The 144,179-nt window shown below is 47.0% G+C and overlaps 2 protein-coding genes across 2 annotated transcripts; one reads left to right on the top strand and one right to left on the bottom strand.

The window, feature by feature from the left end:
• Positions 1-68,179: 68,179 nt before the first annotated feature.
• LOC144738795 (carbonic anhydrase-related protein 10-like) lies at positions 68,180-125,722 on the top strand. Its single transcript, XM_078622121.1, has 8 exons — positions 68,180-68,366; positions 88,243-88,385; positions 101,750-101,935; positions 102,888-102,983; positions 107,805-107,877; positions 118,784-118,938; positions 121,209-121,383; positions 124,334-125,722. Exons 1-8 carry the CDS (start codon positions 68,180-68,182, stop codon positions 124,354-124,356), a joined length of 1,038 nt encoding a protein of 345 aa, XP_078478247.1. The 3' UTR covers positions 124,357-125,722.
• LOC144723062 (uncharacterized) lies at positions 108,671-115,580 on the bottom strand. Its single transcript, XM_078601610.1, has 2 exons — positions 112,584-115,580; positions 108,671-108,674 (listed from the first exon to the last, which is right to left on the bottom strand). The coding sequence occupies exons 1-2, from the start codon at positions 115,499-115,501 to the stop codon at positions 108,671-108,673; spliced, it is 2,922 nt and encodes a 973-aa protein (XP_078457736.1). The 5' UTR covers positions 115,502-115,580.
• Positions 125,723-144,179: the final 18,457 nt, after the last annotated feature.

Genomic DNA, 144,179 nt, shown 5'->3' with positions numbered 1-144,179 from the left:
GTGAGTGTATGGGTCTGTGCGTGAGTGTATGGGTCTGTGTGTGAGTGTATGGGTCTGTGTGTGGGTGTATGGGTCTGTGTGTGAGTTTATGGGTCTGTGTGTGAGTGTATGGGTCTGTGTGTGAGTGTATGGGTCTGTGTGTGAGTCTATGGGTCTGTGTGTGAGTCTATGGGTCTGTGTGTGAGACTATAGATCTGTGTGTGAGTGTATGGGTATGTGTGTGAGTGTATTGGTCTGTGTGTGAGTCTATGGGTCTGTGTGTGAGTCTATGGGTTTGAGTGTGAGTGTATGGATCTGTGTGTGAGTCTATGTGTCCATGTGTGAGTCTTTGGGTCTGTGTGTGAGTCTATGGGTCTGTGTGCGAGTCTATGGGAATGTGTGTGAGTCTATGGGTCTGTGTGTGAGTCTATGGGTCTGTGTGTGAGTCTATGGGTATGTGTGTGAGCCTATGGGTCTGTGTGTGAGTGTATGGGTCTGTGTGTGAGTGTATTGGTCTGTGTTTGAGTGTATGGGTCTGTGTGTGAGTGTATGGGTCTGTGTGTGAGTGTATGGGTCTGTGTGTGAGTGTATGGGTCTGTGTGTGAGTCTATGGGTATGTGTGTGAGTCTATGGGTCTGTGTGGGAGTTTATGGGTCTGTATGTGAGTCTATGGGTCTGTGTGTGAGTGTATGGGTCTGTGTGTGAGTCTGTGGGTCTGTGTGTGAGTCTATGGGTCTGTGTGTGAGTGTATGGGTCTGTGTGTGAGTCTATGGGTCTGTGTGCGAGTGTATGGGTCTGTGTGCGAGTCTATGGGTCTGTGTGTTAGTGTATGGGTCTGTGTGTGAGTGTATGGGTCTGTGTGTGAGTGTATTGGTCTGTGTTTGAGTGTATGGGTCTGTGTGTGAGTCTATGGGTCTGTGTGTGAGTCTATGGGTATGTGTGTGAGCCTATGGGTCTGTGTGTGAGTCTATGGGTCTGTGTGTGAGTCTATGGATCTGTGTGTGAGTCTATGGGTCTGTGTGTAAGTCTATTGGTCTGTGTGTAACTGTATGGGTCTGTGTGTGAGTCTATGGGTCTGTGTGTGAGTATATGGGTCTGTGTGTGAGTGTATGGGTCTGTGTGTGAGTTTATGGGTCTGTGCTTTAGTGTATGGGTCTATGTGTGAGTCTATGGGTCTGTGTGTAAGTATTTTGGTCTGTGTGTAACTGTATGGGTCTGTGTGTGAGTCTATGGGTCTGTGTGTGAGTGTATGGGTCTGTGTGTGAGTGTATGGGTCTGTGTGTGAGTCTATGGATCTGTGTGTGAGTGTATGGGTCTGTGTGTGTCTATGGGTCTGTGTGTGAGTGTATGGGTCTGTGTGTGAGTCTATGGGTCTGTGTGTGAGTCTATGGGTCTGTGTGTGAGTGTATGGGTCTGTGTGTGAGTCTATGGGTCTGTGTGCGAGTGTATGGGCCTGTGTGCGAGTCTATGGGTCTGTGTGTTAGTGTATGGGTCTGTGTGTGAGTGTATGGGTCTGTGTGTGAGTGTATGGGTCTGTGTATGAGTGTATGGGTCTGTGTGTGAGTGTATGGGTCTGTGTGAGTCTATGGGTATGTGTGTGAGTCTATGGGTCTGTGTGTGAGTGTATGGGTCTGTGTGTGAGTCTATGGATCTGTGTGTGAGTCTATGGGTCTGTGCTTTAGTGTATGGGTCTATGTGTGAGTCTATGGGTCTGTGTGTAAGTCTATTGGTCTGTGTGTAACTGTATGGGTCTGTGTGTGAGTCTATGGGTCTGTGTGTGAGTGTATGGGTCTGTGTGTGAGTGTATGGGTCTGTGTGTGAGTCTATGGGTCTGTGCTTTAGTGTATGGGTCTATGTGTGAGTCTATGGGTCTGTGTGTAAGTCTATTGGTCTGTGTGTAACTGTATGGGTCTGTGTGTGAGTGTATGGGTCTGTGTGTGAGTGTATGGGTCTGTGCGTGAGTGTATGGGCCTGTGTGTGAGTGTATGGGTCTGTGTGTGGGTGTATGGGTCTGTGTGTGAGTTTATGGGTCTGTGTGTGAGTGTATGGGTCTGTGTGTGAGTGTATGGGTCTGTGTGTGAGTCTATGGGTCTGTGTGTGAGTCTATGGGTCTGTGTGTGAGACTATAGATCTGTGTGTGAGTGTATGGGTCTGTGTGTGAGTGTATTGGTCTGTGTGTGAGTCTCTGGGTCTGTGTGTGAGTCTATGGGTTTGAGTGTGAGTGTATGGATCTGTGTGTGAGTCTATGTGTCCATGTGTGAGTCTTTGGGTCTGTGTGTGAGTCTATGGGTCTGTGTGCGAGTCTATGGGAATGTGTGTGAGTCTATGGGTCTGTGTGTGAGTCTATGGGTCTGTGTGTGAGTCTATGGGTATGTGTGTGAGCCTATGGGTCTGTGTGTGAGTGTATGGGTCTGTGTGTGAGTGTATTGGTCTGTGTTTGAGTGTATGGGTCTGTGTGTGAGTGTATGGGTCTGTGTGTGAGTGTATGGGTCTGTGTGTGAGTGTATGGGTCTGTGTGTGAGTCTATGGGTATGTGTGTGAGTCTATGGGTCTGTGTGGGAGTTTATGGGTCTGTGTGTGAGTCTATGGGTCTGTGTGTGAGTGTATGGGTCTGTGTGTGAGTCTGTGGGTCTGTGTGTGAGTCTATGGGTCTGTGTGTGAGTGTATGGGTCTGTGTGTGAGTCTATGGGTCTGTGTGCGAGTGTATGGGTCTGTGTGCGAGTCTATGGGTCTGTGTGTTAGTGTATGGGTCTGTGTGTGAGTGTATGGGTCTGTGTGTGAGTGTATTGGTCTGTGTTTGAGTGTATGGGTCTGTGTGTGAGTCTATGGGTCTGTGTGTGAGTCTATGGGTATGTGTGTGAGCCTATGGGTCTGTGTGTGAGTCTATGGGTCTGGGTGTGAGTCTATGGATCTGTGTGTGAGTCTATGGGTCTGTGCTTTAGTGTATGGGTCTGTGTGTGAGTCTATGGGTCTGTGTGTAAGTCTATTGGTCTGTGTGTAACTGTATGGGTCTGTGTGTGAGTCTATGGGTCTGTGTGTGAGTATATGGGTCTGTGTGTGAGTGTATGGGTCTGTGTGTGAGTTTATGGGTCTGTGCTTTAGTGTATGGGTCTATGTGTGAGTCTATGGGTCTGTGTGTAAGTCTTTTGGTCTGTGTGTAACTGTATGGGTCTGTGTGTGAGTCTATGGGTCTGTGTGTGAGTGTATGGGTCTGTGTGTGAGTGTATGGGTCTGTGTGTGAGTCTATGGATCTGTGTGTGAGTGTATGGGTCTGTGTGTGAGTCTATGGGTCTGTGTGTGAGTGTATGGGTCTGTGTGTGAGTCTATGGGTCTGTGTGTGAGTCTATGGGTCTGTGTGTGAGTGTATGGGTCTGTGTGTGAGTCTATGGGTCTGTGTGCGAGTGTATGGGCCTGTGTGCGAGTCTATGGGTCTGTGTGTTAGTGTATGGGTCTGTGTGTGAGTGTATGGGTCTGTGTGTGAGTGTATGGGTCTGTGTTTGAGTGTATGGGTCTGTGTGTGAGTGTATGGGTCTGTGTGTGAGTGTATGGGTCTGTGTGTGAGTGTATGGGTCTGTGTGTGAGTCTATGGGTATGTGTGTGAGTCTATGGGTCTGTGTGGGAGTTTATGGGTCTGTGTGTGAGTCTATGGGTCTGTGTGTGAGTGTATGGGTCTGTGTGTGAGTCTGTGGGTCTGTGTGTGAGTCTATGGGTCTGTGTGTGAGTGTATGGGTCTGTGTGTGAGTCTATGGGTCTGTGTGCGAGTGTATGGGTCTGTGTGCGAGTCTATGGGTCTGTGTGTTAGTGTATGGGTCTGTGTGTGAGTGTATGGGTCTGTGTGTGAGTGTATTGGTCTGTGTTTGAGTGTATGGGTCTGTGTGTGAGTCTATGGGTCTGTGTGTGAGTCTATGGGTATGTGTGTGAGCCTATGGGTCTGTGTGTGAGTCTATGGGTCTGGGTGTGAGTCTATGGATCTGTGTGTGAGTCTATGGGTCTGTGCTTTAGTGTATGGGTCTGTGTGTGAGTCTATGGGTCTGTGTGTAAGTCTATTGGTCTGTGTGTAACTGTATGGGTCTGTGTGTGAGTCTATGGGTCTGTGTGTGAGTATATGGGTCTGTGTGTGAGTGTATGGGTCTGTGTGTGAGTTTATGGGTCTGTGCTTTAGTGTATGGGTCTATGTGTGAGTCTATGGGTCTGTGTGTAAGTCTTTTGGTCTGTGTGTAACTGTATGGGTCTGTGTGTGAGTCTATGGGTCTGTGTGTGAGTGTTTGGGTCTGTGTGTGAGTGTATGGGTCTGTGTGTGAGTCTATGGATCTGTGTGTGAGTGTATGGGTCTGTGTGTGAGTCTATGGGTCTGTGTGTGAGTGTATGGGTCTGTGTGTGAGTCTATGGGTCTGTGTGTGAGTCTATGGGTCTGTGTGTGAGTGTATGGGTCTGTGTGTGAGTCTATGGGTCTGTGTGCGAGTGTATGGGCCTGTGTGCGAGTCTATGGGTCTGTGTGTTAGTGTATGGGTCTGTGTGTGAGTGTATGGGTCTGTGTGTGAGTGTATGGGTCTGTGTATGAGTGTATGGGTCTGTGTGTGAGTGTATGGGTCTGTGTGAGTCTATGGGTATGTGTGTGAGTCTATGGGTCTGTGTGTGAGTGTATGGGTCTGTGTGTGAGTCTATGGATCTGTGTGTGAGTCTATGGGTCTGTGCTTTAGTGTATATGTCTATGTGTGAGTCTATGGGTCTGTGCTTTAGTGTATGGGTCTATGTGTGAGTCTATGGGTCTGTGTGTAAGTCTATTGGTCTGTGTGTAACTGTATGGGTCTGTGTGTGAGTCTATGGGTCTGTGTGTGAGTGTTTGGGTCTGTGTGTGAGTGTATGGGTCTGTGTGTGAGTCTATGGATCTGTGTGTGAGTGTATGGGTCTGTGTGTGAGTCTATGGGTCTGTGTGTGAGTGTATGGGTCTGTGTGTGAGTCTATGGGTCTGTGTGTGAGTCTATGGGTCTGTGTGTGAGTGTATGGGTCTGTGTGTGAGTCTATGGGTCTGTGTGCGAGTGTATGGGTCTGTGTGCGAGTCTATGGGTCTGTGTGTTAGTGTATGGGTCTGTGTGTGAGTGTATGGGTCTGTGTGTGAGTGTATGGGTCTGTGTATGAGTGTATGGGTCTGTGTGTGAGTGTATGGGTCTGTGTGTGAGTCTATGGGTATGTGTGTGAGTCTATGGGTCTGTGTGTGAGTGTATGGGTCTGTGTGTGAGTCAATGGATCTGTGTGTGAGTCTATGGGTCTGTGCTTTAGTGTATATGTCTATGTGTGAGTCTATGGGTCTGTGTGTAAGTCTATTGGTCTGTGTGTAACTGTATGGGTCTGTGTGAGGGTCTATGGGTCTGTGTGTGAGTGTATGGGTTTGTGTGTGAGTGTATGGGTCTGTGTGTGAGTGTATGGGTCTGTATGTGAGTCTATGGGTCTGTGTGTGAGTGTATGGGTCTGTGTGTGAGTCTATGGGTCTGTGTGTGAGTCTATGGGTCTGTGTGTGAGTGTATGGGTCTGTGTGTGAGTCTATGGGTCTGTGTGCGAGTGTATGGGTCTGTGTGCGAGTCTATGGGTCTCTGTGTTAGTGTATGGGTCTGTGTGTGAGTGTATGGGTCTGTGTGTGAGTGTATGGGTCTGTGTATGAGTGTATGGGTCTGTGTGTGAGTGTATGGGTCTGTGTGTGAGTCTATGGGTATGTGTGTGAGTCTATGGGTCTGTGTGTGAGTGTATGGTTCTGTGTGTGAGTCTATGGATCTGTGTGTGAGTCTATGGGTCTGTGCTTTAGTGTATATGTCTATGTGTGAGTCTATGGGTCTGTGTGTGAGTGTATGGGTCTGTGTGTGAGTCTATGGGTCTGTGTGCGAGTGTATGGGTCTGTGTGCGAGTCTATGGGTCTGTGTGTTAGTGTATGGGTCTGTGTGTGAGTGTATGGGTCTGTGTGTGAGTGTATGGGTCTGTGTATGAGTGTATGGGTCTGTGTGTGAGTGTATGGGTCTGTGTGTGAGTCTATGGGTATGTGTGTGAGTCTATGGGTCTGTGTGTGAGTGTATGGGTCTGTGTGTGAGTGTATGGGTCTGTGTGTGAGTCTATGGATCTGTGTTTGAGTGTATGGGTCTGTGTGTGAGTGTATGGGTCTGTGTGTGAGTGTATGGGTCTGTGTGTGAGTGTATGGGTCTGTGTGTGAGTTTATGGGTTTGTGTTTGAGTGTATGGGTCTGTGTATGAGTGTATGGGTCTGTGTGTGAGTCTATGGGTCTGTGTGTGAGTGTATGGGTCTGTGTGTGCGTGAATGCATCTGTGTGAGTCTATGGGTCTGTGTGTGAGTCTATGGCTCTGTTTGTGGGTCTATGGATCTGTATGTGAGTCATGGATATGTGTGTGAGTCTATTGGTCTGTGTGTGAGTAATTTCATCCTTGTTGCACGCATTCTCACCTGAGACCTGACAATCCGAGGAATGGAACCGCCACTGTTTATATTTTGTAGCGTGTCTCTCATCTGCCAGATAATGGCATCCACCTGGAATTGCCTACCAGACAGGGGAACCATCAATGTAATTGATGATGCTCCGCAAGCAACATCGCTCAACAACACAAACTTCGAAATAAAATTGAGAAAAACATTTACTGACAGCTTTAAGTTTGGAATTGCTTTTCACGTAAAGAGTTAATCCCACGTACTGCCCTCTAATTAATTCAGTATTAATCAGCTGACCCCCGTAGCTTTACAATGTGCACTTTACGATACAATGTTGCATTTAGTGGATCACGAATGCAAATGGCGTTGCGCTGCATGACCCGATGTCTGCGCATATTTTTAAAAGTCAATTTAATTGCGATTCACCTCGTTTACGCACTGGGGTCACGGGACGCAAATGTAATTCGGAGACTTTGTATGCAGCAGCACCGACCCTGGGCAATGCAATATCGATGAGTTTTACGGGGAAGACCGGATTTCCCCCCTGCTTTGTTTCAGCCTGCACCACATGGGAATTTGAAATTTCACTAAACACGTCGACGCTTCGGGAGCCCCGGTGTAACGTGGATGGAGGGGATTGGAAGAGGCGTCTGCGGCAGGCACGTCGCTCGCGCTTCCATGGCAGGATTCCGAGTGCCCCTCAAGAGGCCCTTTCGCAGACCCATTTGTGTGCAGCTCAGAGAGATCCCCACGCCTTTGATGAAAATAATTATCTCTAAAAGCGGCAGCCGGGTCACTCAAGAGGTCGGAGCCCTAAGCCGGCAAACCGCCCTGATATCCCTTGGGTTTAAATCGAAGCGGCCTCCTGAGATTAAACCAGCTGTATAAAGATTGTCGCGTGGGCTAGGCAATTTTTTTAATAGCTTGCGGTGCGGACTAACAAGAGCAGGAATCCTAAGCGCTCCCTGCCAACTCGTCAATATCGCATGACTGACGGTTAACCTGGCCGCTCAGAGATTGTCAGCTCATGGTCTCAATCCATTCACCAATGATCGCACATACTAAAAAAAAGATCACATTTTGTTAAAATTCGTTTTGTACTTTGGATAAATTCTAGCTCTGACAACTAAAAGGACTGCGTTTTACATTTCTCGACAGCAGGGTCATGTGTGAAAGTTCTCTCCCGAAACTTGTGCACAATATAGGGAACATTACCCAATGCTAGGCAGTGTCCATAGCTTGCCAAAAAATTAAGTTAAGCAATTGGATTTTTTATATTTCACGTTATTGCAATTGTCTGCATTGACGTAGGGAGACACATTTGGTATATCTTGTGTGCTCAGGCATTACGCAAAGAGGCGATAAAACGGAGACAATTTATGGCGTGCACCATACAGTGGCCATGATAGTCGCAGTAGAATTCATGCGTGCTGCATTAAAGTCAATTGGTAAAGGTTAATTCACTGACGAACACCACGCTATCTTTTGACAAGCAGGCCTTAAGGAAGGCATTAAGCGTTGCGCAGCATCACAAAAGTGTCCATGCCACACCTCCTGTATGGCTGCTCATCAGGTGCCAGGCCCAGATACAGGCTGCTTTGAATAATGCCGAGCGTGACGTAGGCTGTGAAGACCACAACGAAGCTAGGGGGGGACCTCTAAAGGTGTCAGCAGTGGAACGATGATGCATTGTTGATGCTGTGTTGGCATTTACTTCTAAATATTTAAAGTTTGACTCTACGGGCCGCAGGGGGGGGGGGTTCAGTTTTACATGTAGACTAAGATGCATGCATTAACCCCCTTCCCGGCCTTCGCACCTGATTGGCTCACAAGTGACGACATCATATTTACCCCCACCTCGATTCAAGACCGAAACAGGAGGAGGATTTCTCCACAAATCTGTGGCTGTCGCCTGATGATGCTGGTGGTTGTAATTAACGGCGAAACGTCACAGTACTCGATTTGTAAATGTTGTTGTGGTCTTACTCTCCAACACACAACCGGTGTGCTGTACTAATAAACAAATTGCCACGTTTTTGATTAAAAGCTTTCGTGACTGCAGGGATTCATCTTCTTGGTTCTTTCGGTAAAGTCACGTAGAAGGGAAGTAATAAAATAATAAAAATAAAACATAATACAATTATTCTCACGACGTTTCGGCCACAACGCAAGCAGCCGTCCTCAGGTGAAAACCAGGTCCGTCGAGGCGACAGAGTCTGAATGAAACAGCACACGAGCTTGGAGCATATATATAAGCTGGGCGCCTTGACAAAGAAATTTGCATATCAAGAGGAATTTTAGCATATTTATGGGAAATGCAGGAATGTGATTAGTACTACATATGCATGTGCATTATGTAGGATTAACAGCATCAAAGGGAGCTGCAGTTGCTGCTGCTGCAGTTGCTGCTGCTGCAGTTGCTGCTGCTGCAGTTGCTGCTGCTGCAGTTGCTGCTGCTGCAGTTGCTGCTGCTGCAGTTGCTGCTGCTGCAGTTGCTGCTGCTGCAGTTGCTGCTGCTGCAGTTGCTGCTGCTGCAGTTGCTGCTGCTGCAGTTGCTGCTGCTGCAGTTGCTGCTGCTGCAGTTGCTGCTGCTGCAGTTGCTGCTGCTGCAGTTGCTGCTGCTGCAGTTGCTGCTGCTGCAGTTGCTGCTGCTGCAGTTGCTGCTGCTGCAGTTGCTGCTGCTGCAGTTGCTGCTGCTGCAGTTGCTGCTGCTGCAGTTGCTGCTGCTGCAGTTGCTGCTGCTGCAGTTGCTGCTGCTGCAGTTGCTGCTGCTGCAGCATCCAAGTGTAATAAACGACTGGACCACGATGTCTGGCTCAGTGTCCTTTATTCGGTTCGTACTGTATTCCCACACGGCTGTCTCTACTCTGTAGCTTCTCCACGGTGCTGACTCCGATGTCGGCCCAGTCCACAACAGCAGCCCCGCTGCTGTTACTCTCACACAGCCCCCCTTGGCTGTACTCACTGCAACTCCTCTCTCCTTCGTCCTCTCTGCAGCTCTGACAGCCTCGTGCTGTCTCTCCCTCTTCTCTCCCGCCCCACCTGGCAGCCACACCGCTGCCTCTAACACGCAGCCCTTCTGGCTGTCTTCTCCGCAGCTGCACACCACTCCGTAGCTTCCTCCTGTCTTCGGGGTTGGCTCCCGATGGCCGTCGGTGCCCCCCCTCTTCTCACTCGCCCGCGTGGCCTCACTCTTTTCCGTTCACACCCCGACTGACTTCCCCTTCCGGTTTACCCGCTTAAGGACCCGAACCTTCCACCCACGTCACATGGCTCCACCCCCCCGTGACGTCACATCCGGAAGGTCGCTTACGCCCGCATTACACCACCCTCCCCCGTAGAAAAATCCCAGCCGACCTCGGCTGACCAATAGCAAATGGTAATGCGGCGAATCGACCTTCCCCCCTAAAGGACACTAAGCATACAATGTAACAGCAAGAACAACAACAACAACGCAATTAACATCAACGAACGTACAAAAAGCATGCAATAAATACAACTGTAAGAAAAAGATAACAACACAGCAACAATCAACGAAACGTAAGCAATTTGGAACGTGTGCGGGTCGCCGGCCCGTCCCGGACGGTCGGCGGCCCACTCGCAGAACGGGAACGCGATGAAAGTCGAGGAATGACAGGGGGTAATCCCCCTGTCGCAGCTGGAAGTCCACCAACGTCCCGTGTCCCTAAAGAATTAGTCTTGGGCTTGTCCCGTGACCGTGCCTGCAGCTGGGTCGGAAGGGCTGCAGGGCTCGAAGGTCCCGCAGACCTGGCAGGCGTCCTCCGAGCAGGGCCCCTCGTCCCCCGCAATGTCACGGCTGGCCTGTCTGGAACAGGTACGACAGGCGCTCTAGCAAGATCAATGGACGCAGGCAGGGGAGAGTCAGCAGCAACAGACCCCGGCAAGGCAACATTGGGGGATGACGCATCATGTAAGGGAGCAACATATGGTTTCAAGCGCGACGTATGCACAACCCAGCGACGAGATCCAATTTGGACGCGTGCTGACTGTGGGTTGGGAACCGCAATGAGGCGTACGGGACCATGCCAGGGTTTGTGCAATTTCGGAGAGGTTCCCGGACGTACCTGTGGACAATGAAGCCAGGCTAGGTCCCCAACCTTCCAGGGGCACTCCCCCTCGGACCGTCGCGCATACCGCTCGTTCCGGGCCTGGGCTTTAGCCGTAGCCACGCGGGCATTCTCCCGCGCCTCCGTGACTTGGCGAACCGTGTCCTGAATGTATTCAGGAAGTGGTTTACGAGGTCCCTTCACCCCAGTTCCCAATTGCACATCCACCGGCGGCACGTTTTCCCGACCATACATAAGGTAAAACGGCGAATACCCCGTAGCCGCATGAGGCGTCATCCTGTACGCCGAAAGCACTCCGGGGATGTGCAGATCCCAATCTGATTGTTGTTCGCTCACGGTATGGCAAAGCATGGCAGACAATGTCCTGTTCAGCCGTTCAACCATACCATCCGTCTGCGGATGGTATGGGGATGTCCGTACTTTCTTAGTCCCAAGGCCCGCGCACACTTCCGCCAATAATTTAGAAGAGAAATTCTTGCCCTGGTCCGTGAGGAGTCTCTCAGGCGCCCCCTTGTCCATAATATACCCAAACAAAAAGGCGTCGGTAATGGCCGCGGCCGACTGATCGGGCAACGGCCAGGCCATCGGCCAACGAGAGAGGTACTCAACCCCTACCAGCAAATATTTATTACCCCTCTCCGATGGTGGAAAAGGTCCCAATATGTCCAGTGCCACCAATTCATTGACTCGAGACACCTGAATCGACTGGAGAGGCGGCACGTAAGGATGTTTCGGCGGCTTACGTCGTGCACACGCAGGGCACGCGCGCACGTGCCCTACGACATCTGTCGCCATGCCGTGCCAAAAATAATGACGTTGCAACGTCAACAAGGTCTTCTGCACCCCTAAATGTAAGAGAGTGTCACAATGGAGGGTTTAATCAACTCGAATCGCAAGGACGTTGGTACCACCAGGCGCCAACGTTCCTGGAACCCCTCCCGCCATATATGCAGACCATCTCGGAGAGCGGTTTGCGGCCCCACAGCCGTACTCGGACTCCCATTGTCCCTAGCAGACCGCTTCCGCAAGGACACCAACGACTCATCCATCATCTGTTCCCGGATCCAGACAGACCGCGGCAGATTCAAAACCCCGTCAGCCGGTCCCGGTTCCATCGGAGTGTCCGACTTCTCGACGGCCAACGTAAGCGGCTGAGGGGGGTTTGGAATCGGCGAACACCTATGCGTCCCCGACGCACATTTACAAGGGGCGCGCCGCGGTAATCTGGAAAGTGCGTCAGCGTTCGCATGGCGCACTCCCTTCCGATGTTGAATTTGGAAGGAAAATTCCTGTAGCGTGTCCAACCAACGTGCCAACTGTCCGGATGGCTGGTCAATTTTAAGGGCATATTGCAAGGCCGCATGATCCGTACGCACAATAAAAGAACGACCGTAGAGGTATGGTCGAAATTGCCGTAGGAAAAAAACAACCGCCAATAGTTCTCTGCGAGTGACACAGTAGCGGGTTTCCGCAGGAGACAAGACTCGGCTACCATACGCCACGACACGCTCTACACCCCCTTTAGACTGTGATAATACCGCCCCAATACCCGTGTCACTCGCGTCCGTATCAAGAATGAATGGGTGATCGAAATCGGGATAATCCAATGTTGGGGCCGTGGCCAATAGATCACGCAGACTCCGAAAGGCCGCCTCCTCCGGCTGTCCCCAAACAAACTTCCGTCCTTTACCCGTAAGGAGATGCAAGGGCCTCGCAATTGTCGCAAAACCCGGCACAAATCTTCGGTAATACGAGGCAAATCCCAAAAACCGCCGAACATCCCCCACGGTGGCCGGAGTCGGCCAATCCCGGACGCACGCCGTCTTTTCCGGATCCGTGGACACCCCCTCAGCACTCACAATGTGCCCCAAATAGCGGACGGACCGTTGCAGTAGGTGACATTTCTTTGGTTTGAATTTCAATTTGGCAGAACGCATCCTCGTGAACACTGTCTCCAGCCGCGTCAAATGTTCATCAAATGTGCGGCTGAAGACAATAATATCATCCAAATATATAAGACACGTCTCCCACTGCAACCCCGACAAAACGAGCTCCATCAATCTTTGAAATGTAGCAGGGGCCGCATTCAATCCCATCGGGAGACAGTTGAATTGAAATAACCCCTGTGGCGTACGGAATGCAGTTTTCTCCCGTGAGGACTCGTCAAGGGGAAGCTGCCAAAATCCTGAAGAGAGGTCCAGTGTGGAAAAAAACTTAGCCCCCGACAATGCGTCGAGGGAGTCATCCATACGCGGCAGGGGGTACGCATCTGCCACCGATATCTTATTCAATTTCCGGAAATCAACACAAAATCGCAATTTTCCATCCTTTTTCTTAACCAAGACGACCGGAGCGCCCCATGGGCTGTTAGATGGCGATATAATGTCCGCAGCCAACATGTCTTCCACTGCCCCCCGCACGTGTTCTCGCTCCGCAGGACTCATCCGATGCGAATTTAATCAAATAGGGGCAGCATCGCCCGTCTCAATGTGATGGTAAAGCAACGAAGTGCGGCCCAAATCCAAATCATCGGAGCTGAACACATCGGAATATGTCAACAACAATTTACGCAGCGCACCACGTTGCTCCATGGACAGGGAAGAATTTCCGTCACATAAGTCAGCAACCCAACGATTATCCGAACCCCTTGGCTCGGAAACCCCAGCAACCACTCCCCGGCTATGCGGACAATCATGCGTCGCAAACGCCGTAGTGGCATGTGCCACAACCGTACCGGCCGGAACATGGACGTTTTCCCCCCCCGCATTAAGCACCTGTAAAAACGGTAATTGATCCGGCCGGACGATGGTCTGTGCCCCCACTAACGCCAACCCGGTTGTTATCGTGGCGGACGGTGACAACAAGACCCCTACTGCTCCTAGCCGATCAGGCAGGGGCTTCCGATACCGCAAGGGTATAAGCATCTGTGTACCAGGTGGGATGTCCACAGATGCGACGGACAGCGCCTGCACTTGTACGGCCGAAGCAGGTCGCCCCCAGGGCGACGGCAGAAACGAGATTTGACGGCCCCCCGGCAGTTCAATACAATTCTCATTGATTTTGATCAAAATGGGCATCTTAGCCAAAAAATCGGTGCCTAACAAACAAGGAACCGCCAAAGATCTCGATATTAACACAACGCCCGAGGCCGACACATCCCCAATAGATATCTTAGCATCCACCTGGCCCACGATACCCATGCTACCCCCGTTCGCAGCGACGCACGACCCATAAACCGGACGCACAGCCCCCGGCGGGATGCCCAACAGATGGAAAATGACATCCGAAATAATAGTCGCAGACGCGCCGAAGTCGACCAAAATGCGTACGTTCACCCCTTGTATAGACCCCGGTACAGTGGACGAACCCGTAGCGGCCGCGACGACTCTCCGTGCCAACTTGCGCCACTGCGTGACCGAGCGACAAGGCCCCGTCGAAGGGCTTTCTTTAACAACAACATTAGGATCGCGCAACGAAGGTGATGGGTGAGGTGTAAAGCCTTGCCGGGTGTCTGGTGCGTGCCGACATGCCTGTTTCGGAGGATCTTTAGTCGGCTTGTCCGGTACCGAGGCCTCCTGCTGCGGCGGAGCCGGGAAGCGGGCCCAGCAGTCTCTGGCGTAGTGGCCCCTACGCCCGCAGCGGAAACATTCGGCCTCGTTGCGCCGAAGCGCAGGCCTTGCCTCCCGATGGCCCCGTTCCGGTAGCGCAGCGCGCGGCCTCGGCCCGCCGCGTCCCGTCCATGGAGCGGAGGCGGCCGTCAGCTGTTGAGGGCCCCGGTCATCCGGAACGTAGACAGCCTGCGCAGGGTTCCACCCCAGCGCATCCCCTTCTTTGACGGGCCCCCCCGTCCACGCCGTCACTTGTTTCCAGCGACGGAGATTGAATTGCGCATCGAGACACTTATCAGCCGTCCGGGAAGTTAGTTTCTCATGCCCACACTCAGGCATGGGGATCCCTAGATCCCGAGACAGCTCCAACATTTTCCCTAATATGAGAGGCTCGAGCAGGTCCTGTGGCGTCTCAGGATAAGCTGCCATGGCCAGCTCCAGCACCGCACCCCTGAACGCCACGGGCGACTCCTCTGGTGCTCGTTGTCGTTGAGCGAATCGCCGATGTGCATCATCTGGTGGCTCATAAGCGTCGGCCATTTCTTGAAAAACACCACATAAAGTTGCCTTCTTATCGGTCGTTATGGAACGGAAAAATCGGACAGATTCGTCGTCCAGGAGAGTCGGCAACACCTCCAAAGCCTCAGCATCGGTCCATCTTGCTGTGCGTACCGCCGCCAAGAAGCGGCAGGCGAAAGCGCTCCAGTCCCCACCGATGGAAAATTCTTTAACTGTGGTAAGGTGGCGACTCCGACTCCTCTTCCCGCCGTCTTCCAATGGTGGTGGTTGTGGTGGCAAATTCAAAATGGCGTCGGCCCGCGGCGTGGCCAAGATGGCGGTTTGGCGCCGCGGAGCGCGCAAGATGGCGGCTTCTTGCCGCGTGGCCAATGGCGGCGGCAGGGCAGGCAACGTGGCGGCCCGCGGAGCACCAACTGCGTCCTCCATCGTCCCTGGCGCGACGAGATGGCATAAATGCGTCAGGACGTCCTTTAGTGCCTCCAGTTGTACCGCCATCTCTTGCCATCTTTGATCAGCGTCCGATGATGTCGACGGACCCGCCACCGCGCCGACATCCTCCACTCCCGTCCCCGTGCTCGCCTCAGCAGGGCTCTCCTCCACCACCCCAGCAGAATCCGTGGTTGGAGGGAGTTCGTCGTCGTCGGACGAAGAAGCCGATGCAGGCGCCGGATTAACTTTCTTCCTCACTTGTTTCGACATGCCGTTGCACTTCTGACACCAGTGTAATAAACGACTGGACCACGATGTCTGGCTCAGTGTCCTTTATTCGGTTCGTACTGTATTCCCACACGGCTGTCTCTACTCTGTAGCTTCTCCACGGTGCTGACTCCGATGTCGGCCCGGTCCACAACAGCAGCCCCGCTGCTGTTACTCTCACACAGCCCCCCTTGGCTGTACTCGCTGCAACTCCTCTCTCCTTCGTCCTCTCTGCAGCTCTGACAGCCTCGTGCTGTCTCTCCCTCTTCTCTCCCGCCCCACCTGGCAGCCACACCGCTGCCTCTAACACGCAGCCCTTCTGGCTGTCTTCTCCGCAGCTGCACACCACTCCGTAGCTTCCTCCTGTCTTCGGGGTTGGCTCCCGATGGCCGTCGGTGCCCCCCCTCTTCTCACTCGCCCGCGTGGCCTCACTCTTTTCCGTTCACACCCCGACTGACTTCCCCTTCCGGTTTACCCGCTTAAGGACCCGAACCTTTCACCCACGTCACATGGCTCCACCCCCCCGTGACGTCACATCCAGAAGGTCGCTTACGCCCGCATTACACAAGGGTGGTGGCGGGTTTAACGACACATTTATAGTGCACTGTTTTTGAGTTGTACGCCTTTTGGTGTCATCTTGTCCAACACCAATAGAGACTAGGCTCTAAGGAAAGCTGTCTCGGGGGTGGACCAATCAACTTCAAGGACAGTGCATATTATTATCATTATCAGAGTTGTTTCTTTTTGTTTGCATTTTGACTACTTGTGTTGTGGTTATTGCAAACATGATGCCTTGTATAAAGGTGTCAGTTTTGTACCAGTTTAAAGGGTAAAACCCTACTACTACTACGACACATTTATACTTACGCGATCTAACCCAAAAAAAACTTTATTATGGACTAGCTTTACTACCCGGCTTCGCCTGGGACTTGGATTCATCACGCCTGGCCGCCTTTGTCTCCCCAGTGGCGATGTTCATACACCACACCAATTATTCGTTTGAGGCTGAGTCGACCTAGTGGAGGCCCAGGAACTGTTCAAATAATCGTCACCGGTGGTGGCCATGAGCAGGAATCGAACTCGGGACGCCGGGTTCGTAGCGCAGCGCGCGAATCGCTATGTAGAGGCTGCCCCCCCCCACACACACAGAGGATAAAGACAAAGATCCCCCGTGTAGCCTGTGAGACTGTACGGGGCAAGTGCTGTTAGCGAGCACCTATGAAGGCTGGCACGACACACGAGGGGGTGGGTGGCCAGCACCACGCCCGGCCGCCTTTGTCCCCCCAGTGGTGATGTTTACTGCATACCATTGCACCAAGTACTCATTTGAGGCTGAATCGACCAAGGGGAGGCCCAGGAGCAGTTGAAATAATCGTCACTGGTGGTGGCCATGAGCGGAAATCAAACTCGGGTCGCCGGGTTCGTAGTGCAGCGCACTAACCACTACACTACAATGCGTTACGCTTCCACATGCGCGGGTCACATGACAGATTTGACGTCACAGCTCACTTGCCGTGCAAAAAATATATGCATTATTGAGTACCCACAATGCAAATTTCAAGTTTGTTGCATGTCGGGAAGTATGCTAAACATTTTGAACAGACACACATAATCACAACTTTGCCTTTTATATATATGGAGATAATATTGGTCGCAAAAGCCTACGTGTCAAATGAATTAATAGCATAAACTACATTTGGTTTTCACTTAATCTTCCTAAATTCCAGCTCCGAATAATAATATATTTAGGTTTGGTTTGCTACGCAAGTGAACATGTCTCTTTGTAGCAGTGTCTCTTGCAAAATGTGCTCCCCCTCGTCTGTGCATACAGGAGGTCAAATTGAAGAAATCTCAGAATCAGTTCTATATCTGTTAAACATGTATGAAGTTTTCGCGACCAATATTATGTATAATAGTTTTTTTGTTAGCTCGTGTAAATATAAATGTGTCATAAAACCCGTCACCACTGGCACGTTCTGTCGACGTGACAAACCTTGTTGATTGGCTTTGTCAGGTGGTGGCGGGTTTAACAACACATTTATATTTCGATTTAAAGCTTTCGTGACTGCAGGGATTCATCTTCTTGGTTCTTTCGGTAAAGTCACGTAGAAGGGAAGTAATACAATAATAAAAATATAACATAATAAAATCAAATAATTCTCACGACGTTTCGGCTACAACGCAAGCAGCCGTCTTCAGGTGAAGAATGAGACACTGCCAAGCTAGGAGCTTATATATAAGCTCAGTTGGAGGTGGAAGAAGAAGAGAGCCTTAACAAAGAATGTGCATATCAAGAGGAATTTAGCATATTCATGGGAAATGCGTAGGAGGTGGGCGGGGGGGTTTCAAAGTCATATTATGCCCATGCATTATGCAGGATCAGCAGCACCAAAGGGAGGGGGGTAGCATTAACAAAGGGAGGGCATGTTAATAGTATGTAGAAGCAATGAAACATGTGAATGGGAAAACGGTGGCAGGAGATCCGCAGCGGAGCAAATAATGCATTCCCTGTGGAGAACACAAGATACACAGTTAATGCCAGTGAGTGGACTGCGGTCTGAAAGTCACCATAAACGTGAACAACAATCAGTTAAGATCCGAAGTGGTTTATTACGTCCTTCCAATGATTGCTGAGCCAGAATCCATCTTCTCGGTTGAAATTGTCTCTGTGTTTGTATATGTGGATCGCCTCATGAACGAATCTCTCATGGTAGCCAGATGGCTTGCAGAGAACCTCTGTCTTGGAGAAGTCAATGTCATGTGAACCCACTGAATTGTAACAGTGATCTGCCACGGCTGAGGTGTTTGTCCTACCGTGTTTCAGGTCAGCTTTATGTTCACGGATGCGGTCCGAGACATGTCGTTTGGTTTCTCCAATGTAACTGCTACCACAGAGGCAAACTTAGTTTGTAGACGCCAGGGTACTGTATGTCTGGAACCACGTCTTTTACAGACGGAACCAGATCACGGATTTTATGTACTGTGTTGAATCGTACCTGAATCTTGTGTTTAATCAGTATTTTGGAGATATTTTTTGTGACCCCAGCAATGTAGGGTAAGGTGATGGTTTTGAAAGGCTCCTCAGCAAGATCCTTCTTGACGGTTGGAGTGATGGCCTTGCGGATTGTGTAGTCGGAGTAACCATTAGCCTTAAGAGCTTGGCGTACGTGTTTTAGTTCACTGGCAACGTGTTCCTGGTCGGAGATGCATTGGGCTCTATGGTATAGAGTCTTGATGAGGGAGTTCTTCTGGGATGGATGGTGGTGGGAATCCGGTTTTAGGTAGGCATCCGTATGGGTGGCTTTCCTGTAGACAGAATGGCTCATTGAACCATCAGGTCTCCTTTTAATTAGGACATCCAAAAAGGGTAGCTTGCCATCTTTTTCGACTTCCATGGTGAATCTGATGGCTGGGTGTATGGAATTGATGTGGTCGAGAAATTGGTCTAGAGCAGGCCGGCCATGTGGCCAGATGACAAAAGTGTCATGAAAAGCTAGATGTTAACAAAGTCGTAATTAATCGCAGTAACAGTGAGTCATCAATGAGTTAATTGGTATGATTATGCAATTTAACGAAAACAAATGACTAAAATACTTGTAAACGATCATATTCATGCAACTCAAGAGACAGAACAATGCTTTTCGCTAATAGTTAAAGCACCACCTTGGAATGGCAACTCTTTTCAAAACACAAAGAGCTATCTGCTCAAAGTAGCGCGACCATGCACGACGCTAGGAAAATGTCCTTAACATTTTCATGACGATATTTATACTAACGTGCTAAAGAAACATGTGCCCAATGGCAAAAGTAGACATCAATGAATTCATTGGTAAGATTATGCAATTAACGAAGTGTCCAGGAACAATAGTGTATGGGCAGTGTGCCTGTTTGCCTAACAGATGCTTATCAATTGGCTAATGGGACATCAATTCTGTGATCAAGATTCTGTGATCAATAGAAAAATCTCAACACAATAGTATTCCTGTGTGTGTGTAGATTCGTAACATAGATGCTTATAAATGTTTAGTGTGTCGTCAATTAATTCATTGATAAGGTTATACAATTAATCGAATGACTAAAATACTTCTAAACGATTGTATTCATTCTTGATTTGAAGCTTTCGTGACTGCAGGAATCCATACTCTTTGGTTCTTTCGGTAAAGTCACGTAGGTAGATTGTTTTCATGCCACTCAAGGGACAGAACAGTGCTTTTTACGATCAGCTAATAGTTAACGCGCGTTATGGGTGTATGTGTGTTGTCTCCTTGCCAACGGTTGAGTTAGCGGAATCCGAGGTGAGGCGTTCCTTGTACAGAAAATACCTCGGTTCCCAGCTGGAGGCGATGGGTCGGTGTGTGTGTGTCGAACATACGGCGCTCTCGCCTGCACCGACACACTCTCTCTTGGCTGCGCTGACAGGTTCTCTCCACTGCTGGGGTGGTTGTTGAGTCGGCACGATGCTCGTCGTCGGCGGTGCTCGTGCTGGCAGGATTATGATGGGTCCGGCTCCATCTGCGTCGGATGTGCGCGATGATCCCGTCGTCAGACACCGCTCGCAGCTCGTCCGCTGATGCCACTCGTCACCCCCTTTTGACACCAGGCATGGTTGATCCTTGTAGACTGTGAGATGACTTTGGAGAGTCAGCGCCAGTCGTCGTCGTCGTCCCCCCCCCCTCTTCAAGATAGTCCTCTCCCAGTTGTCGGTACGACTTGTGCTGCTTAGAGGACATGCTAAGGATCAAGGTATATCGTTCCGTGTCAGTCTCTTGATCCGCCCCTCAACTATCCTTCGCCTGTGGGTTGCGATTTAAAGGAGCACTCCCACGAAATAGTGGTTGCATCAGTTTTCCCTCGAAGGCTTGACTTTTATTGCACAATCGGAACGATTATCACTCTATGATTGTAAGTGTTTGCTGTACACAGCGACCTTGCCACCGGGAATAGTAATGCTACAGCACTCTTCCCTTACATTGTATTGTAATACTGCGAGTACCATAATTGGCTGGCAGACTCTCTCAATGACGAAAATATAACTTTAAAAAACTCCCCGTGACGTGTGGCTTCTGCCGATGCAGAGCTCCCTATCAATTTGCCAGTCACGGGAGCAATTCCCGGAGCCTTCCACTTGCAGTACTGATTTTTGTTCTTGCATTCTTCATTATATCCGAATTTTTCCGCCTCGGCTCGCCTTCTCACAAAGGACTGGAATTCCTTTGATTTGGCTCCTCAGCCTGTGGGAACAGCTGCTCAGTTACCCCTAAGTTAATACTTTTACCACTTTCTGCAATTATTAATCTGGAAGCGAGTGTGGGGTTCCTTTTGGCCTTTTGTTGTCCGGATGTCTTTATTACTGCCATGTTTCCATTCACGTTTTGAACTGCGTACCCCCCTCTTCCATCACGGGTTGGAGGTGTTAAAAAAATCGCCTCAGACTTGCAGTCTCTCAAAGAGGGGTGCTGTGGCCTTTGAAGTTGTGACCTCTTGTGCACGACTGTGCTTGCTGTCGCCATGTTTTCCGTTCACTCTTCACGGGTTGTAAGTTAAGAGAAGAAAATTATTCTTTTACACCTCTTATAGCTTGGTACCATACCACTTTCAGCAGTTTTGACTCTGCAATCGACTCAGGGTACGTTTTGAGCAGTGTTTACAGCACTTCTGTCGCGGTTTGGAATGTATTCATGGTATTTGATATTTCAAGGGGAGGCGCCCCCCTGCATATATCATTTACTGCTACCATGTGCTGTGTTAGCTGCTGAAAGACAAAGGCGGTTGGTGAGGCTCTGATCCTATGGAATACATATTATCTTGGTCGTGTGTGATTGACCTATTTCGCATTGTACCTCTTCTGAATGACCGTAGGTCTAATACTTCATAATAATTATTTGGTGTATGCTTAACCAAGACTTTGTATACCATAGTTATTACCAAAGGTATTCCGGGGGCTTTATTAACCTTTATTCCCCGTCTGTATCGCCAGGGATCCATGCTTCTTATTTTCATATTATATTTTGATATCCTGAGGTTGAGATATAGCTAAGCTTCGAACTTTACTGTTCTATTTTAAAACCCCAGCCAGTCCGCAATGACCAACCGCCTCTTGCTGGCTCTCGCATTGGTGAAGGGGAGACCCCAAACCCGGTTCACATCTCTCTCTCACCACCGGCTTTAGCCGTGGCCAGCAAACTCAGATCACCATGATTCATAGTGCATCGCTGCTATCCACTGCACCGCCACTCCGCACAAATTCCATGTAGTATGTTCACGCCAATATATACCTTGTTGATACACATTCTTTTTATTGCATTTTTAATTCACATAAAAGTATTTGATATTGTGACATGCAGTGTTACGTGTGTATCTTGAATCTATATATGATCCCTTGTGCAATGCAGTGTACAGTTCAGTCTGCATGTTTTCTCTCCCCGTGGTCACGAAGTTAGTTAACACAAGTGACGGTATCGACAGAGATAGGAGTGCCTACAACTGGTACAAGAATAGAGTAATGAAGTGTAAGCAGGTGACCTGTTACAACGTGTCCGACTGAGTGATTTTTCAAGACACTACAGTAGTACTAGTCGAGACGGTAAAAGATAGTACGAGTGGAGACAGTGAAGGATAGTAGTACTAGCGGAGACGGTGGAAATATAGATACGAGTGGAGATGAGGCACATCACAAAGGTGGTGGAATAGCTCGATGGATCGTGCGGATAGGGGGGTCTCATTATTGAGAGTATCAGAAACAACACTGGGATGTTCCTATGTATATAGTGGCCATTTATATAAGTGAGTGTATTGAATTCAACTTTTATTTGGTGGCATTTCGTTAGTGTGAAATAATATTTTTTATAAAAGGGAAATTTGTAGATATGTGTGTATGTTCGAAATTTTTAGCATACTTCCCAACATGCTACAAACTTTACATTTGGCATGTGGGTAGCTTCCATCCCGTACACAATGTAAAAAGTATAAAAATAGACGTTTGTATTTTGGGGGGGGGGGGAATAATGTATTGCACGGCAGGTAAGCGGTGACGTCACATCTGTGATGTCACCCGCATGCGGCAGACGTCACGCATCTCCCCCTCCACCCTCCGCGGAGGCCTGTATTCCGCACAGATGCGCGGCTGGGATGGGGGGGAAATAATAATCATCTATATTCGTTCATTGAATTAACTTAAAACTAGGACTAAACTATAAATTTCTGTACGAAGAACGGGTACACCTGCTAGTTGTGTATAAAAAGGCGGGAAGGGGGTCCTCTTCATACTGAACACCGCATTGTGTTCATTCCTTCTGCTGCTGCAGCTACCACTTTGCAGAAAGGGCCTTATCAGACTCTCACCACCTTGTGTGAAGTGTGGTTGGTGCTTAATAGTGATCTAGAAGATATTGGCCCCTTTTTTCCACTTCCTATAAATTGCCACAGTGAACCTCTCCTGGCCGAGGAAATTGTAAGAGCCTTGAGAGGCATTTGTTTCGATGGTTAAATCTCTCCACACAATGGCACAATCTGGCCAATTATAATCAGCCATTCGAGCTGGGTGTATTTATTCACACTTAACTCGTCATATCAAACATCCCTGAGCGTGCAATCTACATCATCATAATTAAGATTGCAATTTAGATGTGCGCTGTACCTTCTGCCCTGGAGTAACAAGTAAAAATATCAACTATTGGTTTTTACCTCTCTGGGAACTACAAATCACGTCACCATAGGATGAGCTGAATCGTAGCATGAACACTGTATTGCACCTGGATACTGTATTTCACCTGAACATTGCACGGCACGTGAAGACTGTACTGCACCTGAATACTTTACTGCACCTGAATCCTGTGTTGCTCCTGAACATTGTATTGTGCCTGAATACTGCATTCAACCTAACTACTGTATTGCACCTGAACTTGGCCGCACATTTTGGTCCAAGTGCTTATTGCAGCAGTTGTACAGAGTATAATGTTCATATCCATATCAAGTGGCACAAGCTTTTCTCAAATTGACACAGTTTCAAACTGGCATCAGCTGAAGCGCATTAGGATCACACTTGGAAGGCAGTGACTGGGTTTACTGCAAGTGTGCGTGCCTTGTAAAATACGAGAGGCTCTCTTATGTAAACTCAACTATTTTCATATTACTAGATAAGGCCCACTGAGCTATGTTGCTTTTTTCAGAAGCGACTTGGCCACAAATGATAGCTCAACGAAGTGGATTTCATATGGACATTTTTAGCAGTCAAATACTCTAAACGCATGTTAATTATAAATATGGAGGGAAAAGCCAGAGGACCCAGAGAAAAATCCACGCAACCACGAGGAGAGAGACACGCAAACTCCAAATATACAGCAGCAGGCATCTGGGTCGGGATCCTGTATACCAGACGAGGTAGTTAACATCTCCTGGCCACCTTGGCGCCCACTTGCCACCGATTGTATCATGGGCATCACGTGATGAGATGAACGACCCACGCAGAACTGTCACAGAGCAGAACATCACCTCGTGTTGGAGAAATGGTCCATGGAAGTAGATATCACGGAACTGCTTCTGAAACCGCTCATCCAAACTAAGGGGCAGCTCGTTGCATGCCAGGCGAACCAATAACTTATTTTATTACTTCCCTTCTACGTGACTTTACCGAAAGAACCAAGAAGATGAATCCCTGCAGTCACGAAAGCTTTAAATCGAAAAATAACTTTTAGTTCCCAGAGTTGGAATGCAGCTGAAATGAGAACAAACATAAAAGTCATAATTTTTTGGGCAGTCATTCACCATCAGGACGAGGCTCCCTCACCTCTTTCCGCTCGAAAGCCGAATTGAACGAGGGGCAGCTGCCCACAATCGAACTCGGCATATCAGCAGTGGCAGCTCGAGTGACCTGACCTCTGAACCACACGCAGTCACCTATTCCTCATACGCTTGTGTTTTAAATTCATGGAATATCCAACGATTTATTTGTATTTAATTTTGGCTGATATTTTTTGTATGACATCACACTTGTGTGTTTAATGGCATACCAATCCACCAATCATATTTTTTTATTTATCAAGCCGTTGACACTTTCAAACGGGCGGACCGTGTCGCTGTGAAGCATTGCGTTTCCGTAAAATGTCAAAAGACATTGCCAATGTAATAAAAATGAAGAGTAACTGTCCTAGCCTCAAAAGCCAAAGAGTGTGTTTATGGTGGCAGGCTATACATATATATATTTTTGCGGCAGTAATATCTTTTTTTTGTTTAACTATATTATTATTTTTGTAAACCATTACATGAAGCAGGTGTCAATCGGGGGGTAAAACACATCACTCATCACGAATGGTACAAAATGTTAAATGGCATGAGAAAAAATGGCATTGCTGGAATTACTGTACGTGTACATGAAAGCCTGCATATTTATAGTTCTGTTTAAATGGCATTATTTGTAGTGTAAATGGGTGCATCAACTGTGCTTGATTCACAATTTATTCATGATGTCTAGGACTGCATCGGCAGCTGCGACATAAATGTTGAGATTTTCCACGAGTTAGAGAAATGTAATCAGAACTATGCTTACATTTCCAAAAAATGTCTGTGCTTACCATACTTTGTTTACCATACTTTCAAAGTGTCGTGCTAAGCAATTTCCATTACTGTCATCAATCTGGCCAATTTAGTTCAGGGACAGATTTGCACGAACCATGATATATCAACATGTATTGGATTTAGTTTGTGCATTGGTAAGAATAATAAACGTAAGTTACAGCCGTTTGTCAATCCACTGCTGGATGAGACCTCCTTACACCGTAGTGGTCATTGGAGTTGTTTGGTCATACTTCACCATGTTGGTCAGCGCAGGTTGGTGTAGGGGGTAGACCACATGACCGGTCAGATATCACTCACCGCTGAGTTGGTTATGGCCAGAACTCTAATTCAGGTTGTTTGGTTCATGGCACAGTGTGTAACTGCCATGCCACTGATCCCGCTGTTCATGCCAGTAAGATATCTATATTTTATTGTGATAAGGGTTAACAGTGGCTTTCCAAATGTTAGGTTACTCACTAATTCATACATGCCCTGTGTCAGTCTTGTATAACTTGCGTTTAAATTGTTCACAAATTATCATAGTTAACCAAATCAAGGTAAAATGTATAGGCCAACCACTCGGGCAGAATGGAATTAGAAAAGACATCCTTCCATTAACCACATGGATAGTATCCATCAGAATTTAGAAAAGACAAATTATATTATTGGGTCTTTCGGTAAAGTCACGTAGATAGGTTCAAAGAAAATAATCCAAAATAACAGAAAACTACGACGTTTTGATTGCAACGCAAGCGGTCGTTTTCAGGAAAAGGGGGTTTGCTTCCATCCCAGAAGAATTCCCTCATCAAGACTCTATACCATAGAGCCCAATGCATTTCCGACCAGGAACACATTGCCAGTAAACTCAAACACGTACGCCAAGCTCTTAAGGCTAATGGTTACTCCGACTACACAATCCGCAAGGCCATCACTCCAACCATCAAGAAGGATCCTGTTGAGGAGCCTTTCAAGACCATCACCTTACCCTACATTGCTGGGGTCACAAAAAAGATCTCCAAAATCCTGATTAAACACAAGATCCAGGTCCGATTCAACACAGTACATAAAATCCGTGATCTGGTCCCGTCTGTAAAAGATGTGGTTCCAGACATACAGTACCCTAGCGTCTACAAACTAAGTTGCCTCTGTGGTAGCAGTTACATTGGAGAAACCAAACGACATGTCTCGGACCGCATCCGTGAACATAAAGCAGACTTGAAACACGGTAGGACAAACACCTCAGCCGTGGCAGATCACTGTTACAATTCAGTGGGCTCAGATGACATTGACTTCTCCAAGACAGAGGTTCTCTGCAAGCCATCTGGCTACCATGAGAGATTCGTTCATGAGGCAATCCACATATACAAACACAGAGACAATTTCAACCGAGAAGATGGATTCTGGCTTAGCAATCATTGGAAGGACGTAATACACCATTTCGGATCTTAACTGATTGTGTTCACGTTTACGGTTACTTTCAGACCGCGTTCCGCTCACTGACATTGTATTCTCCGCATGGAATGGATTCTTTGCTCCGCTGCAAGTTTCCTACCACTACTCACCCATTGACACGACGGTCAATGGTACAGTGTATAATAACAAATAGTATAAATTTATAGGCTTAATACAATGTTCAAAGTAATATATAGTATCGTAATTGCAGTCACGAAAGCTTTAGGTCGAGATTTAAAAGACAAATTTACATCAAATACAATTATGTCCATAATAGAGGTTCTTTGGGTTAAATCGTGAAAATATAAATGGGTCGTGAAAACCCGCCACCGCCCGACACAACCAACTAGTATGGTTTGTCACGTAAACAAAACATGCCAATTAATTACTCGTTCAGTGGTTGCAGGTTTCACGACACATTCATATTTACGCGATTGAACCCAAAAAAACCTAAATTACGGATAATATTGGTCACGAAAGCTTATGTATTAAACTGACAGTTATGTCTGACTTTTGTAGGCTATAATGACTTAATTTAGATTCAGCGGACATTGATGTGGCCATCCAAGATCCAACACACCACTGCCTTCAAAAATATATAAAACATATTTAAAAAATCAAATCACTTACATAGATAGAATAGCAGCACTTTGTTGCATATACTGTACTGTAATATCCCGGTTTATGTCAGGGATGTGTTCCTGAAATGTGCGCTGATAAATATCAAAACAAGTAAATAAAAGCATTTTTTTCCAAATTGCCAAAATTCCGTACATAAATAATATATATTCTATGGGTATTTCGGTAAAGCCACGTAGATGAGAAGACGATTGCTTGTGTTGCGATTGAAACGTCGTGATATTTCTTTTTATGTTTCTATCTACATGGCTTTACCGAAAGACCCATAAAATATTTATTCATGCAGTCACGAAAGCTTTAAGTCAAGATAAATAATATACTGTACTCTAGAATACGGTACATTTCTTCATGTACGACACACAAAGCGGTTCTATGTACAGGGTAGTAGTGGCTGGTGGCGAATGCTGAGAGGCGACGGATAACGAGACAGGACGGACGACGTTGCTGTCAGCGACGTGAGTGTGTAGGGTAGCGGTTTTCATAATAATGCGACGGCAGATGTTTGCGAAACCACATCAAAGGGGCAGAGACGTTAATTCGGAGTACTACTGGAGAATACAACCTCTCTGAACGCGAAGGCAGAAGTCAAGGGATCACCTTCCATCAGTGCCAAGAGGTCTGAGAGCTAGAATATATGCTAGCCCAGTTGGGATCGACGAGAACCACCCCGGAGCCCGTCTCCTCTGCTCCTTATGGAGCACCCTGGGTATGAGGGGAAAAGGAGGGAACGGATAGGCCAGACGCTGCCTCTATTCGCCGGGATCTAAGGTCGTGGTGCAATATTGTGATTATTGGAAGTATAACTCGTAGAATGCTTTGCATTCTTATTGGTAAAAATGTTTTCAGATTGCAATAGAGTGATTGTCAGATGAAATGAAATGATCAGACCACATGGTCTATCATTTGGGGGGCCACGGTAGTGAGATGTTAACTATCCCACCGGGTATACAGGAGGTCGTGGGTTCGATCCCGATCCTGACCCTGACCACCTGCTGTATATTTAGAGTTTGCGTGTCTCTCTTCTTGTGGTCATGTGGATTCTTTCCTGGGTTCTCCTATTTTTCCCTGCACATTTTGACTGAACGTGTTTAGAGTATTTGGCTGCTATAAATTTCCACGTGATGAAAAGCCACTTCGTTGAGCTATTATTTGTGATTGCGAGGTCACTTCTGAAAAATAAATACATTGCTCATTGGGGGCTTACCTGGTAACATGAAAAGTGTATAGTTTATCGTATGATGGGTCGTGAAAGCCAGCACTACAGTGCACATTTGGTTATTTGAAAGAACTTCGACTATAACCGCCTCAATGTTTTGGCTGCATTGGCCAGAACGGATAGTGTTTTGATGGTCAAGAATACTGACAGAAGCGGCAGTCCTGGGATGGAACACATTCGAGAGAAAATCCACTCAGGAGATGGATTGATGACAGCAGCTCATGTGCAGATGCGAGTTGGATTGTTACACCGTGGCACCATGAGAGTTGGAAACGGCTGGGGAGGAGGCCTTTGTCCAGAAGTCGATTGATCTCGGCTGGTAATGATGTCTTGAAAATGCTGTTTCTATGAGGAACTTGTGTGCAACAATCTTACAGGCAATGTAATGTCAGAAATGTATTTCTGCGTAAACTGGATGACGTATACAACGGAGTATAATATATGCACATTTACACCTCTGACAACACAATAATGAGGCTAATTGCCCAGGAATTATTTTTCACACTCCCAGGATTTAATTCATAAATCATTCTGCAGCGTGGTTACCTCTCGTGAGGATTCGCTTAAACATAGTCTACAAGTGGAACTTCTCTCTCGCTAATGCTGCAATCACAACACGAAAATAGTTTTCGTTGTGAAAATTAATTTGACCCAACGTAAGTGTTGAACCGCCAATATGAATGTGTCATGTAAGGATTCCTAGTTATTATATCTACTTCCTTCAGTGTTTCTCAACGATAAGATATTTATAGACTCTGCAGTATATTAACAAAAAATTGGCACACTACAGCGTGTCTTAAACATCGATGTTACAATTACTACCTATTTATGAGCTGAATGGACAAAGCCACAGTCGTATTAGGCGATCAAACATTGTAGCTGGTCTGAGCTGCATCACATGCTGATGCTTGTACATCAACACATCTAATATAATGTTTGTAACTTAAAAAATTTTGGATGTATTGAACTGAACACATCATTCATACCAAGTACTCGCAGTATATACTTAACAGCTATGGAAACTAATCATTTACCATGCCATATAGTGCAATACATCACGTGCTGGTGAAATATAGAAAACAAAATCGACAATTTTATCAAATAGAATTATTGTTTGTGTGTATATGGATATTCGTGTGTGAATGTGTTTGTACAGTGAGGGAAAAAAGTATTTAATCCCTGCTGATTTTGTACGTTTGCCCACTGACAAATACATGATCAGTCTATAATTTTTATGGTAGGTTTATTTGAACAGTGAGAGACAGAATAACAACAACAAAATCCAGAAAAACGCATGTCAAAAATGTTATAAATTGATTTGCATTTTAATGAGGGAAATAAGTTTTTGACCCCCTCTCAATCAGAAAGATTTCTGGCTCCCAGGTGTCTTTATACAGGTAACGAGTTGAGATTAGGAGCACACTCTTAAAGGGAGTGCTCCTAATCTCAGCTTGTTACCTGTGTAGAGAAGTTCCGACGGACGTACTCGTAGACGGAGGTAAGTTAAGGGCTTCCGCCAGGGTTTATTAAAGCTGTTACAATATTACACAGGGTACACAACTCCCAGGGGCTAGGGGTCCTACTCTGAGTCCGGGTCCCTGCCGGCTAGCTCCGGTCTCTCTCTCTCTCGTGTCGGATCGTGGACTCTGCCGACTCCACCGACCGGAGAGAGAAGCACCTCTACGGCTACCACCAGCTTCTCCCCAGACTCCCTATTCGATCCCTCTCTCTACCCCTGGTTCCCTCTTCACCCTGCTTACTCTACCCGTTCCCACAGTGACCCCGCTTACGTCACGGGGTATCCCTTAAGTACCCTAGGATACGTGACGTCATCGCACTGAATGGCACACCTGACGTCACGTCCCCATTTTACTCCTCTACACCTGTATAAAAGACACCTGTTCACAGAAGCAATCAATCAATCAGATTCCAAACTCTCCACCATTGCCAAGACCAAAGAGCTGTCCAAGGATGTCAGGGACAAGAATGTAGACCTACACAAGGCTGGAATGGGCTACAAGACCATCGCCAAGCAGCTTGGTGAGAAGGTGACAACAGTTGCTGCGATTATTCGCAAATGGAAGGAACACAAAAGAACTGTCAATTTCCCTCGGCCTGAGGCTCCATGCAAGATCTCACCTCGTGGAGTTGCAATGATCACGAGAACGGTGAGGAATCAGCCCAGAACTAAACGGGAGGATCTTGTCAATGATCTCAAGGCAGCTGGGACCATAGTCACCAAGAAAACAGTTGGTAACACACTATGCCATGAAGGACTGAAATCCTGCAGCGCCCGCAAGGTCCCCCTGCTCAAGAAAGCACATATACATGCTCGTCTGAAGTTTGCCAATGAACATCTGAATGATTCAGAGGACAACTGGGTGAAAGTGTTGTGGTCAGATGACACCAAAATGGAGCTCTTTGACATCAACTCAACACGCCGTGTTTGGAGGAGGAGGAATGCTGCCTATGACTCCGAGAACACCATCCCCACCGTCAAACATGGAGGTGGAAACATTATGCTTTGGGGGTGTTTTTCTGCTAAGGGGACAGGACAACTTCACCGCATCAAAGGGACGATGGACGGGGCCATGTACCGTCAAATCTCGGGTGAGAACCTCCTTCCCTCAGCCAGGGCATTGAAAATGGGTTGTGGATGGGTATTCCAGCATGACAATGACCCAAAGCACACGGCCAAGGCAACAAAGGAGTGGCTCAAGAAGAAGCACATTAAGGTCCTGGAGTGGCCTAGCCAGTCTCCAGACCTTAATCCCATAGAAAATATATGGAGGGAGCTGAAGGTTCGAGTTGTCAAACGTCAGCCTCGAAACCTTAATGACTTGGAGAAGATCTGCAAAGAGGAGTGGGACAAAATTCCTCCTGAGATGTGTGCAAACCTGATGGCAAACTACAAGAAACGTCTGACCTCTGTGATTGCCAACAAGGGTGTTGCAACCAAGTACTAAGTCATGTTTTGCAGAGGGGTCAAATACTTATTTCCCTCATTAAAATGCAAATCAATTTATACAAATTTTGACATGCGTTTTTCTGGATTTTGTTGTTGTTATTCTGTCTCTCACTATTCAAATAAACCTACCATTAAAATTATAGACTGATCATTTCTTTGTCAGTGGGCAAACGTACAAAATCATCAGGGGATCAAATACTTTTTTCCCTCACTGTATGTGTGCGTGCTCACACAGCAATTTCCCGTACAGTCTGTAAAGGCTATACAGTATTGGGGATCTTTGTCTTTGTATATGTTTGTGTGTATGGGAGCAGTATTGCACTGTACTTTTCAGAGGTGGGACAAAGTCATTGTTATGCAAGTCCAAGTCGAGTCGCAAGTCATCAAATTCATGACTCGAGTCTGACTCGAGTCCAAGTCACATGACTCGAGTCCACATCTCATAGGTGGGACAAAGTCATTGTTATGCAAGTCCAAGTCGAGTCGCAAGTCATCAAATTCATGACTCGAGTCTGACTCGAGTCCAAGTCACATGACTCGAGTCCACACCTCTGGTACTTTTAACCACCTTGGTGGCGAGATGTTAACTCCCTCGTCTGGTATGCAGGAGGTCGTGGGTTCGATTCCGATCCTGACGCCTGTATATTTGCAGTGGGCATGTCTCTCTCCCCGTGGTCGCGTGGATTTTAATCCGGGTCCTCCGGTTTTTCCCTCCATACTTAGAAACATGACTTTAGAGCATTTAGCTGCTATAAATTTCCACGTGATAAGCCACTTCACTTATGAAAAAGACCTATATATCTCAGTGGGTCTTGCCTGGTAAAATTAAAATATCATGGGACCTCTTTTGCCAGTACCAAAATATGAGAATAGGTTTTTTTCCCCTTTTTTCTGGCAACAAAACAGGTGTTAAGTTGTTAAAACACCAAACTGAAACCTTTCACAAGGAATCATGTGTGCATTAACCACATTCTGACCAAAAGTAGTGTCGTTAATGCAGACATGATTCCTTGGAAATGTTTCAGTTTGGTGTTTTAACAACTTAACACCTGTTTTGTTGCCAAAAAAAGGTAAAAAAAACCTATTCTCAAAATTAAAATAGTTTAGTATAGAAACCCAGTAACCCAGCAATATGAGTTCACTTACCGAACTGGTGCAGTTTCTAATATCAGCACTGGGGAGACAAAGGCAGCCGGCCATGGTGGTTGGCATACCACCCAATGCGTAGTCTTGCATTGGGATGTGCTGTTGTCAACTCCACTGCGATTATTTGCATTCACTGAATTTACAAACCTGATATTAATGTTGCATGACTCCTTAATAGATGCTCGCCAACAGCACTCATCTCAACAGCCTACGTAGGTTATACCCGAAGGGTATTTATCTTCATCTGTGTCGTTGGATGTGCGTGTTTTAAGAGTTGCCGTGCCAGACCGACACGGTGCCGAGAAATATCGGTACAACATGAGGTCAGCAATAATCGTAGCACCTGATTCGCAAAATTCTATGAACTGAATTGCGATTGCTGTTGCTCATTATATACACGGTTTAATATGTTTTATTTCCTGAGAAATGTTTATGAAATAATGATTAAAGTTCACGGTATTAGTTAAACATCTAAATAAATAAACACACATTGAATTAGTGCTTTGCAAAACAAATTCTGGGGTAATTAACAGCGTGGCAGTTACATGACATCATAGTCTCCAAAGTTAATATCATGCTTTTGTAACCTACTGAATGTACATTATGGATTGTAGTGTTGCAATAATCAGGAGACTTAAGGCTGGTTTATTTTGAGTGAACTGCAGTTGGTGGAATTTGTCTGTGTCTGTACTCGTATCAGAGCACAAATACAAATGCAGTAACAGTGCAAAAAAATAAAAGTTGTGGCGGAACCTGATATTGCAATAACAATCACCATCGTGAAAACTGCTATTGTTATCATGCATTATTTCGAACACTACACACGGAAATACGTGGCAGCGATGCCGAGAGTTCGGAGGCAGCTGGATGGCTCTCCGGCGTTCTCTCACTGCCACCGATCCTCACTCCCCTCGCCTCATCACTCCCACAGCAGTGCCACCACCAGGGCATTACGAAGGGCACAAGGTGACGTCAGGGCCACCGCGTGCCAGGATCTTACCCCGCGTCTGGCGCATAGAAGAACACCTTCAATTATTGACACGTAAATAACTGATGTCCCGGGCAGGTATCTTGAGCATTCCTCTAAATAAGCCATCGCTTCCCAATTGTTTGCAACGGTGATGTTAACTTCCTCGTCTAGTACGCAGGAGGTCGTGGGTTCGATCCCGACCCTGACACCTGCTGTATATTTGGAGTATGCATGCCTCTCTCTCCACGTGGTCATGTGGATTTTTCTCCGGGTCCTCCGATTTTCCCCTCCAAATTTAGAATAAACATCGCGCGTTTAGAGTATTTGGCTGCTATAAATTTCCACGTGATGAGCCACTTCGTTGCGCTATAATTTGTTGTAGCCAGGTCACTTCTCAAAAAGAGCTATGTAGGTAAGTGGGCCTTACGTGGTAAAATATAAATAAAAACTAGTTTATGTTATCGTTAGTTTAAATAAGAGATCATCTAGTGGTTTAAAAGGCGCGCACACTTGCAGCAAACACAGTCACTGTCTTCCAAGCGCGATCCCAATGTACTGCACCCTGTCCATTTGAGGGAACCTTGTGCCACTTCAATTCCCTGGTTATCACGCCAACGTGTGGCACATTCGCACTTGACACCGATGCGCCAGGGACACAACAAGCATTCGTTCTTGGTGCGGTTGCATGCGTTCTTGGTGCGGTTGCATGCAACCGCACCAAGAACGAACGCCGGTGGCAAATGCCTTCAATTGCGTTACTTTGAAGTCAAAAGTTTGGGAGATCACACTGAAGTTTGGAGAATCTTAAACCGCCTCTGGTCTGTGAGGTAGTACAGCAAGTGGGTTGTGTGTTGTGAACCATTCTGTGGGCCATTTCAGTGTTTTCCCTCCCAGTATCCGTGGACTGCCTCTGGGTATTCCGGTTTATTGTGAAAGTACAGCTTTCCTCGCGTAACCTCCCCCATAGCACAAATTCAGAGTTTTGTGCTTCGTCTTTTATGGGCATACTTAACACGCCATGCGCTTCAAGAAAAACAACTAAAAATATAATGCTTAAGAATTAAAAGATGTTTCAATTATAAAAAAAAATTAAGTAAAAAAGTATGTTTCTCAGGTTAAGTGACTACAACCTCAATGCGGTGGCATCACCACCGTGCCATGGCAGTGCCCAGCATCTTGGGCTGGGCACTGCCACCGTAGATCCGAGTGGAAGCAGCCCACGGAAGCGTTCAAAAAGCCCTGAAGTTATGCATTATTTAGTCGCCTTCGTAAGTAGTTATCGTTTAATAAAATAAATACTCCTTATTAAGCATTTAAATTACGTGAAATAATACTTCACGCACCCCCCCCCCCCCCCCCCCCCAATATAAGATGAACAACAAAGGTATGCTGGAGATTGTGGGTTCGATCTCCCTTCGTGGTCGCGTGGATTTTCCCCCGGGTCCTCTGGTTGTTCCTTCCACATTTAGAATCAACATGCATTTAGAGTATTTGGCTGCTATAAATTTCCACACAAGCCACTTCGTTGAGCTATCATTTGTGGCCAGGTCGCTTCTAAAAAAGAGCTGCATAGCTCAGTCGGGCCATACCTGGTAAAATAAAAAGTTTAGTTTAAGCTCTGGGACTTTAATCTTGACAAGCACGGCTGACTGTGTTTTCAGTGTTGTAAATCGATGCTTTCACCCAATTACCCATAACTGTCCATAACAGAGATATCAGTGTTAGATCGCGTAAATATAAATGTGTCGTTAAACCCGTGACCGGGTTTACCAATAACTGCACCCAAAAAAACTCCCATTTCTAAAATTATGTATTATTATTGTTGTTGTTGTCTTAATTTGGCTTTGCCCAGCCTAAGACTTACACATTTGAGTTGTACTTCCGAGCACTCATTGTAGGAAATTCAAATGCATACCCGCTGGTGTTGATAAAGGGGCCTGTTGGAAGCAGTATTGTGGTGCCACCTTCTGGAGGACACATTCTCCAACGGGATGATGCACTGCTAGAGGTGCGGAGTTCTGACTGTAATTATACGCCTCACAACATGACGTGAAGAGCACATTTGCAATGTAAATAAACCATTTTATATAAAACTATAAACTATCAAAATCTAGAAACAATTTTTTCTTTTACCAGGTTAGGCCCACTGAGCTATATAGCTCTCTTTTAAATTACCTGGCCACAAATGATCTCCCAATGAAGTGGCTTATCAAGTGGACATTTATGGCAAGTATTTACACTAAACGAATGTTCATTCTAAATGTCGAGGGAAAAATCGGAGGGTCGAGGGAAAAATCGGAGGAACCCGGAGAAAAATCCACGCAAACTCCAAATATATGGCAGGCGTCAGGGTCGGGATCAAACTCACGACCTCATTTGTACCAGGCGAGGTAGTTAACATCTCCTAGCCACAGTGGGTCCCAATTTAGCACCACGATGCTGCAGATGAAATGCATTTAAACATTTCGCCTCATTTCCCCTGCAGTAAATCACGTGGAGGACGAAGCAGGGGAGAACCTCAAGTCGAGTCAATTTTAGTTTTGGCGAACACGTGGGACCTTTGTGGCACAAATCAGACACCCAAAGCGCCATCGCAATAATTTCGCGCATGAACATAAAATAATCAAGTCTATACAGTGTAATATTAATCTCTGGTTCTTTCGGTAAAGTCACGTAGATAGAAAAAAATATAAAAGAAAAGAAAACACGACATTTCAGTCACAACACACGCGTCTGTCTGCAGGTGTGAAAAAATGATCTGTTGTTGTGGCTTTATATAGGCACAACAGGGGAGAGGGAAAGCGGGGGAGTTTAGCTGTGGGAGTTTGCAGGGGATAGGGGGGAGGGTTTGTGGCGTGCAGGGACGGGTGGTGCTAGAGAAATTAGCAAGTAAATGGACTTGTAGTACAAGTCGTAATCGGACGACGACAACCGGGTGGGTGAGTGAGGACGACGACAACCGGGTGGGTGAGTGAGGACGACGACAACCGGGTGGGTGAGTGAGGACGACGACAACCGTGTGGGTGAGTGAAGACAACGACAACCAGGTGGGTGAGTGAGGACAACGACAACCGGGTGGGTGAGTGAGGACGACAACAACCGGGTGGGTGAGTGAGGACGACAACAACTGGGTGGGTGAGAGAGGACGACGACAACCGGGTGGGTGAGTAAGGACGACAACAACTGGGTGGGTGAGTGAGGACGACAAAAACGGGGTGGGTGAGAGAGGACGATGACAACCGGGTGGGTGAGTGAAAATCATAGCAGTTAAAAGTTGACATGGTTTATCACATCCTTCCAATGATTGCTCAATCTGAATACATCTTCTTTTGTCTGTGTGTGTATATCTCAGGGGTCTGCAACCTTTAAGACATAAAGAGCCACTTGGACCCGTTTCCGAAGGAAAAAATAAACTGGGAGCCGCAAAACCATTGCAACATTTAAAACAAATATAACACTGCATATATTGTTTCTTACCTTATTGCTATATACAGGATCGTGCAGTCAGCTGTCAATCTGAATAAAAAAAGGACTTTTTCACTTAACAATGTAAAATATATTTTTGCAAATTAATAGCTAAATTACCTGGTTAATGGGATTTTTGCTCCTGAACCTCAGTGCACAGTGTCTGCACATCAGGGCTGTAAGACGTCACCTTCATTTTCACACAGGCTTGCAAGCTGTCATCTGTGAGGCGTGATCGATGTTTGTTTTTAATATAGTTCATGTTGGAGAAGACCTGCTCACATACATATGTGGAGCCGAAGATCGACAGGACTCCAAATGCATACTTTTTCATGTTTATATAAGTGTTGGGGATGGCATTCCATGTTTCGAATACAAGTTTGTCCTGTTTGGGAAGGTTTTCAATATCACTCCATTTATGATTCTGAGCCAGAATGGCCTTCTGACGGGCAACATCCTCAAGAGTAGCGGTCAAGCATTTGAACTTGGACACCCATATATCTTTGTCGGCTATATCGGCCAGTTCCATCTCAAGATCAGGTTGACTTACACCTGCAAATGCAGTCATATTCAATAGGGATGGATCGATCGCCAGGGGAGTGACAGGGAAGGATAATGTCGTTTTTTCCTCTCTGAACTCACAGAATCGTTTCCCAAACGAACTTTGCATTGTGGTGATTGCAGACTTGAAATATTCCAAATTTATCGTATCATGACTTTGTTTGAACTCCCTCAAAGAGGGAAAGTGAGACAGTGTACCTCTCTGTAAATCTTTGACAAACACTGTCAACTTGCGCTCGAATGCCAAAACCTCCTCCAGCATGTGCAGGGCTGTGCCCCTGAAGGGTTGTATTTAGCGTGTTTAGATGTGCTGTCATGTCTACCATAAAATGTAAATTTTCCAGCCACTCTGGCTGTTCCAGCTCAGCAAAGGTGAGCTCTTTGCTGCCCAGGAAGGTTTTTACTTCTTCCAAACATGTGACAAAGCAACGGCAACGTTATTGCCTGTCACCGGGCGGGCAGTGTGGAGCGGAGCGGCGACCTGTCAGCAGCGGCAACGCCAGAGCAGGTGTCACAGTGCGCCTCCTCCCCTCGCTAGCATCCGCCCCGGAGCCGCGGTCAAGGTTCAAAAGAGCCGCATGCGGCTCCGGAGCCGCAGGTTGCCGACCCCTGGTATATCTGGATGGCTTCATGAACAAATCTCTGATGATGGCCCGAGGGTTTGCAGAGCACCATAGTCTCGGAGAAAACAACGTCACGTGTGCCCACAGCGTTGAAGCAATGATCCGCCACCGCCGAGGAGTTGGTTCTGCCGTGTTTCAAATCCGCTTTGTGTTCGCGAGACACGTCGCTTCGTTTCACCAATGTAACTGCTGCCGCAGACACAACTCAGCTTAAAGACACCAGGACATTGCATGTCCGGAATCGCATCCTTCACCGATGGGATGAAATCACGGATTTTGTGTACTGTATTGAACCAAACTTGGATCTTGAGTTTGTTTAAGATTTAGGCAATCCTTTTGGTGACCCCTGCTATGTATGGTAAGGTGATGGTTTTGATTGGTTGGGGATGCAGCTTTGTGGATTGTGCGGTCAGAATATCCATTAAGAGCCTGGCATACGTGTTCAAGCTCACTGGCTAGGTGGTGCTGGTCGGAGATGCAATGGGCCTTATGGTGGGCTGGATGGTGGTGGGAGTCAGGCTTTAGATAGGCATCCGTGTGGGTGGCTTTCCTGTAGACAATGTCTCAACATTCAGCAGTTACATTGGGGATGCAACGGGCCCTATGGTGTAATGTTTTGATGAGGGAATTCTTCTCGGCTGGAATAGCGAAGCAAGTTGTGGCTGCAAGTTAGTTGCTGGATGCTAGTGTACGGAAGTGATGCATTGTTGAGTCGTGGCTCAAATGCAGATGATGGAGTCCCGAGTGTGCAGATTGCTTTGGCGAGGTTGTTCCGGATGCGTGATGCTGCCAATGAGAATTATCAATCCCCCATAGTATTGTATTTAGGTTTTTGGTGGTTGAACATTTTTAAGCGGTGTGTACAACCTTCTAGGTCAGAAACATGGACTCTGACAAAGTGCATTGAACATACGCATGTACGTATGAGTGTTGAACTTCTTTCACACCGTACGTGGCCAACCGTGCTAATCCGAGGTGCAACACAAGCTGAAAAGTGCACATAAAAAAGCGTGAAAGATGCACGCTTATAATTACATTGAGAAGCCGATAGCACAAGAAAAGCAACATTTGGGAGAAGAACCAACAGCAACAGTGTACACAGGGATCTCGTTCCACAGCCGGAGAGGGCAAGCACAGCAGAGGGCACGGGGCAGCATGGCGTGCGGAGGAGCTGCGTCTGAGGAACACACGCAAGGGCCCACCAGCCATCGAAGAGAGAAGAAGCCTTTGGGATGGCCACACATACGAGGAGCACGTGGATTAGAGGACGCACTCGATGTGACATCAGTGGGCTTTGCAGGAGACGCAGTCGAGAGAAGGAACTACGTCCTGAAAGGTCAAGACCACCGAGGGAATCACAGCCAAGGGAGGAAACGCAGCTGAGAGGACGTTACATGGTGGAGATGGGGCAATGCGATCTTTAATTGTAGGTTTTTACCCTTTTAACTGGTACAAAACTGACACCTTTATTCAAGGCATCATGTTTGCAATGACCACAACACAAGTAGTCAAAAAAGCACACACCCGAGACGGCTCGGGTGTGGGCCAATCAACTTCAAGGACAGTGCATATTATCATCTTTATCAGAGTTGCTTCTTTTTGTTTGCTTTTTTGACTACTTGTGTTGTGGTCATTGCAAACATGATGCCTTGAATAAAGGTGTCAGTTTTGTACCAGTTAAAAGGGTAAAAACCTACAATTATATTTTGCCACTGGTAAAAGAGATCTCATAGTGTCAATGCAATCTTTTCGTGTGCAAGTGCCAGGCGGATTATTGACACCGCAGAATCATGAGAGATGGTGATGACTTTGGTAGGCGCCCATCCAGCAGTGGATTGATCGTGTCTGATCATGATATAGTATTTATGCACATTCTAAATAGACGCAGTCCTCTTGGATTGTGACTTGGATAATAAAGTTATAATGTAACCAAAGTTCACTGTGGTAAATTTGAACATTTTACCACATTACCTCTTCTAATGACCTTTCAGATTTGTTTGCAGGGTGGTTACAGTAAATGAATGTCAGTGGATACTTATCCACTGACATTAACTTATCTACCAGACATCCTTTGCATTATAATGCAAGGGATGTGTGGTAGGGAGTACAGTTTGCAAACCGAGGATGTAGCATTCATGAATGTGTGTAGTATCAATAAGTACAGGTGGCAATAGCAGACTGCAGATGAAAGTGTAACCTTAAATTTCGATTTAAAGCTTTCGTGACTGCAGGGATTCATCTTCTTGGTTCTTTCGGTAAAGTCACGTAGAAGGGAAGTAATAAAATAATGAAAATAAAACATAATAAAATAATTCTCACGACGTTTCGGCCACAACGCAAGCAGCCGTCCTAAGGTGAAACCAGGTCTGTCGAGGCGACAGCGTCTGAATGAAACAGCACACGTGCTTGGAGCATATATATAAGTTGGGTTGGAAGGGGGGGGGGAAGGGCGCCTTGACAAAATAATTTGCATATCAAGAGGAATTTAGCATATTTATGGGAAATGCAGGTATGTGATTAGTACTACTTATGTCCGTGCATTATGCAGGATTAGCAGCATCCAAGGGAGGGGATATGGGAAATGCAGGTATGTGATTAGTGCTACTTATGCCCGTGCATTATGCAGGATTAGCAGCATCACAGGGAGGGGATAGGGGTAGCATTAATAAAGAGAAGAAGTGTTAATAGTATGTAGCTGCAGTAACTAAAACCACCACGTAAACAACTAAAGTATAAACTACATAGTATCATCATTATACAAATATACTCTACAATAAGCTGAGTTACTAACAGTTAGTAATACATTACAATTCTACGTCGTAAAAAATATAATATGCTTCCATCTAAACTTTATTCTCTTACATCACACGAGTCTACACCATACTATATACTGCCATAGACAAACCCAACATTAATTGCTATAAACCACCCTATTACCTTATCCATTGTAATATTACACTATGTATTATTCTACCCACCCTAATGTATATCACACTGCTGTATATTCACTATACAATTACGATATTATATATTACTTTGTACATTGTATTAAGCATGTACATTTTTATACTATTTGTTATTATACATTGTACCGTTGACCATCGTGTGAAAGATACTAAGAGGAATAAACAAGATATGTCAATGCAGCGGAGCAAAGAATCCATTCCCTGCGGAGAATACAATGCAAGTGAGTGGAACGCGGTCTGAAAGTCACCGTAAACGTGAACACAATCAGTTAAGATCCGAAATGGTTTATTACGTCCTTCCAATGATTGCTAAGCCAGAATCCATCTTCTCGGTTGAAATTGTCTCTGTGTTTGTATATGTAGATCGCCTCATGAACGAATCTCTCATGGTAGCCAGATGGCTTGCAGAGAACCTCTGTCTTGGAGAAGTCAATATTATGTGAGCCCATTGAATTGTAACAGTGATCTGCCACGGCTGAGGTGTTTATCCTACCGTGTTTCAAGTCTGCTTTATGTTCACGGATGCGGTCCGAGACATGTCGTTTGGTTTCTCCAATGTAACTGCTACCACAGAGGCAACTTAGTTTGTAGACGCCAGGGTACTGTATGTCTGGAACCACATCTTTTACAGACGGGACCAGATCACGGATTTTATGTACTGTGTTGAATCGGACCTGGATCTTGTGTTTTATCAGGATTTTGGAGATCTTTTTTGTGACCCCAGCAATGTAGGGTAAGGTGATGGTCTTGAAAGGCTCCTCAACGGGATCCTTCTTGATGGTTGGAGTGATGGCTTTGCGGATTGTGTAGTCGGAGTAACCATTAGCCTTAAGAGCTTGGCGTACGTGTTTGAGTTCACTGGCAATGTGTTCCTGGTTGGATATGCATTGGGCTCTATGGTATAGAGTCTTGATGAGGGAATTCTTCTGGGATGAATGGTGGTGGGAATCCGGTTTTAGGTAAGCATCCGTATGGGTGGCTTTCCTGTAGCAATCATTGGAAGGACGTAATAAACCATTTCGGATCTTAACTGATTGTGTTCACGTTTACGGTAACTTTCAGACCGCGTTCCACTCACTGGCATTGTATTCTCCGCAGGGAATGGATTCTTTGCTCCGCTGCATTGACATTTCTTGTTTCTTCCTCTTAGTATCTTTCACACGACGGTCAACGGTACAATGTATAATAACAAATAGTATAAAAATGTACATGCTTAATACAATGTACGAAGTAATATATAATATCGTAATTGTATAGTGAATATACAGCAGTGTGATATACATTAGGGTGGGTAGAATAATACATAGTGTAATATTACAATGGATAAGGTATAGGGTGGTTTATAGCAATACAGTATATCATTTAATGTTGGGTTTGTCTATGGCAGTATATAGTACGGTGTAGACTCGTGTGATGTAAGAGAATAAAGTTTAGATGAAAGCATATTATATTTTTTACGACGTAGAATTGTAATGTATTACTTACTGTTAGTAACTCAGCTTATTGTAGAGTATATTTAGCATAATGATGATACTATGTAGTTTATACTTTAGTTGTTTACGTGGTGGTTTTAGTTACTGCAGCTACATACTATTAACACTTCTTCTCTTTATTAATGCCACCCCTATCCCCTCCCTGTGATGCTGCTAATCCTGCATAATGCACGGGCATAAGTAGCACTAATCACATACCTGCATTTCCCATATCCCCTCCCTTGGATGCTGCTAATCCTGCATAATGCACGGACATAAGTAGTACTAATCACATACCTGCATTTCCCATAAATATGCTAAATTCCTCTTGATATGCAAATTCGTTTGTCAAGGCGCCCCCCCCTTCCAACCCAACTTATATATATGCTCCAAGCACGTGTGCTGTTTCATTCAGACGCTGTCGCCTCGACAGACCTGGTTTCACCTGAGGATGGCTGCTTGCGTTGTGGCCGAAACGTCGTGAGAATTATTTTATTATGTTTTATTTTTATTATTTTATTACTTCCCTTCTACGTGACTTTACCGAAAGAACCAAGAAGATAAAGTGTAACCTTTACATGTGTGTAACCTCTCAGTCCATTCAGGATCATCAAGGTCAGGGCAGAGTGAGTTTGCTGATCCAAACTGACACAAAAGTTGCCAAAAATCCACTACTAAACTAAAAACTAAACTATATTTATTATACCAGGTAAGGCCCACTGAGCTATATAACTCTTTTTTCCAGAAACGACTTGGCCACAAATGATAGCTGAACGAAGTGGCTTATCATCATTTAGAAATGTATAAGCAGCCAAATACTCTAAAAGCATGTTTCTATTCTTTGGGTCTTTCAGTAAAGTCACGCCCATTTCAAACCTTTATAAACAAGACCCAGAGTATATGAATTCCTGCAGTCACGAAAGCTTTAAGTCAAGAAAGCATGTTTCTAATTGTGGAGGGAAAACCGGAGGACCCGGAGAAAAATCCACACGACCACGGGGAGAGAGAGAGACACGTAAACTACAAATAGAAAACAGGCATCAGGCACCTCGGTTGAAAAGCTGATATAGCAATATTAATTTTCACATAAATATTGCTTAATCTCATGCCAACACTTGAAAGACTGTCTTCAAAATGAGCTAAACCTACTTATATATTCGATGAATTTACATGTGTGTATTACACCTCAGCTTGTTAACATGAATTGTATGCTAAAAAAAGAATTCCTACTTGTCACATAAGCAATAAACAAGCCGCAGCAGCAAGGTGATTAATAATTCACCGTGTATGTAGCATCTCCAGTTTGATGTGTCACCGTGCTAATTGTTCCGTGCCGATTAAGGATCGACGTTTTTTCTGGGTCACGGGTGCTCGATGAAGGCCAATTCCATCACCAAATTTTCATCATTTACTTTCAAGCCGTTAATCTCCATGATTACTGCACGCACGCACACGCAAGCACACACGCAAGCACCGCCTTTTCCATCGCATCATTGGAGTTTAATATGTAAATAAGCATATTCTTTGTAATAACATTACTACGTTCGTTTTGACATGCTTGTAGGTTTACAAGCAATAATTGTTTATACGACCCATTATATTTTTTATTTACCATTGCTAATATACACGTGTAAATAAACAAATGCTACAGTCTAGTTTCTCATTAACTATTTCTGTTATGTAGCAATTTTTTTGTATTTGGTTCCAGTGAACCTTCAACTTTTGATATTTAGTATCTGTTAAAGTGACGGTGATTTTTGTGATGGGAAAACAGAATCAAGGTAGTCGGAAACAAATGCAGCCTAGTCTGTGTGAGAGATCTAAATTGATAGATTTCATCTTAAGATAAGCTGCCAATCGTACAATTGAAATATAATTGGGTTAAACAACCCGTGGGTGCTGTGGGTCATGTTAATAAGGGGGTGATTAGAACAATCTGTGCTCTTTGCTTCTCAACAGACATATGTCTTAATCCTGTGTAGTCTTTGCCACGTTTAGTTTCCTGGTACAGGGACATCGTTACTGCTGTATTTGGCCGCATGCGTAACGTGCAGCATATCTCAACAAACTCCTCAACTGCAAAACACGCACCGCCGTAATGTGCTATCAATTAAATGCCATGACCGGCAGCTGTAAATGTCACGAGGCTATGCCCCCGGTGAGCGGGGGTTAGTGGGAGGCACTGCACCCTCAAATCTGGCTATCGCCTGATGGGGCTGATTGTTGTTGTAATTACCAGCGAAACGTTACGGTACTCGAATTGTAAATGTTGTAGTGGGCTTAATCTCCAACACACAACCGATGTGCCAAACGAAAAACGAATTGGCACATTTCGTTTCGGTCACAAACCATACTAATTGGGTGATGGTGGCGGGTTTAATAACACATTTGTATTTACACGATCTAACCCCAAAAAAACTATTGTGGACAATCCCCTCTATTGTCAGCGAGGCTGGGAGAGGAGGGTGCTCGTGTGTGTGTGGGGCGATGTTGAGAGACGAGGGAGCTATCCACTGTGGGCAAGAGTTGGAGAGGGAGCATGGGAAACAGAGAGGACCAGCGCTAGATAATGAGGGTCCCTGCCAGGGTATACAATGGCTCGCCTACTAAGCCCAGGGTTGTAACGTGGATCTCATCACTCAACTGACTTCATTGGAATTCCTGAAGGATCATGTACTCACATTTCCTTGAATCACAGCTCTAAACACATGGCTACTCAAGTGATATGGGCGTCGCAGTTACGAGATGTTAACTACCTTGCCTGGTATACCTGACACCTGTATATTTGGAATCTGCACGTTCTCCTGGTGTTCACGTTTATTTTTAAATCCTTTATATTGAGTTCACTTGCTTGCTTGCTTGCGTGCTTACGACCGTGCAAATCTTTCGGTCGTTTTTTAACCCACTTCCCGTGATCCAATCGAGCTGACATTTTGCACACAGACTCGTTGTGCGTGACAATTTCTTTTCGTGAAATTTTTTTCCAAAATTGTACACTTTTTAGGTAAAATTTGTTTATATTTTATTACCAATTGCTTAATGGTGGCAGGCAATCATATGACCCATAGGTGGCAGCCATCTCAAGCCAGAGGACGAGAGGACTCTAGCCGCCCGTTTCAAAGACCAATGTGGGCTGGGTTGTGGCCCATTGAACACGCATATAAAGGATTTATAGTGAAAAACTTATTTTTTACGGGTTAATTTTTTTTTTGTGTCCTCCGGTTTTTCCCTCCATAGTTAGAATCAGCATCACGCGTTTAGAGTATTTGGCTGCTGCTATACATTTCCACATGTTGATAAGATACTTCGTTGAGCTATCCTTTGTGATGACAAGGTCGCTTCTGAAAAAGAGCTACATAGCTCAGTGGGGGCCTCACCTGGTAAAATAAAATATAATAGTTACAATTTTTGAATTCCACACAGAATGGCACCCACGTCAGGAATATATCCCGGGTCCTTGCTGCTGTGCCACCCTGTGCTGCCCAACAAAGTGTTTGGAAGAACAGGCGTCCTACTCGGAATTGTGCGACAGGCGTACGTTGAACCGCATTACCGAAGAAAATTAAGTATTATTTCAATTATTTTAGCTCTGAATTTACAATATATCTAAAAACGTAATATTTATAATATTATTTACATTACAAAAAATACTTAATAAGGAGATTACTTTTAAAAAATAAGATTAAACGATAACTACTTACAAAGGCGACTAAATAATGAATAACTTCAGGGCTTCCTAAACGCTTCCGTCGGCTGCTTCCACTCAGATCCACGGTGGCAGTGCCCAGCCCGTGACGCTAGGCACTGACACGGCGCGGTGGTGATGCCACTGCGTTGCGATTTTAATAGGTTAACCTGTAAGTGTATTATATGCTTTTTCTCAACAATCTGATTTCAGACACCTGCGAATCAGGGGCTGCGCAGCACACGGCAGGATGACAGGATGACGGTTAAGAGGCCATCGCAGCCATAACTGTCGTATATCGGCCTTTCACTGACGGATATCTCCGATATAATTGAATCCCACGTACATAGATCCAGGACGCGCGCTTCTTCTCCCGCCGATGTGAACAACGTACTTAACAATCGTGCCACGAATAAAGGAATTTCTTTGCAATCCTTGCAGGCCCTGTATGTGTGAGTGCAATACATTCTCAACAACTCCAATATTTAACATATCAATACACGTCCAAGAACTCTCCGCATATTGATATGAATCACTCGTATTACCGTGAGCTCCTGCTATCCTCGGAGTGACTGCCTCTGTATGTACATTACACTTCTTTCGCACCATACGTACCCAACCGTGCTAATTGGAGTTGTGGGGGAAGGACAACAAACTTAACACAATAAGCAGTTCGGAAGAAATTAGTTTTTCAATCTAGATTATGTAAAAGTGCATTGATCCAGTGGCTTCCTAATATTGGAAGGAAGAGCATTCTAGATGGCCGCAGAAGTGTTTCTGAAAGCACGCGATGCGGTGACCATCTTTATTCGATGCGCTACCGCTTTCACTGCTCCTGGTCGCAGCCGCTCCTACCGCAGTCTTCAGGACTGTCTTGCGTCACCCTCTGCCTGATACTCCACAACTGCGTCATCCTCTGCGTGATCCGTGGAAAATTTATATTTTTGGGATATCCACAATTTAGAATTATCCGTGGCCGTCCTCCCCGTATTCGTACGTAGCCAACCGTGCTAGATGGTGATTGTGTTACAGAGGTGACATTCAACCTCCAACATCTCCGCTTTAGAGCATCCCACGATATGTTGTTCGCTCTTCATCCTTGGGTGGCACTGCAAAGTGCCAGCCCGTCGTAATAACCTGATGACAATACAGTTGTCCCTCGGTTAACAGTGACATCGGTTTCACGTTTTTTAGCTGTCAATTTTGGCCAATCCGAGTGCTCGAAAGTGGGGCTGAGCAACGCCCGCAGCCCATCAGCGACGCCAATCTACAGTGAGGGAAAAAAGTATTTGATCCCCTACTGATTTTGTACGTTTGCCCACTGACAAAGAAATGATCAGTCTATAATTTTAATGGTAGGTTTATTTGAACAGTGACAGACAGAATAACAACAAAATCCAGAAAAAACGCATGTCAAAATGTTATAAATTGATTTGCATTTTAATGAGGGAAATAAGTATTTGACCCCCTCTCAATCAGAACGATTTCTGGCTCCCTGGTGTCTTTTATACAGGTAACGAGCTGAGATTAGGAGCACACTCTTAAAGGGAGTGTTCCTAATCTCAGCTTGTTACCTGTGAAGTATTGGAAATGACGGCAGGAAACTCCTTGACGGGTAACACACTTTTATTAAATCTTCACTTATCTCGATACAACGTGTAGTCTCTATTCTTCCGCGTACGGTCACCAGACACCGGTACAACTCGTAACCTCTTCTCTTCTTATAACACACGTACTGAACTCGTGTAGACTCCAAGCCTCTAGCTACACACGCCTCACTCGTCTCGTGTAGACTCGCCTCGTGTAGACCTTATGCCTCTGGCTACACACACATCACTCGTCTCGTGTAGACTCTTCTCGTGTAGACCCTTCTCGTGTAGACCCTATGCCTCTGGCTACACACACATCACTCGTCTCGTGTAGACTCTTCTTGTGTAGACTCGTCTCGTGTAGACCCTATGCCTCTGGCTACACCCTTATCACTCGTCTCGTGTAGACTCTAGGCCCCGGCTACACACTCGGCATGCTGACACTGCATGCTCACACTACCCCCGCCTCTGGGTTACACAGAGTCCCGGTCCTCGCAGGACAGCGGGACTAGGTACCGCAGGGCCCTGGCTCTTCTTCCCGTCTTCAGTCTTCGCTGGTTACACTCTCCCCGTGCGCCTGTGCGCATCCCCTTATATAGTCGTTCCTCCCGGGAGACGGAGCGGGTGCGGACCTCGATGCGAGCATCGCTTGTTAGTGAACCAATCACAACGCGTTATCTGTACGATCCTTTTTCCCCAACGCGTGTTTCCACTCACCAACCAATCACGCCGTGCTGCCACTCGATCACTCCCACACCAGCACGTCACCGGCACCCAGCCAATCAACACCACACAACCCACGATCCCGCGCTGACCCCTGATCCCTCACCGTCAGCGCGCGTCACCACCCACACATCCAATCACAACGCGCTGGCACCTGATCGCTACCCCAGCGCGTATCACCACTACACCTGTATAAAAGACACCTGTTCACAGAAGCAATTAATCAATCAGATTCCAAACTCTCCACCATGACCAAGACCAAAGAGCTCTCCAAGGATGTTAGCGACAAGATTGTAGACCTACACAAGGCTGGAATGGGCTACAAGACCATCGCCAAGCAGCTTGGTGAGAAGGTGACAACAGTTGGTGCGATTATTCGCAAATGGAAGAAACACAAAAGAACTGTCAATCTCCCTTGGCCTGGGGCTCCATGCAAGATCTCACCTCGTGGAGTTGCAATGATCATGAGAACGGTGAGAAATCAGCCCAGAACTACACGGGATGATCTTGTCAATGATCTCAAGGCAGCTGGGACCATAGTCACCAAGAAAACAGTTGGTAACACACTACGCCATGAAGGACTGAAATCCTGCAGCGCCCGCAAGGTCCCCCTGCTCAAGAAAGAACATATACATGCTCGTCTGAAGTTTGCCAATGAACATCTGAATGATTCAGAGGACAACTGGATGAAAGTGTTGTGGTCAGATGCGACCAAAATGGAGCTCTTTGGCATGAACTCAACTCGCCGTGTTTGGAGGAGGATGAATGCCGCCTATGACCCCAAGAACACCATCCCCACCGTCAAACATGGAGGTGGAAACATTATGCTTTGAGGTGTTTTTCTGCTAAGGGGACAGGACAACTTCACCGCATCAAAGGGACGATGTACGGGGCCATGTACCGTCAAATCTTGGGTGAGAACCTCCTTCCCTCAGCCAGGGCATTGAAAATGGGTCGTGGATGGGTATTCCAACATGACAATGACCCAAAACACACGGTCAAGGCAACAAAGGAGTGGCTCAAGAAGAAGCACATTAAGGTCCTGGAGAGGCCAAGCCAGTCTCCAGACCTTATTCCCATAGAAAATCTGTGGAGGGAACTGAAGGTTCGAGTTGCCAAACGTCAGCCTCGAAACCTTAATGATTTGGAGAAGATCTGCAAAGAGGAGTGGGATAAAATCCCTCCTGAGATGTGTGCAAACCTGGTGGCCAACTACAAGAAACGTCTGACCTCTGTGATTGCCAGCAAGTACTAATTCATGTTTTGCAGAGGGGTCAAATACTTACTTCCCTCATTAAAATGCAAATCTATTTATAACATTTTTGACATGCGTTTTTCTGGATTTTTGTTGTTTTTATTCTGTCTCTCACTGTTCAAATAAACCTACCATTATAATTATAGACTGATCATTTCTTTGTCAGTGGGCAAACGTACATAATCAGCAGGGGATCAAATACTTTTTTCCCTCACTGTACATCTTCTGTTTTGGCAGTGGAAACGGCTCTCTTGCGGACTGATTTTTAAAATAGATTTTTCAACTTATAAGTGAATTCGATTAACAGTTATTACGGTTAACAGTTTTAGTCAAACGGACTAAACACGTTAACCGAGAAACTACTGCACTGAAATGCTGATGTATTACATTATAACTAGAGAGTAGGACAGAACGCATGAACTCGGGGGTGTACAGGACTGCTAAAACAGGATCAGACCATAACCTGGTTGCTTCAGAAGTAGGAGTGAAGTTGGGAGACATGAGCATCAGGAGTTGGTGGGAGACTTTCACACATCAAATGTAAAATATTCCCAAAGTACAACATCAACTTTAAACAAGAATGAATGGCAGAATTGTAGCTTTTTGCAATATGCTGCTAATGATTCCTTCAACTTGCTATGTTTTAACAACTCATGTACCTGGGTTAATTTCACTTGTAATAAACATCTCCAAGAATCAGTATTGTTACACCTGTTAACATGCACTTCTGCAGCCGTCTGGAATGCTCTTCCTTCCGATATTCGGAAGCCACTGGAGCTACGCGCTTTTACATCTATATTGAAAGGCATTTCTTTAAAACAGATTTTTTTTTTACTTCAGTTTGTTGTCTATCCCCCTGCACGTCCGATTAGCATGGCGCGAAAGAAGTTCAGCATGCATCCACAAGTTTAACACGTAGGCTTTCATAACCAATATCCATTATTCTGTACAGGTTGTTTTGGTTAGATCGCGTATATATAAATGCGTCGTTAAACACGAACCACCACCTAATTAGTATGGTTTATCACGTAAACAATACGTGTCAATTAGTTACTAGTTCAGCACACCGGTTGTGTGTTGGAGAGTAAATCCACAACATTTACAATTCGGATATTGCGACGTTTCGCTGGTAATTACCAACACACCGGTGTGCTGTACTAGTAACGAATTGGCGTATTTTGTTTACGTGACAAACCTTACTACAGTAATTGGCTGTGTCAGGTGGTACCGGGTTTAACGACACACTTATATTTTCGCGATCTAACCCAAAAAACAGTATTATGGATGTGTAATAATCCTTCTTGAGACGGCTTCGGAATCAGTCCTTTTTATTTCCACTCCACAATACACTTTACTCACTCACTCTCCGTTGCTGGCAGACAACGGAGAGAGGACAGACTTTGCACTAAGTCCCCACCGCGCACGTGGCACCCAGAGCCCCCGTCCGCGCGTGACCCTGCTCTTGTCGGTTTCCAGTCTGCTCTCGATCGTTCTCTCTCACTCTCTCTTAATCCCTTCGTCACGTGGTCCCCCCAGCCAATCGTTCATGGACAGCCTTGACCATTCTCGATGGTTCCCTGTCAATCCCGGGACCACGCCTCTCATCCGGCTCCCCATTAGCTGGGGCCCCGAATGGCTAGGCCAATCACTCCTGATGACATGCCGTGATCACGCCTGGGCCATGCTCCCTATCTCAACCCTTATTGGCTACAAGCAGGACCGGCAAGCCAATCCCCACGTGAACCCTCTATGGCTGTTATTACATCACCCGCCCCCCAGTGAAAAAAATTTAGCCGTCTCGGCTGGGAAAAGGGTGAGGAACCAATTCCGCAACATCTTATCTTATTAGGGCACCAAGGTGCGTTTAACAATTCGAGGGTGAACCGGCGTTCCCGCGCCTAACAACATTTAAAACAGTCACCCATAAAAAAAAAATCACGACATACATTAGGGCGCCCCTGCAGCGCAGTAACGACAGGGAAATTAGCGAAACGATCAAACGTTAACGAAACGGAAGAGATTTCGACCGCGTACGCGACGCGGGACCCTCTCCGCTCCCAGCGCAAGGTCGCTTTGCTTCCGGATGGACAGGAGGTGGCAGGCTCGAAGAAGAAGTAGGTTGTTGGTGCTTGGTCACGTCCAGGGCGGGCCCCATTGGAGGAGGGGCAGCGGGGGCTTCCTCAGCCCTCAGAACCTGTTCATCTGCAGGAGGCACAACACAGTCCCCCTTGGGATCAACGGGTGTGGCAATCGGCGTAATCGGCCCGGCAGACCCCGGCAGGTCAGCTAGTGGGGATGAAGGACCGACACGCGCATCAACATAGGTTTTAAGTCGCGAGGAATGAACATACCACCGACGGTTTCCGTACTGAACGCGGATACTCTTTGCGTTCCGAACATCTATCAGCGTCACGGGCCCCCGCCATGGCCTGTGCAGTTTAGGGGATGTGCCCACCGGTACCTGGGGGCAGTGGAGCCACGCCAGGTCTCCCACTGACCAAGGCATGCGAGTATGCGATCGACGCGCATACCGTTCGTTCCTTGCCTGAGCACGGGCCGTCGCACACCGGGCAGCCTCTCGCGCCTCCGTTACTCATTCAAGCGAGTCACGCACGTGGTCAGGCAAGGAGCGGGACGGTCGCTTACTCGGCGTACCCAGTTGCACATCGATGGGTGGAACATTTTCACGGCCATACATCAAAAAAAAAAGTGAGTATCCCGTGGACGTGTGCGGAACCATGCGGTATGCCGCTAAGACGCCTGGTATGTGCAGGTCCCAATCGGTTTGCTTTTCACTGACCGTGTGACAAAGCATAGCCGAGAGGGTACGGTTGAATCGTTCCACCATACCATCTGTTTGTGGATGGTATGGGGAGGTGTGAACTTTATTAGTACCTAGCGCATCACAAACTTCCCTAAGCAATTTAGAGGAGAAATTCCGCCCTTGATCTGTGAGCAACCTCTCAGGTGCCCCCTTGTCCATGACATACCCGTTCAAGAAAGCGTCAGTGATGGACGCTGCCGTTTGATCGGGCAGAGGCCAGGCCACCGGCCATCGAGAAAAATATTCCACCCCGACCAGAAGGTATTTATTGCCCCTAGCCGACGGGGGAAATGGCCCCAGAATGTCGAGAGCAACTAATTCGTTGATACGGGACACCTCAATGGAACGCAACGGTGGTACATAGTGGTTCCGAGGCGGCTTCCTTTTCGCACAATCATGGCACGAGCGGACAAAGTCATTGATGTCTGCCGTCATACCGGCCCAGAAAAAATCCTTTTGCATCGCGGCCACAGTCTTTTGGACGCCGAGGTGCATCAACTTATCAGCGTGCAGAGCACGGAGCAGGTCGTAGCGAAGCGAAGTAGGCACTACCAAACGTGGTCGATCAGACAACCCGTCGGTACACATTAACAATCCCGACTTACCCCGGAACATCTGCCACTTCCAGCCCGCCAATTGAGATTTCTGTTTCCCTACCAATTTCCGTAGCGGAGACAGCGAGGCATCGACCTCCTGCTCGCGCAACCAGACCGCGTGCGGCAGCCGTAAGGTATCATCGGTGTCCACCGACACCTGCTGGTCCTCCTCCTTCGCTTTCGCCCCTGCGTCGTCCTCATTCGCCATCGCCCCCATAACTAGGCAGGGCGACATGGGCGGTGCCGCGCAGCGGTGCGTGCCCGTCAGGCAAGTGCACGGAGGAACGGGCGGCAGCCTAGAGAGCGCATCCGCGTTCGCGTGACGGGCCCCCTTTCGGTATGTTATATCGAAGGAAAATTCCTGTAACGATTCCAACCACCGGGCCAATTGGCCTGACGGCTGATCCAATTTGAGGGAATATTGCAAAGCCGCATGATCAGTGCGGACCAGGAATTTGCGTCCATACAGGTAAGGCCGGTACAATCGAACAAAATGGACAATTGCTAAAAGTTCCCGCCTTGTCACGCAATACGCGTTTCCGCAGGGGATAGAACCCTGCTGCCGTATGCCACCACTCTCTCAACCCCGTCTTTGCGTTGCAACAAAACGGCCCCAATGCCGATATCACTAGCATCCGTATCAAGGATGAACGGCTGCGAAAAATCTGGGTAATCTAACGTAGGCGCCGTGGCGAGGTGGTCCCGAAGTGCCATAAAGGAACTTTCTTCCTCCGCACCCCATTTAAACCTTTGATTCTTGCCAGTTAGAACGTGTAATGGTTTAGCCAACGTCGCAAAGTTCTTAACGAAGCGGCGATAATAGGAAGCGAATCCAATAAACCGCTGAACATCACCCACCGAGGTGGGCGTGGGCCACTCATGTACACACTTCGTTTTCAGAGGGTCAGTGGATACACCGTCCGAACTGACAATATGACCCAGGTAACGGACGGAGTGTTGCAGAAGGTGGCATTTCCTCGGTTTAAACTTAAGGTCAGCCGCACGCATTCTTTGAAAAACTGTCTCAAGGCGTTGGAGATGTTCCTCGAACGTGCGGCTAAAGACAATTATATCGTCTAGATATATGAGGCACGTTTCCCACTGCAGTCCCGCCAACACCAATTCCATGAGCCGCTGAAACGTGGCCGGAGCCGCGTTCAGGCCCATAGGCAACCGATTAAATTCAAAGAGGCCTTGCGGCGTGCGGAATGCCGTTTTGGCTTTAGACTCGTCATCGAGGGGAAGCTGCCAGAAGCCCGAGGACAGGTCAAGGGTGGAAAAGAATTTAGCACCCGATAAAGCATCCAATGAGTCATCCATCCTCGATAAGGGGTACGCGTCCGCTACCGAAATTTTGTTCAACCGGCGGAAATCAACGCAAAACCTCGTACCACCATCTTTCTTCTTAACCAGAACGACGGGCGCGCCCCAAGGGTTGTTGGACGGCGAAATAATATCCGCCGCCAGCAATTCATCTACTGCCCCACGCACGTGTTCCCTTTCCGCCGGGCTCATGCGGTGAGGGTGCATACAGACGGGAGGCGTCGCACCGGTTTCAATATGGTGCGACAAAAGCGACGTGCGGCCGAGGTCCAAATCATTTCTGCTGAAAACATCAGCGTACCATAGCAATAGCGAACGCAAGGCGTTCCTATGTTAATTTGACAAGGAAGAATTCTCTCCGCATAAATCTGCGATCCAGCGTTCTTGTGAACGATCGTGCGGAGGCCCACCCGCGGGCATCCGAGCGCGCGGCGTTTTGTCACAAGAGGCGAAATCGGTAGTGGCGTGAGCCAGCACCGATCCCTCCGGAACAACAACGCGGTCAGGTCCCCCATTCAAGACCTGTATGAAAGGTGCCTGACCTGGGCGCACGATCGTTTGTGCCGCCGCCAAAGAAAAAGATTTCGATACCGAATTCGATGGGGATAATAGCACGCCCTTCGCATCCCTTCCCATTTGAAGTGGTTTTCGGTAACGCAGCGGGATAAGCATTTGCGCTCCCGATGGAACCTCCACCGTAGCCGCAACAACAGCAGTAACTGCGTTACCTGTAGGCGCATTGGCCAGCAGGGAAGGCAGGCACGCCATCCTACGACCCCCCGGCATTTCCAAACAGTCCTGGTCGACCCGTACTCTCAGCGGCATCCAGCGCAGGAAATCAGTACCCAACAAGCATGGAACAGCTAGCGAGCGAGAAATTAACACAGGTCCTGCGGCGGTAATATTTCCGATAGCGATGCTCACATCCACCTGTCCGCAGATACCCATGCTTCCCCCATTGGCGGCAACACACGCATCATTAACCTTGCGTATCCGCGACGCAGGAATGGACAACAAATGAAAAATAACATCAGAAATCTTAATTTTGGAGCTTTCGTGACTGCAGGAATTATTCTTTGGTTCTTTCGGTTAAGTCACGTCTAAAGATAAAATAATAAATTAAAATAATAGCGACGTTTCGATTGCAACACAAGCAATCATCATCAGGCATAAAAGAAATAGCAACAAAAATCTAACTAGAAAACTATAGACAGACATACAAGCAGACAGACATCACAAGGACACAGAGAGAGGACACATATCGGCACAGAGAGAGGGGTCGTTTCTGTGACGGTCCCTTAAATATAGAGAGGAGGGGCGGGGACGGAGAGAGGGAGGGGGCAGATAAAATTAGCATATCAATGAGTGGACGGCAACGTGTTGCTGCTGCGCAAGTAAGATGACGACGTGGCACGGAACCAAAGAATAATTCCTGCAGTCACGAAAGCTCCAAAATTAAGATTGAACCACTTCTACGGGGAAGTTTTAAGCTTATTTTTTTTCTCTCTCTGGCTATTTGTTCTCTCTGCCTGTGTCCTCTCTTTGGAATTTTCACACTTAAATTCTAACTTAGCAATCTTTGAAATACGTAATCAACCAGGCTATGCGTTAATTGTGTGTTGACCGACTCTCTGTGTTGCATTACATCACATTTCGATATTTTGCGAGGTTATTTAATTTTAGTGTGCCTTTCTCCTAATTTTCAAGCTTGCGTGCCGTGCCACGTCGTCATCTTACTTGCGCAGCAGCAACACGTTGCCGTCCACTCATTGATATGCTAATTTTATCTGCCCCCTCCCTCTCTCCGTCCCCGCCCCCCCTCTCTATATTTAAGGGACCGTCACAGAAACGACCCCTCTCTCTGTGCCGATATGTGTCCTCTCTCTGTGTCCTTGTGATGTCTGTCTGCTTGTATGTCTGTCTATAGTTTTCTAGTTAGATTTTTGTTGCTATTTCTTTTATGCCTGATGATGATTGCTTGTGTTGCAATCGAAACGTCGCTATTATTTTAATTTATTATTTTATCTTTAGACGTGACTTAACCGAAAGAACCAAAAAACATCAGAAATGATGGTAGCCGATGCGCCAGTGTCCACCAAGATACGGACGTCAACGCCGTCGATGGTACCTCGTACCGTCGACTAGCCCGACGCCGCAGCCACAATCCTGCGAGCCAATTTCTTCCACTGTGTAGCAGAGTGTGTCAATGGAGCAGGAGAAGTAAAATTATCCTTAGGAGTGTAAGAATGAGTGCGAGTGGATGAGTGATGTGACACGACCTGCCGGGTGTCCGATTTGTGCCGACTCGCCCGAGGTTGTTGCAGCTCCGCAGCAGGTAGAGGAGATGGAGGTCCCCTTGGCGGAAGAGGCTACAGCAGAGGTCGGCAGCGGCAGTCACGGGCGAAGTGGCCCCGTCTGCCGCACTTGAAACACGCGGCCGACGTCGGCCAGTGGTCGGACGACCCGGCCCTTGCACGCGGCCGGCCCGTGTAGTCGCCCCGCTGGTCGCACAGCCGCCGTCCCGGAATCCTATGCGGGACAGCAGCAGCCAGCATGTCGTCGTCGCCCGAGTCGTCGGAGCAGTGGACAACCAGTCGCGGAGACCACCCCAGAGGCGGCCCGTCGATCTCGGGTTTCCCCGTCCACGCCGCCATCTGGTCCCAACGCTTGATATTAAACTTAGCGTCCAGGCAGCGCGCCACCCACCGCGACGAAAGCGGTTCGTGGCCGCACACTGGTAGAGAGATGTTGAGCTCCTGAGACAACTCCAGCATACGGGAAAGGATGAGCGGATCCAAATGCTCGGCCGTTGCGTCGGGGTAGGCGGCCATGGCCATCGCCATCAACGCCCCCCGATAGGCCAACGGCGATTCCTCCGGTGCTCGGCGACACGACATAAATTTTCTGGTGGCCGATGTCGGCGGGTCATAAAATTCCGCCATCTCTGTGAACGCATTCCACAGTGTCTTCTTCTTGGATGCCGGGATGGAGCGGAAGACTCCCAGAGACACATCATCGAGCAGCGTAGGTAGCGCTCCCAGCGCTTCTTCCTCCGTCCAGTTCACAGATCTAAAAGCTGACTCGAAGCGCCACGTAAAAGCACTCCAATCGCCCCCAGCGATAAATTCTTTTATTTGTGGAAGGCGATGTCCGCGGTGGCAGGCGCGTGCCACGGGCGTCTCCGACTGCCGTTCCCGCTCTCCACTCGGTGCAGGCAAAATGGCGTCCGGCGGCCGCGTGGTGGTAGGCGCGCCCAAAATGGCGGCCGACGACTCCGGCGCAGCCGCCCCACCCAAGACGATGGCGTCCTCCCGCGTGGCAGGTGCAATGGCGGGCCCCGATTCCTTTGCAGGACCCCTTCCCGCGGCGTCCAGCTGATCGGCGATCTGGCGACCCAAGGCTGGTGAGGACGCCACCACGGTCACCAGGCTTAGCAGAATGGCGCGCAATGACTCAATCTGCTCCGCCATCAGCCGCCATTCGTCTTTTGGTCCTGCGGTGGTCGCATCCTCCCCCCGACCGACGCTGAGAGGCGTCGAGGCGAGTGTCATCAGCAGGCGGCATAAGGGCTGTAGCTCCCAACAGCTCATCTTCATCCGTCTCGACCTCTTCCTCCGATAGAGGCACGGGCAGGTTCTTTTTTCTGGGGTGCTTAGACATCTTGACGATCGTCCAAACAGTCGCAGAATCACTTCTGACACCAGTGTAATAATCCTTCTTGAGACGGCTTCGGAATCAGTCCTTTTTATTTCCACTCCACAATACACTTTACTCACTCACTCTCCGTTGCTGGCAGACAACGGAGAGAGGACAGACTTTGCACTAAGTCCCCACCGCGCACGTGGCACCCAGAGCCCCCGTCCGCGCGTGACCCTGCTCTTGTCGGTTTCCAGTCTGCTCTCGATCGTTCTCTCTCACTCTCTCTTAATCCCTTCGTCACGTGGTCCCCCCAGCCAATTGTTCATGGACAGCCTTGACCATTCTCGATGGTTCCCTGTCAATCCCGGGACTACGCCTCTCATCCGGCTCCCCATTAGCTGGGGCCCCGAATGGCTAGGCCAATCACTCCTGATGACATGCCGTGATCACGCCTGGGCCATGCTCCCTATCTCAACCCTTATTGGCTACAAGCAGGACCGGCAAGCCAATCCCCACGTGAACCCTCTATGGCTGTTATTACAGATGCATGCACATATTATCTCCAATCGGTTACTGGCAGTGGCTCTCATTTCTCAACAGTCCAAATCACCCAGTTGTATCGCATATGGAGAGGACAAATCTATATTTGAAACTGGGCGAAACACCACGTGAGCAGATTGCACTGTGATCATCCCGTTTCCTGCTCTGTAATTGTGTTGTGCCGACAATTCAAAGGGACACCTTTGGGCGTCTGTTTTCGCGAAAACCTGACGCGTTAAACCAAATTGCTTGTAATGTTTCGATTTTTCCAAAAAGTAAAACGTGACTTGTTATAGAGCTTTACTCATTAACTATATTATGCATTTTTATTTATTTCATATTGTAACGAGCAGGAAAAAAGGCCTATTGGTGCAGTGTGGGGCAACGTGTTAAAGGGGTTGCATCTGCAGAGCACACGCGGTGTGGATTTGAAGAGGCCTTGGCACCACATGATAAAGTTAGGGCGAAAGCCCTCACACAGACAGTCCGGATGGCCTCAGCATTATTGGAGGATGTGGTCCTTTACCTATGCCTTGGGGTTGTTCACCCACACGTGAAGCGACGATCCCCAGCATACTGGGTCTAAGTCCCGCTATTGCTGGGGACCCGTGCGTGCGTGCATGTGGCTTGGGGCACTTTCAGGGCCGGATGAAGCTTCTTGTAGGCTCTAGGCACTTCTGTTTTGTAGGCCTTCAGTGATAACTGTCTACAGCTAGTACTGCTGCTGTCCCATGTCACTACTACCGCCGCTGTTTCTCGCTTATATCACGTCGTAGTTCGTCCAGCCGCTGAAGAGATGACATGACCTCTGTCTCTTTGTATATACACTGTGCCTATCCTTGCTATATACATATATGTATTGAAGAAGATATCTTGGTTAAATTTTTTTATCATACATACATAAAAACAAACAAAAAACACGGTCAAAAATGTTTTTCCCAGGGCCTTAATTTCCGTAGGCCCTCGCCACAGTGCCTACTATTGGATAATACGGCCCTGGGCACAGTGACCCAAGAGGGGGAAAAAATGCTGCAGCTGCATGAACTGCAGCACGGCAGAAACTCCCGACAGTTTCAATTGTCCACATTATTTATATGTACTGTGCTCACTGTTTAAAATTAACAGGACACATCCAGAAAGGAGAGTTTGGTGGCTATGGCGCATGAATAATCTATCAATAGCCTTTTATTATTTAGGAGTACATTGCTTGCTAGTCTGGCCTGCGTAGAGCTGAGGCTGGTGCCAGATAACGACTTTTTGCATTAGAGAGCTCTGTTAGCGTGAGTGTGTGTATGGGGAGACAGGTGGCCGGGCGTGGTGTTGGCCACCCACCCTCTCGTGAGCCATGCCGGCCTTCGTAGGTTACTCGCTAACAACACTTTCCCCAATAGTCTGTTTAGGCTATACGGGGGATCTTTGTCGATATGCATATATGTACGTGTGTATGTATAGTATGTACGTTGAACTTATTTCTCACCGTATGTAGCCGACCATGCTAATCGGGTGCCGGCTGGGATGTCTCACGCATTCGCGTTCCTGGAACTTGGAGAGGTGCAGCCAAATGAGTTATATGATTATTCATAATTAATCATTATAAACACTTAATAATTTAATTAGGTAAGCCTTGGTGTTTGTTAAGTCATCAGTATTTTTCCAGGAAGGTCTTGAATGGGAAATTTGTCTGCTTGTTTAATTCTAGTTTTTTTTTTGGAGGAGAACCCCCATTTAGCAGGCTTAAAATAAATACTATACAGCATGTCCCATTATGACTACTATAATGTGTTTATATTAGTTGTATACTGTGTATAATGCAAAAATCATGTTACACTGTGGCGAGAGTGACGTGTGCTTGGGAAGTTGTCAATTCAAATAGCTTGTTGAGATCAAATTAGTATATTACCCACGCTCATGTGAGCACTTGTGCCCTGTGATATTTGATTATTCGTTAGGTTCACCGTTAATACCCAAAACTTGGTAGGAACAAGATATACTTAGAATTCCAGCGAATATTGTTCTTCTATGTGTCAATCAAACCTATATTTTAAAAGTTTCAGAGTTGGAATTATGCCAAATTAAGTGAAACATCTAATTCAATCTGATGGGTTTTTTGTTGTAAAATTATTTGTGAATGTACTGAGACCATAAACTGAATACAGTGGCCTGAGTACAGAAATCCGTGTAATCCAGCAGTCAGTGATTTAGAGTAAGATCTAAAATGCCGTGAGATTGCAACGCTTTGGGCGTGGCAGTGGTTGCTAGGGAGTATGCCATCACTGCCACTGCACCAGCCAATCAGCTGCCTGGAAAACAATCCCCGTGCAACACGGCTGTCGTAACATAATCGCTCTGTTTTTAAATCCTTTATATTAAATTCGCTTGCTTGCGTGCTTGCTTGCTTGCTTACGACCGTGCAAATCTTACGGTCGTTTTTTAACCCACTTCCCGTGATCCAATCGAGCTGACATTTTCCACACAGACTCGTTGTGCGTGACAATTAATTTTCCTGAAATAAAATTTCCAAAATTTTACACTGTTTAGGGAATTTAATTTAAATATTTAATTACCAATTGCTTAATGCTGGCAGACAATCATCTGACCCGTAGGTGGCAGCCATCTCAAGCCAGAGGACGAGAGGACTCTAGCCGCCACGATTTAGAGTGAAAAACTTTGTTTTTACGGGTTAATTTTTTTGCAGTCAGGTCTGTGGCTGGGATAACTATATTTATGTTTACAAATGTATGAAGGTATTTTTTATACTCTTGGTTTTTTCGGTAAAGTCACGTAGGTAAAAAATGAAATAAAAATTAATAAAAATAAAATAATAATAAATCTTGATACAGCAAAGAATCTTGAAAATCTTGATACAGCAAATCTGGCTGTGACGGTCCCACCTGATGACGGAGACTTGTGTTGCCTCCAAAACGTCGTGATTTTTATTATTATTTTATTTTTATTAATTTTAATTTCATTTTTTACCTACGTGACTTTACCGAAAAAACTAAGAGTATGAATCCTTGCAGTCACGAAAGCTTCAAATCTAGAATTAAGGTACTTTTTTTCAATAAATGTTATTTGATAACACTGGTTAACAAAAAAAAATCTGGCCTGGACTTTTGCAGCTGTTTTAGACTAATTTCAGGGTGCTGATTCCAAATCTGATCTCAGATTTGCTCTATCACATCTCATGTTATGCTATCGGCATACCCCATTTTCCTTGATTTTACCCGAAATGAACTCTGTCACTTATGATTGCAAGTTGTTGCGAGTCAGTGACTGCTTTAGTGTTAAAATATGGTGCTGTATTTTTAGGATAGTGTGTTTATAATATCATTTTATGTAGATATCCACATTTATTTAATATTTTTCTTCTGCAGGGCGTGATCTAACAATGGCTACAACACCCGAAAGAAGGAAATGCAGTAATGACCCAGATATCTTCTGCTACATCTGTGGCAGCTTCACTTTGCAGGATCAAAGGCGCAACATCAATACCTTTGTCAAGAAGGTTTATCTTGCCTAATTTAAAGTACGACTTGGAGACTAAGACAAAAATTGGGCTCCTCACAAAGTGTGTAAAACCTGTGTTGAAACTTTGCGATCATGGTCTAAAGGAAAGAATGCTAAGCTGAAGTTTGGTGTGCCAATGGTTTGGAGAAAACCTACAAACCATTTGGATAACTACTACTTCTGCCTTGTCAATGTAAAAGGTTTCAATGAGAAAAACAAACAACACTTACAGTATCCAGATATCCCATCTGCCAAACGACCAGTTGAGCACTGTAAGGAAATACCTGTGCCTGTATTTACTGAGCTACCAGAGATTGATGTTGAATCCCTCAGTTTACCTGCTTCTACAGATGATGATGATGATGTTCAGATCGAATATACGCCATCTGACGCAGATTGTGATAAAATGTATCTGTTTAGTCAGCCTGAATTGAATGATCTTGTAAAAGATTTGTATTTTCCAATGCAGTCTGCTGAATTGTTGGCTTCGAGGCTGCAAGAGAAAGGACTACTCAGACCTGGCACTAGTGTCTCCTTTTATCGTAACAGAGAAGCAGCACTGCGAAAGTACTTCCATTCAGATGGTCAACTTATTTATTGTAATGATGTTGAAGGGCTTCTTCTCAATATGGGACTGCTCGCATATGCTTTAAGTGAATGGAGACTTTTTATTGACAGTCGTATAAGGAGTTTGAAATGTGTGTTACTTCACAACAGAAATATATATGGTTCTATCCCAATAGAACACTCTGTAAAAATGAATGAAGAGTATGCCAACATCAAGATTGTTCTGGATAGATTGGAATACCATGTTCATGGATGGCTAATTTGTGTTGATTTGAAAATGGTTAATTTTCTGCTAGGTCAGCAAGGAGGTCACACCAAATACCCTTGTTTCCTGTGCTACTGGGACAGTAGGGCTACATTAGAACACTGGGTTAAAAAGAACTGGCCACCAAGAATCAATTTGACGCCTGGTGACAAGAACATCAAGAATGAGCCTCTGGTTGATAGGAATTCGATTGTATTTCCCCTACTGCACATAAAACTTGGGTTAATGAAGCAATTCGTCAAAGCTCTTGATCACACTGGAGACTGATTCAGCTATATATGTTCAACCTTTTAAAGTCTCAGTGCCGAGAAGAAAAAGGCAGGAATATTTGATGGCCCTCAAATAAGAATACTCATCAGGGATCCACACTTTGTTACAACAATAACTACGGCAGAGGCTAGAGCTTGGAATGCATTCTCTGATGTGGTGCGGAATTTCCTTGGGAACAGGAAAGCGGACAACTATCGAGAGATTGTGGAGGAGCTGCTCTTGAGTTTCCAAGCACTTGGATGTAGAATGAGCATCAAGGTTCACTACTTACATAGTCACTTGGCCCAGTTTCCAGAGAACATGGGTCACATGAGCGAAGAGCAAGGTGAACGCTTTCATCAAGACATTAAAGTTATGGAAGAACGTTACTAAGGCCGATGGGACTCAACATGATGGCAGATTACTGCTGGTCCTTGATCAGAGACATTCCACAAGCTGTACATCGGAGATCGTCAAAGAAGAGGTCGTTTATGCAGATGTAACATCACTATTGTGAATTACCTTTTTGTACATATTTTTCTTATCTTCACAATTCAATTCTTACATGGTAATATGCATTCACTCACATTGATATGCAGTCACTCTCACAACTTTGTGCTACGGCTCATTAAATGTTAGTTTCATTATTATTGTATATTGTATCTTATCTTATTCTTGTATGGATGTCTGTTTAGCTATTCGTATATGAGCATAAATTTGCTGTTTTTATTGAAAATGCAATATTTGATATCTCAAAAACCTCATGTGATAGACAAAAACTGATGCCATAGTTGGAATCAGCACCCCAAAATTACCTTAAAACCGTTGGAATACCTTATGCCAGAAAAAGTGTGTTGACCAGTGTAATCAGTGTAGGAGTGGTCCTGACCACCCCGAAAACCTCTCTCATAACTTTTTTATGCTTTATAATCTTAACTCCTTTACAGAATCGTAGTTGTGGCGAGCCTTACCTTACATCATTATCGAATGGTAAGCGTCATTCTGTTCTCAGGCCCCCGGTTCACTCATGGGTGGCTGCTCCAACTTGTACCCAGGATCTCGGTCTTGCCACCGCGTGCGCTAACCCCTGAGCCACCTGTCCGCCTCCACATTCATTTGAATATAACCAAATTTGTTTTACGTGCTTTAGCGTCGGACTGCAGACTAAAAATTTAAGTCCACTGTTTGATTCTACCACCTCCGGTCTCTTCGATTTGCATCGTGTGGAAATGTTGCACGTGTTGGTATCTGCAGCGTAGTGAGCGGTAGGTACCCTTTTGACTTGAAAACTCACGGATACAATACAGCAGGTGTTAAATTATTGCGTTATTAGCAAAGGGCTTTTAGTTCAGGTGGCAGTAAAATGAGTAATGGTTATATACACAGTATTCAATCTATGATGTGAATATCGAGTACAGGAGCTCTGTACTCTTGACTAGGAGAAATACAGCCTGTCACACAGCTCAATGAAGGCAATCCATTTAGGAAGCAGAGTAATAGTTCAGAAGGACTATTCAGCACAGAGCATTAAATATGTGCTAGGTTAACCCAGTTCTTTAATCACAGATATATGTTATGCTATCACAATTTCACGCTTATAGGTCACGGGATGCGTTTCATTTTAGCTTTGTTATATCCGTTATCAATCAGGCTCCACATTACGCCACCGAATATTAACATTTGCACTGATGCCCAATGTTTATCATTTTGCTGCCTCTGTCGGATTTTTACGAATATTTTGCCATTCATGAAAATAATACAGCACTAAATGTGGGTTATTTTTAAGAAGTATGTATGAAATACGTTTTCTTCCCTTTTCATTAATACCATATTTTAATACTGCCACATTTTATGTTTTTATCAAGCTAATTAATATTACTTACATTATAAACATATCTATACGTGGTGGAAGTTTCGTAACATAACACTGTCAGAGGTGGTTTGTAAAATCAGAATATACTAGAGCACGTATAAAATATCCGCAAATTGCTTGTAATCCATAATAGAGGGTTTTTTGGGTTAGATTACATAAATATAAATATGTCATTAAACCCGCCACCACCACCCGACACAGCTAATTGGTAAGGGTTGTCACGTAAATAAAACGTGCCAATTAGCTACTCGTTCAGCACTAACCAGTTGTGTGTTGGAGAGTAAACCCGCTACAAAATTTACAATTATAGTGTAGTGTATAGTGTAGTATACACAGTGTGGGACAACGTGTTAAAGGCGTTACGTCTGCAGAGGACACGCGGTGTGGATTTGAAGAGTACTTGGCACCACATGATGACGTTACAGCGAAAGCCCTCGCACAGACAGTCCGGAACATGAACCGGGCGATGGCCTCAAGCACGCTCAGCATCGCTTGATCGTGGATAAACTTTGGCAACCACTCTTTTAAAAGTCTCTCCCTCCAAGCGATCCTGAAAGGGGTTCTAAAAAAAGAAGAGACAAATGTGTTAGATGCTCATCATTATCGGTCATTGTCTCTCCACTGCTGGATGAAAGGCCTTCCATCAGAATCCTCACTTGCTGCACATGTCCCTCACCCTTCACTCCACGTCTTATTTTAAACGACCTCAAACATCATCAGGAGCAGCATCCAGGAAGTGAGAATAACTGCTTCGCCTGAAATCAAATATAGATCGTAACATCGACTGCAAGACCCAGAGTCTTGAGTTTATTAAAATAATACACATCACACAATTGTGAGTGTGCAAAGTGTATTTTTTTTCTCACAGCAAGGTATATACAGCAGCATCTGGCAATTGCAAAATTAGGTGGTGGGATGATGAATGTTGCACGATCCTACAACATTTGTTTGCGTTCATTAACACTCGTGGAGTCATCTTGCGACGGCAACAGACTGGAGCTATTTTCCCTAAGGATGCACTGTGGATACCTTGCAGAGCTTCTCCACAGTGGAGGGAATTAATCATTTGGAGCACGGCATTTTGCAGAATGTGGAATCTTTGTTGTGGTACACAGTGGCTCCCTCGGTTAACGGTATTAATTGGTTCCACGATAAACCGTCGTTAATTTAAATTATCGTTAAATCAAATTTCAGAAATGCACGTTAAAGGGCTTAATTTGTTCCAAAAGGATTATTAGTTGACCTTTATCACCCTAAAAACGTAGTTCATAATATTTAAACACCCAATTTTTATAATAAACGTGATAAGAACATATTAAAGCATGAATATTAGTAAAAACATGGCAAAAGAATAAACAAATAGAGCATAAAAGGTGCACAAATAGAGCTTAAAATAAATATTCCTACCTTAAGCTAAGAAGATGGTTGGCTGAATGCTCATAGAAGGGGACAACGATGATTGGCTGAGGTCTGTGGAGCGCTCCGATTGGCTGAAATGTGAAATGAGCGGGTCCGCTTGTTACCGTAAACAAAACCGTTAATCGATAATGTATCCTATGGGAACCTCATTTGCCAGTAAAAATATGATAATTGGTTCTTTACCCTTCTATCTGGCAACAAAACTGACACCTTTTTACAAGGAGTCATGTTTGCATAGACCGCAATACCTGCAGTCATAATACAAACAAAAGAACATAACTCTGATAATGTGCACTGTCCTTAAAGTTGATTGATCCACACCCGAGACAGCTTTCCTTAGAGCCTAGTCTCATATGGGTTGGACCAGATGACGGCGTCATGACGGCGTCATCTGGTCCAACCCATATGAGACTAGGCTCTAAGGAAAGCTGTCTCGGGTGTGGATCAATCAACTTTAAGGACAGTGCACATTATCAGAGTTATGTTCTTTTGTTTGTATTATGACTGCAGGTATTGCGGTCTATGCAAACATGACTCCTTGTAAAAAGGTGTCAGTTTTGTTGCCAGATAGAAGGGTAAAGAACCAATTATCGATAATGTATCGTTAATAGAAACAATGTGGAGCCTATGGGGAGGCGGATCGTTAATCGAAACATCGTTAATCAATGGCATCATAAACTAAGGGACCACTGTATTGCTTACCTTATTGATGGCACAGAATAAACATCAACACAATTATTGTATTATTATGATTATGCTTGTTTGCCCAGGAGAGCCTCTTGATTATTTTTCAAGAGGGACCTGTCAAGTGTTTTTTTGTTGCCGTCGGAGGCGATGATTTTGCTGCATAGATTCCAATCTTCAAAACCTGGAAAATTTGGACCACGATGCTGGCACACAGTGGCCTACTCCTGCGAGTGATATCATGGGATCTCTGAAGTCCGTTTTGAAGTTGACGTTGCATATATTTGTGTGGTCAAAATAATAACAATAATACTTTCATTAAATATAGCACAATTCATGCCAACAGCATCCCGCAATGTTGTACATTAATCTATATATATAAAATCGCAAATCTGTCTGTCTGTGTGTGTGTGTGTGTCTGTCTGTCTGTGTGTCGCCGGACCATACGCAGTTTCATTGGACGGAATGTGAGAGATTTGCGAGACACGATTGGTCCGTTTGGTTTTCCACGGCGGTTGCCCCTGGCAACGGGTAGCGACGCATTCGCTGCGGGGTGGACGCCATTTTTAATTCCCGTTAAAAATATGCGCACGCATTAACACGCGACTCTGAGGTAAATTCATCAAAGTTTCACGTCCTCTTCACTCCCCCCCCACCCCAATGTGTGCAATTACTATTATAGGGTCGGTAGATAATAAAATTATAGCGATTAGACAGTATTATTGTAGCGCGGGGGGGGGAGGGGTAACGGCCCCAGTACCCAGCCTCAGCCGGATGGGCAATCTAGGCGAGGCCGGAGGCTCTGCACGGTAGTAGGCCTCGACACCCCACCACACTATAGGCCGTACATATTACTGCACAGCGGCCGAAGAGATCGTGGCTGGGGGGGGCAGGGGTAGCAGCCCATCTGTGTATATATGTAAGGTTATTAAGAAATATATTTTTCACCCGGGCAACGCCGGGTACTTCTGCTAGTCTATATATAATAGTCCAGATCTGTCCTTCTGTGACTGTGATTAACGCCCCGGATTGGTTGAAGTGCGTCACATGATCGCGAGCTAGCAGCCAACCAGTGGTGCGCCCCTCCTAAACATGTACGTCCCCGGATTGGTTGAAGTGCATCACGTGACCGCGAGCTGCCCACTTCGAGAAGCAGCAACATCGCGGCCAAAGCGCCGGAGACGCAGCCACGGAAAGCTGACGGTCGATCCACTCACACACGGCTCACTCATACACACAGCTCACTCACACACAATCGCATGCAGCTCAGAGGAGACGGGTGAGTCAGAGTGAGGAAGCTGACGGTCGATCCACTCACACACTGCTCACTCATACACACAGCTCACTCACACGCACTTACACACAATCGCATGCAGCTCAGAGGAGATGGGTGTGTGAAAGTGAGGCAGAGCCGTGCTCCGTCCACTGCTGCCCTGAGGGACCCCCGTGCTCTCCACTGCTGCCCTGAGGCAGAGCCGTGCTCGCTCCGCTGCTGCCCTGAGGGAGAGCCGTGCTCTGTCCATTACATTAGTACTCGAGTTTTTTTGGTGCTTAAATCCACTGCTGGATGAAGGCCCACCGCACGCTGTGCGAGTGGATTGTAAGGATTTACTTGACCAGTATGTTGGGGGCCACCGCACGTTGTGGTTGTTGGGGGGTGCCGCACGCTGTGGTTGTTGGGGGCCGCCGCATGCTTTGGTTGTTGGGGGGTGCCGTAGGCTGTGGTTGTTCGGGGACGCTGCAGGCTGTAGTTGTTTGGGGACGCTGCAGGCTGTGGTTGTTCGAGGACGCTGCAGGCTGTGGATGTTCAGGGACGCTGCAGGCTGTGTTGTTGGGGGGCCATAGGCGCCCCCCATACAACCTAGTTATATATAAGGATACACACGGTTGGCTATGTATGGCGCAAAAGAAGCCCATCGCACACACGGAGCAAATGAAAACCCCTTACTACTACTAGCACTACCAAGCAAAATCAACAAATGAATAAACAAATTAAGAAATGGCACCGAAACAAAAAGGACAAACAACAAAACAGTTCTCACAATGAGTCCATGAGGTCCACTACACATCCCAGAGCACACAATCACAACTTCCCAACCAAGCCAGGAAAGCTTCACGGGAGAGGGGTGATGATAACTGCAAATAATAACCAGGACAGCCACTAGATTCTAACCACGAACCTCTGCAATGCACGTCGAGCGCGCTACAGTGCACGTTGAACGCGCTATTGCCTGACTACGTCACTGCCTGTGTGATATGTGCAGTGACGTAGGAGCGCCACGGTGGCTAGGAGATGTTAACTACCTCACATGGTATGCTGGAGATCGTGGGTTCGATCCCAACCCTGAAGCCTGCTGTATATTTGGAGTTTGTATGTCTCTCTCCACGTGGTCGCTTGGAATTTTCTCCGGGTTCTCTGTTTTTTTCCCTCCACATTTAGAATCACCATCACGCGTTTAGAGTATTTGACTGCTATACATTTCCACGTGATAAGCCACTTGGTTTGAGTTATAATGTGTGGCCATGTCGCTTTTGAAAAAGAGCTACATAGCTCAGTGGGCCTTGGTAAATTAAAAAAAAATTGTTTCGTTTACTCTGTGCATTTTGGTGATTTAGAAGGTAGGTATTAAGACCGCTGAACTATTGCTATTTAATCAACAAAGGATATAACTTATTGAGTCTCACATCTTTTGCAGGATGGTCCTGTATTGAATGTTCGACATAATTAAATTTTTATCAGGTGTGTGGGAGGAATTGGAGAAAACTGCGCTGCACAAACTAGGAATGAACACTTAAAGGTCCATACACACACACACGCGTGGGCTCATAAACCCACTTGGTGTATTTCCACCTCCTGGCTACCACCACAGTAAAGTGATTTTGGGAGTCTCACAAACATAGACACGAGCTCCTCCATGCCAACCTCACTCCCCGTCTCCATCACGCTAGACTAGCAACACGAGTTGGTTGTTTCTGGAGTGAGTAGGGGTTTTTTTTCGGCTAAAGTGACTTTGTTTTGTGGGTGCAGGACTAATGGGGTAATGCGAACTTTACCTTCAGTCAGCTGAGCACACGACATTTTTCAGATCACCCCCCAAATTTCGTACCTAGGCTAAATCTTCAGAATATTTTTAATCAGTCTGAAAACCAAGAACGTATTATGTTAAATCTTAATTTTAAGCTTCTGTAAAGGAGAGCCGACACAAGATTGCACGGGTTTCGTCTTTTAATCATTTTCTTCCATCCACACCTGTCCCCAGCCGTCCCAATCTCATTCCCGCCAAAGGCCCCCTCTTCCCGCCCGTTCTCCCCTCATATCTCCTCGATTACCCCTCCCACTAACCCTCCTAATTGGTGGGAATCCTTCCCCTGACACCGTACATCACCCCCCCCCCCCCCCCCCCCCCGGAGAAAAAAAACCGTCCTCGGTTCTGCCTCCCCCATGGACCATTTAAGTCTCCCCATGCCTCCCCCCACTGACAGTGACGACAGCCCTTAACCCTCCCACAACCATGCAATGCAATATAACACAACAAAATCAATTGCGCGGCCTGCCCGGGTCTCCAACCAGCATCCCGTAACAGCCCGGACATCCACAGGCAGCAGATGACTGTGGCGGCCCCCTCCTTCGAAGGCCCTCTCGTCGCGGTCCCTAGTTCGGTGGCGCCGGTGTCGCCTTGCCTGGTGCCGCTGTCTCTCCGGCCCCCGCCGCTCCGTCAGGCCTCACATGGGGCGCTGTAGGTGACAAGGGAACACAGGGCACCGAACCCCCTGCCGGTCAGCGCGTGGTGGTCAGCGACCTTGGCCTGGGTAGGGATGATGATGATGATGATGATGTTGGCGGTGATGTAAGTGAAGATGATGGTGGAGAGATGTATGGCTTAAGGCCGGTGGGGTGTACAAACCATCGTCGCTTACCCAGTTGGACCTGGACGCACTGCGGTCGGAGTGCTTTAAAGACCTCGACCGGCCCTTTCTAGGGTCGGTGCAGCTTTGGTGAGAGGACAACCGGCACCTGAGGACAGTGTAGCCATGCCTGGTCCCCGACTTTAAAGGGCTTGGCTGTCACTGTCCTCTCCCGTATCCGTACATTACTCTCTTGGCTCGTGGCCGATGCGGCCTCGGCTGCTTGGCGGGCCTCTCTCAAATAAATGAGGGAGGTCTTTAGTGCCTTCGGCCATGCGTCAGCTCTTGCAGGAATGTCCGTCAGCTGCACCTCAATAGGCGGAACGGGACCCCGTCCGTACATCAGGAAAAACGGCGAGAACCCCATTGCCGCGTGCGGGGCCACCCTGTACGCCGCTAAGACCGATGGAATGTGGAGGTCCCAGTCGGAGTGGTTTTCGTCCACCACTTGGGACAGCATGCCTGCTATGGTGTGGTTAAGCCGCTCTACCATCCCATCGGTCTGGGGATGATACGGAGATGTTTGGACCTTTTTAGTGCCCAGGATAGAGCAGACGTCCTTCAATAGCCGTGAGGAGAAATTCCTGCCCTGATCCATGAGCAACCGCTCCGGTGCCTCCCACGAAGGCATCGGCGATGGTCTGTGCCGTTTGGTCCGGGAGGGCCCACGCCATCGGCCACCTCGTGCAGTACTCGACCCCGACCAACAGGTATTTATTTCCCCGTGGCGTGACAGGCAGTGGTCCCAGGATGTCCAACGCAACCAATTTGTTGACCCTGGTCACCGTGATGGGCTGTAGGGGCGCCCGGCTTACCCGGGGTGGCGGCTTTCGCCACGCACATTCGACGCAGGTAGCGACCCATCGGTGCATGTCAGCGATCATGCCTGGCCAAAAGTACCGACCCTGTAATGTGTACAGTGTCTTCCGCCCCGCCAGGTGCAGTAGCTGGCGGCCGTGTACGTCCATAACCAAATGTTGACGCAGCGACTCCGGAACTACCAGGCATCGCCGGCGCCCTGTCGGGTCCCATAACATGAGGAGGTCCTCCCATACGATGTATTCCTCCCCCCCACTGCCTCTGCTGAGGCGCGTAGCGTTCGCATTGGGGCTTCCTCCAGCTGTAGACGTCTCCAATCATCCAAGGTCAGCCTCAGGTCGTGGTCGGTCAGCTGGACCTCACCCTGTGCGCCCTCCACTGTGCGTACGGGAGCGATGACCGTCCCCTCCGGCCTCGCCTCCTTGCAGCGTGCCCCGCCTGTAGTGCATGCACAAGGGCCCTGGGGTGCCAGTCGGGACAATGCGTCTGCGTTGGCGTGTCTGGTCCCTTTGCGATGCACCACTTGGTACCTGTACTCCTGCAGGTGCTCTATCCACCTGGCCAGCTGGCCCGACGGCTGGTCGATGCGGAGCGAATACTGCAAGGCTGCGTGGTTAGTGCGGACCGTAAATTTGCGACCATACAGGTAGGGTTGGAATTGCCGCACGAAGTGAACGACTGCCAGGAGTTCCCTACGTGTGACACAGTAGAGCTGCTCCGCTGATGAAAGCACGCGACTACCATAGGCAATAACCACCTCCCGACCCTGCTGGACTTGCGATAAGACACTGCCGATGCCCACATCGCTGGCGTCCGTATCCAGGATAAAGGGGAGGCCAAAATCTGGAAAGGCCAATGGTGGTGCATCTGTCAGATGCGAGCGCAGCTGCTGGAATGCCTCTTCCTCCAGAGGGCCCCAATAAAACCTCTGGTTCTTCGCCGTCAACACGTGCAAGGGCTTGGCAATGGTTGCGAAGTTGGGTACAAACCAGCGGTAGTAAGAAACGAAACCCACAAACCGGCGTACCTCTGGAACTGTTGTGGGAACAGCCCAGGCCCTCATGCAGGCCATCTTTTCCGGGTCTGTAGCCACTCCAGACTCACTGACGATGTGGCCCAAGTAGCGTACTGACGACTGCATAAGGTGGCACTTCGACGGCTTGAGCTTCAAGTTCGCGTTCCAGAACCGCAGGAATACCTGACGTAATCGGTCAATGTGTTCCTTGAATGATCGGCTGAAGACAATGACGTCATCCAGGTAGATGAGGCACGTTTCCCATTGGAGGCCTGCTAAGGCCAACTCCATTATGCGTTGGAACGTCGCCGGCGCAGTCTGGAGGCCCATAGGCAGGCAGTTGAACTCGATCAGGCCCTGTGGTGTCCGGAACGCTGTTTTAGGCCGGGAGTCCGCGTCTAGTGGGACCTGCCAGAACCCGGACAATAAATCCAGCGTACTGAAAAATGTTGCTCCCGCCAGTGCATCCAATGAGTCGTCGATACGTGGTAGGGGATATGCATCAGCCAGCGTGATGGCATTGAGGTGTTGGAAGTCCACACAATCTCAGTGACCCGTCTGACTTCTTGACTAGGACCACCGGTGCCCCCCAGGGACTCGAGGATGGAGAAATTGTCGGCCTGCAGCATCTCCTGCACCGCTTGTTGAATGTTCCCTTTTTCCATTGGGCTCATTCTATATGTGTTTTGGCGCAGGGGTGCGGCGTCTCCCGTGTTGATGTGGTGCTGCGACAGATTTGTGCGCCCTAGGTCGAACAGTCCCTGACTGAACACGTGTGAGGACTCATGCAATAACGAGTGCAGCTGGTGTTTCTGGTCGGGCGGCAATCCCGGCTCAGGTCCCGCCAGCTGGTCCATCCACGATGCGGCCCCTCTGTCCTCGGACTGGCTGATGCTGCCTACAAGCTCGGGCTCCATCCCGGGGGCTCCTAGTGACAAGGGACTAACGTGGGCCAGAACTGTTCCCTCCTGCACCGCCGCTGTTCTATCGGAGGTGTTCAGCACCTGGATGAACAGATGCTGGTTCCTCTAGACAATAGTTTCGGCTCCCACCAGCGCATAGTGATCCGTGGCAGCTGACGCCGGAGACACCAGGATGGGTGAGTCCGGTCGGGCTGTCACGAGGGGGGACCGATATTGCAGCGGAATCAGCATCTGGGCTGCCGGGGGAATGGAGACAGACTTACTGACCAGAGCATGCACATAGGGTACACCCCGGCCGGCCCCCTCCGCCTTTAGGAAATGGAGATGCATTCCCTGGACTTCCACCCGCCCATTGGCCAGATCGATTTTCATTGGCATTCGCCTCAGAAAGTCCGTCCCCAACAGGCAGGGTACGGGCAACGTTGTGGAGACAACGATGGTACCTGCTACCGAAAGCTGCCCAATCTGTATCGGGGCTTCAACCTGGCCCAGGAAGCCCATGCTGCCTCCATTTGCTGCAATGAACGTCGTCTTGACGGGGACTTAAGGTCGGTTTTTATCCGGCAGCATCTCGTGCATGGGGCTCGAGATGATCGTGGCTGATGCCCCTGTGTCAACCAAGATACGTGCCGACACTCCCGCGATTTCACCGACCAGGACCGAGGTTCCGGACGTGGCCGCTACCACCCGCCTTGCCAGCTTCCTCCATTGTGTGGCTGAGTCCGGCCACTGACCAGGCGGCGTCTCGTTATCCTGCAGTGCATGGTGAGATGATGGGGGATGGATGTGAATGTACCGAAGATGGGGTTCCCCCCTTTGGAGTGCGTCGCAGCAGGGTGAATGCGCCCTTATTACATAGTGTGGGCTTCCCCCTGGGGTGCGGGCTGGGCTCTCTATGTGGTGCAAATTGCCCCCCCTTGGTGAAGTAGGATGGGCCCCCCCATCGTAGTGGGCAGTGGGGATTGGGGGGTGGCCCTTCCCGTCAGCCCATCCCTTCTCCCCTCCCCTTCCTTTGTCACGGAGGCGTGGTCCCCCTGGTCCCGTCTCGCTCCGCCGCAAAGCGGTGGTGAGGCGGGGCGTGGAACTGCTCCAGGGCGCAACGGCAGTTGTGTGTGCCGCCTCAGCCAAGGGGCCGTTGCCTCTGGCAACTCGCCGGCATCGCAGGTAACTAGTGACGTCACTTCCGGTCGTGACATCACATCCACCCGCGACGCCACGTCCGGTCGCGACGTCCCTTCCGGCCCCAGCGCGGTCCCCGGCCTCGGCGCGATCCTCGGCGCGGTCCCCGGCCCCAGGGGAACGACACCGACGGCGCCCACCATGAGTAGACTCCCGGTGAGTTCGCGGCGTCGGGGGTGTAATTTCTCGGCCCGACCGATAGGCCGGGCGGGACGGCGTCACTCGCCTGGATCCTGTCGGCGTTCGGCCCAGCGGGTTCCAGGTGGCGTTGGCGGCCTCCGGCTCCGTGCGGCACCCCCTCGCCACATTCCCCTCTCGACCACAACGATGGCAGACCCACGGGGCGTTCCGTCGGGGTGGCTCGGCGCGATGTTGTAGAGGCGGCTGCCAGCGACGTGGCGGCTGGTCGCGCCCCTGGTCCCTCTGCTCCGCCAGTCCCCGGATCGCCGCGTACACCTCCCGCAGCGATGGCTCCGGCTCAGACGTCGGGGGTCCGTTCCCAGCTGCCCCACAGGCAGCCTGCGGCGACGGTGCAGGTTCGGCGGTTGGTGTTGCTGGACCCAGTAGCGCCGCGGCAACGGCTCGGCTGTTCCCCCCCGCCGCGCCAGCCACCTGGTCCACGGGTTGCGCCCAGCCCATGATCTGCTCGTGGGCTTGGATGGTCCGGGCAGCCCCAAGCGAGGTGCGTTCCCCCGGCGTCACCACGGGCATTACAACGCCAGCGCGGCAAGTGTAGGCGATGAGGTGCTCGACCACGAGGTCCTCGAGCACTTCTTCAGCCAGGCGAGGGAAAGCCCTCTTCGCCAATACGAGCAGCGCATCCCTGTACGCTAAAGGGGATTCTCTAGCTCCTCGCTGGCGGTCCTGGAACCGTTTAAAGGCTCCTTCCGCCGGGCAGTAGATCTCCCCCAAAGCCTTGTAGGCCGCCTGTAGTGTGGTCTTGCTGTGCGAGGGAAGGGAGGTGTAAGAGGAGAGTGCCTCGTCGCCCAGAACGGATGGCAAAGCTCGTAGTGCCTCTTCGTCTGTCCACTCGAGAGTGTGGAAGGCAGCCTCGAATCGGCGGATAAATCCCTCCCAATCTTCCTCGGCCACGAACTTGTCGACGGGCCCCAGCCGACGTGCCCGTCCTGCCACCTGCTCTCCATGTTGGGTATTTAGCCCTGGGGGTTTTGGCGGGGGCGGCGGCGGCTGGCGTGACGAGGTTGGTTGCGGCTCCTTCCCGGCCGGCTGGTCGGCCTCCGGGTCCCGTGGCCTCTCCTCCCATAGTACGCGTGGGTGTCCCAGTGCTGGCGGGCCCCCCATAGGGAACCTCTGCAGTAGCTCCTGGAGTGCCCTCGTCACGCGGGTCATGCAGTCCTCCATGGGGTCCTCCAGGCGATCCAGGCCCCCTGCTGCTGCTTCTGGTAGCAGGCCCCCTTGTTGCTTGGGATGGGAAGGATCCCCGGCCCCTGCTTCCTCTTCTCTTGGCTCTTTTCCACGGGGATTCTTCTTCGTAGCCATTGCAAATCCCACCGCTGCCACCACATGTAAAGGAGAGCCGACATAAGATTGCAGGGGTTTCGTCTTTTAATCCTTTTCTCCCATCCACACCTGTCCCCATCCGTCCCAATCTCGTTCCCGCCAAAGGCCCCCTCTTCCCGCCCATTCTTCCCTTATATCTCCTCGATTACCCCTCCCAGTAACCCTCCTATTGGTGGGAATCCTTCCCCTGACACCCCTACACTTCCATGACTGCAGGAATCCATACTCTTTGGGTCTTTCGGTAAAGTCACGTAGGTATAAAATAAAATAAATCACGACGTTTCGGGTGCAACACAAACGTCCGTCATCAGGTGTGAAAGCATGTAGAAAGTATGATGTAGAGTAGATTATGATGAGTGGGGTCATGTACTCCGGTGGCGTGGAGGATGACAGGATTGAATATATTGGAAGGTCGCACTATTACACACAAAGTGCTCACCACAAATAAACCACAAAACCTTGCTGATCTCGTCAAGGAACATAAACCATCACACGAACTACAGTCATCCTCGCGGCAGCGGCTTTTCGCTTAGCCATCAAAGAAAGACGGTCACCGCATTGCGCACTTTCGGATGCGCTTCTGCGGCCATCTGGAACGCTCTTCTGATATTAGGGAGCCAATGGAGCTATGTACTTTTAAATCATCGAGATTGAAAACTCATCTTTAAAACTGCCTTCAGTGTTCAGTTTGTTGTCCTTCCCCTGCAGATCCAATTAGCGTGGCATTTGGTTATGTACGGTGGAAAACAAGTTCAACATACATACACAGATAATGGAACCAAGTTAGTTGGGCTTTGTGTAATAAAGGACTCTTTCACAATGTCGATCTCTGTTGTCCTTTATTTGGGTTCGTGTAATCTCGCTCCCACGGCGTCCTCGCTCAGGCCCGCTCCTCCTCCGTCAATCACTCCACAGCCACCCTGCTGCTCCGTTCTGCAGCCACACTGCTGCTCCGCCCTGCAGCCACACTGCTGCTCCGCTCTGCAGCCCCACTACTGCTCCGCTCTGCAGCCAGCCTTCCACAGCCCGCTAGCCCCCTGCGCCCTGACACCGTTGGCCGACGGTGCCGAGGTCTCCCAACACGTGGCGATCGCGCCACCCTCCCCGTACTGCCCAGCGTGGCCTCCTCCCGTTTCACTCCGTCTCAACTCCCCGATCCCCTTCCGGTTCTCTTCCTAAATCCTCTCCCCCACGTGACCCTTACTCCTCCCTCTCCTCACGTGACCCAGACTCCGCCCCCTTCAATCCTTGCTCGCATTACACGACCCCCCCCCCTGATGAAAAACCCAGCCGTCCCCGGCTGCAACAGAATAAAATAATGCGAGCAACTTTTTAACCATCGGGCATCACCGGACAACGGAGATTATAACAAGACGATAACAAGAACAACAATAACAAGAACAACAATCAACGAAAGGAAAGGGATTTGGAACGCGTGCGGGTCGTCGGCTCGTCCCGAACGGGCGGCGGCCCCCCCCAGACCGAGAACGCGACGGGGTTTTAAGAGCGACGGGATTAGAATCGCCCGCCGCTGTTGGAGGCCCGTCAGCGCCAAGGTCCCGTTCCCCAGAGAGACCCGAGTCCGGGGTCTCCCGCAACCGTGTCTGTGGTGGGGTTGGAAGGGCAGCGGGGTCAAGTGTCCCCATCGCCGTGGTAGGCCCACCCAGAGCAGGATTCGCTGCATCCGCCTGTGTCACGGCCGGTTCGTCTGTAGAAGGCACGACAGGCGCACTTGCAGGGTCAACAGGCAAAGGCAGGGGTGCGTCGGATGCAACAGACACCGGCAAGGCAACATCAGGAGATGACGCATCCGTCAGCGGGGCCACGTAGGGCTTCAACCGGGACGTATGGACGTACCAGCGCCGCGATCCGAACCGAACACGCACGGACTGCGGGTTAGGAACCTCAATAAGCTTAACCGGCCCCTGCCATGGTTTGTGCAGCTTCGGGGAGGTCCCCGCCCGCACCTGCGGGCAGTGCAGCCAGGCCATGTCCCCCACTCGCCAGGGGCATTTACCATTCGAGCGCCGGGGCGCAACGTTCGTTCCGTGCCTGGGTCTTGGCAGTAGCCAATCGGGCCCCCTCCCGTGCCTTGGTGACGCGTCGAACAGTGTCTTGAATGTATTCGGGGAGAGGCTTAACAGGACCCTTCGCTCCCGTACCCAGCTGTACGTCCACCGGCGGCACATTCTCGTGGCCGTACATTAGAAAAAATGGAGAATACCCTGTGGACGCATGAGGCATCATCCGATACGCGGAGAGTACCCCAGGGATATGCAAATCCCAATCAGCTTGTTTCTCGTTAACCGTGTGACATAGCATGGCCGACAGCGTCCGATTAAGCCGTTCCACCATGCCATCCGTCTGCGGGTGGTAGGGAGACGTACGAACCTTCTTGGTTCCCAGAGCAGCGCACACTTCCGCCAATAATTTAGAAGAAAAATTTCGCCCCTGATCCGTGAGCAGCCTTTCCGGCGCCCCTTTGTCCATTACATATCCAAACAGGAAGGCGTCCGTGATAGACGCCGCTGACTGGTCGGGTAAGGGCCAAGCCATCGGCCAGCGGGAAAGATATTCCACCCCTACCAGCAAAAATGTATGGCCCCTAGCGGATGGCGGGAAGGGTCCCAAAATATCCAACGCCACCAACTCGTTAATCTGAGCCACCTGTATAGACTGCACCGGCGGCACATATGGGTTTTTACGCGGCTTCCGCCGGGCACACTCGGGACACGCCCGAATGTGTCCGACGACATCCGTCATCATGCCGTGCCAGAAGTAGTCTCGCTGCAACGTCAACAAAGTTTTCTGCACCCCGAGATGTAATAGAGTGTCGCAGTGCAGAGTCCGAATCAATTCGTACCGTAACGACGACGGTACTACCAGACGCCAGCGATCGTGTAACCCCTCCCTCCACATCAGCAACTCATCCCGGAGAGCGGCCCCCGGCGTCCCACCGGACAGCAGTCCCCCCGCTCCCTTCGCAGCCCGACTCCGTAAAGCCCCCAACGAGTCATCAAGCAATTCCTCGCGAATCCATACCGAGCGCGGCAGGTTCAGAACCCCATCGGCCGGTCCTGGGCACACTGGAGCCTCAGGCACCTTGACAGCTGACACAACAGGCCGAGGGGGTTGCTGAACCGGCGTACACCTATTCGTACCCGACGCGCAAGCGCAAGGGGACCCCTGCGGTAATCTGGAGAGCGCGTCCGCGTGACTCGACCCCTTCCGATATTGAATTTCGAAGGAAAATTCTTGCAGGGTTTCCAACCATCGTGCCAGTTGGCCAGATGGTTGGTCAACTCTCAGGGCATATTGCAGAGCCGCATGGTCCGTGTGCACAATAAACGAACGGCCGTATAGATACGGCCGATATTGGCGGAGAAAGTAGACAATAGCCAATAGTTCGTGGCGAGTAACGCAGTAGCGGGTTTCTGCCGGGGACAGCACGCGGCTATCGTAGCCTACCACGCATTCCATGCCGCCCTTGGACTGTGACAGAACGGCCCCGATCCCGGTGTCACTAGCGTCCGTATCCAGAACAAAAGGGCGATCAAAATCCGGATAGTCCAATGTCGGCACCGTCGCCAAACGATCGTGTAGGCCCTCAAACGCCGTTTCCTCCGGCGGTCCTCAACTGAACCTCCGACCCTTCCCCGTAAGGAGGTGCAAGGGCCGAGCGATCATAGCAAAGTTCGGAACGAACCTGCGATAATATGAGGCAAACCCAAGGAAGCGACGTACGTCCCCAACTGAGGCCGGGGTTGGCCAGTTGCGAACGCACGCCGTCTTCTCTGGGTCCGTGGCCACCCCGTCCGCACTGACTGTGTCCCAAATAACGCACGGATCGTTGCAGTAGGTGACACTTTGTGGGTTTAAATTTCAGATTGGCGGAGCGCATCCTAGCAAACACCGTTTCCAATCTCTGTAGATGTTCGTCAAATGTGCGGCTAAAGACGATGACATCGTCTAAATATATCAAACATGTCTCCCACTGCAGACCCGTTAACACCAGCTCCATCAACCGCTGAAAAGTGGCGGGGGCAGCATTCAAGCCCATCAGAAGACAATTAAACTGAAATAAGCCCTGCGGCGTACGAAAAGCCGTCTTTTCCCTCGAGGACTCATCCAGGGGAAGCTGCCAGAATCCCGAGGAGAGATCAAGCGTTGAAAAAAATTTCTCCCAGGACAAGGCATCGAGGGAATCATCCATACGCGGCAGGGGGTACGCGTCTGCCACGGACACTTTGTTTAATTTGCGAAAATCGACGCAAAATCGCAGTTTCCCATCCTTTTTCTTCACAAGGACTACCGGCGCGCCCCATGGACTGTTAGACGGGGATATTATGTCAGCAGCCAGCATGTCCTCCACTGCGCCGCGAACATGATCCCGCTCCGTCGGGCTCAACCGATGCGAGTTCAACCAAATCGGAGCGGCGTCCCCCGTATCAATGTGGTGCGAAAGAAAGGAGGTGCGTCCCAAGTCAAAATCATCCAAGCTGAACACGTCGGAATAACTTAGCAACAGCGCGCGAAGCGCGGACCGTTGTTCCCCGGTCAGGGATGAGTTCTCCCCTCACAACTCGGCAACCCATCGATCATCCTGCCCCGTGGGGCCCGAAACCCCCCCTACCATGTCCCTGCGGCCCCGGTCGTCATGGGCCGTGAACGCAGTCGTGGCGTGAGCCAAAACCGTTAACATTCTCCGCACTCCCATTCAGCACTTGTAAAAACGGAGGCTGACCCGGCCGGACAATCGTTTGTGCCCCAACTAGCACCGACCCGCCCGTTATAGCCGTGGATGGTGATAACAAAACCCCCGCCGCTCCCTCAACGCCAGGCACTGGTTTCCGATATCTCAACGGAATAAGCATCTGCGAACCAGGTGGAATGTCAACAGATACCTCGGACAGCGCCTGCACCTGGCAGACAGGGGCAGACTGGCCCCAGGGCGACGGCAAGAACGAAATTTTCCGACCCCCCGGCAATTCAATGCAATTTTGATTAACCCTTATTTGAATGGGCATTTTTGCCAGGAAATCGGTCCCCAACAAACAGGGCACCACGAGGGACCTGGAAATCAATACGGTCCCTGAAGCCGACACCCCCCCAATCGATATGTTGGCGTCCACCTGGCCCACAATGCCCATACTTCCCCCGTTCGCCGCTATGCAAGAGTCATAAACCGGTCGCACTCTCCCCAGCGGAATGCCCAAGAGATGGAAAATGACGTCTGATATAATGGTCGCGGACGCACCGGAGTCCACCAAAATACGCACCTCGACCCCCTGAATAGAACCAGGCACAGTGGACGACCCAGTAGTGGCCGCAACCACCCTCCGTGCCAATCTCCGCCACTGCGTCAGCGAGCGACACGGGTCAATCGGCGGCCCCCCGTTGTTAATGACACACGGACCGTGTGGCGATGGTGATGCATGAGGTGACAGGCCTTGCCGGGTGTCTGATGCGCACCGACTTGCCTGTCCTGGATGGTCCTTTCGCGTCACGTCCGTGGCCGAGGCTTCCTGCTGGGGCGGCCCCGGGATGCGAGCCCAACAATCCCTGGCGAAGTGGCCCTTACGGCCGCAGCGGAAACACTCCACGTCGTTTCGGCGCGCGGCACCCCCTCTGTCCCGACGCTCCCGCGTCGGCGGCCCGGACCCCAGCCCCGCTCCCCCTCGAGCAGGCCACTGGGCGGAGGCGGCCATCAACTCCTGCGGACCCTTGTCGTCAGGAACGTAGACCGCCTTAGGATCCCACCCTGTAGCACCGCCTTCGACGATGGGGCCCCCCGTCCAAGCTGACACCTGTTTCCACCGTCGAAGGTTAAATTGGGCATCTAAGCACTTAGCTGCAGCACGGGATGTCAACTTATCATGGCCGCACACCGGCATGAGGATCCCCAAGTCTCTAGATAATTCCAGCATCTTGCCCAATACGAGGGGTTCCAACAAATCAGGCTCCGTCTCAGGATATGCGGCCATAGCCAGTTCCAGAACGGCACCTCGGAATGCCAGCGGCGATTCTTCAGGTGCCCGTTGCCGCTGTACGAATCTACGATGAGCATCATCCGGAGGCTCATACGCGTCCGCCATTTCCTCAAAGACCCCCTGTAGCGTCCTCTTCTTTTCGGCCTTGATGGAGCGGAAGAACCTGACAGACTCGTCGTCGAGAAGTGTTGGTAGGACTTCCAGGGCCTCCGCGTCCGTCCATTTGGCGGATCGTACAGCCGCTTGAAAACGGCAGGTGAATGCGCTCCAATCGCTGCCGATGGAGAATTCTTTAACAGTTGTCAAATGATGGCTGCGGGTCCTTGCTCCGCCGTCCTCCGTCGATGGTGACTCGTGCGGCAGCAACAAGATGGCGTCACTCCGCAACGTGTTCAAGATGGCGGCTCCCCGCGGTGGAGGGCGTAAGATGGCGGCTTCCCGCCGTTTCTCCTCGGCCACGCCCAAGATGGCGGCTTCGTGCCGCGTGGTGGAGAGGGCTGATGGCGTCGGCAAGGCCCCGGCCCGCTGTTCCCCGCTGGGCCTCCCTGAAGTCGTCGCCGGCGTCACGAGGTCGCACAACTGCGTCAACACCGCCTTAAGTGCCTCCAGTTGGGCCGCCACCTGTCGCCATCCTTCATCAGCGTCCACTTGCGCGGATGGACCCACCGAAGCGGCAACGTCCTGCACCCCCGGACCGTCACTCGTCCCAGCGTCGCTTCCCCCGTCCATCGTCGGTAGCGCCACCGCTGGAGGGAAGTCGTCTTCAGAAGATGCTGCAGAAGATGGTGCAGGGACGTTCTTTCTTCTGAGCTGTTTTGACATGCCGTTTCACTTCTGACACCAGTGTAATAAAGGACTCTTTCACAGTGTCGATCTCCGTTGTCCTTTATTTGGGTTCGTGTAATCTCGCTCCCACAGCGTCCTCGCTCAGGCCCGCTCCTCCTCCGTCGATCACTCCACAGCCACCCTGCTGCTCCGTTCTGCAGCCACACTGCTGCTCCGCCCTAAAGCCACACTGCTGCTCCGCTCTGCAGCCCCACTACTGCTCCGCTCTGCAGCCAGCCTTCCACAGCCCGCTAGCCCCCTGCGCCCTGACACCGTTGGCCGACGGTGCCGAGGTCTCCCAACACGTGGCGATCGCGCCACCCTCCCCGTACTGCCCAGCGTGGCCTCCTCCCGTTTCACTCCGTCTCAACTCCCCGATCCCCTTCCGGTTCTCTCCCTAAATCCTCTCCCCCACGTGACCCTAACTCCTCCCTCTCCTCAGGTGACCAAGACTACGCCCCCCTCAATCCTTGCTCGCATTACATTTGTATCAGCAATAGATCAATTATCGGCAATGCACAATCGATGCAAGTGAACATGGAGATAGCCTAGTGGTAAGACTGAGACTATGATTGATTGCATTATGACCGGGGTGCAACAATCTATTCTTAGGATCAGAGCTAACGGGGCTGCAGATGTCAGTTCAGCCTGCAGCCGAGTTGTTGCAGAAATCAGAGTGAAGCTACGGAGCGAGCGAACCACAGATGCACCTTTGACACGGCAAAGCTAAAGGTCTTCGAGGTGCAAACTTGACAGAAAAGGGGGAGTCAGAGGCAGGAGCGGATACACGCTGGGCAGGCTTATTAGCTGTATTGCATTTCCAATGTGAATTTTGATTAACTATATAAACCCCTTTTAAAAGAACGGAAAGATAACATTTGATAGTATGGTGCCGCGGTGGTGAGATTTTAACTACATAGCCTGGTACACAGAAAGTCGTGGTTAAGATCCCGACCCTCATGGCTATATATTTTTTTCTCCCTGTGGTTGCGTGGATTTTTCTTCGGGTCCTCTGGTTTTTCCTTCCACTTTTAGAATCAACGTCACGGATTTAGAGCAATGGTCTTGAAACGTTTCCGGCTGCGTACCCTTTTAAAAATAATATTGCCTACCACGTCATACCCCCTTCTGAGATCAAACTTTTTATTTATCCTAGATAAATCTGATGAGCTACACAGCTCTTTTTTTCTCAGATATCCAGTAGGGGTGGGTCAGAAAGTAACAACAACAAACAATACAACATAAACGATCAGAGTGCAAAGTATAGAGAAGGTAAACAAATAACTAAAAATAAATAACTAAAACTAAACTTTGTTTTACCAGGTAAAGCCTACTGGACTATGTAGCTCTTTTTCAGAAGCGACCGGGCCACAAATGATAGCTCAACGAAGTGGCTCATGTGGAAATTTATAGCCGCCAAATAATCACAATGCATGTTTCCAACCATGGAGGAAAAAACTGGAGGACCCGGAGAAAAAAATCCACATAACCACGGGGAAAGACACACGTAAGACGAGGAAGATAACATAATGCTACCATGATGCGCCTTAAATTAAAAAAAACATAAGGAAATAAGTTCAAATTGTATAAAGTACACCTTAAGAGCTAGCCATGGTATTGGAACAAACTCGCGGAGTAGAATCTATTATTGTAGTAAGTTTATTTTATTTTAAAAGGCACAAAGCACAATAACATATTGTTTCGCCATAAAATATGTTTTTTCTCGCATACCCCCTGATGAGAGCTCACATAACCCCTAGGGGTACGCGCAGTACCACAGTTTGAAATCCATTGGTTTGGATTTATTTGGCTGCTATACAGTGGCGTCGCTAGGGTTGGTGTCACCCAGTGCGGTAACTTATGGTGTCACCCCTCATGGACTTTTGCCGGTCCCAGACCATACAGAATCCTTAGTAATGTTTTTGTACTAATTTTACTCGTAAATCGTAATTCCCGTATATTACTGAATGTAATGGCAATAATAGTGACGTAAACAACTAGCAAAATTTAAATTAAACCTTTAAATTACAACATTTCCTTTAATTACGATTTCATTCTCAAAAAAGTTATTGATAAAGGTGCACAAATAATAATTACCACAATATTGTAGCTAAAACACCAGAAAATTTGATAGAATCAGTGACGATAAAAACACAAGCAGCAACGAAAACAACAGCGCGTGCTTGTAGCGCATGCAGACGAAACCATGTGACTCGAAGCGTCACTGTAGTTGGGTAACAATGACAGCTTTGACCGGAGCGCATTAGGTTCAAAAAGTAAATTAGCATAGGCGGAAAGGCTTTCCCACCTGATGACGGACGCTTGTGTTGCGCCCGGAACGTCGTGATTTATTTTATTTTATACCTACGTGACTTTACCGAAAGAACCAAAGGTGTAATAATACACATTCTTGCAGATGTGTATTAGAAATTACATGCACCCAGGGAAATGCGTGGTTAAAACATAGCAAGTGGAAGGAATAATTCATTCGCATATTGCTGAAATCTACAAACCTGCCATTAATTCCTCTTTAAAGTTGATGTCGTAATAAATCTAGATTTGAAGTTTTCGTGACTGCAGGGTAAAGTCACGTAGGTATAAAATAAAATTAATTAAATCACGACGTTTTGGGCGCAACACAAGCGTCTGTCATCAGGTGGGACAACCACAGCAAGAAACAATTGCTGAAGTGGGCAAAAGGGCTGCTATAACAAGAGGCTATATAGATAAGAGAAGGGGGAGGAACCAGGGAGGATAGATAGAGAGGGGGTGTGGGGTAGGGGGAGTGGAGCACTGCCAAGTGAAGCGCTGCTAGAAGGGAGGGGGGTGTGAGGTAGGGGGAGTGGAGCGCTGCCAAGTGAAGCACTGCCAGGAGGGATTAAAGGGCGAGTACGGAAAAATGCCGGCAGGCGGGGGAAGTAAGCGGGGCTGGGAGTGGGAGGCTGACGAAGACTGGAGATGTGGATATGAAGGCAACACCATAAAGCAGTTAAGGTTTTACCTGGTTAATAACATCTTTCCAATGATTGCTCAATTTGTATCCATCTTCTCGGTTGAAGTTACGTTTATGTTTATACTGGTAGGAACGAAGTGGACCAGCCTACAATAGATTATATCGTCCGTCCGTCCGTCCGACCGTCGGGTCCGACCGTGTAGCAACATCGCCCCCTACTGCAAACACTTGGCATGACCCTACAAAAACCTTTAGACTCAGTGACGCTTTCCTGGCTAAACAAGTGTAACATTCCCTTATAATTCTCTCAGATAGCTTTTAATTAAAACATTTAAATTAATGAGGCTTTCCTGGCTAAACAAGTGTAACATTCCCTTATAATTCCCTGAGATAGCTTTTAATTAAAACTTTTAAATTCAAATTTTATAATTAAAACTTTTAAATTCAAATTTTACTCACAGCGCCCTAAAGCCTACAGCTAGGCCTAAAGCCTCGAACTACGCCTATCACTCTCCCTTCGTATCGTACCCCCGCGTGTGTGCAAGGGAGTTAATGTTTAACAACGTTACATTCCCTGATGCTTTTAAATAGAAACATTTAAATTTCAAGCTTTTACATAAATAATAAAAACATTTAATTATAAAATTAACTCACGGCGGCCTAAAGCCTACAGCTAGGCCTAAAGCCTAGAACTAGGCCTCAACCTCTCCCTTCGTATCGTACCCCCGCGTGTGTGAAAGGGAGTTAATGTTTTACAATGTAACATTCCCTGATGTTTTTAAATAGAAACATTTACATTTAAAGCTTTTACATAAATAATTAAAACATTTAAATTACAAATTAACTCACAGCGGCCTAACGCCTACACCTAGGCTTAAAGCCTAGAACTAGGCCTCACACTCTCCCTTCGTATCGTCCGATTCGGTGTAGCAACATCGCCCCCTACTGCAAACACTTGGCAGGACCCTACAAAAACCTTTAGACTCAGTGGGGCTTTCCTGGCTAAACAAGTGCAATAATACATTATGTTTATATTCTTTGGTTATTCGTTCCTACCAGCCCACCCCGCAGGGTCCTGTTATATCTGAATGGCTTCATGATTTAACGTCGTGATTTAATTTATTTTATTTTATATCTACGTGACTTTTCCGAAAGAACCAAAGTGTGTTGATGTCGTACTCTGGTAATATTTTACATTTGATGTGTGGATTTAAAAGTGCAAAGCCTCCCTCCACCTGCTGTATGTCACCATGGACTGAGAAGTCTCTTGTGCATTCGCGTTCCTACGATATGGTGGCCCTGTGGGCCACACACGCCACTGGCATGGGCTACACAATGCACTCATCAGCTGTAGTACTTTAGATGGAGGTCACGATATTACACTCAATCATGTTCATTGCAAAACCACATTTTTCCCCCTCATAAGCGACATTGTCATGTCCAACTAATTTCGAATTTAGTAGTTTTCTGATATATATTTTAAATGCATACATGTTCTTAAAACTGCAAATATTAGACATACACTAAATTTGAAAAAAAACATTCTAGCCAGGGAATATTGTCTGAAAAAATAAATGTGAGTGGACTAATTCTCCTTTACGAACAGAACCGGGGTCAAGTTAATTATAAGCAGGTCCACATGTCCACAAACGTTCCTGACAAATTCTTCACAGTAAAACGTAAAGTATTTACGGTCACATTTCGATTTAAAGCTTTCGTGACTGCAGGGATTCATCTTCTTGGTTCTTTCGGTAAAGTCACGTAGAAGGGAAGTAATAAAATAATAAAAATAAAACATAATAAAATAATTCTCACGACGTTTCGGCCACAACGCAAGCAAGTGTTTCATTCTTCACCTGAGGACGGCTGCTTGCGTTGTGGCCGAAACGTCGTGAGAATTATTTTATTATGTTTTATTTTTATTGTATTACTTCTCTACTACGTGACTTTACCGAAAGAACCAAGAAGATATTTACGGTCACGTTTTTCCAATGTTTGGCCACCGGTGTGTGTGTGTAATGTAGGCCCGGCATTCTGGGGCCTGGTAAACTCTGCATGGAGCCTGTGCTCCGTAGGTAAGAAGCAGTCACCCGTCAACATCGAGACCAGTCGGATGATCTTCGACCCCTTTCTGCTGCCCCTGCGCATCAACACTGGCGGAAGAATGGTGAGCATTGTCTTGTCCGCATTGTCTTGTCTACATTGTTTGAGCAACACGATGCAATGTACAGTGTGTTACACATTACAGGTCTTTGAAAAACATTCATCAATAACACTGTGGCCTTAAAATGGAAAAAGGTGACGTTTCAGTCTATGCCCCTTCTTCATAGTGTAGTGAGTCACTTCGGAGACACTATTTAGAAGGCAACAACATCTATTCTACACTACATAACACCGTTACACACGGGACTATAATGCACCTAACTCTTGCACTCGTTACATACGGGACTATAATACGCCTATCTCTTGCGCACACAGGGTAACTATAACCGGATCAGAACAGCCAACATGCTGTGTGACCCACGACGTCGGAGATGGAAGATGTAGCACTTGGGTTCCACTTCACCTGCATACGGCCCCAATATTCGATTGGGGCCTCCCTTTTATGACTCTCGGCGCGGCATGGTTCCACCCTCGGCCGCGCCTCCCTCTGGAACATTCCCGAAGGTTCCAGACTACCTTGCATCTCCCACCTGCCTGGCTCCGCCCTTAACCACGCCCCCTTCAGGAACTTTATAGACGATTACTGGCTACACTTCCCGTGTTCCCTTGGTCCCCAGTGACCAATTATGTGGCAATTACTCTCTGCGCTGGCGGAGTGGCTGCTCTCTGCTAGCACCCGGTACTACGCCCCTAGCGACCCGCTGTATGGTACTGCATGGCGTGCTAGCCTCTGCACCCATATTTCCTTGTTCTACAGCACTTAGCACTACGCGCCGTAGTGATCCATTTAACATCACTACAATAGCATACAGAGAGGCCAGAAAAATATAGTGGATAAGAGTTGTTGCAGATAAAACATAACATTCTAAAAAGTGTTTTATTAGCATATGTAAAGTTACATATTATATGACATACTAGTTCAAAACGCCTATCTTTGCCAGGACATAGTTTTCAATAAATATAATAATGAACTTGATATTATTTTTTACAATTTGTATATGATCAAACACTAACAACTACTCCAAAAAATTATGTTTTTCCTCGAAACAAAAATTGTTGACAACTTAATTCAACTTCTTATCTTTAAAGACATACCCACCGGAAACCGCTCAATTTAAAGATTCTGTTTTTTTTTTATTAAAAAGAAAAAAAAAGGGAGCTGGTAGGAACGTTGGGTTGCTCGATCAATGGCCAGGGTCAACGGCGGCGTGATGTATTCCGCAATTATTCCCGACTGTGAGGGCGGGCACAAGCCGGCGTGAGTAGGTTAAACGTTGAGTTTTATAAGGGCACCACGGGATGGCCAGCCCCTCCCCACCCAGCCCCACCCCTCCCACCCCCCACCCAGCCCCTCCCCACCCTCCCCACCCAGCCCCTTCCCACCCTCCCCACCCAGCCCCACCCTCCCCACCCTCCCCTCCCCACCCCTCCCACCCCCCACCCAGCCCCACCCTCCCCACCCTCTCCACCCAGCCCCTCCCCACCCAGGCCCTCCCCACCCTCCCCTCAACACCCAGCCCCTCCCCACCCTTCCCTCCCCACCCAGCCCCTCCCTCCCCACCCAGCCCCTCCCTGCACGATGGACGGACGGACACAATAATACCCTGTGTGCTAGTGTAACCAGGAGGTTTCTACCAATAATACTTTATGAGAGTAAGGTTCTATCTTTTACCGTTTTCGAATTATTCCGATTTTAATGTCATAAAATGCGCATTATTTTGTTGAAATCTGCTTGAATCGGAAATATCTCAAAAACAATAAAATAGAGAACAATGGATCTTTCTTTAATTTTATTTGCTGTTTAATGCTCTATCAAACGAAGAAAAACACGATCTTATATTTGGAATAGTTTCTGTATGACACTCATAAACATAAAACTTGATTTTAGAGACCGACCGAAACTGAATTTCTGGTTTCGGCCGAAACTAAAAGTAAACCGAAAGTAAAATATTTACTTTTGGCCAAAACCGAAAGTAAACCGAAAGTTTTTGGCTTCGGCCGAAACAGAAACTATGCCAAAAGAGGCCATTTGCCAACTTTCGGCGCCGAAACCGAATTTCGGTCGGCCTATAATTGTCAGACTTCGAATCTCGGTATCAACACGCGTGTAGACTGAAGCGAACGCAACACATAAGCCAAGGCGGGCAGGCGGCTGGGAACAGACAACAGAGGTACTTTGTTGTCATCCCGCCAAAGAGACCCCACGCACGGATGGAGATGCAGGCTGCTGTCTGTTGACTGGTCGTATTTACATTAGCAGACCATGGTTGCGGCTGTAACCTCGCTCCCAAGCTGCTGCTGCTGACGTGTGTGTGTTTTCAGCCTATTGTATAGGATTGCCTAGCACCGACTGACCGGCCGATAGGCAGAGTGATAGACGTAGCACTAGCATTATATTCTAAAAATAGATATTCGGTTGACGAATGATGACCGAAAGTCAATGTCAGTTTCGGCCGAAACCGAAACCAGACCGAAAGTTAAAAATTGACTTTCAGCCGAAACTGATTTAAGGCCTCGACGCAGAGGCGTTGTTTCTCTGTGTGCCTATGTGTGTGTCTCTCTCTTTGTATCTCTGTGTTATCTCTCTCTGCTTATGTGTCTGTCTATATGTCTCCGTGTCTGTGTTTTCTCTCTCTCTCAAATTTAGCAATCTTTAGAAGAACGTAATCAACCAGGTAGGGTGTTGACTGTTATGTTAGCCGACTCTCTGTGTTGTATTGCATTATATTTCTAAGTTTGCTAGGTTTGTTTTCTCTTTCATTTGTACTTGATGATGATCGAAACGTCGTATGCTATTATTTCATTTCTTATTTTCTCTTTCTACGTGACTTTACCGAAAGAACCAAAGAGTAACTCATAAACATGTTAATGGGGCACTTAAAATCGAGATTTGGGGGCCTTAAAATGATTTTCAGATTGTTCCTGTTGTTTATGTCCTAAAAGCTACCTATGTACCACATTTCAGCTTTCTTCCTTGTCGGAAGTACCCTTAAGGTTTTTGGGACGTACAGATTAAGGTATTTATATAGATTAGTAGCTATTGAATTACAATACACAAAATATTTACAATGGAATAAACTCATTAATATTCAAATAAAAAATTCATTATAACAAAAAATGATTCATGGGACCTCCTTTGCCAGTGCCAAAATATAAGTATAGGTTTTTCCCATTTTTTCTGGCAACAAAACTGAAACCTTTCTACGAGGAATCATGTCTGCATTAACCACAATACTTGTGGTGAGAATGCAAACGAAAAACATACTCTGATAATATATGCATTGTCCTTAAGACTGATTGGTCCACACCAGAGGCAGTTTTCTTTTGTGCCTCGTCTCAAACGATGTTAGACCAGAGGATGCCAAAAGGCCTTTTGGCGTCCTATGGTCTCACAATTCTTAAAAAATCATAATTTACATATTTTCTTACTGGCATTAGTGGCACATGAATTTAACTTTCAAGTGGTTAAGCTTTACTAATCCGTGGAGGTTAGGATTATGATTATTGCAGTGAGATTAGCTTAGGCAATGTCTTAATGGCCCACTTATACAGACGGCATCTGAGGACGAGGAGGCTCATGGGACAACCTGCATATGTTTATTAACTGCAACGCCATTCGTAGGACAACCAATTAGGAGTACTGTACAGTTATTTGCATACTTTTTTTCTTCATATTTAAGACCTCGTGTAGAGAAGGATATTTTATATGGCTGTATTCAGAATGAGGACCGTGGAAATTATCAATCTCTGGGCACTCGAGCGCGAGAGTGAGAGCTGTATGGTAATCCTAGAGCCTCGGGGCAATATTTGCAATTTTGATGTCCTAATGGAAAGCCACTGTGTGCACTTTAGCATTAAATAACATGATCACTCTCATCATGGACAGAGCTTTAGTTTTACACTCTGACCCTAGGCTATAGCTGCATTTCTAAATAAATGGCTGAATAGAATATATGGGCATACCACGGATAAAATAACTTTTTACATTTCAGCTTTGGGGCATAACAATGACCTCATAAATTTGTGTATAGTAATTGAAAAAGTGTCTGAGGCAATGTTCTTGACTGTATGTTGTTTTGTATACTGCACAACGGGTCACCAGTAACCACCGTGTCTATAAATTACATCTTGCCCATGGGGCAAACCGCTTATTTTTGGTGCTATCCACGAATTCCCAAAGGTGTAGCATTTAAGCATTTCAAGTAGTGGTTAGCGCTGCGCTGCACTACAAACCCGGCGACCCGGGTTTCATTCCCACTCACGGCCAACACCAGTGACGATTATCTCAACCGGTCCTGGGCCTCCCCTATGTCGACTCAACCGCAAATGAGTACCTGGTACAATGTCTAAAAATCGGCACTAGGTACTGGCGGAGCCAGTGGGGGGGGGGTGGTAGCACGTGCCCCCCCAATGATCCGATCGAAATCCCTAATTTCGATCGAATCATTGGGGTTTATTAGTAATAGATCGGCATTTTGCGACCCCCACTGCCACTGTTTATTATTATGTGCCAGGGATTATATGAGATGATAGGACAATAGTCTGAGTCCATAATTGGCAATACGTAACGGCAAAGCAGTTATAAGTGACTCACAGAATTGTGCGCAGTTGCGTATACAGTACACGACTTCCCTGAAGGCATTCACCTTCAGTGAGCGCGATGGCGATCACACACGGCTCGATTTCGACCGTCGATCGATGGCTGCGCCATCGCCACACACGCGTCGAATAAAAAGCAAGGGACAAGTCTTTACTTACTTACAACTCCTATCATTTTTCATTGCTGGAGGGGTTGCCCCCCCTACCTGAAAATCCTGGCTCCGCCATTGCCACTAGGGAAACAAAGGCGGCCAGGCGTGGTGTTGGTCACCCACCCCCTCCCATGTTGTCTCGGCCTTCATTGGTGCTCATCAACAACACTAGCTCCTAGAGTCTGTTAAGGCTATACGGGGGATCTTTGTCCTTGTGGCATGCGTGCGTGGCATACGCTAGAGCAGGGGTTGGCAACCTGCTGCTCTTTGGCTGCCCCTGTGCGGGCAGTTTTTATTTTTTAAACTGAATTTACTTTATTCGGCTCTTTTTAACACTCTAAAGCATGGGCCGGCAAACCTGCGGCTCTGGAGCCGCATGCCAGCGGCTCTTTAAGTACCGCCGTTGCTTCGTGACATCATTATTTATTTAGGGACCACCACCGTCTCCCGTATTTGCATTTGCATTGTGCGGCTCTTGAAATATTTAGTTGTTTTTTTGTTACCGGCGAAGATATTACCAACCCCCCTGCACTAGAGCAGTGGTCGTCGATCCCACCAAAACATTTGATTTCAAATTTTCGATTTCAAAATAAAATGATTTTTTTTACTTCTGCCTACGAAACGTTCGAAAAGTTTCATTCGCAGGCGTTATGAAAGTGGATAGCTTTAAGTATTCTTAGGTTTTCTCGGTAAAGTCACGTAGGTAAAACATTAAAATTAATAAAAGTAAAATAAAATAAAAATCACGACGTTTCGGAGGCAACACAAGCTTCCGTCTTCAGGTGGAACCGTCAAAGCCACGACAGCTGTATCAAGTAAATGAGAGATTACAAGAGCTACCACTCCGTATATATAATGGTTGGAGAGGGGGGAAGGGCCAAGTACGGCACACTTTTTATTAATATGGTAAGGTGAGGCTTAAGAGGCTGAGCCTTTGTTATGGAGAGGTACGGTTTGTGACTAAGCCTGGCCTACATAACAATAGTGTGAAAAAAGAAACAACTACACATGGTAAACAAGCCTGGCTGTCTATCAATAACCTGTAATAGTTGTCTGTCAAGTAAGATGGTCCAAATAAGTGTAGTTAAATCTTTTTTGCATGGTTAATCACATCTTTCCAATGATTACTCAGTTTGTAACCATCATCACGGTTGAAATTATGTCTGTGTTTGTATATTTGTATGGCTTCGTGTACAAACCTTTGATGGTAGCCAGGAGGTTTGCAGAGAACCTTGGTCTCGGAAAAGACAATTTCATGAGAGCCCACCGAGTTGTAGCAATGATCGGCAACGGCCGAAGAATCAGTTCTGCCGTGTTTCAGATCTGACTTGTGCTCGCGGACACGATCAGTAACATGACGTTTCGTTTCTCCAATGTAGCAATCACCACAACTGCAACTCAATTTGTAGACTCCAGGATACTGTAAGTCAGGAACGACATCCTTCACAGATGGAATTAGATCACGGATTTTATGCACTGTACTGAATCGGACTTGGATCTTATGTTTGTTTAGAATTTTGGAGATCTTTTTGGTCACTACTTGAAACCTGATTCCCACCACCACCCATCTCAAAAGAATGCTCTCATCAAAACGCTATACCACAGAGCTCATGGCATTTCTGACCAACACCACCTGGCCAGTGAATTAAGACATGTATATCGGGCCCTCGGGATGAATGGATACTCTGACCGCACCATCCGCCAAGCTGTTTCTCCCACCATACAGAAACAGCCACATGAAACTCCGATCAAAACTATCACGTTGCCATACATAGCAGGCGTGACCAAAAATATCTCCAAAATTCTAAACAAACATAAGATCCAAGTCCGATGCAGTACAGTACATAAAATCCGTGATCTAATTCCATCTGTTAAATATGTCATTCCTGACTTACAATACCCTGGAGTCTACAAACTGAGTTGCAGCTGTGGTGATTGCTACATTGGAGAAACGAAACGTCATATCTCTGATCGTGTCCGCGAGCACAAGTCAGATCTGAAACACGGCAAAACTGATTCTTCCACTGTTGCCGATCATTGCTACAATGCTGTGGGCTCTCATGAAATTGTCTTTTCCGAGACCAAGGTGCTCCGCAAACCTCCTGGCTACCATCAAAGGTTTGTGCACGAAGCCATCCAAATATACAAACACAGACATAATTTCAACCGTGATGATGGGTACAAACTTAGTAATCATTGGAAATATGTTATTAACCATGCAAAAAATATTTAACTACACATATTTGGACCATCTTATTTGACAGGCACTATTCTTCAGTTACCGAATAGTTTCTTCTTCTTTTTTTACACACTGGTTTTCCTGCTTTAAGTTTTACCACACATATTTGGCAAATCTAGAATTAATCCCAGCAATGTAGCAAAGTGCTGTTTCATCTACATAACAAAGGCTCAGTCCCATTCACAGCAGCTGCACCTTTACATCAGCCGCACCTTAACAACTCTTGGAACCTCCCAGTTCAACCAGTCTACACAAAAAAAGGCTCATTCCTAGAAGTGGTTTCAGCCGCACCACCTCTACATAACAAAGGCTCAGTCCCATTTACAGCAACCGCACCTTTACATCAGCCGCACCTTAACAACTCTTGGAACCTCCCATTTCAACCAGTCTACACAACAAAGGCTCATTCCTAGCAACGTGCTTCAGCCGCACCGACCCTCACAATAATAATAGGGGCCTGCCTTGGCTCCTCCCACCCTCAACCAGCATATATACAAGGACTGTTTTCTTGGAATTTTTCTAACTTGATACAGCAATCGTGCTGTGACGGTTCCACCTGAAGACGGAAGCTTGTGTTGCCTCCGAAACGTCGTGAATTTTATTTTATTTTTATTTTACTGTTATTAATTTAAATTTAAATTTTTTACTTACGTGACTTTACCGAAAAAAACCTAAGAATATGTGTGTTACAGAGCAAACAATTTCAGTTAACCACGTTTTGCTGGTGCTTTGCAACCAGTTTCTTCAGGCGATTGCCAGAATTTTGAAGATTTCCTGTTTTCGATCATAAACGGGGTTTGGTGATGTCATCTCTGTGAAAGGACCCAGGGGGTTAATTTCAGACTCAGAATATTTATTTATACTGGAGGAATCACAAATGTACAGTAAAATGTATTTGATTTAATCGCCTTTACCTTTAAGCGATCTAACCCACACACAAACGTTTACCGTGAATAATATTGGTCAGGAAAGCCTACGCGTTAGATGCCCGTCGAATGAATACTTTTATCTACCAACCAGAAAAAACATCCTTCTCTTGATATCTAACCAAGTTTATAAAGGAGATTGAGGGGGAAAGAAAACAGTGGTGATCTCTGCCTGTGCCGTCTGTGAGGTTCAAGCGTGCATATTAGGCCGCTGTACATGAGCTGTATCGTTCAGTTTCGTTCCAACAAACGGGGCACTACTTTTTCTTTTGCTCAATATGTTCAAAGTTAATAAAAGGTATCCAAGCAAAAAGTTCTCCACGCATTATCCTGCAGTTAATGAGAAAAGTGTAATTTATTGGCGCACTATATTGACTGCGTATTGAGACATATAAAACTGTTGAGCTAGATTTTCAACCAATCAGCATCAAAAATGTAAGTAGGTCTGAGCCAAAATTAAGCCAATATCACTATGCACATGTAAACATGGAGGACGTAAGCAGTACAGCTTCATCTGATAGCGGCGATCAAGCTCGATTAAGGTGAGTTCCACACAGCCATGTCCTTTATGGCAGTGATAGGCAAACGTTTCAAAGAAGCAGGACTACAGGATATGCTGATTGAATCAAATGTGGTAGCTGTTGGTTCAATAAATGGAGTCATTAGTGGACATCACTACAACCGTAGCATTCGTGCACACAAACTCATATTTGAGGCAATGCATATCTTGCGGTTGAGGTCATTTCTTCAGTCCCTTCCTGAGCAACAGCACACTCGTTACATATCAGCCATGGCAGATCTAGTACGAGAGTACAAGTCTGAGGCAGGATTTTCATCTAACTCAGTGTCTGACATATTATCAGATATGCTGTCCTGCTATGATAGATATGTACATGAGATGAACTCCGTTATTCCCACCTTTGGACTTTGGAGCTCATACATTGAAATGGTTCAACTGTTACTGAGTTTCATTAGAGCAACCAGAGACTCTGACTGGAGCCTTCACTTAGCAACAGTGAGACGTATGCTGGCATGGTATTTTGCATATGACCGCCAAAATTATGCAAGGTACCTATCAGCATATTGGGTCGAGATGATCAATCTTCCAAAGACTCATCCACACTGCTATGAAGAAGTTACTGCAAAAGGAAACTGGACAGTACAGCGTAAGGATGCTAAAAGGTTATCATCCATAGCTTGTGACCAAGCAATAGAACAAACCTGCAACCGTGATTCAAAGACCAAAGGCGGCATAACTGGAATAACATTGAACAGAGGTGCCGTCCAGTGATGGATACTGTCTCATCCTGAACGTTCTGCAATCACAAGGCAGTGTGAAATGATGGCTGGAATGCAACATGAAGAGAGGGGTCATAAAGAGTTGGATGCAACAAGAATTGCAAAAGACAATGCTGCTGTTATATCTTTGGTTTCAGCGGTTGAGTCTATGATCAATCCCTTCCTGCCTCGTGAAGATCTTGTATGTATGAGCTCTGGTGTTGTTGCTACAAAGACTGTCAGAGATGACATACAAAGTGCTTGTGATAAAGGTGAAACAGCTCTGAAAATTTTCATCCAAGATCGAGTCCAGTCATTAAAAACAGACTTCTTCTCTCCAATAAAGTCATTGAAGCTCACAACGTTTGGGGATCAAATGAAGAAATCATCCAAGACAAAAGATGGAAATCAAGTCATTCTAAAAAATGACAGGAGACTCTTTGCACGACTGTTAATGATAAGTCAATCCTGGTCTGTAAACTTGAAAGAGATTCTGACATATTCACTTGGCAATATCTCATCCCCGCTAGCAAGCACTGATGGTTCATTAGCCAAAACAAATAAGGCTGCTCGTCTAGCTTGTTTAGAATCAAAGAACAAGGACTGTCATGTGAACAAGACTGTTGGTGATAATGGTGCCCTACTGATAGATGGCATGGCATGACATTGAATATACCAGACACATTTGGTGAGCTTGCTGATGATCTTCTTCAACTTATGATTAAGATGGGTAGAAAGTTCAGTTGTCCAAGGGTCGATTTTGTCATTGATCGCTACCCGGCAGTGAGCATCAAAAATGCTGAACGATCAAGACGTGCTGTTGCTGGACAACAATTACTGCAAATATACAGCATCAAGCAGAAGACTCCAAGTCAGTGGACCAAGTTTCTAGCCAGTGGTGAAAATAAAGAAGCCTTAACAGACTTTCTCTTTGAGACATGGAGAACTGTGCCTTTACAAGCAGCTGGAAAAGACATAGCTATCTTTGTGGCACACAGAAATGTATGTCATCAACTCACTCTTAAAGATGGCATTATGTCTGTCAAAGAGGTAGAATCTTTGACTTGTGACCATGAAGAAGCTGACACGAGGCTCCTACTTCATGCAAAACATGACTGGAGTGAACTTTATAATAAAATAATCATCCAGAGTCCTGACACGATGTTGCTATCATTTCACTTTCAATAATGGCTAAGCTTCCCTCAGCAAAGATGTACTTCTGACAGGAACAAAAGACAGGCAAAGAATGTTAGATCTCCAGGCTATTGGTTCTGCTTTGGGTCCTTCACTAACAGAGGCACTGATAGGACTACACACATTCATTGGCTGTGACTCATCTAGTTCCTTTTATGGGAAAGGAAAAGAGAAACCACTAAATATAGTGTCTGGAAATGCAGAGTACATCAGTGCATTTGTTGCTCTTGGGAGGCAATTTGAAATGGACAGCACCACATTTGTGACCATAGAACGTTTTGTGTGTGAGCTGTATGGAGAAAAGGTATCAGATGTTAATTTGGCCAGATACAATAGGTTCTGTGTCCAGGCCTCTTCCGAACAGGCATTACCTCCTACAAAAGATGCACTTACAGAGCACTTCAAGCGTGCTAACTACCAAGCTGCAATCCACAGGAGAGCATTGGATCCTTTTATAAATGATCCCAGTCCAGACGGCTTTGGATGTATTGTCAAGTATGGTGATCTCATCATATCATGGATGACTTAAGATCCAGCTCCTCAACAGATTTTGGGGTCAATCCACTGTGGGTGTAAGTCTGGTACTTGTACAGGTGGAAGGTGCTCATGCCACAAGGCTGGCCTGGCCTGCACTGACCTATGTAAATATGTTCATTGTGACAATGTGAGATTAACTGAGGATATTGTTTCATGTGAATCTGATAGTGAGGACAGTGATCTTGATATTTAGTGATGTGTATATGATAATAAAATTAATATAGGACATATATATATGTAATATAAATCAATCAAAATTAAATCTTGTTTACAATAATCATTCCTGTGAATATGTACATGTAGTGCAGTTACTGCTCGTGTATGCGAATTGACAATTCACCATAAAATGTGTTATTTTGAAAAGTGTTTTTTTATATATTATATTTTGGCTTAATTCTATTTGTTATTCAGATTTTACCTCAAATATTACCTTTGAATTGGAACAACATAATGAGAAGTAATTGGGATGTTAATGCTACAGTAGAAGTTTTCTTGATAATCTTATCATGTTTACTGTGCATAGATAGCAACTTCAGGTATATCACACATTTCAAACTGGTTTATTTTGTACTTCAAGGGGTAATTCTGCATTTTTGGGTTTATATGATAAACAGATTTGAAAGTGCAAAATTCCCTATGGTTTCCCTTTTTTTCAAAATGGGCACCTTTAGCATCATTTTTCACAAAAACTGCAAGGTTGTGTGCGGAGAACTTGTTCCTAAGGAATCTCTATATATTTCTGATGTTAAATGTAAAAAAGTAGGTAGTGCCCCACTTGGTGGAACGAAACCCTATTTCTAGGCCTCTTTTAGGCTACCGACAGCGGCCTATATGTGTTTGTCTGCACACATTTTGTCACGACCTCTTTTATGGCCGCTCGATGTTTTTGGGGTTTTGGTCGTGTGCTCGGCAACTAAAATGAGGTGTGTCCGTCAGATGATCTTAAATGTTGACGGCATAGTGCTTCCTTTTCGATGTGGCTCTTGTGGATCTCGGGATACGGTTTCTCAGATGCAGGCCTGGGGGCCTCTGTAGAGGCCACAACAATCCCAAATTTATACCTGGGTGATGTACATAGGTATGTATGTTGAACTTCTTTCACAACGTACGTAGCCAACCGTGCTAATCAGAGGTGCGGATGATGCTGAGATCCCAGTTTTTTTTCCAATGAAATACAGTTTATGATAAGAATTTGTTTGACACGTAGGCTTTCGCGACCAACATTCATAATATAAGTTTTTGGGTTAGGTCGCATAAATATAAATGTTGTTTCGTTAACCTGCCACCACCGAACACAGACAACCAGTAACGGTTGTCATGTAAACAAAACGTGCCAATTCTTTATTTTCCAGAATTATGGTGATGCTGGATGTAATTACCGGCGGAACATTACAGTAGTCAAGTGGTAAATGTTGTGGATTTACTCTCCAATACACCGGTGTGCTGAACTAGTAACTAATTGGCACGTTTGTTTATGTGACAAACCTTACTGGCTGTGTCGGGTGGTGGTGAGTTAATGACACATTTATACTTGTGTGATCTAACCCAAAAACCTTTATTATGGATATTAATTGGTTCCACAAAAACTGTCGTTAATTAAAATTATCGTAAATTGAATGTAGGAATTTCACGTTAAAAGGCTTAATTTGTTCCAAGATGATCAGAAGTTGATTTTTTTCACTTTAAAAAGCACATTAACCATTGAAAAGCGAGCAGCCAGTTGCTCTTAAAATGCTCATAGAAGTCCACTTAGGAGCGCTCGAGTAATATCGCAAACAAGGCCGTTAATCTAAAATGTATCGTTCATAAAGACAATGGGACCCTATCAAGTGTGTATGCTGTGAATAGTGACATCCATTACATGTGAACGGATTTCAGTTTGTAGAGCGGAGCATCCCCAACCGTGGGATTCCGCAAGGTCTTACTTATGTCGACAAATACTTCAGAAAAGACACCTTAAATGCAACGTGCCCTTCTATTTATATTACTCTTGTGCTCTGAATCTAGTTAATTAGCTTTCCACTTTTCTGGGTTTTTGTGCACAGTATAATCTGTTCTCCTATAACTCTGCGTGTTGTTTTCATGACGCGAATTATATATAACGTGATCAAGTGACCGGAACTACGTCGTGTGAGTCGGAATAAGCAGTCTCACGGCTGCCTCGGCGTAGCATCGCACAAAACACTGGGATGCTGCTAGATGCTTCTAGATGCTACCCACGCACCTCAGTCTTTGTTCGGCCTGCGTACGCATGTCACAAGTTATCGCGGACTGTTGCTTTACCCTATATTGTATATTATTTATGATAACACGATTTTTCCATAACGCGGTGTTCTTCAGGAACGCAATTACTATCACTGCCACGTTATAGGAGAACAACAAAGACTGTGTTAGGAGTACGTAACAATGACAAACGGAAGCGCTTTCGACCCTGCTGCTCTAGGTCAGTGGCACGATGTACAACACGGGGCGGCACATGACGCTACGCTTGGACAAGGACCACCTCGTGAATATCTCTGGAGGCCCCATCGTCTATGGCAACCGCTTGGAGGAGATCCGACTCCATTTTGGCAGCAAGGATGGACAAGGCTCAGAGCACATGCTGAACGGACAGGCGTTTGCAGGAGAGGCAAGTGCAACATCGACGATCGCGACAGTGCCATCATTAATTTAATTACGATTCCAGATGAAGGTGCGGTAGACTCTCGATTAATCTGCGTGCCATTTTTCCGATTTGCAGATTAACCACGCACACCTGAAATTTTGACGTAAATTAATTACTCATGGAATTTCCCATCAGCCCAAATTAATAATCTAAACACAGTTATACATTGTTTTTCTTGGAAATGTTTATTCCAAGTCACGTGCTTAAACCAAAGAAATAAGTGCTCTGGTTAATTCGAAATCCACGTGATCGCCTCTATAGTACAGTAGAGCAGGAAAGTGTTGTCACTGAGTACGTGCTTTGATCGGTCTATACGTTTTTGGCAGAGAGATCCATGGAAAATGGTTATTTTTTTGTATTATCCGCAATTTTGAATTATCTGCAGCCATCCTCCCCGTTATTAGTGCAGATTAATCGATAGTCTACTGTATCTTAATTCCCACTTTCTGCCTTTTCTGATATCAGACGTGCACAATTGCAATCCATGTCCCTTCCCTTCCCTCATCTCCCTCCCTTCCCTCGCCAGCAATCGTCTCCCTTCCCTCGTCTCATCAGTTGACCGCTTGGTCACACTTTGAAGTGTGTGCCCCCTTTCTCAATAACTAAATTAAGTCCCACCCATTGAAATCTGTTCCAGAAGTCCAAATAATATTGTGTGAGTGGCAGTGGTGGATTTTTTTTATCGCTTTTCCACGTGTTTTTTACATTCTTCGCGTGTTTGTCTCACCAAGTGGTTATCCTGCAGTGTTAAGTATTAAACTGATTAGCACGGTTGGCTATGTATGGTGCGAAAGAAGTTCAGCATACACACACATTAAAAGTACCTGCTCGTGTAAAGTTTCACCCTCTGTTATCCTTGCACGTTGCAACGGTGGCGGTGAATTGCGAGGCACTGACACTCGGTTGCTTTTTCTAGGTGCAGCTAATTCACTACAACCACGAGCTCTACACAAACGTGTCGGACGCAGCCCGCAACCCAGCAGGACTCACCATCGTCACCATTTTTATGAAGGTCATTGTTACTTCATTTTTTATCGAAATTTTTTTTGCAGAAATGACTAACAGTCTTATTGCTCGTCTTCGTTGTTGTTGTTATAGATTATGTATATTCTACCCTACCATGAGTTTCATGTCCATCACAAATGGGTAGAAATATTTGTGCAAATAAACGTGACCAGTGCTCATTGCAGCACGTTACACCAAGAGGCTGTCCCTCCACCACAGAGTTTGTAGATCAAGCGAGCACCAACTGGACCATGTGACCCACTGTTATCAGGCAGAGCAATGCACTTTAAAACTTTACTAGAGAAGCTATACAAACTACAATTTAAACTTTTTATTTTACCAGGTAAGGCCCACTGAGCTGTATACTGTAGCTCTTTTTCATAAGATCTGGCTATCACAAATGATAGCTGGGCTGATCATCACGTGGGCTGATCATCACGTGAAAATGTATAGCAGCCAAATCCTCTAAATGCATGTTTCTGGATGTGGGGGAAAAAACCCAGAAGATCCGGAGGAAAATACACGTGACCACAGGGAGAGAGAGAAAGAGACAAGCAAAACTCCAAATATACACTAGGCATCAGTCGGGATTGAACTCACGTCCTCCTGTATACCAGGTGATAGAGTTAATAATTCGCCACCGTGGGCAGTGATGGGCAACCCAGACTATAGTCAGTGGGGCCACATGAGCAGCCCTCCTGCACCTCAGTGGGCCGCAGGCTTGGCATCGTGCATTGTGCACTCGTCACGACCCCACGCATTTCAGTTTCATTTTTCAGTTTCATTTATTTGGTATAGCCCTGTGAGCCATTCAGCTCTTGAATTGGGTGCAACCGCAACAAACAAAAACATGAACAAGAAAACATCTTAAAGTGACTATGTACAAACAGAAAAATCCAGGAAAAAACTGCAAAATCTTCCAGAAAAAAGCACCATACACCAACGCTGTGCAAAAATCCCAGTGGGATGCAAGTCAAACAACAACAACCACAAGACAACTTAGATTAAAGCCATAATTCTAACTCCGTACCTCAACAAACAAACATGGCCAAACCAAAAAACTTTTAGAACTCACCAAAATAAAGCCATAAGCAATGTAACAGTGATCATAGCAACTTTGACCGAAATTTCACAATAAACGACATAAACAACATGTACCACTAAACCCTGTAGCCATAAATTTCGATTTAAAGCTTTCGTGACTGCAGGGATTCATCTTCTTGGTTCTTTCGGTAAAGTCACGTAGAAGGGAAGTAATAAAATAAAAAAATAAAAACATAATAAAATAATTCTCATGACGTTTCGGCCACAACGCAAGCAGCCGTCCTGTAGCCATAGCTGGCTGCATGAGTCACTCCACAACAGCAGGAGCATCAGTAGGAGTATCACATTTTTTCAAATGCACCTTTAAAGATCAGCACACTAAATCAAAACACAATATCATACGTTGCAGCGGTCATCCGGAACGAAAACATTTTATTTTAGGACACTGAATAGCAGTGGTAGCTCGGGGTGTACAACTCCTCTAGAGCAGTTTTGAGTGAAGATCTCATAGGTAGTTATTCAAGTTGCAGTTTATTGGCAATTGCATTCCAGACCCTGGTGCCTCAATAGCAAAGGCCCTTCCTTCCTCCAGTATTTGTATGGCAATAAGGAATGTGAAGCTGATAAATGAGCGAAGAACTTAGGTCACATTTGTTCTTCGAAACAGAGAGGAGATCCAGCAGGTAGTCTGCGGATTTTTTTGTAAGTACATCGTGAATAAATAAGATCTGGTGCACAAGCCGTCGAACATTAAGAGATGTTAAGTTTGACCCAATGTGGAGATCACAGTGGTGAGTCCTATATGGGCAGCTCAATGCAAATCTTAAGGCCGAGTGATAATTGAGTCAAGCTTCTTCAGTACAGTGCTTGGGGCTGATTTGTATACGATGTCACAGTAATCAAGTAGAGGCAGTATGGTAGCTTTTATCAATTCCAAACAGAACATAGGGGGGAAGCAGTGCTTGTGTCGATACAGAAAACCAATTTTTATTTTTTGTCTTTTACCAATATAATCAATGTGATCTTCAAATTTCAGTTTTGAATCCAGGATGACCCCAAGATACTTATAGATCTTGACTTATTTAAAGAATGTAATGGTGGAAAAATAACTTCCTGCCTTGGTTTTGGAGGTATTCAGGACTAGTTCAAGAGCAACTAGCTGATGTTGTAGTTTCTTGAAATTACCCTAGAGCTTAGCAATCACGTCATCCAGAGAGCGGCCAGCAGTAATCAGTATTGTGTCATCTGCAAAAAGATTTACCCTGGAATTATCCAGGTCAGTGCCCAAGTCATTGATATAAAGAGAGAACAAGAGGGGGCCGAGGATGGAACCCTGTGGAATCCCTTTTGTTATCTTAACATTGTTTGACCTCCAACCATCTGTGAATACAGTTTGGGTGCAAGAAAAGAGGTAATTTTTTAACCATTCTACTGCGTATTTGGAGAAACCGAGGCAACTTAGTTTATTAAGCAGGGTGTTGTGGTCGACTGTATCAAAGGCTTTGGACAAGTCAAGAAAAAGACTGGTGCAGTACTGCTTATTATCAAGGCTACTGTAAATGTGATTCAGAGAGTCTAATGCAGCAGATGTGGTGCTGTATTTTTTTTGGAACCCAGATTGTTTTAGATGTGAGCAAGGCCACCATGAGGGGCTGCAAGGGCCACAGGTTACCCACACCACTACTTCAGAGCCACCATCAAAAATACATGTGTAATGGGTTCCGGAGACACTTGTAGAGGGCACGTCTTTATTTCCACACACCACGTACTTATACACTTAATTCCCAGCCTATTCACAAAGGTCTTCTACACAGCCTATCTACGTAGTGTGCCTAGCCTCGTCTACGTTCCCAGGTCCTCCGGCTATGATTACCCTAGGGGAGGCTACCTGACCCGACCCAGCCAAGGTGCGGGTCTAGACCACTAGCTTCCTCAGACCTCGCCCTTTCAAGGGCGTCGGGCCGGTAGTCCCAGAGTCTCACCACTCGCCCGCACAGCGCCCCATCCCTTACAAGGACAGCGGGGCGAGGGGGTCCAGGATCCTAAGCTGGCTGTTCTTCTTGCTTCGGTCTGCGACTGGTCCCGAGCTACTGGGGAGGTCCCCCTTTATGCACCTTGCTATCGAGGGGCAGGGCTGCATGGGATCTTGGAACCCCCGCAGCCCCCCCCCCCCCGCTCTTGGGCTGGGCAATGCAGCCCTTTCCCCTGGCGGTATGAGGTACCGCCCTTGATGGGCCCTGTCCACCATTGCAGGTAAGTGCGGCCCATCTATGGTGCTACACATGCGTGACCTCATGGGGGGGTCAACATGGAAATTGGGTACTCTGTGAGTGGCAGATCTTTCGCATCAGTCAAACATGTATGGGCAGTCATCGACTTATGAACACAATTAGTTCCTGAGACCCGTCCGTAAGTCGGAACACAGTAATTTACCGTATTTAAATGCCCACAAACACACACACAAGCACTCAATCCTAGCATGAGGTAGGTGCGAGTTGGTTCGTAAGTGCAGTTGTTAATAAGTGCGGGTGTTCGTAGGTCAGGTGTTCGTAAGTCCAGGTGTTCGTAAGTGCGGGTGTTCATAAGTGTGGGCGTTCGTAAGTGTGGGCGTTCGTAAATCGGGCGACCGCAAGTTCAGGCGTTCGTAAGTCGGGTCTTCGTAAGTCGATGACTACATGTACAGTGACTGCCCTCACCACAAGGAAGGGGAGACAGGGATGACAGGTGGGACAGAGGGGCGAAGGATCAATTCCACAGACTCGCACGGCCCTTGGGTTATTGAGACAATAAATTGAGACATTCTGGGCCATTCATAGGATCTCCTCCAGAGCCGATGTGACATCGCACCTGTATGTGCATGTTGAGGCAGCACGTGAACTGGTAGAATTTTTCAATTGTGCCTTTAGCTCCTTCACAGTTTTTACACAGTGGGAGATGCCAACTCTGCCTGAAATGGCAAAAGTGTTGGCTGCAAATTTTTTTCATATATATATATAAACTAAATTATAATAATCTGTTGTACCACAATAGCTGGAAGATCTAGGAGAAGGGAGTGATGGTGAGGTGCGGTGGTGTCAATAATATTAACTTCCCGACCTAATACGCACCAACTTCTTAAGAATACATATTCACTTCGTTAAGGAGTGAGGCAAAATAATGTTAAACTTCTCAAATCTTGTACATTAAGCGAAGGACTAATGCTATCGATGGAGAAGTAATGATTCAAACATTTTAATGGCATGGAAATCTTCTACGAGTACTACTACTGTTTTATTTACCAGGTAAAGCCCTCTGCGCCATTAACTCCTGTTCAGTGGTGACCTGGCCACACATCGTAGTGGCTTTACCATCATCATCATCACTCGTGGGAATTTATAGCAGCAGCCAAATAATCCAAGCATTTGGAGGGCAAACACTGGAGGAGCCTAGAAAAAAATCCACGTGACCACGGGGAGAGAGAACACGGCAACTCCAGATGTACAACGGGCATCATCAGGGTCAGGATCGAACCCATGACCTCCCGCGTAGCAGCCGAGGGAGATGACATCTTATCTCGCCACCACGGGGCAAACATCGCGATCCCCTTCCTTGTGCCCGCCAACCTCCCCTCACGAGTCAATCTCACGCCCTACCCACTCGTCGCAGCTCCACAGTTCAACTTGAGAGGTTTGTTTTGGTATTCATGAGCAGCGTGGCATGACTTCAAAATGTCAATTATTGAAGCTACTTCGGATGCGAGCTGCCATGCGTTCCCCCCCCCCCCCCCAACTTTGCTGACGTGCAGGTGTCGGAGACTACTAACCGGTTTTTGGACAGACTGCTCAACCGAGACACCATAACAAGAATCGCATACAAAAGTAAGGGGCTCTTAATTGTCTGTTGTGTGGGAGAAAAATATACCAACATTGGACCTTTCCATTAAAATGTATTATTATTATTTATTTATTCTGCTTGTTTACAGGTGATTTACAAACTCCGCACAGAGAGTCGCCCAAGTTGGGAATTAAACCCAAGGCGTACTTGCTGTGATGCACAAGTGTTATCAATGTGCCATCCCCCACAAGTGTTATCAATGCGCCAACCTCATTGCCCAATGTTTGCATTCAATATTCCCCATTCAAAGTAAACTAAACTATAAACTATTTTCATTTTATCAGGTAAGGCCCACTGAGCTATGTAGCTCTTTTTCAGAAGTGACCTGGCCACAAACGATTGCTCAACGAAGTGGCTGATCATCATGTTGACATTTTAAAAGCCAAATACTCTAAACGCATGTTTATAAATGTGGAGGGAAACCCCGTTGGACCCGGAGAAAAATCCACACAACCACAGGGAGAGAGAGACGCAAACTCCAAATATACAGCAGGTGTCAGGGTAGGGATCGAACCCACGACCTCCTGTATACCAGGCGAGGTAGTTAACATCTCTCCATCGTAAAACACAATGTGCTAGGACAGGAGGAACCAAATATGTGCTGGGCATTATATGGGAGTGTTACATTTTTTAAGAGTGCTCAAGTTTGATTCGTGATTGTGGAGCAAATAACCTCTTTTTCACATTCCTGTAATCCACAATTTCTGTTAACCATGGCCTGCATCTAGCTGTAGAAAATCCTACTATCCACGAAACGATTCCTCCTATCACATACGTTTATCTGCAGGTAAGACTGCGTTATCCCGAAGTGGTCATTAACAGTAGAAGTCATTCAGTGAATTCCTCCGATTATCCATGGGTATGAAGTGCACCAGGAAGTGGGTGTTGTGGTAATTACATAAATGCTGTAATAATATTGCAGGTGATGTATTGATGCTGGTGATGATGCATGAATAATTACGAAGATGACGATGATGCTCATTGGATTAATAATTATGATAATGATGGATTGGTGAAGATGATGATGATGATAGGTGGACTAATGATGACAATGAAATTGCCAACAATAATGATGCCCTAGACCAGGGGTCGGTAACCAAAATAATAACAAAAGCCTTTTTTTGTTGAATTCGGTCAACAAAAACCCAATATTTCAAGAGCTGCAATGCAACGTGAATACGAGATGGTGGTCCATAATAAATAAGTTCAACGAAGCAGCGGTCCTTAAAGAGCTGCCGTATGCGCCTCCGGAGCCGCAGGTTTGCCGACCCCTGGCATAGACGAAGGTTGTTATACAATGAGGGAAAAAAGTATTTTATCCCCTGCTGATTTTGTACGTTTGCCCACTGACGAAAAAATGATCAGTCTATAATTTGAATGGTAGGTTTTTTTGAACAGTGAGAGACAAAATAACAACAACAAAATCCAGAAAAACGCATGTCAAAAATGTTATAAATTGATTTGCATTTTAATGAGAGAAATAAGTATTTGACCCCCTCTCAATCAGAAAGATTTCTGGGTCCCAGGTGTCTTTTATACAGGTAACAAGCTGAGATTAGGAGCACTCCCTTTAAGAGTGTGCTCCTAATCTGAGCTCGTTACCTGTGTAATAAGAGACTTGACCACGATCTCTGGCTCAGTGTCCTTTATTCGGTCCGTACTGCATTCCCACACGGCTGTCTCTCTTATTCTCTCAGTGCTGGTTCCGATGTCCACTCCAGTCACCATCAGCAGCCCCACTGCTGTTCTTGTCGCTCTTGCAGCCCCACAGCAGCTCCGCTGCTGTAATCTCACACAGCTCCCTTGGCTGTTCCTGCTGCAGCTCCACTCTCCTCTCTGCTACTCCGCAGCTCTGACAGCCTCGTGCTGTCTCGCCTCCTCGTCGCTCCTGCGACTCTTGGCAGCCACCCCGCTGCCTCTCACACCCAGCCTTACTGCCTATCCTATCTGCAGCTTACACCTCCCAGTAGCTCCCTACTGTTCCCGGGGTTGGCTCCCGCTTCGACGGTGCCCCCTCGGCTCGTACGCCCGCGTGGCCCCACACCTTTCCATTCACACCCCGACTGCCCTCTCTTTCCGGTTTACCCGCTTAAAGACCCCAACCTTTCACCCACGTCACCTGGCTCCGCCTCCTCGTGACGTCACATCCGGAAGGTCGCTTTCGCCCGCATTACACCACCCTCCCCCATAGAAAAAACCCAGCCGACCTCGGCTGAACAATACCAAAGCGTAATGCGGTGAACCGACCTTCCCCCTTAAAGGACACTAAGCATGCAATATAACAACAAGAACAACAACACAAGTAACATCGACGAACGTACGAAAGCATGCGATAAATACGACGGCAAGAACAAGAACAATAACAACATACAATCAACGAAACGTAAGCGATTTGGAACGAGTGCGGGTCGCCGGCCCGTCCCGGACGGTCGGCGGCCCACTTGTAGAACGGGGACGCGATGGAACACGAGGAATGACAGGGGGTAATTCCCCTGCTGCGATTGGAAGTCCACCGACGTCTCGTGTCCCTGACGAATCAGTCTTGGTCGTGTTCCGCGAATGCGCCTGCAGCGGGGTCGGAAGGGTCGCAGGGCTCGAAGGTCCCGCAGCCCTGGCAGGCGCCCTCCGAACAGGCCCACTCCTCCCCCGCGGTGTCACGGTCGGCCTGTCTGGAACAGGTACGACAGGCGCTCTAGCAAGATCAATGGACGCAGGCGGGGAAGAGTCAGAGTCAGCAGCAACAGACCCCGGCAAGGCAACATTGGGAGATGACGCATCACGTAGGGGAGCAACATATGGTTTTAACCGCGACGTATGAACAAACCAACGGCGAGACCCAATCTGAACGCGCGCCGACTGTGGATTGGGAACCTCAATGAGGCGCACAGGACCATGCCAAGGTTTGTGCAATTTAGGAGAGGTCCCCGGCCGCACCTGCGGGCAATGGAGCCAGGCCAGGTCTCCCACCTTCCAGGGGCACTCCCCCTCAGACCGCCGAGCATACCGCTCGTTCCGGGCCTGGGCTTTGGCCGTAGCCACGCGGGCGTTTTCCCGCGCCTCCGTAACCCGGCGAACCGTGTCCTGAATGTATTCAGGGAGTGGTTTACGAGGTCCCTTCACCCCAGTACCCAATTGCACATCCACCGGAGGCACGTTTTCCCGACCATACATAAGGTAAAACGGCGAATACCCTGTAGCCGCATGGGGCGTCATCCTGTACGCCGAAAGCACTCCGGGGATGTGCAGATCCCAATCTGATTGCTGTTCACTCACAGTATGGCAAAGCATGGCAGACAATGTCCTGTTCAGCCGCTCAACCATACCATCCGTCTGCGGATGGTATGGAGATGTCCGTATTTTCTTAGTCCCAAGGTCTGCGCACACTTCAGCCAATAATTTAGAAGAGAAATTTCGGCCCTGGTCCGTGAGGAGTCTCTCAGGCGCCCCCTTGTCCATAATGTACCCAAACAAAAAGGCGTCGGTGATGGCCGCGGCCGACTGATTGGGCAACGGCCAGGCCATCGGCCAACGGGAGAGATACTCAACCCCTACCAGCAAATATTTATTTCCCCTCGCCGATGGTGGGAAGGGTCCCAATATGTCCAGTGCCACCAATTCATTGACTCGAGACACCTGAATCGACTGGAGAGGCGGCACGTAAGGATGTTTAGGCGGCTTACGCCGGGCGCATTCAGGGCACGCGCGCACGTGCCCTACGACATCTGTCGCCATGCCGTGCCAAAAATAATGACGTTGTAACGTCAACAAAGTCTTCTGCACCCCTAAATGCAATAGTGTGTCACAATGGAGAGTTCTAATCAACTCAAATCGCAAGGACGTTGGTACCACCACACGCCAGCTTTCCTGGAACCTTTCTTGCCACATAAGCAGACCATCTCGGAGAGCGGTTCGCGGCCCCACAGCCGAACTCGGACTCCCATTGTCCCTCATAGACCGCTTCCGCATGGACAACAACGACTCGTCCATCATCTGTTCCCGAATCCAGACAGACCGCGGCAGATTCAAAACCCCGTCAGTCGGTCCCGGTTCCATCGGAGTATCCGACTTCCCGACGGCCAACGTAAGCGGCTGAGGGGGGTTCAGAATCGGCGAACACCTATGCGTCCCCGACGCACATTTACAAGGGGCGCGCCCTGGTAATCTGGAAAGTGCGTCAGCGTTCGCATGGCGCACTCCCTTCCGATGTTGAATTTGGAAGGAAAATTCCTGCAGCGTGTCCAACCAACGTGCCCACTGTCCCGATGGCTGGTCCATTTTGAGTGCATATTGCAAGGCCGCATGATCCGTACGCACAATAAACGAACGACCGTAAAGGTACGGTCGAAATTGGCGTAGGAAAAAAACAACCGCCAAAAGTTTTCTACGAGTGACACAGTAGCGTGTTTCCGCAGGCGATAAGACTCGGCTACCATACGCCACGACGCGCTCTACGCCCCCTTTAGACTGTGATAATACCGCCCCAATACCTGTGTCACTCGCGTCCGTATCAAGAATGAAAGGGCGATTAAAATCGGGATAATCCAATGTCGGGGCCGTAGCCAATAGATCACGCAGACTCCGAAAGGCCGCCTCTTCCGGCTCTCCCCAAACAAATTTCCGTCCTTTACCCGTAAGGAGATGCAAGGGCCTCGCAATCGTCGCAAACCCCGGCACAAATCTTCGGTAATACGAGGCAAATCCCAAAAACCGCCGAACATCCCCCACGGAGGCCGGAGTCGGCCAATCTCGGACGCACGCCGTCTTTTCCGGATCCGTGGACACCCCCTCTGCACTCACAATGTGCCCCAAATAACGGACGGACCGTTGCAGTAGGTGGCATTTCTTTGGTTTGAATTTCAAATTGGCAGAGCGCATCCTCGTGAACACTGTCTCCAGCCGCGTTAAATGTTCCTCGAATGTGCGGCTGAACACAATAATATCGTCCAAATATATAAGACACGTCTCCCACTGCAACCCCGTCAAAACGAGCTCCATCAACCTTTGAAACGTAGCAGGGGCCGCATTCAATCCCATCGGGAAGCAGTTGAATTGAAATAACCCCTGCGGCGTACGGAATGCGGTTTTCTCCCGTGAGGACTCGTCAAGGGGAAGCTGCCAAAATCCCGAAGAGAGGTCCAGTGTGGAAAAGAACTTAGCCCCCGACAATGCGTCAAGGGAGTCGTCCATACGCGGCAGGGGGTACGCATCTGCCACCGATATCTTATTCAATTTCCGGAAATCAACACAAAATCGCAAGTTGCCATCCTTTTTCTTAACCAAGACCACAGGAGCGCCCCATGGGCTGTTAGATGGCGATATAATGTCCGCAGCCAACATGTCTTCCACCGCCCCCCGAACGTGTTCTCGCTCCGCTGGACTCATCCGATGCGAATTTAACCGAATAGGGGCAGCGTCGCCCGTCTCAATGTGATGGGAAAGCAACGATGTGCGTCCCAAATCCAAATCGTCGGAGCTGAACACATCCGAATACGTCAGCAACAATTTACGCAGCGCATCACGTTGCCCCACGGACAGGGAAGAATTTTCGTCACATAAGGTAGCGATCCAACGATTATCCGAACCCCTTGGCTCGGAAACACCAGCGACCACTCCCCGGCGATGCGGACAATCGTGCGTCGCAAACGCCGTAGTGGCATGTGCCACAACCGTACCGGCCGGAACACGGATGTTTTCCACCCCCGCATTAAGCACCTGTAAAACCGGTAATTGATCCGGCCGGACGATGGTCTGTGCCCCAACTAACGCCAACCCTGTTGTTATCGTGGCGGATGGCGACAACAAGACCCCTACTGCTCCTAGCCGATTGGGCAGGGGCTTCCGATACCGCAAGGGTATAAGCATCTGTGAACCAGGTGGGATGTCCACAGATGCGACGGACAGCGCCTGCACCTGTACGGCCGAAGCAGGTCGCCCCCAGGGCGACGGCAGAAACGAGATTCGACGGCCCCCCGGCAATTCAATACAATTCTCATTGATTTTAATCAAAATGGGCATCTTAGCCAAAAAATCCGTGCCTAGTAAGCAAGGAACCGCCAAAGATCTCGATATTAACACAACGCCCGAAGCCGACACATCCCCTATAGATATCTTAGCATCCACCTGGCCCACGATACCCATACTACCCCCGTTCGCAGCGACGCAAGACCCATAAACCGGACGCACAGCCCCCGGCGGAATGCCCAACAGATGGAAAATGACATCCGATATAATAGTCGCAGACGCTCCCGAGTCGACCAAAATGCGCACGTCCACACCTTGTATAGACCCCGGTACAGTGGACGAACCCGTAGCGGCCGCGACAACTCTCCGTGCCAATTTGCGCCACTGCGTAACTGAATGACAAGGCCCCGTCGATGGCCTTTCTTTAACAACAACAATAGGATCGCGCAACAAAGGTGGTGGGTGAGGTGTAAAGCCTTGCCGAGTGTCTGGTGCGTGCCGACATGCCTGTTTCGGAGGTTCCTTGGTCGGCTTGTCCGGTGTTGTGGGCTCCTGCTGCGGCGGACCCGGGAAGCGGGCCCAGCAATCCTTGGCGTAATGGCCCCTACGGCCGCAGCGGAAGCAATCGGCCTCGTTGCGCCGAAGCGCAGGTCTTGCATCCCGGCGGCCCCGTTCCGATGGCGTAGCGCGCGGCCCCGGCCTTCCGCGTCCCGACCATGGAGAGGAGGCGGCCGTCAGCTCCCGAGGACCCCGCTCATCCGGCACATAGATCGCCCTTGTGGGGTCCCACCCCATCGCGCCTCCTTCCTTGACGGGCCCACCCGTCCATGCCGCCACTTGCTTCCAGCGACGGAGATTAAACTGCGCATCCAGACACTTTGCTGCCGCCCGGGACGTGAGCTTCTCATGCCCACACACAGGCATGGGGATCCCCAGATCCCGAGACAGCTCCAGCATTTTTCCCAATATGAGAGGCTCGAGCAGATCCTGTGGCGTGTCAGGATATGCTGCCATGGCCAGCTCCAACACCGCACCCCTGAACGCCACGGGCGATTCTTCGGGTGCTCGTTGTCGTTGAGCGAATCGCCGATGCGCGTCGTCAGGTGGCTCATAGGCGTCAGCCATTTCCTCAAAAACTCCACATAAAGTCTTCTTCTTATCGGCCGTTATGGAACGGAAAAATCGAACAGATTCGTCGTCCAGTAGAGTCGGCAACACTTCCAAAGCCTCCGCATCGGTCCATCTTGCTGAACGAACCGCCGCCAAAAATCGGCAGGCGAAAGCGCTCCAATCGCCCCCGATAGAGAATTCCTTAACTGTAGTAAGGTGGCGACTCCGACTCCTCTTTACGCCGTCTTCCAATGATGGTTGTTCTGGAGGCAAATTCAAAATGGCGTCGGCCCGCGGCGTGGCCAAGATGGCGGTTTGGCGCCGCGGAGCGCGCAAGATGGCGTCTTCTTGCCGCGTGGCCAATGGCGGCGGCAGGGCAGGCAACGTGGCGGCCCGTGGAGCACCTTCTCGTTCCGTCGTCGTCCTTGGCGTAACGAGGTGACATAGATGCGCCAGGACGTCCTTGAGTGTCTCCAGTTGTTCTGCCACCTGTTGCCATCTTTGATCAGCGTCCGATGTTGTTGACGGACCCGCCATCGCGCCGACATCTTCCACGCCCGTCCCCGTGCTCGCCTCAGCAGGGCTCTCCTCCACCACCCCAGCAGAATCCGTGGTCGGAGGGAATTTGTCGTCGTCGGACGAAGAAGCCGATGCTGGCGCCGGAGGAATTTTCTTCCTTACTTGCTTAGACATGCCGTTTCACTTCTGACACCAGTGTAATAAGAGACTTGACCACGATCTCTGGCTCAGTGTCCTTTATTCGGTCCGTACTGCATTCCCACACGGCTGTCTCTCTTATTCTCTCAGTGCTGGTTCCGATGTCCACTCCAGTCACCATCAGCAGCCCCGCTGCTGTTCTTGTCGCTCTTGCAGCCCCACAGCAGCTCCGCTGCTGTAATCTCACACAGCTCCCTTGGCTGTTCCTGCTGCAGCTCCACTCTCCTCTCTGCTACTCCGCAGCTCTGACAGCCTCGTGCTGTCTCGCCTCCTCGTCGCTCCTGCGACTCTTGGCAGCCACCCCGCTGCCTCTCACACCCAGCCTTACTGCCTATCCTATCTGCAGCTTACACCTCCCAGTAGCTCCCTACTGTTCCCGGGGTTGGCTCCCGCTTCGACGGTGCCCCCTCGGCTCGTACGCCCGCGTGGCCCCACACCTTTCCATTCACACCCCGACTGCCCTCTCTTTCCGGTTTACCCGCTTAAAGACCCCAACCTTTCACCCACGTCACCTGGCTCCGCCTCCTCGTGACGTCACATCCGGAAGGTCGCTTTCGCCCGCATTACACCTGTATAAAAGACACCTGTTCACAGAAGCAATCAATCAATCAGATTCCAAACTCTCCACCATGGCCAAGACCAAAGAGCTCTCAAAGGATGTCAGGGACAAGATTGTAGACCTGCACAAGGCTGGAATGGGCTACAAGACCATCGCCAAGCAGCTTGGTGAGAAGGTGACAACAGTTGGTGCGATTATTCGCAAATGGAAGAAACACAAAAGAACTGTCAATCTCCCTCGGCCTGGGGCTCCATGCAAGATCTCACCTCGTGGAGTTGCAATGATCATGAGAACGGTAAGGAATCAGCTCATAACTACACGGGAGGATCTTGTCAATGATCTCAAGGCAGCTGGGACCATAGTCACCAAGAAAACAGTTAAGGACTGAAATCCTGCAGTGCCCGCAAGGTCCCCCTGCTCAAGAAAGAAAATATACATGCCCGTCTGAAGTTTGCCAATGAACATCTAAATGATTCAGAGGACAACTGGGTGAAAGTGTTGTGGTCAGATGAGACCAAAATGGAGCTCTTTGGCATCAACTCAACTCGCCGTGTTTGGAGGAGGAGGAATGCTGCCTATGACCCAAAGAACACCATCCCCACCGTCAAACATGGAGGTGGAAACATTGTGCTTTGGGGGTGTTTTTCTGCTAAGGGGACAGGACAACTTAACCGCATCAAAGGGACGATGGACGGGGCCATGTACCGTCAACTCTTGGGTGAGAACCTCCTTCCCTCAGCCAGGGCATTGAAAATGGGTCGTGGATGGGTATTCCAGCATGACAATGACCCAAAACACACGGCCAAGGCAACAAAGGAGTGGCTCAAGAAGAAGCACATTAAGGTCCTGGAGTGGCCTAGCCAGTCTCCAGACCTTAATCCCATAGAAAATATGTGGAGGGAGCTGAAGGTTCGAGTTGCCAAACGTCAGCCTCGAAACCTTAATGACTTGGAGAAGATCTGCAAAGAGGAGTGGGACAAAATCCCTCCTGAGATGTGTGCAAACCTGGTGGCCAACTACAAGAAACGTCTGACCTCTGTGATTGCCAACAAGGGTTTTGCCACCAAGTACTAAGTCATGTTTTGCAGAGGGGTCAAATACTTATTTCCCTCATTAAAATGCAAATCAATTTATAAAAATGTTGACATGCGTACTTCTGGATTTTGTTGTTGTTATTCTGTCTCTCACTGTTCAAATAAACCTATCATTACAATTATGGACTGATCATTTCTTTGTCAGTGGGCAAACGTACAAAATGAGCAGGGGATCAAATACTTTTTCCCCTCACTGTAGTGTTGCTGCTACTACTACATGGTCTGGGCGCTCATTCAGCATGGACAATGTTTTTGAACGTGCAGGTGGGATGACTACGGTGGAGATGGAGCCGCAATATAGATTTAATGAGCACATTTTGTATTTGTGCCACTCGTATAACATGAGGGCTATTGGTGTGAAGGTGCCGTGCTTTACGCTTCATACATTTTACAGGACATTTCCGAATTGAGGTCGATGCACCAAAGTGGCTGACCGTGAAAAATCGCAGAGAGTGAGCCGGCAACAAGTACCCCCCGCGTAGATTGAATAATATTGTCAGGGCTTATTAGTGAAATGTTTACACGGTATATAAAACTGCAATCGTGGCTTGATGCATCAATCATCGCTTTTTTCAAAAGGATGATAAAGCCAACATAATAAATGATAGACCCATTATCCTCTTATCACATGTGTATATTTAAATCGCTGACGAAGATCAATGGAAACACAATAATGAACAAATTAGAGGCCACTGTTTGTGCAAAAAAAACACGTACAATGTAGGCGGTATTGACCAACAATCCGGGATTCTGAAAAATTGCCTGAAAATTACTCAGTTGGGATCATACAGCACCAGCAACATCACCCCCTACTGTTAAAACCTGGCACGACCCTCCTGAAAAATAGCCTTGAGAAACCAGCGAGGCTTTTCTGGGTAAAAACGCGAAATTATAATAAACACCTCTCTGAATCAACGTGAAAATGTGGATATTTCCGCAAGGGTTCATGCAAATAAGTATGATTGTAATTAAGTCGATTCTGTGAAAGTGGGGTGAGTGTTTGCATACAAGAGAGAGCTGAAGGTGTCTGGATCAGGTGTGCATCTGAGCGCGTGGTCACAATAAGTTGCTTCGGTAGACAAAATCATTAAAATGCACCAACACTAGTCACTGAACTATTTTTCCAGGTAAGGCCCACTGAGCTGTATAGCTCTTTTTCAGAAGCGACTTGGCCATGAATGATAGCTCAACGAAGCGGCTCACCATGTGGAAATTTATAGCAGCCCAAATACTCTAAACGCACGTTGATTCTAAATGTTGCGTAAAAGTGCAATTCTGCTAGTGCAGATAAGAGGTTACTCACAGGGATCTCAGAATTAGTTTTGTGGTATCTCCATCCACAGGCCGTTCTCAATAATGGGGTGATGCACTTGGTCTCTGAAAGTTCCAAGCTGAATTGTTTTTGTCTCCTGACACCGACTCATCGAACATTGTTGCATTTTATTTCAGATGACGCCTACCTGCTTCAGGGTCTATCTGTCGAAGAACTCTACCCAGATACGTCAAGCTACATCACATACGAAGGATCCATGACGACGCCACCCTGCTATGAGACCGTCACCTGGATCGTCATGAACAAACCAGTGTATATCACTCACCTGCAGGTCAGTGACACTGTGTACTTCTGTCTTGCTTAGGTCAGTTGACAGATCTATCTCACAATTTCCATGTACATATTATACACATTTTTATTGTCCTTAAAATGGTTTGGAATAACTCGGACAAATGTAAGGGGCACAGAAAATCAAATTATGTCAGGACAATGTTCAATAAACCACTTGCATAGCCTTTGCTTAATGCCAAAGAGTTCTGAATGGGTTGTGTGCATTGATTGATTTAGGCCACTGTTAGGCATGTTGAACAAGGCTGCCCAGCGCTCATTTTGAGCACTTTAGCTGCACTTAACAATGATAAATATTTCGCTGTTTTAAATTAAATAACAAAAAAATTGATATCCAACAACTGACCCAAAGTGTATTTCTCAACACTCGCTGAAGTCAGTTGGCTATACTGTAATAGCGTCAACATTTAGCTCCAAGCAGCAAAGCTAACTAAACTTGGGACAACGTAAGTTAATTGACTTACTCTGTAAGTAAATGTTGTGGGTTTGCTCTGCAACACACCGGTGTGCTGAACTCGCAACCAATTGGCACGTTTTGTTTACGTGACAAACCTTACTAATTGGCTGTGTCAGGTGGTGGCGGGTTTAACAACACATTTATATTCACGCGATCTAACCCAAAACCCTCTATTATGGATAATATAATATTGGTCATGAAAGCCTACTACATGTTAAACTACTCCATTGGGATTACATACAGTAGAGTTTTACCCTAGCATTGCGCTATAATGGCACAAATACATGGAATTCATTCCATGGAATCCCATATAATTTCACGGTAAACTTATTAAATTATCATAAAATAACTTAGTTTGAAATACACATACAATACGGATTATGATTCCTATGGTTAGTGAATTAACACAACAGTATGAAAAATAAGAATAGGTTTTACCATTTCTGGCAATAAAACAGGGGGTGTTAAGATGTGCAAACACCCATTTGCAAGGAATCAAGTCTGCATTAACCACACGCACTTGTGATGAACGTGCAAACAAAAATGCTCTGATAATTAATGAATATATGCAGTTTTTGGAACTGATTAGCCTACACCAGAGACATCCTTCTTTGGGAAGGCTAAAAAAGGTCCCATGATATAAATAACAACAATATTTCAGGATGCTGAAAAGAGAGGCGGGATATGACGAGGCATATTTCTTATCCCCCCGTTCTCCCCGTGTCCCCCTGGGTCACCCTTGGGAAAGTGTTGTTTTAGCTCTCTGGGCCTCTCCTACCCTGGCTGAGCAAAAACAAACAAACTCAACTCCACGAAAACAAAATGGGCAAAAGCACATCGCTCCACGTAATTTGCATTTCTTTGCATTTCACGGTTTAGGGACCTAGAAAAAAATGTTACAGACCTGATTTAAAAAAAAAATGTATCGACATGCAATGGACTTCCCTTAGCCTTTGAGCTGTAAAGAAGGGTCATTGCCGAAACATCGCCAGAGTTATTGACGTGTTGAGGTTTTAGCTTTTGTTGTTATTTGTGCTCCACTTCCAACGCAATCTCACCGAATAATTTGTTGAATTAATCATTTAGTTACTACTTCAGCCCACCGGGTTGTTGGCGCGTTTTGTTTACGTGACAAACCTTATTGGCTGTGTCGGGTGGTGAAGGGTTATGACCAGAGGTGAGACAAAGTCATTGTTATGCAAGTCCAAGTCGAGTCGCAAGTCATCAAATTCATGACTCGAGTCTGACTCGAGTCCAAGTCACATGACTCGAGTCCACATCTCATAGGTGGGACAAAGTCATTGTTATGCAAGTCCAAGTCGAGTCGCAAGTCATCAAATTCATGACTCGAGTCTGACTCGAGTCCAAGTCACATGACTCGAGTCCACACCTCTGGTTATGACACATTTATACTTACGCGATCTAACCCAAAAACCTTGATGACTAATATTGGTCACAAAAGCCTACGTGTTAAAACTGAATTCATCAAGATGAGATTTGAGCCCTTTCACTTTATTCAAGTAGCAATGTATTTCAAACCCATATGTGGCTCTGCACGTTTATCTGATGGAGTATTTTTGAAGTGAAATGGTTAGCATAATGGGACCTTAGGAGTGCTTACACCCAGAGGATATTGAGTGATGAGGCACATCCGCCCTTCCCTCAGACCAGTACCCCCACCAATGATAACATTTGCGGGATGCGCGTCCACTGACTTCAGCAGTACATCATTGACACTTTAGCAGTCAGATGTTTAGAATTGTAAAATCCATTGTGTGTTCACCTCTTTTATACAGATGCATTCCCTTCGACTACTTAGCCAAAACCTTCCATCCCAGATCTTTCTGAGTATGAACGACAATTTCAGGCCAACTCAAACGCTCAGTAGCAGATGCGTCCGCACCAACATCAACTTCAACTTTTCTGGCAGAGACTGCCCCAACAAGAAACCGCAAAAGCTGAAGTACAGAGGTGAGTTGGACAAAACGCATCTTTAACTGTCACCACTTGATGGAGGAGGATTTCTATATTTCACAAGCACAACTTACTGCACGTCCATATGATAGTGTGTTTACAATATATCAAAATACAATGACAGGGAATGTATTGATATATATAGGAGCATAGGTCAAAAACACCTCAATGTCGTTAACGTTGGAATGTGACCACAAGATGGCAGTGCGGCAATGAATTTAATCAATCAGCCAATTCGTTACTAGTGTAGGACTGTTACTGACGCGAGTACTTCTTTGTCTTTCTCGTTCCTTTTATTCCGCATATAGTTCACATCTCCGACAGCATCGTTCAATGTTCCTCCGTTCGCTCGCTCCGCTTCGCTCCGCTTCGCTCGCTTTCTCTCTCTAAACTCAGGTCCGATACTCTGCTGCTCGCTACGCTGTACTCGCTCCGTCCTTGCTACTCTGTCCGTACTCTATATCCACTGCTACCTTATACTATACTCTCTTATTCACTGCTACCTTATACTATCCACTCCTATTCACTGCTACCTTATACTATACTCTCTTATTCACTGCTACCTTATACTATACTCTCTTATACTCTCTTATTCACTGCTACCTTATACTATCCACTCCTATTCACTGCTACCTTATACTATCCACTCCTATTCACTGCTACCTTATACTATACTCTCTTATTCACTGCTACCTTATACTATACTCTCTGTTGCTCCGTCTCTGTCCCAGGCACTGTCTCCAGCTCCAACTCAAACACTCTCCAAGCCTTCCGTTTCTCCGCTACGCTCTGCCTTTATCCCCGAACCAATCAGCCAATTAATTATGTCATCCCCCGCTTCGCTACTCGCCCCCAGGCCCCCAGCCTCACGTGATGTCACGTGATGTTGTTTTCGTAGACACTTACTCTCTCGACCAATCACCGGCCTGCGTCCTCAGTTACGCTTAAAACCTGTGGCGTCTCTTAATGACCTCCCCCCTTAATTGGCGCAACAACAACTCTATGTCCTCAGTTGCCCCCCACTGTCCGTTGCAAGCTCGCTCCGCAACCAACCGCGTGGCGTGTGTCATCTCAGGTCCTACACTAGTGTAGTGAGCGACGTCCGACACACGTCTAATAGAAGGCTTCTTATTTATTAAGAGCACACTGGGCGATATACTTCGTAACGCAGCTACACCTAGGCTGTCCAAACACGCAGCCCATCTCTGTCCTGCGCTACGCTGGCTGATTGACGAGCGTAGCGGTGGCGACAGAGCTGGTCTTGCAAAACAGCTACGTGGTCGAAGACAAAGAGATGACGACGGCAGCGACGCAACCAGGACCCAGACCCCACATGAACAGCCCCGAAGCTCTGGTTCGGTGCTCCGTATATCTGCCTGGCATGGTCAAGCTCCACCTCTGGCCACGCCCCCTCTCTAGAACCCGGGTTGGTTCCCAGAGCGTCTCGACTGAATCTACCCTTCACCGTTACCCCAGATACACCCCTTCATAATAAGGTATTATGTAATGCAGCTCTAAGCGGAATTACCCCTATAGGCCAGCAGGTGTCACCCTGTCATTACATTAGTACAGCGCATACCGGTGTGTTGGAGAGTTATGTAAAAGTTCCACCATAAAGCAACGATACAGCTTAATTAATTTCCAACCGCCATTCTATAATTCAAAAGTGTTCAATGCCATGTGTGAGTCAGAAGCTTGTGTTGACTTTCACTCCAGCAATATCGGAGAACCCTGTAATTCCGCACTTTTAAATAAAAATCCCAGAACAGGAGGCTGAAGTTGAGAATATTGTAATATATTGTGAATACACAACCAAGTGTACACACAGTATATTGACGATCTTATATTGATGTCTAATCACTTTATTTAAACACGTTTTCTCCTTGCTCACATGCATGCCCATCAATGGTCCAACTTAAGCAGTGATTAAAACCCACACTTAAACATGAGTAGGTGTTCTTATTCTTACACTTAACATGTGGATGTTCTCCAGGATTATTATCAGAACCATGTTATTGAGTTGATGAATATGCTGCAATAATCTGTAATTGTTGTGTTCATTTGCTTACTGCAGTTTTAAGCACATTCAACATTTACTATATTATAAAAAAACACACAAATTTACTATTTTTAATGTTTAAAGATATTCTCTGTCAGCCAGTCGGGTACATTGAGCAGCGAATTGGATAATTCTTCATCGTGCGTAACAATAATGTGAAACGTTGGCTAAATGTGGTACCTATCGAGGAAACGTGAGCAAATAATGTTCATGGAATCCATTATCCGCATGCGTTTTATCCAATTTGCGGATTAACCATACACACCTGAGATTTTGACGTAAATGAATAACTCATGGATATTTCCCTTAAGCCCAAATTAATAATCTTAAAACAGTTAAAGTTATTCTTAGAAATGTTTATTACAAGTCACGTGCTTAAACCGAACAAATATGTGCTCCAGTTAATCCGAAATACATGTGATCGCCTCTACAGTACAGTCGTTGCATAACAGTGAGTATAGTTTGATTGATGACTGGTGGCTGGCCCTGCTGCTGTCCACTTAGTGGGCCGAGTCATCTGTGCTAGAGCAGCAAAGTGCTATCACTGAGCACACGCATCATCAATCAATCGTTAGTATTCGTTCTAAATTGAAAGAGCAAGAATCGAAATTGTCAGTTTTGCTTAAAAAACCACTAATGTATAACTATATTAGTGGTTTATGGCATAGAGATCCGCAGAAAATTGATATTTATTTCATTATCCGCGATTATGAATTATCTGCGGCTGTCCTCCCCGTCATTATCGTGGATAATCGAGTCTACTGTACGTTGTACTTTAATATAACATTTGCATACTCTGCTCTGAATGTTGTAAGGTGCACAACTGTAAATCGGTTATACGATTGTAACGTAATATTACTTAAAGTTGTTCTCTTCCTCTTTTTTTAGTCAATGAAATTATTTTGAAATAAGAAGAAACTATTCAACACTCGCGGTGCACAAAAAATCCGTCCATACTTTTTTTTGCAAGGTGTACATTGGAGAATATTGAGAACGAGGGTGCACAACATTTTGATAATCACTTATATTCTTAATTCTGGAATCCACAACGGCTGGGGGGGCGGAGGGGGGGCGGAGGGGGAGCGGCGCTTCCCCACATGGCAACATCATCACGGCACTTGTGTGTCGCCCGGCCGTGTCGCCCGGCCGCGTTACCAAGCCGCGTTACCCGTCCGCGTTACCCGGTTTTGTTACCCAGTTGTTACCCGGTTGTGTTACCTGGCCGTGTTACCCAGCTGTGTTACCTGGTTGTTTCCCGGCTGTGTTACCAGGCTGTTACTCCGCTATGTTACCAGACTGTGTTACCCGGTTTTGTTTACTCGGCTGTGTTACACAGTTGTAATACCCAGCCGTGTTACGTGGCCGCGTTACCCGGTGAGAGCGATCGCGTTCGCAATTGGTGACATTCTGATGCTTTCCAGGCACAGTAAATTAAATGACCAAAATGAATGTTAAATTTAATTCTAATCTATAATTGTACCGTACTACTGTTGTATGTCTTTATACTCATGTTTATGCAAAGTAGATTATTAATTTCCCATGCCCAATTTAGGAAACCCATTGTTTTAGTGATTGCTAAAATGGAAAGTGAAGAATATATCTCTATATTGGCTGGTTTATAAGTATTGAAGTCATAAAATAACTGTATATAGTGCATTGGGATGCTACAGTTTATCCCTGGTTTGCGTACGTGCCAAGTTATGGCATGACGGTGAATGTGTTCAGGCCGTACGTGTAGTGTACATGAAAAAAACTAAGATTTTTGTATGCGTAGCAGAAGCAAAATTGCTCATCCTTCTCGTTTAAGCCTCTCAAAACGTTGCGGTGAATTCGCTGAAACAAATTGCTATGGTCCCTTTTTCAAGAAGGGGGGCGGAAAAAGGCTCTTTGCTCCAGTTAAGTGAGCTCTTTGCGTGGCTGCGGTAGCTTTTAGGAGATGAGTTAAGTGCTGAACATGCCCCAACTCAAAACACATCAACCAGGTGGCCGGACATAAGCGCAAACTGAAACAAATCAGAGACAAATGTCATTTTAGCAGTGGTGGCTCATGGCTCCAGTTTGACAAGGAATCAAACTCCGCTTAAGGCATTTTCCAAACTCCGGTTGAAACACAGGCAGGACTCTTCGGTCACTTGAGTACTGTGATGGCAACGTCATGCCAGTGGATTGAGTCAATCAACATTGATTGGACAAAAAACATTAAATGAGGTAACCTGCCGGTAAAAATATTTGAAGACTCAGAGGCTTTTGTTACAATAAAAAATTGTTAATCATGAAGTGGTATTTTCTCCAAGGGCAACCACACGTTGCCCTTCTCTTCCGATCGCCAATACAATCCACCCGCACGCATTACCATCGAGGACTGGGACTCCCTGGCAGAGAGTCTGTTTCCTGAAAAAAACAACTGAAGTCATAAGCTGTGTATACTGTAGCCAATTGTGATTTAAATGGTTGTATGAATGCAGACTTGTAGTGAGTTCATGACAAGCTCTGCGAGTTCGGGATGGGGCGGTTTCAGAATCAGAATCTATATTTATAGTGCAGGAGGAATCCAATCCAATGAGCTATAAAATTATTTTTCACAGATGTCCAGTAGGAGGCAAGGGGAGAGAAAGTTACAACAAACTATGCAAAACACAATAGGAGTACAAAATATAGGAAAGGTAAGCAAATCACACAAAAATAAAAATAAACTAAAATTAACTATTTTTCTTTTATCAGGGACAGCCCTCTGAACTATCAGCTTATTTTTCCGAACCGACCTGGCTATCATAAATGATGGCTCAATTGAGTGGCTTATCACGAATGGCATGTGTTCCGTTTCCCGACTCGGGTGCCCGAGAATGACGGAAATTCGAAGTGCGTGGAGTTACGTAAGATACCTGGAAATTACTCATTTAGGGATTATACGCAACATCGCCCGCTCCCCCCTGCTGCAAAATCTGGCAGGACTCTCCTGAAAAAAAGAGTCTTGAGACTCCGTGAGACTTTCCCGGTTAAACAAGTAGTATAATCTTGATTTGAAGCTTTTGTGACTGCAGGAATCCATACTCTTTTGTTCTTTCGGTAAAGTCACGTAGATAGAAAATTATTAATAGATCACGACGTTTTGATCGCAACACAAGCGACCGTCTTCAGGTGAGAGAGAGAAAGCTACTCTTCTTCTTCCTAGCGTTGTTCCCGCTGTGGCGCAGGGTCCGCTTTTCGGCATTGTCTTCTCCATTTGGCTCGGTCCAGGGCATCTTCAGGGGATGCGTTGACCGTCTTTATGTCTTCCTTTATTCGATCCATCCATCGCTTCTTCGGACGTCCGCGTGGACGGCGGCCCTCTGGCTCAATACGCATGGCAGTCTTGGCCACTGATGACTCTTCACTTCGCATCACATGGCCGTACCACCGAAGCCTTGCCTCGAGCATCTTGTCCGCAATGGGGGCCACACCAAGTCGCTTCCGAACGTCTTCGTTCATGACACGATCCCATCGAGTGAGTCCGAGGCTCCATCTAAGCATCCTCATCTCCATGGTGTGGAGAGCTTGTTCGTGTACAGTTGTGGTTGGTGAGCACTCGGATCCATAGAGTGCCACCGGTCGGACGATGGTCTTGTAAATTTTTCCCTTCAGCCTATCCGGCATTTTCCGATCACAGAGAGAGAAAGCTACTGAAACAAGGTATTATGTAGGCTTGAGATGGGTGCAGCCTCACGGTAAGAGGGCGGGGCTAGAGATGGTCTGCCTGAGGCTGTGGAAGTGGCTATTGTACGTATTTCTGACAACTTAGGAATTAGGCTTCATGGCGAGAAGGTTATGCATCAGTGTTATTAGTTGGTGACCCTTTTTTGCTCTCATGGCAGCCAGGGTCAGGATGGGCTCCGTGATCATTATTAGTACTGTAGCATTGAACAAAAGTGTCCCTTGTTAACACCCTTGAAGTGGTGACTTTACCTAGTAGAAGCGCGTTCACCCACTTGTTGCAGAGGCCCATGGATCAAACCCAGCAGGCCACCCTGGTTAATAATTTCGGGAGTTGTATGGATGTTGAAGATACACACAATCGACAGGAAGTACAAGTACAATGGCCGTGCATAATTTGCATGCATAATGCACGATCATTACATATAAATAAACCAAAGGTCAATGGATAACCCATAGTCATTTAGATGCATTCATTAATCCCCCCCCCCCTGGTTCTGTTTGTGACAAACCTTAATAATTGGCTGTGTCGGGTGGTGGCGGGTTTAACGACACATATTTACATGATCTAACCTAAAAAAATCTGTGTTAAGTAGATTAATAAATCGACTTGGGGTAATCAGTGTCGTGCGTCGAAAGTGTTGGGTTTGTGCTGGGGTCGGCAATCGTGCGAGGCCTGGGTGATGGTGCAACTTTACCAAATAAAATAAAAAATACTCGCTAATTTCTTAACTGAGAAACTATGACAATCGTCACCCCTTCCTGCGAAAACTTATCAGTTGGAGACTCGGTGAGGCTCTCCTGGGTTAACAATTAATAATACGTAATAATAATGATCAGTATAATATTAATTAGCTATGAGGACTTCAGGATATACTAAGTGTGAGAACAACTTTTCCAAACAAATTGGTGAGTTGAAATGTATACCATTTCAATTAAATAGGTTTATCTTTACGTGATACATTCAAATATGAAATAAAAAAAACTAGAATTTTCTGGATGATATTTAATTCTCTATTTCAGAACAGGCTCTTTCCTGAAGAGCACTGGGTTGAGTGTCGTTTCGTGTATTTACAGCCACCACATCTTCCTTAAGGTGAAACACAGCTGTATATGAGATTATAGAAAGGTTATTAAGCTTCTTATTAAAAAAAAAACATTGTAATATCCATAATAGAAGTTATTGGGTTAGATCGCGTAAATATAAATGTGTCGTTAAACCCACCACCACCATCTGACACAGCCAATTGGTAAGGTTTGTGTGCTAAACTTGTAACGAATTGGCATGTTTTGTTGACATGACAAACCTTACTAATTGGCTGTTGGGTGGTGGGGGGTTTAAGGACACGTTTATATTTACGTGATCTAACCCAACAAAAACCTCTATGGATAATATTGATTGCGAAAACCTACTACTACTATGTGTTAAACCATCGTAATGTGTAAACACAATGAAAGTATTAGGCTGGAAATTTTGTTTATTTTATACTAAAAATGTTATTATCCAGTGTCTAACACCATACCACATAATTCACTTTTGTATACACAAATAGCACAATGTGCGTGCCATTTACATTGACCGAAAGAGTTGACATGCTTCTAAGGGTATGAAAAAGACAAAGATCCCCCGTGTAGCCTTCACAGACTTGGGACAAGTGCTGTTAGCGAGCACCTGTTAAGGCCGGCACGGCACATGAGAGGGTGGGTGGCAAACACCACGCCCGAACGACGATGTTTACACACTGCACCAGGTACTCATTTGAGGCTCAGGATCGGTTCAGATAATCGTCACTGGTGTTAGCCGTGAGCGGGAATTGAAAGTCGAGTCACCGGAGTCGTAGCGCAGCGCGCTGACCGCTACACTACCGCTCCCCACGATGATGCACATTGTGTCACATGCATGGTGCAATATTAAGATAAGATTTTGTGCATCCTTACACTACAATTACGTTCGTGCAGGCAAAGCTCCATCTGCAAATCAATCAACGCAGGACAGACGTGGGTCACACACACGTGCGCTAAGGGCCCCCATTCATCGTGGACAAATGCTCCCTCTGAAAAATGTTGATATCAGCATCAGTGGCAATGGGGCAAATTGTCACGTTGATATGTTGCAGCCATTCCGTTAATATGTAAATCTGAACCCCTTTTAACTTTCTCATGGAGATGTGTGGGACAGATATAGCAAAAGTGCAAAGATCTTCCTCAACTCTTGGCACAATTAGCCACATTGAAATATGCTTCTGTGATGTGTTAAAATTACTATAACTAGTTACATCTTAGTTGATGGAATGAAGCATATTTGATTAAACTGATGATAAATAGATAACATATTGAGGAAAGATTTCTGACCAGGCAAATCAAGAGATCTAGAACTCAAACGGTACTGTTCTGTCTAGGAAGTAGCATTTACTGGTGGAGTTAACAAGACCCATTCATCACCCATGCCGCTGAAAGACTCCAAACAATTCTACATTTGACTAGCTAGCTCCTGGGGTCACTATTAAACCTGAATAATCACCATTCCAAATGAGTTAAACTGCACAAGTAGAATTATTCATTCCATGTTTGTGTTTGGCATCGCACATTGCTGCAGGCGAGGTTGCATGCATGCCCATCCTACTCTCGAAACAGACTTGCAGCAGCAGTGAAGACGTTTATTGACCATTGATAGCTTGTTGTAATGCCGATAAATATCGGCATTACTCTTATAATCTTATCTGGAAATTCGAAGGGGTCCGTGAGTTGCACTAATGGTCCCCATGATTAGCAGGATGTGGGTTTGACCAAAAGGGGGTAAACCCCTTTTTATTCGGGTTGCCAGCTATGACCGAAGCTACTTCAGGAGATAGTTTTTCCCAACATAACGTGACATATGCCATTATGCTGTCAAGGGAAAGAAAAACGCAATCAGATGACACCCGTTGTGTTTTTACCAACGAATGAACGTCCGTACGAATTATGTGCATTCATCGCATTAATTCATTTTCTTATTATATCGCACATTTTTTGTTCAATAGTCACCGGGAGACCGATGCCAATTTCTCCAAGAGATTCCTAGGACGATGCCGGTGGTGGGTTGGCAACCCCCGAGTTGTGATGCTGCTTCGTTGGCTACGGTATACAAAAGCACAAGCAACGCACCCATGGCACGCTCGTCAGTAACACCGCCCTAAAGAAGAGAAAATACAGGCGGACCTCGCTTTATTGCGCTTCGCTATAATTGCGTTTTTTAAATGTCGGATCTAAAATAAATGTCGCATCTCAAGATTCTCAACTTAGCAAGAGAATAAGATTCGATGAATAATTACGTACATACAGTACATCATTTACAACCTGATTGGCTTATCATCATCTGTAACTCTCGCATTTTTGCATGTGAACTTAGCGAGTCAGTCGGCATAATTTCAATTTTTCTATTTATTTACTTACATGGTTTATTTAGGCATACTGTAGCTGCATTGCACGTTGACTAGTGTAGTTTAAACATGTTTTAAGGCTTTTATATGCATTCGCAAGTGAAAAAAAGCATGTGACTCGCTTTATTGCTATTTTCGGTTTATTGCGGTGCTCTGGTCCCTATGGAGCAATTACACCGAGGTACGCCTGTATACAAAGGCGACATTTCCGGCAATGGCTCTTCATAGCATCTGCGTATTCAGTTTCCCATCTTCGGGGCGCGTGTTATTAACGAAAGTGTCGAGTTTTGGCTAAAAGAGATCTCTGTACTTATATACTGTGTAGTGGGTATGGACAGCTAAAAATGTATAACGCCCGTGATTAAGAATAACTCAAAAGTTTAATGTAATTATTGTGTTGATTGAAAACTGAATATACTTTGAACAAAAAATCTACATTATGGAAAACTGCAGGGTTTCAGTTAAATAAATATTTTAAGTGAGGTATGTTTTACCCTTTTTGCAGTCGTATTGGTTTGTGTTAAGATGTAGCAGGTCTGTTGTGGCCCGAGTTTATTACGGTAGTTAAGATGTTGTTCTTCACATATCTGTTCTGCAAGTCATCCTGTGTATTTGTCTTCTTACTACCACCTTTCTGAACTTACAACCACATTTTTAAATGTCATAAATATAATTTATCGTGTTATTTTTTGTATTTCACAAGTGATATCAAAATAAATTTTAAAAACAGGTACATTTTAAGAAATGTCATTGTGCACTGACACTACTTTCCAGTATTTTATTGTAAATATATTACTTCTTAGTTAAGTGGTTTCAGAGGTTAAAAGGAACAAAAAATCCCACAGCCATCAAGAGGAAATTACATTAAATTTTAGATTTTTGAAGGTGTGGTGCATTGTGATAAAGCTGTGAATTATGTTCTCCAATAAATGCGACTGAAATAAAACTGTGTGACTTGGAAGTTGTCATGCGAGTACACTGAATGTTTTAATTGGAGACCTGTTTAAACGTCTGTAGTGAGCACGTGTGTTGTTGCAGTGTAAACGTGGATTGTATCGCTATATATTGACTCTACAATGTAACATACACGTGTATTTTTGTTCCTATAATTGTGTTAAACATACGAATTGCATAATATAATTTCCCAAGGCATTGGCTAATTCACTTGTCTATGATGGTCCCTAATTAAGTTTTGTCTGGACGGGTAGACCACGTGGACTCTCGCTAAATCCAGGTACTGTTCATCACGAAATTAAACCAAGTTCGACACCTAAAATCACATTTATCTTTTGACCTTGTAAGTACAATACTGTACCTTAAAAACAAATCATGGCAAATAGGTTGGAAATAATACATATATAATTCATTGCCGTATAATATATTTATCCAGGAAAGCCCGAGTCTCTAGACACATTATATTCGGATGCAAAAGTGGAATATTTGATCAAATGCATATGTTGTGGCATGTTAGAGGCATCTGGTCGAATTAAGTACAATTCTGTACATTATTTTCCGATGGGCTGGAATTTGAGCCAGGATTCAACACCCCATCCCGGCGCGCCTCGGCCAGTCGGAGCCAGACATTTCAGCACATCAACATCATCAGTAGAGGCGGCGGTGCCCTCTCCGTGCTGCGTCTCAATTTCATTGTTAGAGACAACACGGCTCAGCAATTTGCCTCCTTCACACGTCTGTCCATCCAGATATAATATGAAAGTATCCGTTAACTCATCGGCGTCACGGCAGTGCCGTAATGTCAACGCCATTGAGGTCCAACGCGACCACACTCCGGAGCAGTCGGTCTCGAGCTACAACAAACAACACGAGCAAACTCCGTGTTTGTCATTCAGTGCCTCGCATCCAGACGCGTTAAGGCTCCCAGACCCCTAATAACTCGCCTTGTCCGAACCTGAGCGTCAGATCCACAAAACATTTCCTAAACGCAGTTATTTTTTTAATAACAATCCTTTATATCCTTCGTCTTAAAGTCGCGTTCCTACAGACCCATAACGCTACATCCCAACGTAGTTGTAAACAATGTAATTAACACATCTCACCCCCGTGTAGCCTTAGCAGACTGTTGAGGGAAATGCTGTTAGTGAGCACCTATGAAAGGCGGCACGGCACACAGATGGCCAACACTACGCCTGGCCGCCTTTGTATCCCCAGTGGCGATGTTTACACAGGCCGAGTCGACCGGGGTGGGGGGCAGGACGAGGTTCTGATAATCGTCACTCGGGCAATTGACCTCGGGTCGCCGGCTTCGTAGCGCAGCACCGCGCTAACCGCTGCACCACCACATTGCAGCACTGTCCCCAGGCAAGATGGCCGCCCGCCCCCACGTGACTCGGCGCGCGTGACTGACGCAGCCAGCACGTGGTGCCACTCACCCAGGGCCGCGTGGAGTCGTGCCGTCCCTGCTTACGGACTCGCTGCCGCGTAAGTCTCTGGGCCTTCCGTGTACAGCGTCTGTTGGTCTCTTGTGGGTCTGTGTGCGAGTGTGAATCTGGGTTGCTGTGTGCGTGAGTGGGTATCTGTGTGAGTGAGTCTGGGTATCTGTGTCAGTGAGTCTCTGGGTATCTGTGTGAGTCTAGGTATCTGTGTGAGTCAGTCTCTAGATATCTGTGTGAGTGAGTCTCTGGGTATCTGTTTGAGTGAGTCTAGGTGTCTGTGTGAGGAGGTATCTGCGTGAGTGAGTCTCTGGGTATCTGTTTTTTCGTGTTTGTTGTCCTTGTTGTCCTTGCCCCGCACCTCCCGATTAGCACGGTTGGCTACGCACTGTGCAAAAGAAGTTCAACGTACATAGACTCACACAGAGACCCATAGGCTACTTACAAGGATACCTATAGACTAGATTTAAAGTTTTCGTGACTGCAAGGATCCATACTCTTTGGTTATTTCGGTAAAGTCACGTAGGTGAAAAAATAAAAATAATAAGAATTAAAAAAAAATTGAAATAACTACATTAAATCACGACGTTTCGGAAGCAACACAAGCTTCCGTCATCAGGTGGGACAACCACAGCAAGAAAGAACAATTACTTTAGTGGACAAAGACAGCTGTTTGTGACAAGCTATTATAAGAGGTACTAGCGGGAAGTACCCGGCGTTGCCCGGGCGAAAAATATACTGTACTTCAAAACTTCTCTTAAAAACCTTACATATACATACACAGATACTAAGGTATTGTGAAAGCCCGGTGGGCCGTTTGTCCATTTCTCCACCAATAAAATTATAAGAGGCTTGCACAAGTCCAAAAAGTTATAGAAAGTGTGGGGTAAATAGTTGATGTAGAAGGTTTCCGAAAATTGTGGACCCCCCCCCTCCCTCAAAAAATATATTTACCCCCGCGTAGGTATATATACCTACACACCCTACATACAACAGAAGAAGTAGTATCTATTGACTCTGTAGTTGTATCTACTGACTGTTCAGTAGTATCTGCTGAGCCAGTAGTAGCTACTGACTGTGTAGTAGTATTTAGTGACTGTAGTAACTACTGGGCCTACAGCAGTATCTACCGACTCAATAGTAGTAACTACTAACTCTATAGCAGTATCTACTCACTCTATAGTAGTATCTACTGACTCGAGTAGCTACTCACCATAGTAGGATGTACTGGCTGTATAGTAGTATATACTGACTGTAGCAGTATTGACTGACTGTAGTGATATATACTGACTTTTAGTATCTACTAACTCTATATAGCAGTATCTACCAACTCGATAGCAGTATCTACTATCACTACAGCAGTGCATACCGACTGAGGTACCTGCTTTCACTACAGCAGTGCATACTGACTGGTGGTTCATGCTATGATTACAGCAGTGCATACTGCTGTGGTGGTACCTGCTATGATTACAGGAGTGCATACTGACTGTGGTGGTACCTGCTATGATTACAGCAGTGCATACTGCTGTGGTGGTACCTACTATGATTACAGCAGTGCATATTGTGGTGGTACCTGCTATAATTACAGCAGTGTATACTGCAGTGGTGGTACCTACTATGATTACAGCAGTACATATTGTGGTGGTACCTGCTATGATTACAGCAGTACATATTGTGGTGGTACCTGCTATGATTACAGCAGTGCATACTGTGGTGGTACGTGCTATGATTACAGGAGTGCATACTGCTGTGGTGGTTCCTGCTATGATTACAGCAGTGCATACTGTGGTGGAACCTGCTTTCACTACAGCAGTGCATACTCGGTGGTACCTGCTATGATTACAGCAGTGGATACTGACTGTGGTGGTATCCTATGACTACCGCTGTGCATACTGACTGTGGTGGTACCTGCTATGATTACAGCAGTACATACTGCGGTGGTGGCTCCTGCTATGATTACAGCAGTGCATACTGTGGTGGAACCTGCTTTCACTACAGCAGTGCATACTGTGGTGGTACCTGCTATGATTACAGCAGTGCATACTGACTGGTGGTACCTGCTATGATTACAGCAGTGGATACTGACTGTGGTGGTATCCTATGACTACCGCTGTGCATACTGACCGTGGTGGTTCCTGCTATGATTACAGCAGTGCATACGGACTGTGGTGATAGCTGCTATGATTACAGCAGTGCATACTGACTGGTGGTACATGCTATGATTACAGCAGTGGATACTGACTGTGGTGGTATCCTATGACTACCGCTGTGCATACTGACTGTGGTGGTACCTGCTATGATTACAGCAGTGCATACTGACTGTGGTGGTTCCTACTATGAATACAGCAGTGCATACAGACTGTGGTGGTACCTGCTATGATTACAGCAGTGCATACTGTTGTGGTGGTACCTGCTATTACAGCAGTGCATACTGCTGTGGTGGTACCTGCTGTTAATACAGCAGTGCATATTGCTGTGGTGATACCTGCTATGATTACAGCAGTACATATTGTGGTGGGACCTGCTATGGTTACAGCAGTGCATAATGCTGTGGTGGTACCTGCTATGATTACAGCAGTACATATTGTGGTGGTACCTGCTATGATTACAGCAGCGCATATTGACTGCTGGTCCCTGCTATGATTTTAGCAGTGCATACTGCTGTGGTGGTACCTGCTATGGTTACAGCAGTGCATACTGACTGTGGTGGTACCTGCTATGATTACAGCAGTGCATACTGCTGTGGTGGTACCTGCTATGATTACAGCAGTGCATACTGTGGTGGTACCTGCTTTCACTACAGCAGTGCATGATGACTGTGGTGGTACCTGCTATCACTACAGCAATGCATATCGACTGGCGGTACCTGCTATGAATATAGCAGTGCATATGACTGTGGTTGTATCTGCTATGATTACAGCAGTGCATATTGTGGTGGTACCTGCTATGATTACAGCAGTGTATACTGCCGTGGTGGTACCTGCTATGATTACAGCAGTGCATACTGCTGTGGTGGTTCCTGCTTTCACTACAGCAGTGCATACCGACTGTGGTGGTACCTGCTATGATTACAGCAGTTAATACTGACTGTGGTGGTACCTGCTATGATTACAGCAGTGCATACTGCTGTGGTGGTACATGCTATTACAGCAGTGCATACTGCTGTGGTGGTACCTGCTATGATTATATCAGTGCATATTGTTGTGGTACCTGCTATGATTACAGCAGTGCATACTGACTGTGCTGGTACCTGCTATGATTACAGCAGTGCATAATGCTGTGGTGGTACCTGCTATGATTACAGCAGTGCATACTGTGGTGGTACCTGCTATGATTACAGCAGTGCATACTGCTGTGGTGGTACCTGCTCTGATTACAGCAGTGAATACCGACTGGTGGTACCTGCTATGATTACAGCAGTGCATAATGTTGTGGTGGTACCTGCTATTACAGCAGTGCATACTGCTGTGGTGGTACCTGCTGTTAATACAGCAGTGCATATTGCTGTGGTGATACCTGCTATGATTACAGCAGTGCATACTGCTGTGGTGGTACCTGCTATAATTACAGCATTACATCTTATGATGGTACCTCCTATGATTACAGCAGTGCATACTGCTGTGGTGGTACCTGCAATGATTACAGCAGTACATATTGTGGTGGTACCTGCTATGATTACAGCAGTACATATTGTGGTGGTACATGCTATGATTACAGCAGTGCATATTGACTGTGCTGCTACCTGCTATGATTACAGCAGTGCATAATGCTGTGGTGGTACCTGCTATGATTACAGCAGTGCATACCGACTGTGGTGGTACCTGCTATCACTACAGCAGTGCATACCGACTGGCGGTACCTGCTATGATTACAACAGTGCATAATGCTGTGGTGGTACCTGCTATGATTACAGCAATGCATATTGTGGTGGTACCTGCGATGATTACTGCAGTGCATACTGCTGTGGTTGTACCTGCTATGATTACAGCAATGCATATTGTGGTCATAACTGCTATGATTACAGCAGTACATATTGTGGTGGTACCTGCTATGATTGCAGCAGTGCATATTGACTGTGCTGGTCCCTGCTATTATTTGAGCAGTGCATACTGCTGTGGTGGTACCTGCTATGATTACAGCTGTGCATACTGACTGTGGTGGTACCTGCTATCACTACAGCAATGCATATCGACTGGCGGTACCTGCTATGATTACAGCAGTGCATATGACTGTGGTTGTACCTGCTATGATTACAGCAGTGCATATTGTGGCGGTACCTGCTATGATTACAGCAGTGTATACTGCTGTGGTGGTTCCTGCTTTCACTACAGCAGTGCATACCGACTGTGGTGGTACCTGCTATGATTACAGCAGTGCATACTGCTGTGGTGGTACAAGATATTACAGCATTGCATACTGCTGTGGTGGTACCTGCTATGATTACAGCAGTGAATACCGACTGTGGTGGTACCTGCTATGATTACAGCGGTGCATACTGCTGTGGTGGTACCTGCTTTCACTACAGCAGTGCATACTGACTGTGGTGGTACCTGCTATGATTACAGCAGTGCATACTGTTGTGGTGGTACCTGCTATGATTACAGCAGTGCATACTGACTGTGCTGGTACCTGCTATGATTACAGCAGTGCATAATGCTGTGGTGGTACCTGCTATGATTACAGCAGTGCATACTGTGGTGGTACCTGCTATGATTACAGCAGTGCATATTGTGGTGGTACCTGCTACGATTGCAGCAGTGCATATTGACTGTGCTGGTCCCTGCTATTATTTGAGCAGTGCATACTGCTGTGGTGGTACCTGCTATGATTACAGCAGTGCATACTGACTGTGGTGGTACCTGCTATCACTACAGCAATGCATATCGACTGGCGGTACCTGCTATGATTACAGCAGTGCATATGACTGTGGTTGTACCTGCTATGATTACAGCAGTGCATATTGTGGCGGTACCTGCTATGATTACAGCAGTGTATACTGCTGTGGTGGTTCCTGCTTTCACTACAGCAGTGCATACCGACTGTGGTGGTACCTGCTATGATTACAGCAGTTCATACTGACTGTGGTGGTACCTGCTATGATTACAGCAGTGCATACTGCTGTGGTGGTACAAGCTATTACAGCAGTGCATACTGCTGTGGTGGTACCTGCTATGATTACAGCAGTGAATACCGACTGTGGTGGTACCTGCTATGATTACAGCAGTGCATACTGCTGTGGTGGTACCTGCTTTCACTACAGCAGTGCATACTGACTGTGGTGGTACCTGCTATGATTACAGCAGTGCATACTGTTGTGGTGGTACCTGCTATGATTACAGCAGTGCATACTGACTGTGCTGGTACCTGCTATGATTACAGCAGTGCATAATGCTGTGGTGGTACCTGCTATGATTACAGCAGTGCATACTGTGGTGGTACCTGCTATGATTACAGCAGTGCATACTGCTGTGGTGGTACCTGCTATGATTACAGCAGTGAATACCGACTGTGGTGGTACCTGCTATGATTAGAGCAGTGCATACTGCTGTGGTGGTACCTGCTTTCACTACAGCAGTGCATACTGACTGGTGGTACCTGCTATGATTACAGCAGTGCATTCTTTTGTGGTGGTACCTGCTATGATTACAGCAGTGTATACTGCTGTGGTGGTACCTGCTATGATTACAGCAGTGCATACTGCTGTGGTGGTTCCTGCTTTCACTACAGCAGTGCATACCGACTGTGGTGGTACCTGCTATGATTACAGCAGTTCATACTGACTGTGGTGGTACCTGCTATGATTACAGCAGTGCATACTGCTGTGGTGGTACATGCGAATACAGCAGTGCATACTGCTGTGGTGATACCTACTATGATTACAGCAGTGCATATTGTTGTGGTACCTGCTATGATTACAGCAGTGCATACTGACTGTGCTGGTACCTGCTATGATTACAGCAGTGCATAATGCTGTGGTGGTACTTGCTATGATTACAGCAGTGCATACTGTGGTGGTACCTGCTATGATTACAGCAGTGCATACTGCTGTGGTGGTACCTGCTATGATTACTGCAGTGAATACCGACTGTGGTGGTACCTGCTATGATTACAGCAGTGCATACTGCTGTGGTGGTACCTTCTTTTACTACAGCAGTGCATACTGACTGTAGTGGTACCTGCTATGATTACAGCAGTGCATACCGACTGTGGTGGTACCTGCTATGATTACATCAGTGCATACTGTTGTGGTGGTACCTGCTATTACAGCAGTGTATACTGCTGTGGTGGTACCTGCTGTTAATACAGCAGTGCATATTGCTGTGGTGATACCTGCTATGATTACAGCAGTGCATACTGCTGTGGTGGTACCTGCTATAATTACAGCATTACATCTTATGATGGTACCTCCTATGATTACAGCAGTGCATACTGCTGTGGTGGTACCTGCTATGATTACAGCAGTGCATACTGCTGTGGTGGTACCTGCTATGATTACAGCAGTACATATTGTGGTGGTACCTGCTATGATTACAGCAGTACATATTGTGGTGGTACATACTATGATTACAGCAGTGCATATTGACTGTGCTGCTACCTGCTATGATTACAGCAGTGCATAATGTTGTGGTGGTACCTGCTATGATTACAGCAGTGCATACCGACTGTGGTGGTACCTGCTATCACTACAGCAGTGCATACCGACTGGCAGTACCTGCTATGATTACAACAGTGCATAATGCTGTGGTGGTACCTGCTATGATTACAGCAATGCATATTGTGGTGGTACCTGCGATGATTACTGCAGTGCATACTGCTGTGGTTGTACCTGCTATGATTACAGCAATGCATATTGTGGTCATAACTGCTATTATTACAGCAGTACATATTGTGGTGGTACCTGCTATGATTACAGCAGTGCATATTGACTGTGCTGGTCCCTGCTATGATTTGAGCAGTGCATACTGCTGTGGTGGTACCTGCTATGATTACAGCAGTGCATACTGACTGTGGTGGTACCTGCTATGATTACAGCAGTGCATACTGCTCTGGTGGTACCTGCTATGATTACAGCAGTGCATATTGTGGTGGTACCTGCTTTCACTACAGCAGTGCATGATGACTGTGGTGGTACCTGCTATCACTACAGCAATGCATATTGACTGGCGGTACCTACTATGATTACAGCAGTGCATATGACTGTGGTTGTACCTGCTATGATTACAGCAGTGCATATTGTGGCGGTACCTGCTATGATTACAGCAGTGTATACTGCCGTGGTGGTACCTGATATGATTACAGCAGTGCATACTGCTGTGGTGGTTCCTGCTTTCACTACAGCAGTGCATACCGACTGTGGTGGTACCTGCTATGATTACAGCAGTTCATACTGACTGTGGTGTTACCTGCTATGATTACAGCAGTGCATGCTGCTGTGGTGGTACATGCTATTGCAGCAGTGCATACTGCTGTGGTGGTACCTGCTATGATTACAGCAGTGCATATTGTTGTGGTACCTGCTATGATTACAGCAGTGCATACTGACTGTGCTGGTACCTGCTATGATTACAGCAGTGCATAATGCTGTGGTGGTACCTGCTATGATTACAGCAGTGCATAATGCTGTGGTGGTACCTGCTATGATTACAGCAGTGCATACTGTGGTGGTACCTGCTATGATTACAGCAGTGCATACTGTGGTGGTACCTGCTATGATTACAGCAGTGCATACTGCTGTGTTGGTACCTGCTTTCACTACAGCAGTGCATACTGACTGTGGTGGTACCTGCTATGATTACAGCAGTGCATACCGACTGTGGTGGTACCTGCTATGATTACAGCAGTGCATACTTTTGTGGTGGTACCTGCTATTACAGCAGTGCATACTGCTGTGGTGGTACCTGCTGTTAATACAGCAGTGCATATTGCTGTGGTGTTACCTGCTATAATTACAGCATTACATCTTATGATGGTACCTCATATGATTACAGCAGTGCATACTGCTGTGGTGGTACCTGCTATGATTACAGCAGTGCATACTCACTGTGGTGGTACCTGCTATGATTACAGCAGTGCATACTGCTCTGGTGGTACCTGCTATGATTACAGCAGTACATATTGTGGTGGTACCTGCTATGATTACAGCAGTACATATTGTGGTGGTACATGATATGATTATAGCAGTGCATATTGACTGTGCTGCTACCTGCTATGATTGCAGTGCATACTGCTGTGGTGGTACCTGCTATGATTACAGCAGTGCATATTGTTGTTGTACCTGCTATGATTACAGCAGTGCATACTGACTGTGCTGGTACCTGCTATGATTACAGCAGTGCATAATGCTGTGGTGGTACCTGCTATGATTACAGCAGTGCATACTGTGGTGGTACCTGCTTTCACTACAGCAGTGCATGATGACTGTGGTGGTACCTGCTATCACTACAGCAATGCATATCGACTGGCGGTACCTGCTATGAATACAGCAGTGCATATGACTGTGGTTGTACCTGCTATGATTACAGCAGTGCATATTGTGGTGGTACCTGCTATGATTACAGCAGTGTATACTGCCGTGGTGGTACCTGCTATGATTACAGCAGTGCATACTGCTGTGGTGGTTCCTGCTTTCACTACAGCAGTGCATACCGACTGTGGTGGTACCTGCTATGATTACAGCAGTGCATATTGTGGTGGTACCTGCTATGATTGCAGCAGTGCATATTGACTGTGCTGGTCCCTGCTATTATTTGAGCAGTGCATACTGCTGTGGTGGTACCTGCTATGATTACAGCAGTGCATACTGACTGTGGTGGTACCTGCTATCACTACAGCAATGCATATCGACTGGCGGTACCTGCTATGATTACAGCAGTGCATATGACTGTGGTTGTACCTGCTATGATTACAGCAGTGCATATTGTGGCGGTACCTGCTATGATTACAGCAGTGTATACTGCTGTGGTGGTTCCTGCTTTCACTACAGCAGTGCATACCGACTGTGGTGGTACCTGCTATGATTACAGCAGTTCATACTGACTGTGGTGGTACCTGCTATGATTACAGCAGTGCATACTGCTGTGGTGGTACAAGCTATTACAGCAGTGCATACTGCTGTGGTGGTACCTGCTATGATTACAGCAGTGAATACCGACTGTGGTGGTACCTGCTATGATTACAGCAGTGCATACTGCTGTGGTGGTACCTGCTTTCACTACAGCAGTGCATACTGACTGTGGTGGTACCTGCTATGATTACAGCAGTGCATACTGTTGTGGTGGTACCTGCTATGATTACAGCAGTGCATACTGACTGTGCTGGTACCTGCTATGATTACAGCAGTGCATAATGCTGTGGTGGTACCTGCTATGATTACAGCAGTGCATACTGTGGTGGTACCTGCTATGATTACAGCAGTGCATACTGCTGTGGTGGTACCTGCTATGATTACAGCAGTGAATACCGACTGTGGTGGTACCTGCTATGATTAGAGCAGTGCATACTGCTGTGGTGGTACCTGCTTTCACTACAGCAGTGCATACTGACTGGTGGTACCTGCTATGATTACAGCAGTGCATTCTTTTGTGGTGGTACCTGCTATGATTACAGCAGTGTATACTGCTGTGGTGGTACCTGCTATGATTACAGCAGTGCATACTGCTGTGGTGGTTCCTGCTTTCACTACAGCAGTGCATACCGACTGTGGTGGTACCTGCTATGATTACAGCAGTTCATACTGACTGTGGTGGTACCTGCTATGATTACAGCAGTGCATACTGCTGTGGTGGTACATGCGAATACAGCAGTGCATACTGCTGTGGTGATACCTACTATGATTACAGCAGTGCATATTGTTGTGGTACCTGCTATGATTACAGCAGTGCATACTGACTGTGCTGGTACCTGCTATGATTACAGCAGTGCATAATGCTGTGGTGGTACTTGCTATGATTACAGCAGTGCATACTGTGGTGGTACCTGCTATGATTACAGCAGTGCATACTGCTGTGGTGGTACCTGCTATGATTACTGCAGTGAATACCGACTGTGGTGGTACCTGCTATGATTACAGCAGTGCATACTGCTGTGGTGGTACCTTCTTTTACTACAGCAGTGCATACTGACTGTAGTGGTACCTGCTATGATTACAGCAGTGCATACCGACTGTGGTGGTACCTGCTATGATTACATCAGTGCATACTGTTGTGGTGGTACCTGCTATTACAGCAGTGTATACTGCTGTGGTGGTACCTGCTGTTAATACAGCAGTGCATATTGCTGTGGTGATACCTGCTATGATTACAGCAGTGCATACTGCTGTGGTGGTACCTGCTATAATTACAGCATTACATCTTATGATGGTACCTCCTATGATTACAGCAGTGCATACTGCTGTGGTGGTACCTGCTATGATTACAGCAGTGCATACTGCTGTGGTGGTACCTGCTATGATTACAGCAGTACATATTGTGGTGGTACCTGCTATGATTACAGCAGTACATATTGTGGTGGTACATACTATGATTACAGCAGTGCATATTGACTGTGCTGCTACCTGCTATGATTACAGCAGTGCATAATGTTGTGGTGGTACCTGCTATGATTACAGCAGTGCATACCGACTGTGGTGGTACCTGCTATCACTACAGCAGTGCATACCGACTGGCAGTACCTGCTATGATTACAACAGTGCATAATGCTGTGGTGGTACCTGCTATGATTACAGCAATGCATATTGTGGTGGTACCTGCGATGATTACTGCAGTGCATACTGCTGTGGTTGTACCTGCTATGATTACAGCAATGCATATTGTGGTCATAACTGCTATTATTACAGCAGTACATATTGTGGTGGTACCTGCTATGATTACAGCAGTGCATATTGACTGTGCTGGTCCCTGCTATGATTTGAGCAGTGCATACTGCTGTGGTGGTACCTGCTATGATTACAGCAGTGCATACTGACTGTGGTGGTACCTGCTATGATTACAGCAGTGCATACTGCTCTGGTGGTACCTGCTATGATTACAGCAGTGCATATTGTGGTGGTACCTGCTTTCACTACAGCAGTGCATGATGACTGTGGTGGTACCTGCTATCACTACAGCAATGCATATTGACTGGCGGTACCTACTATGATTACAGCAGTGCATATGACTGTGGTTGTACCTGCTATGATTACAGCAGTGCATATTGTGGCGGTACCTGCTATGATTACAGCAGTGTATACTGCCGTGG

The sequence above is a fragment of the Lampetra planeri genome, chromosome 1 (genome assembly GCF_965212315.1).
Source record: "Lampetra planeri chromosome 1, kcLamPlan1.2.h2, whole genome shotgun sequence".
In the NCBI taxonomy this organism is placed as follows: Eukaryota; Metazoa; Chordata; class Hyperoartia; order Petromyzontiformes; family Petromyzontidae; genus Lampetra; species Lampetra planeri.
The sequence above is the reverse complement of the archived record's forward strand: the minus strand, read 5'-3'. Positions and strand labels throughout refer to the sequence as shown.

Coding starts and splice junctions, on each gene's coding strand:
- LOC144738795 (XM_078622121.1), top strand. CDS start 68,180: ATGTACGTCCCCGGATTGGTTGAAGTGCATCACGTGACCGCGAGCTGC. Junction 68,367..88,242: donor ATGCAGCTCAGAGGAGACGG/GTGAGTCAGAGT, acceptor TGTGTAATGTAG/GCCCGGCATTCTGGGGCCTG. Junction 102,984..107,804: donor TCGTCACCATTTTTATGAAG/GTCATTGTTACT, acceptor GCTGACGTGCAG/GTGTCGGAGACTACTAACCG.
- LOC144723062 (XM_078601610.1), bottom strand. CDS start 115,501: ATGGCGGGTCCGTCAACAACATCGGACGCTGATCAAAGATGGCAACAG.